The following is a 144,179-nucleotide window of genomic DNA, read 5'->3' as shown; positions in this document are numbered from 1 at the left end:
ATTGACTGGGGAATGATACCCATTCCAAACACTGCAGAAAGGATTATAGCTAGTATTTTAAGATATTTCACTATGCACATTTTTTTAAACCCAAAATTCTTCTATCTGGTCTCTTTGTTGGACACGTACCCTCCTAGTTTGCTATTCCTCTCCTACCTGCACACATCTCCATTCTGAAAATTACTAGCAGTGATTTCCTACTAACAGTAAGCAAAGAATGATAAAGCCTGGTTTTGGGAGGCAGAGGGGATTTGGGGGTGAGGTAGTGGAGCAAGAAGAATTAGCATCTTTATATAGGTTCTAAACTAGGGCACCCAAGGTCACAACTGTTTAGAAATGTCATTTTCAAATGTTGGCTTTGCAAAGCACTATCTCCTTAAGATTCAAGAAGGAGAAAAGTTTCCATGATCAAATAAGATTTGAAAAACATAGCATATTATAGGTTCCTTCTTAGAGACTCACAAATTAAAAACTCTGAGAAGTTCATCAGAAAGAAAGTGGTTTGACTGTCTTGATACAATGTCTGCTCTCTGTCCTCCAAACACTTTTCATAAGCAACAAATTTTGACATCTTCAGAACAAAATGATATATGTTGGGACATACTGGTCTGAGGAAGTTTTGCAAAAGCCGGAGATTTTTATCTTTCCATACCATCAATCAAGTTCAATGGTAGAAGAAAGTCCTCTTAGAGATCCAAGTTCTCAAAAGAAAGTATCTCCCTTGTACCTTTTCTCAGAAAACTATGGGAAGATATGTGCCAAGCAAGGAAATAAAAAGAAAAGCAGGAAGACATGAATGTGAGAAGCAGGGGATTAAATTCATGAAAGAGAAGGAGACCCCAGGATGACAACTGTGTCAACTGTGTGCACATCAGTATGAAAGGCTATCAGTGCACACTGGGGCAGATTCAGACACTTCCTGGGGAGATTTGCTCAGGAAGATGAAGTTGCTAGAATATCCTTGATATATCCTTTATTCCTAAAGTTAGAATATTGGACAAGGTTGAAATTGAAATAAGTAAAAAACCAAGAAAAAGTTATAAAGGAATACATTTATTAACTCCAGAGCAAGCAAAATGTGCTAGAGAGAAAGGACAGATTGATCTCACCAAAATTAGGATGTAGGTTTTATATAGGTATATACAGAGATGGAACATTCTAATAATGCCTGCAGGTCTGTATCCCTTGCTATACACATGCCCTTTCACCCAGTGACCTTGCAGTTGTTATGTAACCAAACTTGGGCAAAATGACCTAACCTGTTGATCTTGATATCAACCTATGGCTTGCTTTGGCCAATGGAATGTTACAGAGGCTTCAAATGGGCTTTCTCCCTTGTGTCCCTACCATTTCCATGAGAACATGTCAAGGGCAGCCTGCTACATGGGATGAGAGTCACATAGTGGAGAATCTGATTGCCCCATCTGCCCAAATTCCTCTGGCTGAATCTGGTCTAGATTAGCCAATGCCAGACAACATCCAGACATGTGAGAGCACTCAGTCTAGGTCAGCAGAACTGCCTAATGTATATCATCTAAACCTTGCAATTGAGAGAAACATAAATGATTTTTGTTTTATGCCACTGGGGTTTTGTGGTGGGTTTTGTGGCCACAGATAAATAATACAGGGGAAATGGCGCTGGGAAGTGTGCCTGATGATAAAGATGGAAGAAAAAAGAGAGCTAAAAATTTTATCTCCAATAGTAAATAGAAAGTCAATAGTAATGCCTAAAACTTCAAATAAGAAGAAAGAGGAGGGGGCAGCCCCGGTGGCGCAGCGGTTTAGCTCCGCCTGCAGCCCAGGGCGTGATCCTGGAGATCCAGGATCGAGTCCCACATCGGGCTCCCTGCATGGAGCCTGCTTCTCCTCTGCCTGTGTCTTTGCCTCTCTCTCTTGCTCTCTCATGAATAAATAAAAAATAAAATATTAAAAAAAAAAGAAGAAGAAGAAAGAGGAGGGATGCCTGGGTGGCTCAGCGGTTGAGCATCTGCCTTCATGAAAGGTTACCCAGAGCTGGACGTGATCCTGGAATTCCTGGATCAAGTCCCACATCAGGCTCCGTGCATGGAGCTTGCTTCTCCCCCGCCTATGTCTCTGCTTCTCTCTGTGTGTCTCTCATAAAAAAATAAATAAAATCTTTAAAAAGAAGAAGAACAAGAAGAAGAACAAGAAAAAGGGTAAGAAGGAAGAAGAGGAGTAGGAGAAAAAATAGAAGGAGAGGGAGAAAGAAAAGCAGGAAGAGAAAGAGATGCAATGAATGCATATCATTTAAAAATATGGAAAGCTAAAATAGCAGCCCTGGTAGAGGAGAAATAATGGAAATGAAGGGTGAGAGACAACTAGTTTTCCTACTTAACTCTTTCATCTATATGGATATAAGCTGTTAATAAAAATTAATATAAAATAATTTTTTTAAAAAAGGACACATATTTAAACTCTTAAAGAAGATTTGGGCTTCAAGTCAAATAATTTTTTTTAAAAACCAGGAAATTGAAAAGCTAAGAGGTGAAAATATAAGAAAATAGATTCAAGGTGAAGCCATTGATGAAGCCTGACATCTGGTTAATGAAGTTTTGGAAAAGACAGCAGAGGGACAGGGATTATCAAAGAAATAACATAAGTCTATCTTCCAGACCCAATGGCACAATAATCAAGTTGAAAAGACTCTTAAGCTCTTATTAAAGATACACCTTGTATTTCATTATTTTAGGAGACAAAGGGTGAAAAGAATATTCAAAACTTCGGAAGAAAGAATAAAACACTTTCCCCACTAAGAATGATCAGAGTACTATCCAAATGCTCATCAACACTAGTAGATCCTATAAAATAATTATTACATATCTTCAAATTTCTGAGGAAATGTGATTTTCAACTAAGTTGAATCAGTGATCAAACATAAAGAGTAGGTAAAATAGTGATCCAACATAAAAGGTCCCAAGAAAGGGAAAATATGGGAAAATAGAAAGTAGTGGAACCAATCCAAGAGAGCAGTGACAGGAAATCCAAGGCCTAGGAAATAAGTAGTTCACATAGTGAACAAGAACATAAGTGACCTCTTGCCCCCCGAGAGAGAGCTGAGTGGCAAATAAAATCAATATAATGTGTGATTGGGTGAAGAGGACAGAACAAAATTGAAGATATAAGGAAGGTAAATGATACAAGAAAAAAATGAGAGGCAACTTGAAATCCAGAAAAAACAAAAAGTACAAAAAAAGATAATATTGTTATAGTACCTGGTTCCAGAGCAAATAATACTTGCATAGTTACAATAGTATAAACATTGTTTTTTAACTTTTGTTTTTAAGAATCAACCTGTAGATAAAGCATAAATGGCACAGTTACATTTCTGGAATAGAATATAAGTGGAATGAATCTCAATTTGGTAAAAATTTAAGTATAGGTGGCAAAAATAAATAAATAAAATATAGATGGTAGAGCTGTGAAGAAGAGATAGAGAGGAGAGCTAGAGTTTATGATTAGCAACACGAATACCTTTAATTTACTTAGGGTAAAGTCTATAACTGATAGAACAACAAACAAATTTGTATAGATGGTGTAAGTGTATTCTTTAGAATAGAGAAGAAAAAAGATGATACTGAAACCTGAGAAAAGAAGACAAGAGTAGGGGTGAAAATATGAATGAGCTAACACTCAACTTATATAGTCCAAAGTCAAAATATAATGTCTAAAACTGAAATTTTTGTATTTTGCAATATAAGCATATTATTACAGCTACCAGAACAAATGGCTTAAGGAGTTGAAAGCTGCTCTGAGAAAAAATAATTTAAATGCAGAAAGGATGGAATAGGATGCATGTTTTTGTCATGTATAAACCCTTCAAATACTGTAATTCTTTAATCATATGGAAAAATCTATACACACATATACAATCATATATATATATATTACTCCAATAAATACATTTATTTAAATAAACTCAACCCCTCCCAAAAATAAAATTCAACTTGATTCGAAAAACCAGAGCTACCCTCTTCTCTATTCTCCTCTTTAATTATGTCTAATCTGAACTCAACCCACAGTTCAAGAAATGGTGGAGGAGGGTATCTTTAACCCAAACCCTCGACTCCCCCAACCTCCAATCCCAACTCAGGTCTGACTGGCCAGGTCCGAGACTCCAAGAAGGAACCAGGAGAAAATTCTGCAGATAAGGTACTCATCCTGAGTTTGAGATAGCCAAGAAGGCCTAAATGAGAAAGAACAGCACAGCAGGTGACCAAATGTTCTGCCAAATGTAACACCATGAAACATCCTCACACCATGCCATGCAAATTTGAAAAAAAAGAAGAAAAAAGCCAAGAGACTCTGAGCAGCTCCAAGACCCCTTTTATAACACCCCCTAACTACGGACAATAATTATCTTTACATACATGCCATAAGGTCTGTAGTTATATAAAAAGATGGCTGCCATGTAAGTTTTTTAAAATGTTTTAATTTTTAAAATTCCATTTCAGTTTGCAAATGTTCCATATGGGCTTACCATAAATACATAATCAGCAGTTGTTAGATGCAATTTTCTCTGCACGTCAATTAGATCTGTTTGATTAATCATAACTTTTTAAATCCTTTATGTCACGATTGGCCACTGAGAGTCTTTGAGATAAGGGCTGGGTCAATTCTCATTGGTGTCTACTTCCAGAGTACAACCACTCAAGGCTGCAGCCCTGTGCCTGGTGATCCATCAGAGCTCCCACCCTTAGTGTTGCGAAAGCCAGTCTCAAGTGTGCTATATCTCAGCCCCTGCACAGTCATATAGAAGAGGTGTTGGGCCTGGGACAATTTCCTTGTATAGAGATCAAAAGCACTTCAGAGTCTGGGCTGCGCAGAGAGCCTGGTCTGAGAATCTCCTTTCTTGTTCTAGATGTGATGTGGACTCCGTTGCTCTGATGAAGTGTGTCGTAGGGCACCTGGCCATCCCCACTGCTCTATGTGTTCTGGGTAGAGACGGAACACAGTCTTTCACCTGCAGACCATTACCCCTCATCAACTGCAGGACAAGGCCTTTTGGCCATGGGAGGCCCACACTCACTACCGAAGCTGATGGTGCTCTGTCTCTTGTCTAGGTAGAGAAAACACTTCAATTCAGTGCTTGTGTGAGTTGTATCTTTCTTGGTGACCCCAGGATCTGCAAACCACATAGTGGGTTGACATCTAGGGACTCCTGCCCCCAGTGCAGACAACAGGTATCACATCCTGTTATTTAACAAGTTCTGAATATTTAGCACCTCTGGACTCTGATTTGGTTTCTTCCACCCAACAGAGCTGTGAGAGGCTTTTCTTAGTTCTTATCTACCATTCCTGGGATCATCAGTGCCTCCAAAGGAAAACAGCCCCACAGAGCCATCTCCCCTCTGAACTTCGGTCTTCCTTCAGTCTTGTTAATTCTCTGATGGCTTCAGGATTTTCTTCATATTTGTCTGCCTTTTGTTGGTGCTGGCTGATAGAGAATTGATCCAAATGACCTCATCCACCATTACTGGAAGTAGAAGTCCTTGATTAGAGGTAATGCTCCTTTCTTTTTTTATTATACTTTCTATAGTCTGAATCTTTTACCATGAGAATGCATTGTTCTTTTATGCCTCTATAATCAGGGGGGGAAAGGCCCTGTTTCATTTACAAAAGATATTTTAGTAAAAGAGAATCCAAAGAAACCCCGAATTCTAGAACTCTATTCTATACCTATTAAACTGTATTTCTTAATGCATAACATCCAGTCAGCCCTCACTGGGATTAGCTACTGGGCATGTGAGGGAGGAGCTCTTGCTGAAAAAATACATCCTTCACTTATTCCTTTCAATTAAAAGATTATTTAATTGGGAAAGGAAGAAAAGAAGTAATTACTTCTTACTATCTAATTTTCCATTAGATATCCTGTGTAGTCTACTTGCTCTCAAAAACTCAGTCGTGTCCCTCTTCATGTTAAGGATGTTCATTTTGAGCAAATTAACCAGATAAGTTAGGTGAACCTTCCTGCTCACTCTATCACCTAGATACACAGCAAATTCCAAACCAGTCAAATTCAATTCCAGTCCTGGCTCATCCAGAAAGCCTTTCCAACGCCTTGGCCAACACTGATCATTTTCTGTCCTAAATAGGACTCATACTGTGGTCTCTACGTGACATGATTATTTAGGAATCAAAAGAATACCTCCAGGAAAGCAATTTATAAAGCAGAAAGCAACACATAGGCAGAAACTACAAGTGTAATCTTTAAATCTTTAAAGAAAATTTTGTTTCCCTAACTCTTTGACAGGAATTGTATTTTTTTTATTGCTTCTTTTATATTTCCCCCCAAAAAAATTATTTTAAGATTTTATTTATTCATGAGAGACACACAGAGAGAGACAGAGACACAGGCAGAGGGAGAAGCAGGCTCCCTGCCAGGAGCCCTGTGAGGGACTCGATCCTAGGCCCCCAGTGTCATGACCTGAGCTGAAGGCAGATGGTCAACCACTGAGCCACCCAGGTGTCCTTCCCCCCAAGCCAGAAAGAATCTAGAAATCATCTTTGAACAGACAAGGTTAAGGTCATCAAGTTATTTTAGAGCTGCAGTTAAAACTTAAGTTTCCTAACACCCAAAGATTCAAAACAATGTTGAGCACAAGATAGGAACTTAACATAATTGGTTGAATGGCTTTTAAAAAAAAGAGCAAAAAGATCAGTATTTATAGTGATCTTGGCATGGTTCACATTTCACCACATGTGCATTGAAAGTGTATTGTCGGGTACCAGCCTGGATCAATGTCCTTTCAATTATGATAGTAAAAGTGTGGCTGGATCACGCCTTCAAGATAACAAACTAAGTCCATGTCTTTGCTGTTCCTCCCTCCTGAAACCTATTCGTAAGGAGGTTTCTGTTGGCTTGTTGTTTGTTTTTGATCACAAGCACACAACAGGAAAGCACGAAGAGCCAGGGACATCAGTGAGGGAAAGATTTGCATCAATGGGGAAAAAGTGGAAGAATCCAAAACACAGCAGTCAATGGAATCTGAGGTACATCTGGCAAAATATTAACATGTGTTAAATCTAGGCCATAGATATAGTAGATTACCCGGGCATCCTGATGAGTTTTATGCATATTTCATAATCAGGGCAGCCCTGGTGGCTCAGCGGTTTAGCGCCACCTTCACCCCAGGGTGTGATCCTGGAGACCCGGGACCAAGTCCCATGTCGGGCTCCTTGCATGGAGCATGCTTCACCCTCTGCCTGTGTCTCTGCCTCTCTCCCCCTCTCTCTGTGTCTCTCATGAAAAAATAAATAAAGTCTTTTAAAAATAATAATAAATTAAATATTTCATAATCATTAAAAAAATTGAATTGAAAGCAGATGGAAGGTACCGAAGGACCAAGCAGAGTGGACAGCTGCACAGGCCACAGTGAGCAGAGTGGCTGCCGAGCAGAAGTTAGCCTGAGAGGGCAGCTTGGGTGGCTCAGCAGTTTAGCGCCACCTTCAGCCCAGGGCCTGATCCTGGAGACCCAGAATTGAGTCCCACGCCGGGCTCCCAGCATGGAGCCTGCTTCTCCCTCTACTTGTGTCTCTGCCACGTGCTCTCTTTCTCTCTGTGTCTCTCATGAATAAATAAATAAAATCTTAAAAAAAAAAAAAAAGTTAGCCTGAGAGTGGCAGAGCCTGGACGGCTCAGGAAGATACACGCAGGCACAAGTGAGAAATGGGCTGACATAAGGGGAGTACATAAGGATCTATTACAAACTTCTCCATTTCCCAGAGAGATAGCAGCCCCTCGAGCATTTATTCCCAGACTTAAAAGCTTATCTTTCTCAGAGTGCCTGGGTGGCTCAGTGAGTTAAGTGTCAGACTGCTTTGGGTTTTTTTTTTTAAGATTTTGTTTATTTATTCGTGCAAGATGCAGAGAGAGAGGCAGAGACACAGGCAGAGGGAGAAGCAGGCTCCATGCAGGGAGCCCGATGTAGAACTCGATCCCGGGATCACACCCTGAGCCAAAGGTGTCAACCACTGAGCCATGAAAGTGTGCACCAGCTTAGGTCTTGATCTCTGGGTCATGAGTTCAAGCCCCAGGTTGGGCTTCATGCTGGGCCTGGTGCCTACTTAGAAAAAAAAAAAAAAAAAAAAAAAAACCTCAAAAATTTTCTCTAAAAAGATTAAGCTAGTCCCTGGGGAGAATGAGGTTAAAGTGAGAATCAGCGGTCCAGAATGTACGTAACTTTCTCTGGCATCCTCGAAACCCCAGACTCTTCTCCACTTACACTGAATTGAAGCCTGCCCCACAGGAAGCCCACCCAGCTCACAAAGCTCCCGGCTGTCTTCCTGGCTCCTGATTCTTACATACATATCAGGCAATCAGAGAACACACCCAAAAAGACAGAGATATGACAGATACACAAGCAGAAAACGAGCTCCAAAAGAAATAAAGATAATTTTTAAAAAGAGAAGAAAACTTTGAAAATAGACAACAAACAAAGACATCTCTTCTGAGTCTGCTTAGAGAGACTGAACTGTGTTGTATCCTCTCAGCAAGAATGGGAATGAAGGCAAGGATAAGAAAGAGCTGTATTATAGGAAGGAAGGAAAGAAGGAAGGAAGGAAGGAAGGAAGGAAGGAAGGAAGGAAGGAAGGAAGGAAGGAAGGAAGGAAGGAAGAAGGGAAAGAAAGAGAAAAGCAGGGGCAGCCCAAGTGGCTCAGCGGTTTAGCGTCACCTTCAGCCCAGGGCGTGATCCTGGAGACCTGGGATCCAGTCCCACGTTGGGCTCCCTGCATGGAGCCTGCTTCTCCATCTGCCTGTGTCTCTGCCTCTCTCTGTGTGTCTCTCATGGATAAATAAATAAAATCTTAAAAAAAAAAAAAAAGAGAGAGAGACAGAAAGAGAGAGAAAGATAGAAGAAAGAAAGAAAAAAGAGAGAGAGAGAAAGAAGAAAGAAAGAAAGAAAGAACGAAAGAAAGAAAGAAAGAAAGAAAGAAAGAAAGAAAGAAAGAAAGAAAGAAAGAAAGATGGAAAAAATAAAAAGAAGATCCTGCAAAAAGCAACTGTGAATGAAGACAGAAATTTAAAATTTAGTAGGGGGTAGATGCACACATTTGAGGAAACCTCCAAAACTAAGGGGGGAAAGGAAAGAAGACAAAGAGAATTAATTCAGGAGCCTCTCCCCACCCCCCCCCCCCCCCCCCCCCCCCCCCCCCCATCCAGAAGGAAGAGGGCAGAAAAGTAAAATGAGGAAATTTTCCAGGAGACAGGAGCAGGAAGCCAGGCAAGGTTGAGAACAGAGCATCTGGGTAGGAGGGGTTCCCAGGGCTGAGCTGGGCCTGCTCCCTTGCCATGCCCCACACATGCCCCACACTCAGGAGCCCACCCCTGAGTCCATGTTTCATTCCAGAGGTTTCTAACCCCTGGACTCAGGCACCTGGCCACTTCATTCCCATCTCCTGACCTGGGAGCTTATATTTTTTGCATGAGCTAAGTAAGGTGCAGTCCTAGGACAAAACCCCAGAGCCAGGAGGTGTTTCACCTGCTTTGGAGGAATCCCTCCTGCTGAATCCCCTAAGACCAGGAGGGTTCCTCACTGGAGGAAGAAAAACCACCATAGGTCAGCCTCAGTATCAACCTCAAGGGCCACTTCACCTGAATCCAGACTTTACCCCCAACCTTGCAAAGGTTTATATTCTCACTCATAAAGTGTCACTCTCACCTCCATATGCATGAGGTCCCGTAATTAAAACCAGACCCTAAACTGTGTTTAAGCTATGATGACAATATTTCCACCACACAGGATTCTGAGACTATTTCAGGAAACCAGATATGTGTGTGCGGCAAAGAATGTACCAGGGTATTTGTTGCCTCATTACTCCTAACAAAGGAAAGACAGAGGAGTCCTGAACGTTCAGCTCTATGGATGGGCAAATAAAAGCCGAAGTATATTTATGCAATATATTAGAGTCATCTGAAATTATTGATCGCGAGGAATGTTTAACAGCACGGGAAAATGTTCATGGAATAATATTAAATGGAAAAAAGTAGTATAAAAAATATGCAGTATGGGGCGCCTGGGTGGCTCAGTCGGTTAAGCATCTGCCTTCGGCTCAGGTCATGATCTTGGGGTCCTGGGATCAAGCCCCACATTAGCCTCCTTGCTCAGCCTCCCTCTGCTCCTCCCCCACCACTCATGTGCTCTCTCTCTCTCTTTCAAATAAATAAAATCTTTTTAAAAATACACATGACATGTTATGACTGCATCATAATTAAATTCATTAAACAAAAAAAATAATAAAATAATAAAAATTTAAAAATTAATCAAATAAAAAATATACATGACAATTCCAACTGGAGGGAAAAGGCATAAATGTGTTTATATATATGCATTTGTGTGCATACACACACACACATATGCTCTTATATTATTAGGAAACAAATGCTCTTAAGATATTAACTGTATTTTTGTCTCTGTAGGGGGACTGTGAATACATTTTATTTACTTATGTGCTGGCTTGTTTGTTTATTACCTGGTCTTCTAAATCCTCTGCAAAGAGTGTATATATATATATATATATATATATATATATTTTTTTTTTTTTTTTTTTTTAAGGATTTTATTTATTCATTTATGAGAGACCCAGAGAGAGAGAGAGGCAGAGACACAAGCAGAGGGAGAAGCAGGCTCCATGCAGGGAGCCTGACATGGGACTGATCCCAGGTCTGCAGGATCACGGCCTCAGCCAAAGGCAGACACTTAACCGTTCAGCCACCCAGGCATCCCTATATGTCATTTTTATGACTGGAGAAAAAAAAATCATCATGAGAAATAGGAAAAGATGTGCCAGGATTCAGATTCTCTACACACGCAGGATTGAAAATAACAGGTCTCACTCTGAGGATAAAGTCCTTCTCACATATTCCCATCCTTCTTCCCTCCTGCCCCCCCATTCAGTGGAAAATCTAAGCAAAGGAAATCGGACAAGAACCAGATCGGACCGCTCACATCAGGTGCTGATTGCCGTTCAAATGGGCCCGCGCCTGGTGATGGCTCGGCTGCAGAAGGAAACAGAATCCTACTCCAATTTTTCTGGCACGTTGTTCCTCACACTGGGCACCTTTCCACTCGCTCACCTGGATGGCCGAGATGCTGTATTCATGTTCTTCTCCCATGGAATCCACCTGGCATGAGCCATCTGGCCAACGCTACCTGTGCGTAACAAGTGATCCTGAGAAAGAATTACAGTGTGGACGCAATTTGGCAGTGCGACAGATCCATTCAGCTCCTTGAAAAGAAAGGAACTTGCTCTGCATTTACCCAGGCCTGTGGTCTTTCAAGGAGTGCTCACTGGGATTCTGTTCACTTGAAAGCTTTCTGCAGTTCCCCATCTCCACCCTAAAATCACGTGCCAGCCTCTGGCAAACACCCGTACCCCAAACAATGGTCTAGTAGTGGGCACCCACACGGGCGTGGCTTGTCACTTTGATCTCAACTGGCTACTTGGAAAGAAAAAAAAAAAAAAGGCCGTTCCATATCTGAGCTGTGCCCATTGCCCGTGATTCATTTTAATCCTCACAAACAAGATCTGATACCGGTGACAGTTGCATTCAGGGTAGAGGAGAATCCAGGTCCAGACTCCATCGGCAGGGACACGTTGTCTGAGATGGACAAGTAGGCATGCACGGCCTGCCTGGAACAAAGACTCAGAGCATTTCCTGCGACACGAAGAACCTGTTTCACTTCCCCACCAATGCACTCGCTTTATTTACTTGTGAGAATGTGCCAGCTGCTTCCATCTAGGTTCACCCATTGGAGCCTTTCCATGGCTTCTCGCTTATTGCTCCATTCATTCATTTGCTCATCCATTCCTCAAGCATTCCAGGGGTGCCAAACTGATGTCAAAGGCATTCCAGTTACCTGTAAGGATTGCTTGTGAATAACCAAACCAAGATGTCACTCCCCTTCTGCTTATGTGATGCTCTTGCCTCTGCAGCTCTGCTTCCACTCCCTAATCTAAATCCTCCACTTCTACAGGACTTATCCCCTGCCTACATCTCCTTATAGCTCAGCCTTGAGCAAGATTTCTCTCCCCTGGCTGCCATTCAAGCAGCAGTGATGAAAGATGTACCTCATGAGATCTGGAGTCAGAGAGACTTGGATCTGCATCCCAGTTAGACACTGAGAGACTCTTTGTCTCTTTAAGCCTGAATTCTGCATCCCTCAGGTAGGAGTCCCTCCTCATAGGGCTAACTCAAAGATCAAAAAAAGTAATGCATTCAGAGAACCTAGCAGGATTCCTGGCACTGAATCAAAAGGCACTAAGTGTTAATAGGAATCACAACACCACCAACAACAACACTACCTGAAGCCAGAAAGAATCTAGAAATCATCTTTGAACAGACAAGGTTAAGGTCATCAAGTTATTTTTAGAGCTGCAGCTAAAACTTAAGTTTCCTAACACCCAGTCAGTTCAAAAGCTTTAGATTGCCCAGAGTACTCATCTGCCACTTAGCAGGTGTGGCATCATATGTGTTTCCTGAAACACAATATTCACTAAATAACTGGCCCTCAATAAATGTATATTAATAACAATAGTCTGTAAAGAAATGATCTCCTTCCCTGATCAAGGTCACATAACTCTGTGGAGGACACAATTCTTACCTTAGCACAAGGACGAGAAGACTTCTTTCCAAGCCTTTTTGTGTATTCTGCTGGGAAATGATCATGGGCTATGTTTGTTGGATTCTTCTCGTAGTTACTGGCTTTCGCTCTTATGGATACTCCCACAGATCTCCGTTCTCCAAGACCAATATTGTTGTCTTGGCATCCTTCCACCTCCAACATCACTGGAAAAAGAGAGTAAGTGACCTATCCAAAGTCACACAGCAGCACCCTGCATGTCGCACTGAGTGGAACACTTTGCCAGAGACACCCTAACAGCTCTGCTAAGATTTAGGAAAATCTTTGTAAGCAGCTTTAAAAATAGGAGACAGATGGTCAGAGTGCATTTGTATTTATGGATTTATTTCTTTTTTTTAAGATTTTATTTTATTTATTTGACAAAGAAGGAGAGAGAGCACAAGCAGAGGGACTGGCAAGCAGAGGAAGAGGGAGAAGCAGGCTCCGCAATGAGCAGAAAGCCTGATGCAGAACTTGATTCCATAGCCCTGGGATCAAGACCCAAGCTGAAGGCAGACGCTTCGCCAACTGAGCCATCCCAGAGCTCCATATTTATTTCTTAAATGATTTGCATTCTGTTTCCCTATAACATCACACAAGAGGAGAAAAAGCCCACAGTTTTTGAAAAAAGAAAATACATACACATATACATATATCCACAGCTTATCTCTATCTATACACTATTGTAGACAGAGCATAGTATCTTAAGCTACAGCATATCTTGAGATTCTAGACAATGAGAAAAAAGAAAAGCCAGAGATTTCAAGATAACATTAAGAGAAAAGGAATATAAAATTGTACAAATGGCATATATTAAACCCATTGATGTAGATAATCCCACCACCACCACCAGAAGGGAGAAAAATGTTCATTTGCTATCTCTGGTGGTAAGATGATGAGTGATTTTTATTTTTTTCTAATTAGAACATTTTTATCAAATATACATGGAGCCTGGGGCACCTGGGTGGCTCAGTGGTTGAGTGTCTGCCTTCAGCTCAGGTCGTGATCCCAGGATCCTGGGATTGAGTTCTGTATTGGGCTCCCCACAGGGAGCCTGCTTCTCCCTCTGCCTCTCTGTGTCTTTCATGAATAAATAAATAAAATCTTTGAAAAAAAAAATACAATGAAGGGAAAATTGACAGAGAAATAGAAAAAAGTTTAAATTTTAAAAATTTAAAAGACTCAGTGAATAGTTGTAAAACAATGCTCCCAAGAGCTCCAGCACAGCAGCAGAGGTGCCTCAGATACGGGCTGTGATCACCAGAAGATGGGGCTCAGTGTCCCCAGTTGCCCGCACCTCTCTCCATCAATCTCATGTCTGCTCTCATCTTTTAAATATTGGTTTTCCAGGTAACATTGTGATGGAAGGGAGAGATCCCCCGCTTTAAAAAGACCTAGTGTTCCCTAAGGACTCCTGCAACCTGAAAATCCTCCGACTTTGTGACATCCCATACTTCACAAATGACGGGAACACACGCTGGTTGGCCACTCTGATCCAAGCCCAGTGTAAGAAGCCTTTTTATTTGTGAAGTCAAGTTTAAAAGACTGAATTTTTTTTTTTTTTTTTTTGGTAATGTGACTTGAAGTGAATCAAAGCTTTACAAATGCTAGAATTCTCATTTTGAGATTGTAATGGTTACCTTCCCTTTCAAAGACGGTGGAGAGTGTTCTTCGAATCAAAAGCTCTTTCTTACTAAATAGTAACAATGCCAGCTTTGATAGACTTCCCAGCAGAACGCCTTATAGGAAATCATTTTATCTGATTCTACCGCCCAACAGCACCTTGCTTGATCTTTCCAAGTCTCCCCTCCACCCTCTTTTTTTAATCTATGTCTGATGCTTCCCTCTCTTCAAGAGTATAAACTTGCAGCACTCCATTGTGTCCATTCAGAGAGGCAGATTTCAAATGGGAACTGTTTTGGATTTCAGGTAGTGTGGGCTTTGTCGTTCTTTACTTAAAAAAAAAAAAGAAAAAGAAAAAGAAAAAGCTTAAATTTCCTTGTGACTCTGCAAGTCGTTTGTCTTTCTTAATTTGAATGTGATTTGAACAAGTTCTTATGGGTTGTTTTTTTTTTTTTTTAAATCTCATCCCACACCACTGTCCCTTAGCTTGAGATCACTGACTACGCAGCGCAGCCGTGCCCAAAAATGTTCGTGGTGGAGAGGGACAAGGTAGGGTCCCCTGCAGCTGAAAGAGGTGAGGGAAGATGTTCAAATGAGGAGACCGGAAGACTCGAGTAGGTTCTTGAGAATTGGTCCTGTTCTTATTTCTTTCTTTCTAAGATTTTATTTATTTATTTATTTATTTGAGAAAGCAAGAGAGAGCATGAGCAGCAGGGAGAGGCAGAGGGAGAAGCAGGCTGCCCACTGAGCAGGGAGCTGGATGTGGGGCTTGATCCAGGACCCCGAGATTACAACCTGAGCCAAAGGCAAATGCTTAACCACCTGAGCCACCCAGGCACCCCCCTGTTCATCTTCCCATTTTGTGTCCCCCATTGTACTTAGAATAGCGTCCTGGAGATCATAACTGCATAACAAAGTTACCTTAGAACTTTCTCTTTGGCCCCTTACCCATTTCATCCCAACAACTAACAGGAGATACAGACATCTCCTGAGATGGGAAATACGTACAATGTTTAGCTGCACAAATTGGAAGGAGGCTCTTGACTTTTTTGTGTGGTACAGTTACTTTCATATCTAGGACTTCCTCACTTTTCTCCCCTGGAAATACAATATCCCCCCTTCATTGTGAGCTGCTTCTGATTCAAGGACTCAAAAATTGCCTTTTCAGAGGGTTACACAGACCTGAGTTTGAATCCCACCTATCACTTTCTTAGCTATCCAGATATGATTACATTGTAGGCATACGAGGTATAAATTGGTTACTTAGGTTATAAAACAGGGGTGGGTGGGTTTTGCAAGACTTGTTTTGATTTATGTACATTAGCTACAGTGTGGACGCAGGTGGGAGGGAAGTAATAGTGATATAGAATGAGTCAGGAATTTATTGCTGAAGTCCAGGTAACATATTGTAATAGCTTAGATTCGGGGCACTGGGGTGGCTCAGTGGTTGAGCATCTGCCTTTAGCTCAGGTTGTAATCTCGAGGTCCTGGGATCAAGTCCCACATCGGGCTCCCTGCATGGAGCCTGCTTCTCCCTCTGCCTGTGTCTCTGCCTCTCTGTGTCTCTCATGAATAAATAAATAAAATCTTAAAAATAATAGTAATAATAGCTTAGATTAAGGAGATCAGAGGCAAAGAATAAGAAAATGGTTGGAATTAGGGTACATTGAGGAAGCAAAAATAATATGATGAAAAACTGGATATGAAAAATGAAGTAGAGAGAAGTAGCAAGATCAATTCTTAGATTTCAGGTTTGTGCAACTGTAGACATAATAGTACCGTTCTCAAAGATCTTCAGAGGAGTCTGTGTCTAGGGGGAAGAAAAGAAGATCAGGAGTTTTTATCAAGGCTGGGAGGTGCTAAGTGGATCCAATGCAGAGAGGCCAAGGGTAGCACTGAACATCCTACATTGCACAAGACAGCTGAATTATTTGGCTCCAAAAGTTCATAGTGCCACCACTGAGAAAGGCTGAGAAAACTTCTGGTTGAAAAAAGCACCAGAAATTATTACCATGTGACAAATACACAGATTTTCTTGTTATTATTTAAATATCATATAAAAAGCATGGATTTTTAAGGAAATAATAGGTAATGCAGTATAAAGTTGATAACATGAGGAAGTGAAATGAGTAACAATAGTAGCACAGAGGGGGCCTATGGCTGACTCAGTGGGTAGAGCGTGCTACTCTTAATCTCAGGGTTGTGAGTTCAAGCCCCATGTTGGGCATAGAGCTTATGTTAAAAAAAAAAAATAGTAGCAGCATGGAGGCTGAAAGGAGAAATGAAAGTACATTGTTTTAGGGTTTTTATACAAACACACAGTGGTCCTATGTTACCAGGTGATAAACTGAAATAAGATTAAAATTATACTACAAACCCTAAAGCAACCACTGAAAAACAAAACAAAAAATTGTTGCTAATAAGCCAACAAAGTAAAAAGCTTATTGCAGATTTAAAAAATAGCATAAAATGTCATAAAAATAACACAATTAATCCAAATAAAGGAAGAAAAAAGAAAAAATATATAATTTAATAGTACCATATTTCATTATAAAATACCAAAGGTTCCCCTGCTAAGGTCAGGAATGGGCCAAGAATATGCATACACCATTTTTATTCATATACTAGAAGTTCGAGCCTGTGGAATAAAGGGGAGAAAGTGTTTTATATTGTAATGAAGAAATCAGTCTGTCTTTGTTCACAGACAATATGATCATCTCTGTAGAAAATCCAAAATCTATAAAAAGCTACTAAAACTAATATATATGTTTATCAAGATGCAGGACACAAGGTCGATATACAAAAGTCAATTGTGTTTCTAAATATTAGCAATAAGTATTAGCAATAAGGAATCAAAAATGAAAATTAAAATGCATTCTTTAAAACCTCATCAAAAATATAAAATAAGGATAAATATGACAAAATATGAGCAAGAAATTTACACTGAAAACTGCTTGCTGAGAGAAATTAAAGACCTAAATAAATGGAGGGATACACTGATCCATGGTTGAATATTGTTAATTTGTCAATTCTCTCCAATGTGATCTATAGATTCAACACAACTCCAAGCAAAATACAACAGATGTTCTTGTAGGAATTGACAAACATATTCTAAATTTCTATGGAAAAGCTGAGACCCTGGAGTAGCTAGAAGGACTTTGAGAAATAAGACCCACTATCTGATTTCAAGATTTAGTATATGAGCACGCTTATTAAGACAGAGTGGTATTGGCAACCAGATTGACAAATAGATCAATGGAACAGACTAGAAAGTCCAGAAATAAACCCATCCATATACAGATAGTTGACTTCCAACAAAGGTGCAAAGTCAATTCAGTGGAAAAAGAATAGTCCTACAACCAATGATGCTGGAACAATTAGATATCCTTATGCAAAACAATTTCAATCTATACCTGGTGCTATATGTAAAATTTTACTCAAAATGGGTAATGGATCTAATTGTAAAATCCAGAACTACAAAATTCCCAGAAGAAACAACATAAGAGAACATTTGTGTGAATTCAGGTTAATAACTCTAAAGTGAATAAATAACCTTGTACACAAGTATTGTTGGGGGTGTGGCTTCACGGTAAATATGTAGAGGCAATAATGCCAGGTTGAAGGGTAAGTGCATATGTAGTTTTGTTAAACTTTGTTAAAAATCACTTCCATTGACATTGAACCATTTTGCATTCTGACGAGCAATGCATTTGAACACTTCCCTCACTTGGAACAATTTTTTTAAAATACAGATATCTGGGCTTCAGCCCCAGAGATTCATTTTCAAACAGTCTTGGGTGAGGCCAAGGCATCAATAATTATGAACTGCCCAACCCCCAGATGACTTCATTGTACAACCAAATTGAACACAAAGAACTCAACTGTGAAGTGGAGACGAAGCAAAGAAAGGAAAATCAGATCCTGGAAAAGGAGACAGTGATGATACATACACAGAGAGACGGAGGGAGAATGTAAAGAAGAGAGTAGAGTGTCAGAGAAGTCAACAAGAGAGCAGAGTAGTCAATAGCGCCAAGTATCATGGAGAAATTAAGTAGCATGCCTATATAACATTGCCAGTGGGATCTAATATCATGGAAGTTACTAGCAGTCTTAGAAGAGTTGTCACAGTGAAAGGATGGGAACAGAAGCCAGGATGAAGTGAATTGAAAAGCAAGTGGAAAGTCCATCAGTCAAGACACTATGTCCAGAAAACTCAAAGAATCTGGGGGTGTGATGATTTTTTAATAGAATGGAATTCCTTAATGCTTACAAGTTAAAGTAATTAATGAGATTGAGAAGAGACTGGATATTGAGGAGAAATAAGACAATCTACAGTATAAAGGTCCAGACAAGGGGGAAGGTGGTAAGAGTCCAAAGCACGCTTAAGGAATTGGTTTCCATCAGGAAGAGACACAGCTCCTCTATGTCACACGCAAGAAGGAAGAGCAGACAGGTACGAATGTGATGATACTGGCAGGGTTTGGTAGCAGGGTTTCTGAGGGATTTTTATCTAATAGCATCTCTTCTCTGGGAAACGTGAAATAAGGACATATGTTGAGAGAAGGCAGAGAAGTGGGAAAGTTGAATGGTTAAAGAGGCTGGAGAAGATCTGGAATAGCCAGTGTGGAAAGCTGGACCATGAGTGGACCAGAGATACATTAAGGATTGTCTGGCACTGCTGTGCACATTCAAGATTAACGGTCATGAATTTATGATGGCACAATCTTGCCTGTTGGGTGTTTCTCCAGCTGCTCAATATAAGATGAGAAAAAGCATATAGTGGATTGCTCTGGGATTGGATTTCAGCCAGATGGGGCATAACAAAAACCCCCAAGGGACGTGGGAATTTAGGATATTGGGAGTAGTCTCACTGGAATAATGACCCCTGAAATCTAAGTGAGATAGGTAGCAAAGTGAAGGAAGCAGAGATCCAAAGAGTAGGGGACATAGAAGATGAAGGAGCTGGGGGTCACAGTGAGATCAAAACCCATTTTTGTGTTATTAATTAAACAGCCAAACTGGAAAAGGAGGAAGTTGTGGTCAGAAATGGAGCACTTGCATTAATGATATTGGAGGTGATGCTAAGATCTCAAGGGAATAACGAATCACAGGAGTTCCTGGAGACAAGAAGATTAAAGACTCAATGTCAATGTGCTAGATGAGTATGTTTGATACGTGGAATTTGTTTTCTTTACCTTTCTCTTTAGTAACTTGGAAAATATACATCCTGTTTTTATCTCAATTTGTTCTTATTTTGGCGTCTGAAAACTACATCCTGGAACATATACTTCCCTGGCTATCTTTATTAAGAATGAAATAATATTCCCCCCGGGAACAATAAGGAAATTGTATTTTTTTCCATTAGGAAGAATTGTATTTTCTTCCATTAGGTCTCTCACTTTTTATTTTCATAAGACAATACCTTAGACCTAAATTATTATAATCAGGTCACTATCCCTTTTCAAGGCTTATTTTTCATACCTCCATTCTGTTACATCAAAATATATAAAACTATCGCCCAGAATGAGTTTTTTTGTGTTTCAAGGATCACCGTTCATGACTTTCAAATTCTCTCGTTCTGTATTTTGATTCATCGCACCATCATTTAAGGCAAGTCTAATAACTTTGTTTAGGTTATAAGGTGGGTTGTACATCTAGGAATATATTTTTTCATGGCTCTTTCAGTTGCACAACACTCTAGAAGACGGCTTTTTAGAATATAGAATATAGTCTCCCCGCATCCCCCACCCAAGCCCTGTTTGATGTCACTTCCTTTCTCTTGCCCTTAGTTGTAGAGCCTTCCTAAAGCAGCTTAAATTTTGTTCCCGTATGGTCAACAGGTTTTTCTGTCCAAATGTCTTTTGGATATTTTTTTTCCTGATTTTCTCAAATTCAACAGGGTATGTCTGTGTTTTGGTCACGTTCAATAATTTTGCGTGATACTTTGTCTTTTGGATGTCCGGACTTGGGTTCTTTTCTATGGAGAAAAGAAATTAGAAATTTTGTACTAATTTCCAGATGTCTAGATGTCTAGAATAAATAATATTAATAAATTAATAGTTATTTTGAAAGCAACGTTAACAATAATACTAACATGAATAATGGTTACGTTCGTTTGGCTTTCCCTTGCCCCACCCCATCCTAAAAGCAGAGCCTGAGGCAGGGCCTTGAATGTAAATAGTTTATTTGGGATATAATCCCAGAAAGCAGATGAGAAAGGAACAGAGAAAGAGACAGACAAAAAGGAACTACCCGAAACAGTGTGTGATATTGAGCTGGTTACCCCTGGGAGCCACTCATATCATTCCTGCCAGAGACCATCTAAGGAAGCATCTAAAACACAGCTCCAGCTAGAAGGCAAGAGGCTGGCCTGTTTACGTACAACCCTAGTACATCATCTCTTCAAAAAGATCTTCAATGATCTAGACTAGTCTCCTCCACATGCCAGTTGCTCACTATGACATCTGTCTTCTGAGTCCTTTGCAGTACTTTGTATTGTCACATTCAGTTATTGGTCACCTTTGGATTTTTCCATCTTCCCTTCCACCTCAGGGCAGAAGTCCCAGTAGAGCTGAAACCGCCTATCTTAAGATATCTCAAGTTCCTGGGATGCCTGGGTGGCTCAGCAGTAGAACGTCTGCCTTTGGCTCAGGTTGTGATCCCCAGGTCTTGGGATCGAGTCCCACATCGGGTTCCCCGCAGGAACCTGCTTCTCCCTCTGCCTGTGTCTCTGCTTCTCTCTCTCTCACTCTCTCTCTCTCTTTCATGAATAAATAAATAAAATCTTAAAATAAAAGATATTTCAAGTTCCTTAATCTCTTTGCTAAATAGTGACCCTCCAAATTATAAGAATAAGAAGAAAATGACAAAGTACTCACATCTAAAGTATCCAGGGACCAGACATAGTAACAGGATAATTAATTCAGTATTTTTCAAGTGAGAAAGGAAATAACTAAGAGTCTGCAAATGAAAACAAATGAAAGAAATGTTAACTAGATCCTATCATAAAAGACCAACAAGTTCTTCAGATATTTTGTTGGCTTGGTCATCATTTAAGATACCCAACTTTGCTCACTCCAGTGAACAAGGGATACATGGACACATACCAATGAATGTTTGTTAAATACAAGAAATATAAATGTCACTATCAAAATGCTAAGTTCCCTAAGACTCTCATTTGATTGGTCATGATTTCTATCCTTTCCTGTTCCTCTCCCACCAAAAAAAAATAATTTCCTTGAGCCTGGCTCCCTCCTCTTAAGAGTAAATGTTGTTGTGGTTACCATAACAACAAAGCCACCAGGTTTCCTTCAGTCCACCAACATTTCTTATTCCTCTTTAAACTGAATGAATCTTTGGCCTCAATGAAAGTTTATTGACTGACTTCATAATTTTATGAATTGTTTTAGCTGTCAGCTTAAATGGACTTTAATAGTTTTTCCCTTTTCTGAATATTTTAAAACATATTTTGAACAGAATGGACTAGTTGAAATCCCATGACTCTGGTTTCTTCGCAATAACTAAGACCTGGACGGCACAGTAGGGTCATGTGGTTGGCTCACCACATATGTGAGTCTCAGGCAGCATGTTCAAAATCCTTGGTGATAATCTAAGAATTATGAGAAATTCAAGTTGGCTGCTGACAAGAGCAAAATTGAAAGTAGAAAACATTTTCTCTGTCGTGAATATGCGTTATAGCCTGCTGGCTGAGAAGTATCTTCTGAATTTGAAGCATAGTACACTAATGACACTAATACTGACTTTTTATGACAAACATGTCACAATTTACTTTTTAAATGAATGTTTTCATAGCTTTATACTACTTGCTGGCCTTTCTCCATTGGTGAAGTATTAAGAATCACTTTTGTAAATTCCCACAAAACACACAAGAAAACCAGTCTCTTCACTAACAGCACATTTTTTAAGACACAAAATTATATCATCCACTTACTTCACCAGACAACTCTAAATGATTTTTCCAGCTTCCAAAGTCAATTCCAAAAAGTCAAATCCATTCTCAAAAGATTAAATCTGCTATTAATGAAGCTGTTTCAAAGGACAGACAAAAGACTCTGAAGTTCATAAAGAAGAGAATCCATAATTTTCAGGGCAGGAAAAATTGGTTTTTTTAAGTATGTGAACAATAATTAGAGAATGCTCTGTCCGATACTTTAATATATTGGCTTCTAAAGTCTCCACACAGAAACATCTTTAAAAATACGTTATGCTGGGGATCCCTGGGTGGCTAGCGGTTTAGCGCCTGCCTTTGGCTCAAGGCGCCATCCTGGAGTCCCGGGATTGAGTCCCACATCGGGCTCCCGGCATCGAGCCTGCTTCTCCCTCCTCCTGTGTCTCTGCCTCTCTCTCTATGTCTATCGTGAATGAATAAATAAATAAATAAATAAATAAATAAATAAATAAATAAATCTTAAAAAAAATATGTTATGCTGTGGAATGTCTGGCTGGCTCAGCGTTGAGTGTCCGCCTTTGGCTCAGGGTGTGATCCTGGAGCTCCAGGATCAAGTCCCACATAGGGGTCCCTGTAGGGAGCCTGCTTCTCCCTCTGCCTATGTCTCTGCCTCTCACTTTCTGTGTCTCTCATGAATAAATAAATAAAAAATCTTAAAAAAAAATATCACACTGTGGGACATCTGGGTAGCTCAGTGGTTGAGCATCTTCATTTGGCTCAGATTACGATCCCAGGGTCCTGGAATCGAGTGTTGCAGCAGACTCCCCACAGGAAGCCTGCTTCTCCCTCTGCCTCTCTCTGTGTGTCTCTTATGAATAAATAAAGTCTTTAAAAAAAAAGTCACACTTTGTGCCATCACATCTTACAGATTAGCACCAGAGCCTCGGAAGTGATCAATAAATGTGTGTGAAAGTCATAGTATTAATTGTGGAAAAATAAAATAGCAGAAATATTCCCTCCTAGTGATCCCAGAGAGCTCTACATGGAATTTGGGGGGGACATTGAATTGGAGGAACGGAGAATTTTTTAAAGCAGAACATTTGAGCATATTCAGAGAAAAATATCCATTCCTTTAGCTCCTATTTAGAAGATTAACTTCATATTCAACACTCTGAAGTTGAAGTTCAAGAAAAAAGGCTCAGTAGCCACACACGTCTCAGAGCAAGTTAAAATCTCTGGGTCTCAATTTCTTTATCTAAACATAAGGAATGATAACACCCAGATTGTAGGATTGGTGGAATTTCAAATGAGATTGTGGATAAATGTAAGAAATGGAGATCACCTGAGGGCCTCCACAGTACTGACACAGCCTCAGTGTGGACATCAGCCTTCAAGAATCACCCCCATCATCTGCACTGTAATCACCTAGAGTGTTCATGACTTAGACCACTGGCTCCTGATCTCCGCTAGTTCCTCTCACATCTCACAACAGACATGTCACTCCAGGCACAATGCTTTTCATCACAGAGACACCAGCATACTCATCCTTGCTGGGAACTCTGGTAGCCTCAGCCCCTGCTGACTTAGGAATGCTATGGACCAATCACCATCTATTTATGATGCCATGTCACTGACAGAGTGACCCAAAACTCTGAACACAGTCACCCATTCCAACTATCACCCATCTGAAAATGTCAAACATCCCCATTCTCCAATAAGCCATCCTTGAGCAAAAGGCCCAAAAAGACAAGGAAGTCCTCACTGTGTGCAGAATGGTTGGTCAGGCATGGGAAGAACAAACCTAAGTGATCTAGGGTTTACCAAGTCCAATAATAATCACACCGAGCCCAAACTCAGCCCTCATGGCTCAACAGAACTGCTTTGCTTCTTGACTGTTATCAAAATGGCAGTCATGAATTCATTGACTTCCCTGCAATGGCCCTTTAAGAGACTTGTCCAAAAATAACCAAAGTAAGCAGGGCATCCAGAAACCTGCAGGCTCTTTGCCCTCTGGCCTTCCCGGGAGACATTCTCGAATGCCTCTACTGTTGCCTTATGCCCCCCATGGGTCAGGTTATTTATTGTGCCCCATGCTCAACTACAGATTCAATTAAAAGTCAGGAGTTGGCAGCAACAACTTGTTTTCTTGTCAGACACGTTGTAAATTGTATAAAAAACTATTTTGGCGCAATTTACAACTTTGGAAATAAAAACACACTCATGCAGCAATTTGTCTGCTATAGCACTAGGAAGCCTGCATGCCTGGGCTCCTGGTCAGAGCTGGAAAGTGGCCAATAAAGGGAGCGTGTTTGAGGGTGAAATGCACGCAGGAGTGACCACCAACAGCCAGGTGTGGATAGAGCAGCACATTCAACCTCCTCCGGGTGCCATGTAAAGACAAAATGGATAATATATTAAAAATATTTCATACAGTGCCTGGTGCATTGTATTTTAATAGGGGCAGTGGGGGTTAGGGATGATGACATCAGTAAAAATAATACAAGTTCTCATCAGAGTAGTAATAATAGTAGTAAATCCTGAACCAGAGTCAGGAAAATCTAGGTTCCAGGGATAGCTCTGCCACAATAATCTGTCCAGTCGCTGTTCCCAGAGCCCAAGAAAGACTGATCAACACAGAAAAATCACAAACATTCATTAGTAGTAATCCAATAATTCCTTGAAGCAGCCAGAGGTAAACAGAAAGTGAGGGAAAGAAAGATCGTAAATCTTAAGAGCTGACAGTGGAGCAAAAGATAATCAAACCATCTACTTACCGGTCCCCTCCAGACTTACCCTCAGAGCAGGAGTAGGCAGGGAAGTTTTGAAAGACAAGAAGCTAGCTTTCCAGATATTAAGTCTGTGTATGTCATAGAGCTTGACACTGAAATTATGTAGTAACAGGACAGAGATAGGCAGACAAATGAAATCAAATGGAAAATCTAGAAATTAATCCAAGTACATTTGGGAATTTAGCATATGATAAAAGTGGCACTTCAGATCAATGAGGGAAAAAAGATAGATTATAAAATAAGTCATGCTGGGGAAAAATGGATAGCTATCTGGAAAAAAAATAAATTTAGGTCTCTAACTCATACCTTATAGTGAAAGTAAGCTACAGATGAGTAAATATTTGAAATATGTTAAATGAATTCATAAAAATGTTAAAATATAGTATTTTATTTCATACATATATTATTATATATTTTATATATATGTATATACATATGTATTTTTATATATGAGACTTTTTTCTTAGAAGGAATAAGGCCTTCCTTTCTAAAAATATTACTAAAACTCAGAAGCCATTAAAAATTATTAATAAACTTAACTACAAAAAAATTGAAAAGGTTTGTGTGACAAAACATAAAAAAAACATAGAAAGCAAAAAGAAGAATATCAAACTATAAAAAACATATTTGCAGATCATATGATGAGGAGCTAATTTTGCCACTATATAAAAAGTTCTGGCAACTCAATTAAAAATTTTTTGGTAAATACATAAATAGATTGTTCACAGAATTCAAAGTAGAGATGTTTTAGTAATTTCTTTGACATTGACTACAGCAACTTCTTTTTAGATATGTCCCTTAAAGTAAGGAGGAGAGAAGCAAAATTAAACTATTGGGACTACATCAAAATAAAAAGGTTCTGCAGATGAAGGAAACAATCAACAAAACTAAAAAGCAACCTATGGAATGGGAGAAGATAATTTGCAAATGACATATTGAATAAAGGGATAAAGGGCTAGATTCAAATATAAAGAACTTATACAACTCAACACAAAAAAGACAAATAATCTAAAAAATGGGCAGAACATGAATAGATATTTCTGCAAAGAAGTCATCCAGATGGCCAACAGACACATGAGAAGATGCTCATCATCACTAATCATTAGGCAAATGCAAATCAAAACAACAAGACTATTACCTTACATCTGTCAGAATGGCTAAAATAAAAAAGACAAAACATAACAAGTGTTGGTGAGGGGGCAGCCTGGGTGGCTCGGCAGTTTAGTGCCACCTTCAGCCCAGGGCGTGGTCCTGGGGACCTGGGGTCTAGTCCCACATTGGGCTCCCTGCATGGAGCCTGCTTCTCCCTCTGCCTGTGTCTCTGACTCTCTCTCTGTATCTCTCATGAATAAATAAAATCTTAAAAAAAAAAAAAGTGTTGGTGAGGTTGTGGAGAAAAAGGAACACTCATGCACTGTTGGTGGGAATGCGCACTGGTGCAGCCACTGTGGAAAACAGTATGGAGGTTCCTCAAAAAGTTAAAAATAGAACTGCCTTATGAGCCAGCAATCACACTACTGAGTATTAACCCAGAGAATAAAAGAACATTAATTCAAAAGGACACATGCACCCCTGTGTTTATTGCAGCACTGTTTACCAATATATGGAAGCAGCCTGAGTGTCCATCAACCGCTGAGTGGGGCAGCCCTGGGTGGCTCAGCGGTTTAGCGCCTGCCTTTGGCCCAGAGCATGATCCTGGAGACCCGGATCAAGTCCCACATTGGGCTCCCTGCATGGAGCCTGCTACTCCCTCTGCCTGTGTGTCTGCCTCTCTCTGTGTGTCTCTCATGAATAAATAAATAAAATCTTAAAAAAAAAAAAAAGAACAGCTGAGTGGATAAAAATGTGGTCTATATATGTGATGGAATATTATTCAGCCATAAAAAAGAATAATATCTTGCCATTTGCAGTGAAATGCATGGACCTAGAGAATACAATGCTTAGAGAAATAATCAGTCAAAGAAAGACAAATACCATATGATTTCATTCATATGTGGAATTTAAGAAAGAAAACAAATAAGCAACCGGAAAAAAATGAGACAGAGACAAATCAGGAAACAGACACTTAACTATAGAGAACAAACTGATGGTCACCAGAGGGGAGGGGTTGGAGGGGATGACTGAAATAGGTGATGGGGATTTAGGAGGGCATTTGCCATGAGGAGCACAGGATGATGTATGGAACCGATCAACCATTATATTGTACACCTGAAACTAATATTGCACTGTATGTTAACTAACTGGAATTGAAATAAAAAGTTAAAAACAAAAAACCAAAGTGGAGGTGCTCTGAAACATACCAAATGAAACTTAACCTTGCTTAAAATAAGAGAACTAAAATTATTTCACCTCTCAGATTGGCCATTTAAAAGAAAGGAAAGATTGCGAAGAAAGGTAGTCAAGTAATAAAATTAAAAATATATAGTTAAGTAATAAAAGTAATAATGGTATATAAAATATTGCCATTTCTAAGGAAACACATTTATACACTTGTAAATTCTTAAAGTATTTTTGAAAATATGGACAGGAAAATGATGCTCACGACTGTCTCTCAGAAGCAGAAATACATGACCATGGGGCAAAGAAGAAAGGCATACTTTCCATTTTAGGCCTTCTTATACCTTTGGAATATTTTATGGGTATATAAAATTCAATAAAATAATCTGTGAATCAGGCAGCAGGAGCTGAAAACAAGGCCTTCCACCAATCCTGTCCCATCTTTTAATTGCTCAAATGGGTTAAGTCTCTGTGCACTTGCACATTCTGTTCCTTTTCCCTGGAACAGTGTTTCCCCCTGTCTCGCCATCATGCTTGCCCCTAGCCACCTCCTTCTTATTCATCCTTCAGCTCTCAGATCCTGTGAGTTTTTGTTGTTGTTGTTGTTATGTATTTATTCATGAGGACACACAGAGAGAGGCAGAGACACAGACAGAGGGAGAAGCAGGCTCCATGCAGGGAACCCGATGCAGAACTCAATCCCAGAATTCCAGGATCACGTCCTGAGCCGAAGGCAGACGCTCAACTGCTGAGCTATCCAGGCGTCCCAATTTTTTTTTAGGACTCCTTAATATCTGGTCAGTGAGGTTACCAGTCTGTAGAGCACACTGTGTTTACCCACCACGCTATTTCCTATTATTCCAAACACTGCTGCCCCCACTAGACCCTAAGCTCCCTGAAAAAAGCAAGTCTTCCTGACTCTCTACCTGGCCCTGAGAACCTTGACTATAGACACTCTACTAACTTTATAGACAAGGAAGTAGGCAAAGAGGGGCCATCCACCCAACCTAAGCTTTTACAACTGTTTGGTGGCAGATCATGAACTGGAGACGTTCATCTCTTGGCACAACATTCTCCTCTTTCCACTGCACCGCCTGGGTTACCTGATTATTCTTGAAATGATCCAAGCCCAAGAGCTTTATCCCCCCGCCACCAACACGGGTACCAGGTGTACCTTTGGACTTGTGTCTGCCCTCCTTCTTCTATTTATCCATGCCTCTCTGTCCCTTCCAAAATTAGCTTGAAATTTCCCAGCTCCCCACCTGCCCTTCCTCTGTGGCCCAGCAATTACACACCATTTTTGTGCCTTGGGTGTTCAAAGTTCAAAGCAGAGCCATACAAATGGAAAGAGCCTGGAGCCTGAATTAGTAGGCTTACTAATTACATGTGTTGGCTTTCATTCTTGCTGGCTGGGCAACCGTATGAGCTCCCTGTTGCTTTACTTGTCTTACAAGACTATTAAGAGACCAAATATATTAAAATGTTCCATACATTTCAGGACATAATCCTTATTGTGAACACTTGCACCCTTAAGGAAAAGCCCATTATAACTGAGGCCAAAGACTGGTAAGCCCCTAATATGAGTGTTTACATGGATCTTTTTTTTTTCCTTTTCTAGAATAGTCGCTTTCTCAAAATAAGAAGGTGCTCTAAAAGCGGCCATGGAGATGGAACCTCTTCTCCACACCTTCCAGAGTAAGTAGTTTCAAATAAGAAAAACTGCAGAATGATTCTTTTTTTCTTTCCATCTTAAAATCACTTTCTGGGCTCACAATTAAAAGCTTCTTAATGCAATTAAGCCAGAAGACATAACAGGGCCATGAGGCAAGAAGGCGATTGGCTTAATTATCTTCAAAGCTGTTCCTCAAGTGGTCAAAGTTGACAATTGGGTTCATTAGATTCTCTATCTGGAGAAAGTATGAAACATTAGTTAAAGGGAAAAAAAAAAGGAAAAGGTGGGTTTGTCATGTGACGGGGCACCAGCAGAACTGGCTTTACATTTACTGCACCATCACTAACTGGCTGTGTGATCTGAGGAAGTCCCACACCCTCTCTGAATCTCAGGATTATCTAACTCACGGGGATGCTATGAGTTCAAAAGGATAAGGGATGTGAAAGGCTTTTGAGAGCTAGCAGCCTGTGAGTAGAAATTACTGTACTCTACACTGGCACCTCCCAAACTGCTGTTCCGCACAGCTCTGCTCTATGACGGCTGCGAAGAAAGCATCTGTGCCACATGAGTCAGAGAAATTAGAATTTCAAAAAGCCTCAACACTACAGATCTTCCCAGCATCTTGAATAGGCTAATATGCACAGTGAGTCTTCAAAACCAAAATGAAGGATAGATGTTGCAAGGTTTCCCAGTATGTTCCAAAGAAGGTCACTTGAGGGAACGTTGCTCTCAAATTCCAAATGGAAGCCAAGATCCTCATGTCTCCATTTCCTGGGATAGGAACTCAACAGAGAGCCAAACTTAGGGTCAAGGTGTTGGTTATTCTCAGGGTACTGTCACCACACTGCACCCCACCAGTGCTCCTTCCCCACCCTCCCCTCCTGCCGCCCCAACCAATCCATTCCCCACCTTCCCAGCCCTGTCTGTACCACGGGGGTCTGAATCCCATGTACTGCGTCATCCAGACTCTCTTGCCTTCTGGCGTCCAGTTGGGTCCACAGGAGATTTGAGAGTAAAAGGAGAGAAAGTGGCTGGTATTTCTTCCCCAGTCTTTCCCTCCGTGGGACTCATGGTTCTGGAAAGGGTTGAAACCTTCTATGACAGCTTCTCAACCTAGGATCCACGAGTTGGCCACCTCGGGAGACTTACATGGAATTCCAGGGGTCTGTGATCTCAGAAGGGGGGAAAACTATATTATTTCTGTCATTAACTTCTAACCAAAATTTAGCATTTCCTTCGGTGAATGAGTGTAGGAAATAAACGTTAGCAATACTGTTGCGTAACATAGCTCAGGAGTATTAGGGCTGTGATTCTGTCGCCCAATCAAAATTAAATCCTTCATTGTAGTTTATATTACAGTTGTTGCAATTGTCTTCAAATATTAAGACTCATCACTACCTTCAGTTTAAAGCATTATTGAATCTGCCTCTTAATTTATTTAACACATTCGTAAGGATAGTCATTTTCGACTATATGACACATCTCGTTTTTTAAAATGTTTTGATGACTTTATTTACTATGATTGGGTTTCTTGGTAATTCTATTAGCTTTATTCCACGAAGGGACTTCAAAGTATCAACAGGCTGTCTGGGGTGGCACAAAAAAGGTTCAGAACCCCTGCCTAAAGGGTATGAGTAGGCATTCCTCCAAATCTCCAATAAGGATACATACACACACACACACACACACACACACGCACAACTTAACATCATTAGTTATTAGGGAAATGCAAATTCAAGCCACACTGAGAGGGGCACCTGGGTGGCTTAGTAGTTGAATGTCTGCCTTTGGCTCAGGGCATGATCTTGGGGTCGTGGGATCAAGTCCCATATCGGGATCCCTACAGGGAGCCTGCTTCTCCCTCTGCCTATGTCTCTGCCTCTCTCTGTGTCTCTCATGAATAAATAAATAAAATCTTTAAAAACATGCACATGCTGAGAAACCACTTCATATTCAGTAGATTGACTGTAGTCAGAAAGTCAGGTAATAAGTGGTAGCAGGAATGTGAAGAAATTGCAACCCCTCACTCTGCTAGTGGGAATACAAAATGGTGCACGTGTTTGAGAAAAGAGTCCAGCAGCTACTCAAAATGTTAAATATAGAGTTGCCAGGTGATCCAGAAGTTCCACTCTTCCTTATACACCCAAGAAAAGTGAAAACATATATGCTCACACAGATGGTTGTACATAAATGTGTCTCACAGCATTATCCACAATGGCCAATGGAATATTATTTGGCAATAAAAAGGAATGGGGCTCGACACATTATAATGTGGATGACACTTGAAAACTTCAGGACAGGGCAGCTGGGTGGCTCAGCACCTTAAGTCCAGGGCGTGATCCTGGAGACCTGGGATCGAGTCCCATGTCGGGCTTTCTGCATGGAACCTGCTTCTCCCTCTGCCTGTGTCTCTGCCTCTCTCTCTGTCTCTCTCTCTCTGTCTCTGTCTGTCTGTCTGTCTCTCTCTCTCATGAGTAAATAAATAAAATCCTAAAAAAAAAAAAAAAAAAGATGTCAGGACAAGTGAAGGAAGCCCAGCGTCAGGTATTGCATGATAATGAGGTTAGCCCTCATTAGAGGTTGCATATTTGCGAATTCACCTACTTATAATCACAAAATCAATACTCAACAATGCATCTGCGGTCGTTCACAGACATGCGCAGAATGACAAAAACCTTGAGTTGTCCCATGTGCACATTCCCAGACATCCATTCCGCAGTCTAGTTAAGGCCACGTTTCCATATTTTTGCTTCTTTTTGGCGATTCTGCTGCTTAAAATATCTCCCAAAGACAATATTGAAGGGATGTCCGGTTTTCCTAAGTGCAACAAGGCTGTGAGGTGCTGTATAGTGAAACATGTGTCAGATCAGCTGGGTTGCAGTGCTGTTGACCTTGATTGAGCCCAACAGTAATAAATCAACAATCGATATCATATAAGGTGTCCTTAAACAGAAACACATGTAGAACAAGATTATATATTTGATCTGCTGATGAAAATGTCTCCTGTTTCCTACAAGAGAGCAATGATTGACTTAGATGATGTACTAATTCAAGATCTGCTGCATCCTTAGAGAACGTACCTACTGTGAAACATGAGAATTGACCTTATATATTTGAATGTGTAGAATGTGCAAACTGACAGAGACGAGAAGATTAGTCGTTTAGTCGTTGACAGGGGTTGGGGGAAGGGGGAGTTGCAAAGAAGTGGAGACCCACTGTTGAAGGGTACAGTGTTCCTTCTCAAGGTGATGCGAGTGTTTCGAAACTGATGGTTGTTCAACTCTGTGACTCCACTGTGAGCCACTGAATTGTGTACCTTAAACTGGGGAATTGTATGATATGACAATTATACGTCAGTCAACTTGTAGAAACCAAAAAGAAAGAAAAAGAAGAAGACTCCTGCGTTGGAACGAGCCCCTCCACAACTTCATGGCTCCAGCTCTGACTCAGATCCACGGACACCATTTTTCCTCTTCTATCCTGAAGGTGGTGGCAGCTTCTCAATCATGTTAGTCCCTATGCATGATTAATATTCTTTGCAGATTTGCTTAACTCTTGTCTATACCCGTGAAATTGTCCCTACGCTTAGATTTTCTTCATCTAAACTCTCATGCATAGGATTCTGCTTCCCACTGGACCTTGAGTGTCCTGTCATTGGCTGTCTCTTGAACATCGTCTGCTCTACCACCTGAGCTCGCTGTGGTATGAGCACCTGTGAAGCAATAAAATTTGGGGGGACCCTTGAAGTGACCATACTGGTTTGCAGTGCTCAGGATTTCAAAGAGGACTCTGGGTACAAGCAACCGAGATTGATTCTCATTATCTCTAGCAAAGGGGGAATTGATTGGCCAAAAGGGGAATGCAGGAGATTCAAGATCCAAGGGAAGGCTTGGAACGAGCTAACTCAGGCAACTCCATAAAGGCTCAGAGACAAGCACTACTCAACAGTATTCCCAGGGTGCTTCTTTGGGAATGAAAGTGCCAACAAAGTTTTTCCCAACCTGAGGACATACCACTCAACATTCAGAACCACAGGAGGCAAATCTGAATGGCTAGACTCAAGTCCTCAGTCTGCCCCTTTTCTGAAGCAGGAGGCAGAAAGAGGAAAGGGTAGTAGAGGATTCCAAGGGCCCCTTTGGCTTCCATAAAAAGAAGGCAGGCGCTACTCAGCATAAAACCCACAGAGCACCCAGTGGTGATGTAATTCTCTAAAAGGAAATCTGAGTGCTTTTAGGAAAAGAGAACCAATGTCAGTGTCCAGTTCTGACAACAGCCTCCAATACACAGAGCAAGAGAAAGGGGAGCTGTTGCAGAAATGGACTTTTAAGGGAGGTCAAGACCCAGGGGCACAGGCCACAACTTCTTACTAGTGATAGCAACAGGAGAGAGAAAACAACAAGCCAAATGGACATTTCTTGTTTTGTTTTTTCTAAATTATTATATATAGCACTTTCTATTATCAAAAAAAAATTATTAGTAGAAAAAAAAAGAAAAAGAATCACCAACCCAAACCAAACTACAAACATTTTAGTGAACCTCTCATCAGTCTTTTTCCCTCTGTGTATTTCTTCATAATTACGAACACACTCACTTCCATTTCTACAGCCCTGCCCTCTAGCTGGGGGCATGCATGACTTGCTCAGACCCAGCAAGCTGTCAGTGGGCGACAGGAGAGCACAGCTGTAACCACTGGGAGCTTTCTCCAGGCTCCGGAAATCTGCCAGCATCACCTCTGCCATAGCTCTGCCCCAAGATACAGCTGTCACTAGCTACCTGCCCCGCTACCTGCCAGTGGGACCCATGGAACTCTGGCATGTAAGTGTACTTTTCTAGTGTCTTCAGGCAGCTTCACTTCATGCTTTCTCTCTCTCTGCAGTTAAATCAGAATCCCATTGCTCTACAAAGATGTCCTGAGTCTATTCTGTGCCATCTAACCTTCTCTCTCTTTTGCCTGGACAACACTCCGGTTGTTTCAGATGATTTACCTTGCAAAGGGGACAGGTTTGCATTATCTGATGGGAAGTTCATTCTATAAGAATAACCATGAAATCCAGGGGATCTATCTTCATGCTTTTCACTCATGTAAAGACATGGGTGTTTACGGTAGCTCTACCTTAAACCAAAGCCTAATCCACTATTTTCTTTCGGTCCATTTCTCCACAATTGTGTTTAGTAACTCTCCTATATGTTCTTTGATAAAATCTAAACATCTTGCAAGATGTTGCGAGGGTAGAAAGTGTTGTCTTTACCTACAATGCCTCCTTCCAACAAAAGCAAGTACCAGTGAGAGAGAGAGAGATTGATGGAGAGAGAAATGACAGAAAAGGACAGAAAGAAAGGGGGAGAGAAAAGGAAAAAAAGACAAATTTTATCTATTAAAAAAAGCACCTGGGCAGCTACTGAAGGTCACACTACCTTAGGCTCCTAGTGCTCTGGTGCTCAGATGAAAAAGCAAGACCTGTTATGAAAATAGCTAAAATTGGGGCACCTGAGTGGCTCAGTCGGTTAAGTGTCTGCCTTTGGCTCAGGTCATGATCCCAGGGTCCTGGGATTGAGTCCAGCATTGGGCTCCCTGCTCAGTGGGGAGTCAGCTTCTCTCTCTCCCTTTGCCTGCCACTCCCCCTTGCTCGTGCTTGCTCATTCTCTCTCTCTCTCTCTCTCTCTCTTTCTCTCTCTCCCTCTCTCCCTCTCTCCCTCTTTCTCTCTCTGTGAAATAAATAAATAAAATCTTTAAAAAAAAAAAAGAAAAGAAAAGAGAAGAACTAAAATCAGAGTTCAGAGAGGTATGTGTACCCTCAGGTTCGTATTTTCACACTAGCCAAAAGGTGGAAGCCACCAGGCGACTATCTATCTGCAAATTGGTGGCCAAACAAAATGTGCCCTATCCATACAATGGAATATTCTTCAGCCTTCAAAAGAGGGGGAATGCTGACATCTGCTCCAAAATGGATGAACTTTGAGGACCTTATGCCAAGTGAAATAAGGCAGTCACAAGAAGAAAAATGGTGTATGATTCCACTGATGTGAGGTTGCTAGAATAGTCACCTTCACAGAGTTAGAGAGTAGAGTTCAATACTGTTGCCAGGGGCTAGGGGTAAGGGGCTGGGGAGAGAGCGTTCAGTGGAAATGAGTTTCAGTTTTGCAGGATGAAAAGTTCCGGAGGTGGATGGTGGTGATGTTTGTACAACCATGAGAATGTGCTTAATGACACTGAACTCTACCTTTAAAAATGCTAATATGGCATATTTCACCACAATTAAAAATCATTTTTAGGGAATCTGGGTGGCTCAGTGGTTGAGCATCTGCCTTGGGCTCAGGTCATGATCCCGGGGTCCTGGGATCCAGTTCCACATCAGGGTCCCCTGATGGAGGGGGAGAAGCCTACTTCTCCCTCTGCCTGTGTCTCTGCCTCTCTCTGTGTATCTCATGAATAAATAAATAAAAATCTTTTTTAAAAACTCATTTTTAAAAATAAGCAAAATCAAACTCAGCTTTTGAAAAAGTACCCTGCAGCCTTCACCTAAGCTCTCTGGATCCAGCCTCCCACTCAGTCCAACATTTTCTGCCAACCTTCATTTTTCCCTTGGGGAAATTAGAGGAAATAAAAATAAATAAAAACAACATGACTACTCCCCTTCCTGCCCTTCTTTATTAAACACAATGTCCCTGGAGTTTTGGTTTTAGGAGTCTTTAGAATTCTTCTCCCATGGGCTCTGAAGGCCATGCCTTTCCAACATTGTATGGAGGAAGGCTCAAAGTTTCAATCCTAGACCTAAAGCAAAATTTGTAAAACAGACTTCAAATTCTATTCACAGTATAATGAGAATGTAACTATGATGCATAAAAGATGAGTTGCTTGGAGCTCAGTTTTCCCCTGATCTTTTCAACAAAAGGACAAAAAGCTACAGGTAATCTTGGTGAGGCTGTGCTGAGCCAGTGGGAACAGAGTGACAAATATGCGGCAGAGCCTTTGTAGAGTCCCTTTCCTTGTTCCGTATCTTAGGGCGTGTTAATTTCTGGACATGAAATCATCTGCAGAATGAACCATTTTGCATTCCTGGTGATGCTATTAGTCTCTTATTTGTTTATCCAACAAATATTTATGGAGCCTTCTATATAACAAGCATAGTCTTCACGGAGCTCATAATCCGGCACCTGCACTCAACTGAACAAATCCATTAGAACATGAAATGATGTTTTTCTCCTTCCCCCAACTCTGGTCACCTCTTTTTTTTCTTTTTTTAGAGAAGGGAAGAGAGGGAGAGAGAGAAGCAGAGGGAGAGGGAGAGAGAGAATCGTAAGCAGGCTCCATGCCCAGCATAGAGCCTGACCAGGGGCTTGATCCCATGACCCTAAAATCATGACCCGAGCCGAAATCAAGAGTCAGATGCTCAACCAACTGAGCCACCCAGGTGCCCCCTGGGCTATCTCTTAATTGGGATCCTCCTGTCTATTTTCAGAAATAGTTGAGGGCAGAGATGGCAATTTGGGAAGTCAGCAAATAAAACTCTGGAGATCAAATCCTTACCAATTACAAAACTCAGCCCCAGCTTCTCCTTGCTTTAACTAACCAGCTTACTCATTCCACAGTCATCTCAGTTCAAAGGACAGACACACCTCTAGCTGCCCCTGCAAGACCATACTGGTTGTTCTGTTCATGTAATGGTTGTTGTTATGCTTTTACTGATGTTGACTGACACTTGTATAGTGGTTACTATGTGATATAGCTATATATGCACACACACGTGTACATATTCGTACATGTGTATACACACATATATATGTATATATTTAATAGTGGTAGATAAGGGCACCTGGTGGCTCAGTCAGTGAAGTGTCTGCCTTTGGTGTGGGTCGTGATCTCAAGGTTGTGAGATCGAGGCCTTCATCAGTCTCCCTGTTCAGCAGGGAGTCTGCTTCTCCCTCTCCCTCTGCCCTTCTCCCCTTCTTGTGTTCACTCTTACTTGCTCTCTGTCTCAAATAAATAAAATCTTTTTAATGTTATTCACAATTAATAGATGAGAAAGCTGAGTCACAAAGAAGTTAGGTAACCAACCTCAAACCATCTAGCTGATAAGTAGCAGAGCTCGAATGTGAAGTCATACACTTTGGTTCCAGAATTTCTGCTTTAAACCAGAGCTACCTGAAGTAGCTGGACCTCCAACTTTTTCACATGGATCTTCAAGAAAATAAGGAGTTTATACCAGGTTACAAATCTATGCAGCACTTCCTTCATTGAGAAAGTCTTGCTAGGATAACACAGCAGCTGAGCAAAACAGCATGCTTGGTTTCCTCACTGACTTACATTCTGGTGCAACCTCCAGATTTCCTTGGGAACTAATACCAGAAAGTTCTAGGCCAGCAATAATTGGCAGATCCCACTTTGACTGGGTAAGATAAACCATTATGCCACACTGCCTTCCCAGCTATCTCTCACATAAGGCAGTCTTCTTCTCACATAAGATCCAGCAACCACACTTCTTCTCTAAGACTAGGATTGTAGCCAGGAGTGTTAGAAGAAGTCAGTACAAGTCAAACACTATCAAAGGGTACCCCAATTACAAAGAAAACTTTACAGGGATGAAAGGCTTTCCAAGTCCCAGCCCACCTATCTCAAGCAGCATTTGATATCTGTAAGGTATAGAAGCTTCCACGGGAACAAATCCTTTCCAGACGGATATACAAAAAGGCATCTTCCAGAGTGACAGCTGGAGCCTTTCATAATTTAGCTTAGCTTTGAACCCACTCGAGTAGAATGCAAAATAAGCCAAATTATAGTTACTCTCTCAGAAAGAGATAAAACATCAAGATTTGTCTTTTCTTTTATATGGGTGACCCGAAGCTACAGCCCAAGAAATGTGCTCGATTACAAAGCACACTTGAAATAGAATCCCGTTTCAATCAGTCAATTAGTATGGAATTTGCACTGGAGAAGTGCAATTTCGTGTGCCAAATGTGGAACAGGAAGGAACTGCAAACACATGCAACTCTTTGATGCAACGAAAACTTGGGAACTGGAGTTCCCGGGGCTCATAAAGTCAGGAACTGCAACGAATTCTCTATGGAAACACCAGAAAATTCCAATAAGTCGTCATGAAATGTTGCAAAGAATCGAGCATATCCTGAAGATTCTACGCCCCACTGAACATGGGCAGAGAGAGAGGACAAGGTAGGGGTCAAAGGTGGATCCTGGGTCAATTCCTGGCTCTGCACTTATAGATTTATGAGCGATACAATACTTACCTCTTGTGCTCTGCTTCTTTGTCTTTACCAGGCAATGATAGCTGCCTCATAAAGATCTCCTGAGATTAACTAAAGGATTAATTTATGATTGATGCACGTATCACCTCCAGCTTAGCTTCTGCACTTCTCTCAGAAGACTCTGTTTCTTCAACTGTAAAATGGTGGTAATGGTTCCTTCCATCCTCTGCTTTACCTTGGGCTGTCATGAGGATCAAAGTGAGACTCTACGTTAGATGATACATGTAAGGTTTATTGTAATACAATACCTGGTAAGTGGTAGCTGTCATAATCATTACAACCACCACAGCATCATCTCCACTACCATAGCCCATACCACCACCTCTGCCATCAACATCACCTCCACCATCAACACCTCCACCTACTTCCACTAACATCTCTCCCCTACCTCTCCCCCAGTAGAGGTGATGATGATTATCCAATTATCATCAACCTCCACTATCAGCACCACCTCCACCATCACCACTGCCTCTCCCATCATCCCTACCTCCAACATCATCACCACTCCCACTACCACCACCACCTCCATCAATACCACCTCCACCATCACCACCACCACTCACATCCACCGTCACCACCCTACCCTCTTCCACCATCATCACCACCACTACCACCATCACTTCTACCTTTGTCAACACCACCACCCACTACCACCATTGTCACCACCACCTCCACCATCGCCATTGCCATCATCACCACCACCATCACATCATCACCACCTCTCCCATCAGCACTACCTCCACCATCACCTCTCCCATCAACACCACCTCCGCTATCACCACCACCACTCACTTCCACCATCACCACCACCACCTCCCCATCAACACTACCTCCACCGTCATCACTACTGCCACTTCCACCATCACCTCCGCCATCATCTGCATCATTGCCACCTCCATTATTGCCACTACCTCTACCATCACCACCACTTTCATCATCACCAGCACCACCAGCACCATCACCACCTCCACTATCACTAGCACATGATTATGCAATTATCATTTTGTTGTTATCACAAAGCCAGATATCTGCCATTCAGACATCCTCTATTCTCATAGAGGTTAGTTAGCATGCCCCTACTCCCTTTCAGGCCCAACTTTCTCCAGAATATTTGAGAGAAAGAGATTCTCAGCCCACATGCATTGTGATGGTGATTCATACTTCCCCACTTTGCTCCTCCACTGGACCTGACAGCTCCCTGCTGCAGTCCGCACGCACTTGTGGGGATCAGAGCCAGAGCCCTAGGCAAGACTGCATCCTATCCAAGTCTGTGCTTGTCTCCAGTTTTCAACATGAACACCACTCTTTGGAGAATCTATTTTCCTAATGCAGCACAACACCTTAGTAAAGGCATGGTCTTTAAAACCAGGCCTAGGTTCCGAACCTAACTTTGACCCTAGGCAAGTCAGTTTGTGACTTTCAGCTTCTTAGTTGGTGAAAATGGGCCTTACGATGTTTATGTCATGTAAAGGTTAAGAGTCATAAGTAATAAATGAGCTCATGAGTATAAAGTACTTGCGACTCTATTTAGCATAAAGTCAGTGTTCAGTAAATGTGAGTTTCCCCTCTTTCCTTTCCTATCACCATAACTCTTACCCAGTCCATAAGGCCATGATTCTCAAGCTTTCAGAAGCATCAGAATCACCAGGAGAACTCTTTTTTTTTTTTTTTTTTTTTTTATTTATTCATGAGAGACACAGGGAGAGAGAGAGAGGCAGAGACACAGGCAGAGGGAGAAGCAGGCTCCATGCAGGGAGCCTGATATGGGACTCGATCCTGCGTCTCCAGGATCAGGCTCTGGGCCAAAGGCGGCGCTAAACCACTGAGCCACCTGGGCTACCCCAGGAGAATTTTTAAAATCTGGATTTCCAAGTGCCCCTCCAGAGTTTCTAAGTGGATAGGTCTGGGGTGGAGCCTGAGAACCTGCATTCCTAACAGGTGCCCCCAAAATACTGGCTCCACTGGTCCCGGGACCACATGTTGAGAAGCCCTGCTGTCAAGGAACAGCAAAACGGGGGAAAAAAAAAAAACACCAAAAGTGGCAGATAAAACACCAAGGCACATCAATAAATTTGGTTTTTTAAACACATATGAAACATCCAACCTACTTGCTTTTTAGGAAAAAAAAAAAGTAATTAAACATCACAATAAAGAGCACAGATAGGGATCCCTGGGTGGCGCAGCGGTTTGGCGCCTGCCTTTGGCCCAGGGCGCGATCCTGGAGACCCGGGATCGAATCCCACATCAGGCTCCCGGTGCATGGAGCCTGCTTCTCCCTCTGCCTGTGTCTCTCTGCCTCTCTCTCTCTCTGTGACTATCATGAATAAATAAATAAAATCTTTAAAAAAAAAAAAAAAAAAAAAAAAAAAAAAAAAAAAAAGAGCACAGATACAGGAGTGTTCATGTGAATCACTCTCACAATGTAGTGAACGCTGCCTGTCTCCACCATGGCCTTTTCCCACGGCCAGGCACACTCATTGTCTGTGTGCCTTCACTCCCAGTGACCAGCACCCACATCTCTGTGCCCACTTTCCCAGGAGCTCCGAGAGCTAGAAGTGCCTGGGAACCAGCCCTTGACCGGCCACACAGAGATGCACTCAACAAATGGGCTGGCTCCTTGTACCCGCTTACGGATGACTGTGGGGTACGAGTTTTCCTGTGCCCTGCAAGCACAGGGCCTATGTTACCCTCCATGGGATGTTGCACAGTACCCCTCTGTTGCCTTGGCCTTCTTCTTGTGCTGGTCCCATCTCCTTAGTTTCCCCCTAGCATTTGCTGAGAGCCCTTTCTTTATTTTTTTAAAGATCTTATTTATTTATTCATGAGAGACAGAGACAGAGAAAGAGGCAGAGACACAGGCAGAGGGAGAAGCAGGCTCCCCACAGGGAGCCTGATGTGAGACTCGATCCCAGGACCCCGGGATCACGACCTGAGCCAAAGGCAGGCGCTCAACAACTGAGCCACCAAGGTGCCCCCGCTGACAGTTCTTTCAAATAGAATTCACTGTCTCACCAATCTGCAGCCTCCTCTCTGCTCTGGGGGGGCAGACCCAGGCTAAGATATAGATTATGATTAAATAAGAGAACGACATAAATCAGGAGAGGAAAGGAGGAGGCCCCAGAATGAAGATAAAGGGAACAGAAGGCCGGAGGCCTGCGGTATCTGATATGCTGGGCAAGTCCCCACGCTCCATTCAAACCTTTCCACCCCCGCTGGACTAGGGACCTGACAGCACATTATTAAGTCCTTTGATATATTAATGAGCCACTTCTTACAGCTCCTCAGACCATTCTGATTCCTAAGCTTCTGGAAACTCTGATTTGAGCAGCCCAATTATTCTCCTCGGGAATGTCACTGGGCAAGATAACCTGGTTCATTTGCCCTGATGATGTATCACTAAGAGTTACTTCTGGCACACTCGGAGAAGGCCAGATGGGTTGTCCTTTAGATGGCTAGAACACCTGGACACCCTGCTTTTCATTCAGATCCAGGCAAGCCCCTGGGGATACCCCCTGCTCTGCCAGGGATTATCAATATCCCAGAAGATACCCTAGAAGACGATTCCCGACTGCCTCCAACACTCAGATAGATCCCAGTTCCTCACTTACCCCTGAGGATCCTCGTTCACCTAAACCCGGCGGGCTTGTAGATTTGTGGGCTCCACAAGCTGAATGGCACTTCAGGGGTGGCCCCTGGGAACCACAGGCACAGAGGGTCTGTGCATCTGTTCTGAGTCCTCGGGGTAGCAACTATAGACCAAGATGCTTTGGGGTACGAAAGCAATCCATGAAATCTTCCCTCCGCTTCCATGGAGCCATCAGGATTTAGGGGAAAGTGAATGGGATTTGGCCACTCCTGGAGTAGAAACAATGTAAAGTGCCTCCACATTCTCTCATTCCTTTTTTTTTTTCTTTTGAAAGATCATATTTATTTATTCATGAAAGACACACAAAGAGAGGCAGAGACCCAGGCAGAGGGAGAAGCAGGCTCCCTGCATGGAGCCCAATGCGGGTCTCGATCCCAGGACCCCAGGATCACAACCTGAGCCAAAGGCAGAGGCTCAACCACTGAGCCACGCAGGCGTCCCATGTTGTCTCATTCTTTACCATGATTGCTTCTTCTGTTTTTCCCTCCCACTAGATAACAAACACCTACATTGGTCACAGTTGTTTAACCCCATGCCTAGTGCAAATCAATATCGAAAAATAGTAGTTGAATGTTTGAACGACTGAATGAATGAACAAATATGAATGAATGAGAGCTCCTCACCAAAAAGCTATGTGACCTTGGGCAGGTTTTCTTGTCCACAGCATAGCGTAAAAATATGTACCTTTGTTTTATTTTGATTGTCTACTGTGACAATCAAAATAAAACAAGGTACATAAAAGCATCTAGCATTTGGTCCCTGGGACCTGGCAGGGGATCCAGAAGTCTCCATCTCCCATTCGGCCAACTTCCTCCACTCTTCTGTTCAAGTACAACCCTGCTCAGAAGTACCTGGGAAATACTGTCTGAGAGCCCCGGAATCCATCTCAAATAAAGGGGAATGGAGGAAAATGGAATAATTCACCGTAGCCTTGGAGTAACCATCAACCAAGCCACAGATCAGTGTGGGAAGCCCACCCACACACCTTCTCCCAGAAGTGCCATTTTATCCCGCCCCCTGTGGTGGGGAAACCACACCTGCTTTTCCCAGACACCATGCGCTGTTTCCAAGGACTGCTAAATCAAAGGCAAGGTGAAAACCACTCTCATTAAATGCTAGGAGAAAAACTACTTGGACTGAGGTTCTTCGGGGGAACACAATATTAAAATATCCCCTGAAATGTTTCCTTGCCATTAATAAAAGGAAGAAACTCCATTACCATATTTATTACCAAAGCAAACTCCTTTTAATCTGCTGCTTTGTTCCTCTCTGATTTTCAGCAATTCACATCTCCCCGATGAAATGCGATTTCCATAAATGCTTTATGGAATTCAAAGAGGACGGATCTTTGAGTCTTCCTAATATTATTAATAAATGCTAAGAGGGCGCAACACAAAATTAATGGGGAAATTTAATAATTCTCCGATTGGAATTTCCTTTCCAGTTAGCTCCCGGCGGGGAAAGGGGGTGGGGGGGAGCATGCTAGTGTGTACTTTCTGTAGACAATATTGTTTAATGGAAACTTTGCAAAAATTAGAATTAGGCCTTTGGTGAACAGGGATCTTTAATTTAATTTGTTTTTACTGCCAGAACACGGAGTTACTCACAGCGTATTGTACCAGCAGGCAACCCGCACTAGAATTCAGTTTTGTTGTGATCACCAGGGTAATGACTTCTCCAAGGCCTGGTGTTGGGAGAACGGCACGGTTTAGTTATTATGGGAATCGTAAATGTCATTAATAAAGTCCTGGAGGAGCAATCGCATTGCAGAGCGGCCTTATAAACACAGGAGGCCAGTCACATACTTGAGTGGTGGTGGTGGGGGGGGCGGTCTGCAGTGCATTGGGGGCTGGGGAGAAGGAAGGAGAAGACAGGGGAAAAGGAGAGCCCTTGCTTTTATTTGAATTTTTTTTTTTTTTTTTTTTTTTTTTACTCTTAGAGTGTGTCTCCAGTTTAAAACACAAAATAGAAACCCTTTGTTGCTAATTCTTGGTTTGCTTTCCTGATACTGAATCTGCCACTCTCACTTCCACAGTGCGGAGCCAGTCTACCCGAGATGCGCAGGAAAGGAACTTTATTTTTTATTTTTATTTTTTAAAGATTTTATTTATTTATCCATGAGAGACACAGAGAGAAAGAGAGAGGCAGAGAGAGAAGCAGGCTCCATGCAGGGAGCCCGACGTGGGGACTCGATCCCGGGTCTCCAGGATCAGGCCCTGGACCGAAGGTGCACTAAACCGCTGAGCCACCCGGGCCGCCCCTGGAAAGGAACTTTTAAAAGGAAACTGCTGGGGGCACCTAGGTGGTTCAGCAGTTGAGTGTCTGCCTTCGGCTCAGGGTGTGGCCCCCAGGTCCTGGGATCCAGTCCTTCATCGGGCTCCCTGCAGGGAGCCTGCTTCTCCCTCTGCCTGTGTCTCTGCCTCTCTCTCTCTCTCTGTGTCTCTCATGAATAAATAAATAAAATCTTTAAAAAAAAAAAAAAAAAAGGAAACTGCTCCTTCTAGGTATTTTAACCAAAGGAGCTAAAAGCAGGGACTTGGGCAGATATCCAGGTGTGCCGATGGCCTTGGCAGCATTGACAGTTTAAGAAGGAAGAGCAAGTCAAGCATCCATCAACGGATGGATGGATGAACAGAATGTGGCATACCCACGCCCCGGAATATCATTCAGCCACGAAAAGGAACAGAGTTCTGACCCTCGCTCCATGAGGAAACTGTAAAGTCTCCATCCTAAGTGAACTGAACCAGACACCAAGAGACAGATGTTGTAGGATTCCATTTCTATGGGGAACCCAGAGGAGGCAAATTCGAGGAGATACAAAGCAGAATGGAGATTATCGAGCACAGGAGGACGAGGGGTGGGGAGTTATTCTTTGCATTACAGAGTTTCTGCTTGTGGAATGAAAAAGTTTTGGAAATAGGGGTGCCTGGGTGGCTCAGTCGGTGAAGCATCTGCCTTTGGTTCAGGTCATGATCCCAGGGTCCTGGGGTCGAGTCCTGCATCGGGTTCTCTAGCCAGTGGGAGTTTGCTTCCCCCTCTCCCCCTGCCACTCTCTCTCTCAAATAAATAAACACAATCTTTAAGAATAAATAAATAAAACACTTTAAAAAATAAAATTATATTTACTTTTCCCTTAAAATTATTTTTTGCTGAAAGACAGCTCAATTCTTTGAGAACATATTCTTTAGCAGACATGGAAGTTTATTGATACACTCAGTGTTGGAAGCCAGCTTTTTAAATAGCCACTGATTAAGGGAATGATTTTATTTCTAATTGTTCATAAAAACAGCAGCAGCAGGAAAAAAAAATGGAATCCACTCATTTCACCCCCAATTCCAAAGACAGGTCAGCTCCACCTGACAATTATCACCGCAGAGGCCTCCTGGCTGAAACTGGAGCCCACTGTCTCATAGACACCTGTCACACGGAGACAAGCTTCTGTATCTCTTAAACCTGAGGAGTGAATGTGAACATTTGTAAGGAAAATGAGGGTTTTCCCTTACGTCTGCAAAAGGCAGCATCAGATAAACTCTCACTCCTAAGACAGAGAATAAAGACCCAGATAATTGAAGGATTTTGATTTGAAGATTCAGAGCTGTGGGAAAGCTTTATACCCCCCCCCCCAAAAAAAAAAATCCAGGAAAATTTATGCATACAATTAGGACAGAAAAGACACCAACCACACTGTCCGTGCTTAGGTACTTTTTGGATAGTATATGCTCAGTTTTCCTACAGCACAAGGAGGACCTAATCCTAAAATACAGGTTTCATTTGACTTATTTTTACTCGCCTCTTCTCACCAAAACTTTTAAGTGGATAATAACAATTTGACCAGAAGAATGGACTCTGGAGACTATTCTTTTCTTTTTCTTTTGTCTCCACATTTGGCAGGGCTGTTTTCTTCCACAATGGAAAAGCATTACAATGATGTCCAATACATTATTTATTTAACATTGCTTGCTTATGTAAAAAGGCGCTACTTCCAATTGCAGACTGAGCGAAAAAGCACGATGCTCATTATGTCACTGCTGCCAAGTGGCGTGGCTCTCTGCGATGCCTGGTAGTAGCTTGCATGGAAATGTGAAGCAAATTCACCAAGACTTTCTTGGGCAAGGAGCTTACGAGAATGTACCCATATAATAATGACAACAGGGGCGCCTGGCCGGCTCAGTTGGAAGAGCATGGGACTCTTGATCTCCGGGTGATGAGTTCAAGCCCCAGCATGGATGTGGAGACTAAAAATAAGCAAGGAAATAAATATTTTTTTAAAAAATATATGTTAACTTAGGACGCCTGGGTGGCTCAGTGGTTGAGCATCTGCCTCTGGCTCAGGGAGTGATCCCAGAGTCCTGGGGTCCCGTCTCACATCGGGCTCCCCGCAGGGAGCCTGCTTCTCCCTCTGCCTGTGTCTCTGCCTCTCTCTCTGTGTCTCTCATGAATAAATACATAAAATCTTTTCTAAAAAATGCATGTTAACTAAAATAACGACAACAAACAGACATCACTCTTGTTTACAGGACTGGCTTAAATCCTTTAGACTTTTGGACATCTAAAGATTGTGCTGGCCCTAACCTTTGGTGATTCAAAATACAAAAAAAAAAAAAAAAAAAAAAACAGGAAAGTGCGCTTTTTGCTTATTACTGTGGCAGATCTTTTGCACTGCCTGGGCTTTCCCTGGGATTGAATGGCACACTTTGGAAGCCCCCCAGCCACCATCGGGCCACCCAACTGCTACCACGAGGGCTGTGGCAGCAAGACAGGGCAGGAGCTCCCAGCCGCTCAGCCTAAGCCCGGTGAAAACATACCCTAGAAGCAATTGATCCTGTATTTTCAATCATCTTACATGCCTAATTGGATCGACCATTTTAATGGAACTGTCTCATCAATTCAAGCCGCCAGTCAATTAAATCTAACAATCATTTTAATTGATCATCCCCTGCCCCTCCCCTCCCCCCTGCAAACACACCAAATATCTGAACGCGTGGAATTCACAGGCTGTTTTCACATCGTGTACACACGGCCTTAATGATGAAATTGGACCCATGCCACTGCTGAGCTCATCGATTGTACAGAAATCACTCCCTGATATAGGGTCACACACACACACACACCTTCCTTCAAAAAAGGAAAAAAAAAAAAAAAAAAACAGCTAAAAATCAACTGGCCCAGCAGCCAAAGAATGCCTTGGCCTGAGGCTCTGAGGGCAAGAGATCCAGCCTCTGAAATGTTAGCATGAATGCTGCCAAGAGGTACTTTAGGCACTGGGCACCCACCTACTAGTCAATTATAGCTCCCTGCGTGCACAAACGTGTATACCTGAGCTTGGCACTGTGAGCATGCATTCCAGAAAATTCACAATCCTCTGAACTAGAAACGGGTCGTTTTCCCCATAAGCAGACTTGCCTCGGTCCTCGTGTCTTATTCGGAAACAATGCTTACTTTCGTACAGAAAAGATCCAAGTCTTCAGTGCTTCTCACAGACCCCTCTGGGCACCTATAAGGTCCCCAAATGCCCATGAAAGAGTGGTGATGGGGCCCTCTCATAAATGGCAGGGGTGTGGAAATTGATACAGCATCCATGGTAAGCAACTGGGCAAAATCTGCCAAAAATCATAAACACATACACCCTTGGTCCAGAGAGTCCACTTGTCAGAATCTGTCCCTCAGACTCGCATGTCCTCAGATTTATGGAATATCTGAATACATGGTTAGTCATTGCAGCTTTGTCTGTAACAGCAGAACACCTACACGTCCATCAGCAGGTGACTGGGAAAATATGTTATCATCAATCTATACAAAGGAATCAGATGGAAATAAGGAATCTTTTGTAGGCATTGATATGGAATGACCTCCTAATATAATATGAAAATCAAGGTGAAAACAATGTGAATCAAGAGGAAAAATCAAGGTGAAAATAATGTATATAGCATGTTTCCATTCACGAATTTTTAAAGGAAAAATTTACTCATGCGTTTGGGTTTTTTTATGCTTTTTTATACATAATATAGCTCAATGTAGGCTGAAAAAAAGTTATCTTCTGGGGCACCTGCGTGGCTCAGCCTTTGGCTCAGGTCGTGATCCCGGTCCTGGGATCCAGTCCCACATCGGGCTCCCTGCAGGGAGCCTGCTTCTCCCTCTGCCTGTGTCCCTGCCTCTCTCTGTGTGTCTCTCATGAATAAATAAATAAAATCTTCAAAAATAAAAAAACTAAATAATGCCTGCTACACTTAGTGGAGCCTACCTTTAAGGACACATACATTTGCTCTATCACAGATGCATAACATCTGAAAGCATTTCGTTCACTCGATCAACAAATATTTATTAAGATACCATTGCTGCCAGATACTGGGGGCAAAAAGCAAACAAACAATGTTCCTGCTGCCATGGGGAGACCGTTGAACACATAGACAGTAGTCACATGGTGCTCGGTGACATGAAGAAAAGCAAAAGTCTCCCTCTGAGTAATGGGCACCCAACATTTTCTCCTTTGTGCCACAGAAAATGCAAAATGGAGAGAAGGGAACCGAGCCCCTTGCCTTTCAGTGACACTAAAACACATCATGCTGAGCACCTACAATTAATAAATTCATGGGGGAAAAGGCTATGTTTTCAACAGAACAGAATATTCCAGTGAAATGACGGATTAATTGTTTATAATCTGGTGAGAAGTGGACGGTGGCTATCAGTGGTGCAGGACAGACATTTAGAGATTAACGAAATACACTAAAAGTCCTTATCGGTCTGAACAGAAGTATTCTTTGAGATTTAAAAACGTGCTAAGCCAGCCGGCCAGGAATACGGCAAGAATGCCAACAGGGATGAGCAGAGGCCCTCTGCCCAGAACCAGAAACCTGCAAAGTCAGGGAGGTGTTAAATAAGCAGTCCCCGGCGTGGCTGCCGACAAAAAATAGAAAAGGAGAAGAGAGTAGAGGGGAAGACAAGAAGGCAAAAAGGCAGCTGCTTACCCCATTACACATATCAACAGTCTCAGAAGAGAAGTACCATATTCTTTTATTTTTTTCTTTTTATTCTTTTTTTTTTTTAAGAATTTTATTTATTTATTCATGAGAGACACAGAGAGAGAGACAGAGAAACATAGGCAGAGAGAGAAGCAGGCTCCTTTTGGGGATCCCGATGTGGGACTCAAACCCAGGACCCCAGGATCATGTCCTGAGCTGAAGGCAGATGCTCACGCACTGAGCCACCCAGGCGCCCCAAGCAGTACCATATATTTTTTTTTAAGATTTTATTTATTTGAGAAACAGAGTGAGCATTATGAGAGCAGCAGAGGGAGAGAGACAAGTCGACTCCTGGCTAAGCACAGAGCCTGACGTGGGGCTCGATCCTAGGACCCTGAGATCATGACCTGAGCCGAAGGCAGATGCTTAGCCAGGTGCCCCCCATATTTTAATTTCATTTCTGAGAGTTGTTTAAAAACATTTTCAAACATGCTCACCTCACTCCCCTTCTGTGCGTGTGCTTGTTCCGAACCTGCACTGTCAACACACAACCGTCCCAGGCCCGGCTCCATCTTCTTGCTAAGCCTCCCTTGATCTGAGTTCTGCAGCAACTCACACTGAAAGCTCCACCCCAACCCTAACGGCCCTGCCTCCATCCATTCCAGTTGTCTGAAACTTGTCTTCTAGAACATTGCTCAGTAAGGGACAGTCTTGAGGACATCACTCCGTTTCCACCTGGTATAACACAGAGCCGTGAGAAGTCTGATGATAACCTAATTCCCTTTCTGAGTCATTGGCTGGTTTTGCCTTTTGTCCAAAGGATTTCTTTTTATTCTTTCTTTTGTTTAAGTCCAAACCTTTCCTTAGAATATGTGTTGGCATTGGTCATTCTGGGTTGATTTTCTCAGGGACTAAGTCTTTTTCAATATGTAGTTTCTGATCTTTTTGTAGTTTGGGAAATCTCTCTTGTGTTACAGCTCTCAGCTCTATCCCACTGCTCTGCCTTTGGCTGTGGGGACCACGGCTACGCTTTGGTTCGACACATGCATGTACCACCTCGGTCTCCACTTTCCAGCACAATCCCTACCCTCTGTCTCTCTGCCAGGCACTCATCAGGCACTTACCGAGTACAACACCCATTCTTTCATTTCCTCTCTCGCTGCGTTCTCTTTACTTCATGCACTTTTGCCTCCTCTCCTAAAAAAGGCCATAAACTCCAGAAGAACTAGCACCTTGGGGCGCCTGGGTGGCTCAGTGGCTGGGTGGCTCAGTGGCTGAGCGCCTCCCTTCAGCTCAGGGCGTGATCCCAGGGTCCTGCTTCTCCCTCTGCCTGTGTCTCTGCCTCTCTCTCTGTGTCTCTCATGAATAAATAAATAAAATCTTTTAAAAAAAAAAAAACTAGCACCTTAGTTTTATCCAGCTTTTGTCTCCCCAAAACTGTCCCCAACCACCAGAGCTCCAAGCTCCTTGTAGATATTCATCAAATATTCTTGCAATTGAATCACATGACCTCCTTGCCCCGAGGTCCCTCTGATGGGCTCCTGGGGGATTGTAATAATCTGCCTCTTGCAGTGAAGTAGAGGACATGATAGGGATCGGAAAGCAGAAAACTTCTTTAAAATTTCAATAGGCGGTTGGGAGTCATATCGCCAGCTGTCCCCTCCCTCTGGGCCTTGTCTGATCCGCTGTCATAATCCTGGATGAAATGCATAGGCTTATTCTGCTAGTGTAAAAGTAGTGCATAGCTTCATATATCATTATTAACAAGAAAGAAAGGCTGTTAAAATTTTACTTACGCTTGCCGGGTTTATGGACGTTTGGGTGCCTTGCACACCTGCTTTGTTTAGTAACGTCTTTCTCAGAACAGAGTTAGTCCTGACACTGTTTTTCATAAAGAAATAATCTACATGTACTATATTGAAAAACAGCCTCTTAATTGTGTCGAATATTGCATTGACGTTAATTAAAGTTATTGATTTAATTAATTAATTACAGTAAAGTAAGGTCATCGAAGTGTTGATCAAAGCATTGAATTCTGTGGATTAGAGTTAAGTCATTTTTTTCTCATTCCTCATTACTAGTCAAATCAGATGATCGTTACTCTCTTATAAAATCAGTTGTAAACTGAACAGGGTTTTCAAATGTTTTTGTTTGCAGAACCCAACAAGCTATTTTCAAAAATGACTGCTAAAGAAAAGTATCTTGTGTTTCCATAATTACAAGGAATAACTTGAATATATACTTGAATATAATATAACTTGAATATAATATTTATTGATATTTGGAAGTGAAACTGTTACATCATTCTTAACAGGTTTTTTTTCCTTCCACAAATCAGTGTAATTAATATTCAGCATCTGTTGCTAGATCAGGAATCTTAGGTTGGTTTATGAAGCTCCGAGGGCTCAGAACTGGATTGTCTGAATTCAAATCCTGCTTCTCCACCTACTGTAATTTTAGGAATTTTTTTACCCCCTCTATCCTCTGCTTCTTCATTTGAAAAAAAAAAAAAAGTCATTAAGAAGAAGCAATTCATAGCATTTTGGTACAATGAAGTGAGCTAATACAGTCAATAACTGAGTTCCTGGCACAGAACAAGCCCTGGGGAGAAGTCAGATACCACCACTATTACCCACTGAAAAAGAGAGTCTTCGCTTCTCTAAACAGCACACTCTGCAATCCTGTGAGCGTCTGCATTCTTCAGACTCTGCCGACAGCTTAAATTAATTTTACTAGAGAACTGGAATGTCACAGACTCAGTGCTGTGGGGTGTGAATGCTGTACTACACTCGAGTTTCCATAGGCAAAGCCAACTCTGCGACGTTCCATCCAGACTAGAGCATCTGATCCAAACCAGCCTTTGGAATGAGGGGTCCTTCCACTTAAGAGGAGGGATAAGACAACGAAGTCCCAGGAATTCAAAAATCCTTCTGGTCCAGGATGGTGTGCTCCTCACCACAGAAATTGCAAGGAGATACACGCCCCAAAGTCCAGTTTGATTGTTCAAATCGATAGACATTCAGTGGAAGCTTCATTAACAGTGATGCTAATGTCATTTCTTCTGACAATGCATTTAGACAAATTATCCCTCCAAAGAGCAGGGTCTCTGTTCATATATCCCCTTCCCTGACCAGATTTGCTTAAGGTGGAAATCCTGATGTTATCCACAGTGGAATCAACGCCTCCTGATGTTGCCAGTTGGGAGCTTGGGAAAGCTGGCTGTCAACATCAGTAGGTACCTATGCTAAGCGAAATAAGCCAGTCACAGAAAGGACAAATGCTGTACGATCTCACTTCGATGAGGTGCCTAGAGTCATCAGGAAGGTAGAAGGGTGGGGATGTCTGGGTGGCTCAGCCATTGAGCATCTGCCTTTGGTTCAGGGCAAGATCCTGGGGTCCTGGGATCAAGTCCTGCATCGGGCTCCCTGCAGGGAGCCTGCTTCTCCCTCTGACTGTGTCTCTGCCTCTCTCTCTCTGTGTCTCTCATGAGTAAATATATAAAATCTTTTTTAAAAAATGATGGATGATGAGGTTACTGGTGACTCATATTGTCATGTATTTGCTTTAGTTCATTTTCTTTTTTTTTTTTTAAAGACCTTATTTATTTATTTATGAGAGATACAAAGAGAGAGTGGCAGAGACACAGGCAGAGGGAGAAGCATGGAGCCCGATGCGGGACTAAATCCTGGGTCTCCAGGATCGCCCTGGGCTGAAGGCAGCGCTAAACCACTGAGCCACCGGGGCTGCCCTTTAGTTCATTTTCTATTACAGATCTGTGATATTTTTGAAGACCGAAAATACGTATTTTAAACAAATAAAGAAGGTACAACCTACACATATGTTTAGGATGTATTTGACTTTTTAGTCTTATAGTATCATATTTAGCACAGTGGTTTCCAAAGGACAGCCTGCAGACCAGAGCTTCCCCAAGACAATTTTCAGGAAGTCCGTGAAATCTAAACTATTCTCAAGAAAATACGAAGTGTCGCGATTTACTGTAAATAAGATATGAAAGCAACCTAAGTGTCCATTGACAGATGAATGGATAAGGAAAACGTGGTGTATGTATACACGGAATATAACTCAACCATGAAAAAGAATGAGGTTTTTTGCCTTTTATGATAGTATGGATGGACCTCGAAGCTGTTACACTAAGTGAAATAAGTCGACAGAGAGAGACAAACAGCATATGATTTCACTTACATGTGGAATCTAAAAACAAAACAATCAAACAAAGCAGAAACAGACCCATAAATACGAGAACAAATTGGTGGTGGCCAGAGGGGACGAGGGGATGGGTGTAATGGGTGGGCAGGGAGTGGGGGTGTCCGGACTTCTAGTTATGGAATATATGAGTCACAGGCATGGAAAGTACAGCACAGGGAATATATAGTCAATGGACTGTGAGAGCACCGTATGGTGACAGATGGAAGCTACACACCCATGGGAAGGACAATGTAAGGTACAGAGCTGTAGAATCACAATGTTGGACACCCAAAATTAACATAATGATCTGTGTCAAACATAATCCATTAAAAACACACTAAGCTGCTATTTGCTGATATTTGCATACTTACACTGATGGCACAAAAGCAGGGGTGGGAGGTGCTGGTGGGGGACCTGCTGTAGCCTTCGCCCAAGTAGAGGCAGTATCCAAACTGGACTGGTACACAATTTCTGTTTTCCGGCCAACACAGGGACAGCAAAAGAAGGCAGTGTCACTAAAGCGTATCCCTGACCAATCAGTAACATTGATGAACTTTATTAAATCCTGACGGATCCTGGGGTGCCCAGGTGGCTCAATCGCTGCCTTCAGCTCAGGCTGTGATCCTTGGGTCCTGGGATCAAGCCCCACGTTGGGCTCTCTGTTCCTCGGAGAGTCTGCTTCTCCCTCTCCCTCCACCCCTCGTCCCCTGCCCACACTTTCTCTCTCTTGCTCTCTCTTTCTCTCTCTCAAATAAATAAAATCTAAAAAAAATAATAATAATAACAAAAATTAAAATCCTGCCTGATCCTTGAATACCTGTGTTGTTTAATATTCTATAGAACGACATGGGAAGTGTACATAAGACACGTCTGTCGTTGATGGATAGGCAGTTTAGTTAGCCATGGGCTGGAGGCAAAGGCGACGCATTACACATAAACAGGTGACACATTAGAAGGCTGAGGGCACAGCATCCTGACTTTGAGGCTTTCAACATCCTGGCCTTACGGCTTCCTACACCCCCAGGGGGCTGACAGACCGAGAGCCACAGGTGCAGAGCATGTGCTCCCCTCTTCAACATCTGCCCCTGGGTAACCTATGGCGTCATTATAATATGTTTACGTTGTGGTTTCAACTCCCCCCCATCCTCTACCAGGGGGGAAGATGGTCAAGACAGTTCCAGCAAGAACCTTGTATGGCCCCAAATTCCCCCTCCCAATGGGTAGGAGGGGCCCCTTAGATGATTGGAAACAACTTCAGTGTCTAGCTATGACCCATGATCTCTGCAAACATAAAAAGAAAAGACACCCCTAACCCCTTGCAGTTGCCACCTCTGAGCCCGCCTCGTCTCCCTTCTTGAGAGTGTGCTGTCCTTAATAAACTGCAGCGTGATCACTGCTTTCCTCCTAGCTGTCGTTATTTGAGCTCAGATCCTCACAAAACTCTTTCTTGAGGAATCCGAGAACCCAAATCTCCATTCACACAACCCAGACTCTCTCCTGCCCGAAACACTGTGTAACAAAGGAGGACAGTCGTCTCCCAGAAAAGTCCTTGGGCAGTTGTGTGAATTGCACACTGAAAAAGGCTTTTCCTCTCTGGAATATCATCATTACTTGAAAAAGGACAAGCTCCAGTGATTCACGCTTCAATATTTGGCCGACGTGTTCTCGAAAATGAACAAAGCCAGCCTGTCACTTCAAGGAAAACAACTGACAGCATTGGTTGCTGATGATAAAACGCAAAGCTTTCAAGGGAAAATTAGAATTTTAGAAAACTTATATCTGTCACCATGATCTTGACAGCTTTGAAATACATTAAAGACTTTAATATTGGCCAACGTGATTGTTCTATATTGCATTGAAAATGAACCATTAGTTGGGAGATCTGCAAAACTCACTGGGGCCAAAAGATTCCAAATGACCCATGTGCACTGTTTTAAGAATCGTGCCTTCACTATGCAAGGCAGACTAATAAATGTTCATGTAATAGATCACAGAAAGTTCACTGATGTGGTTTCAAATTCCACATTGCAACCAACTTTTAAGAAACTACTACTAAACAATAATGACTGTTTCTGAAAACATTACAAACATAATTACCATAGACAGTGCAGCAATTTTGCTTCTGGGTTGGGCCCCTGGGTGGCTCAATGGTTGAGCATCTGCCTTTGTCTCAGGTTGTGATCCCGGGGTCCTGAGATCAAGTTCCTGTATCAGGCTCCCCACAGGGAACCTGTTTCTCCCTCTGCCTGTGTCTCTGCCTCTCTCTGTGTGTCTATTAAATAAATAAAATCTTTTTTTAAAAAATTTTTGCTTCTGAATGTATATCCCCAAAGATTTGAAAGCAAGGACTCAAACAGGTATTTGCACACCCATGTGTGCAGCATTATTCACAGTAGCCATTAGGTAGAAGCGACCCGAGTGTCCATGGGTGATGAAGGAATGGATAAACAGGGGATCCCTGGGTGGTGCAGCAGTTTAGCACCTGCCTTTGGCCCAGGGCGTGACCCTGGAGACCCGGGATCGAATCCCACATCGGGCTCCCGGTGCATGGAGCCTGCTTCTCCCTCGGCCTGTGTCTCTGCCTCTCTCTCTCTCTCACTGTGTGCCTATCATTAATAAGTAAAATAAAATTTAAAAAATTTTAAAAAAAAAGGAATGGATAAACAAAATGTGGGAATCAATGGAATATTTTTCAGCCAAAAAACAAAGGGAATTCTGACCCACACCATGATGTGGGTGAACCTTGAGGATCTTATGCTACGTGAAACAAGCCAGTCATAAAAGGACAAATACTGTAAGAATCTATGCATATGAGGTAGCTAAAGGAGTCAAATTCATAGAGGCAGAAAGTAGACTGATGGTTGTTATGAGCTACGGGGAAGGAGAATGAGGAATTAGTGTTGAATGGGGATGGAGTTTCAGTTTTGCAAGATGAAAATAGTTCTAGAGGGACATCTGGGTGGCTCAGTGGTTGAGTGCCTGCTTTTGGCTCAGGGCATGATCCCAGAGTCCTGGGATCGAGTCCCGAATCGGGATCCCCACAGGGAGCCTGCTTCTCCCTCTGCCTGTGTCTCTGCGTCTCTCTACATGTCTCTCATGAATAAATACATAAAATTAAAAAAAAAAAGAAGAGAGTTCTAGAAATGGACCATGGTGATAGTTGCACAACAATGTGAAGGTACTCCATATAAAGAAGCACACATCAATAGGTGAGTCTTCGACTGATTTTTTTTTTTCTTTTGCTGGTTCCTCTTAGAACCAGTTTGATCCTCTGGTCAAACGCAGATGAGCAGCGTCTCACAAACTGAGACTCCTGTTCTCAGCACCTGCTCCTTCTCTTAGGGGGAATCAAACCGTTCCTAAAACAGACAAGAAGCAAAAAATGTTATTCTTTTGCACAGCAACATGTACGCTTAAAATGGTTACCGTGATATGGAAGGAAGGCAGGAAGGAAGGAGGGAAGGAAGGAAGGAAGGAAGGAAGGAAGGAAGGAAGGAAGGAAGGAAGGAAGGAAGGAAGGAAGGAAGGAAGGAAGGAAGAAAGGAAGGAAGTTTGGGTATTATCAAATTTGGGTATTGCATCAAGGAAAAAACATCCACAATTATTTAAAAAGCTATTAAAATACTCCTCCTTTCTCCAACCATGTATCTCTGCGAGGCCAGATTCTCTTGATATACTTCAACCAAAACAACATATTACAATAAATTGAATGCAGAAGCAGACGTGGAAGTCCAGCTGCCTTCTATCAAGCCAGACATAAAAGAGATTTGCGAAAATGTAAAGCAACGCCACTCTTCCCACTATATATTTCTTTTGTTTTGGAAAATACAGTAATTTTTTTTCTGTAAAAATATGTTACTTACATTAGCATGGAATGGTCTTATTATGGCGATTCTTTGGATGAATTAAAATAATAACGTTTTAATCTTTTCTCTTTAAATTTCTAAGATGAAAAATATTCATAGATATAATGCCCATAAATAAAAGCACTTGTGGTCTTCAGTAATTTTCATAAAGCGTTAAGACCAAAGGAATCACTGGTTTAGCACATGGCAAATGCTCAATAAACACTTCTCGAATGACATTCCCTCCTCCACTCCTTGGTGAAGCATACTCCATTGAGTAAGAGGTCAGGACTTCAGGTCTCTGTGCTCATCAGTACATCATACTCCGTGGGGAATCTTCGGGAGGCTTCTCTCACCCTGGGGTCCCCTCCCCGAGGCACCTGTTGAAAGCCTGCTGTGTCCTGCTGTCTGTCAAACACACAGACCCCACTCGCATAACAACCATTTGCCAGGAGTGTTGTCAAACAACTAACTGGCACATAATTGAGTTTCTGAAAGAACATGCCCTCAGGTGAGTTTAAAAGAAATGCTACAAATTAAGATAATAGATGATTACGTGAAACATAAATCAAAATTGTCAGGAGGCTGCTATCTCACAAATCATGAACTTGGCAAACGGAAACACACGGTTCCCTGGCTGTCCACTGAGTTCTTTCTCATGGTTGTTTTACCCCGGTTTTTGCTGCCTTGGAAATTGTAATTCATATCACATTGCACGAGAAGCCTGGTTGGGTACAAAGGGGCAATTAATACCCCAAACGTCAACAACAACAAACCAACCTCATTGCATAAAACACATTCCTGAGGTTTTCAACAAAAAGCCATCAAAATAGGGGGAGGGCTGGAGGCCAGGCGGATGGAGGAAGAGCTTTCTGGCCTCTTTTGATCAATTAAATTATGGAGCGATCATTGTGGCGGGGTGCGAGTAATGAGGATCTTCCTGGCTGCATCTTGCAGGCCTCTTGGAGTGGAATGTGGACTTGTGTTAGTCACTGAGAACACCCACTTCCACTTGGAAGCACCCACTCTCAGAGCTCTGCCCATGTCCCTTAGCACCTACCACTGCCTTGAGCACCTACCCGATTGGCTTCCAGTGTCACACCCCGACTCCTTGTCCCTGGCTTCTGTCTGGCCACTGGGAGCCCACTCAGCCAGAGTGTGGACAAGCCAGGGACATAATGCCTCCCGGAAAAAAAATCCCTAACCAATGACTCTGGGGAATTGATGAATCAATGGCTTGGCTCCCACTCCTCTTGGAGGGGCTAACTCTTGGAGTGTGCCCTCCACTGGTCTCGGAGCTTCCCCAGGGACACTGAGGCTGTAGCCCACCCTGGTGACCTGCTCCATAATGCAAACATCACTGGTTTCCCTGGACATCTCCATTGCCCACTCCCCTCCTGGTGTTTCCTTAGGGTCACCTTCCAAATAAACAACTCGCACAAAATCTTTGTCTCTGGCACTGCATCGAGGAAACCCACACTAGGACTCAATTTAAAGTTAAGTGCACATCCTTTTTTTTTTTTTTCTTTTGCTGGTCCCTCTTAGATTTGGTCCAACCCAGATGAGCAGCCACTTGCAACCTGAGACCCCCTGTTCCCAGCACCTGCTCCTTCTCTTAGGGGCAGTCAACCTGTTCCTGAAAGAGGCAGGAAGCAAGGAAGCTTATTCTTGTGCAAAGTAGCATCAGGGCTCAGCCTTTGCCCTGCACAGCTACCTGCCAGCTGCTTTCAGCTTTCAGCAACTACAGGGTCCCCAGGAAGAACTCAAGGAGGGTCGGTTCTCATCAGGGCGAGGAGAGGAGAGAAAGTGCAGCTGGGTTGGGCAAGCAGCTGCCCCCAGGCCAGCAGCCATCCCCCCTCCAGGACGGCCAGGCCCTGTGCTGCTGCTTCAGCCTGCCACCCCCTCAAAGAGCCAGTGTTTGCATGGGCTTTGCCCCCACTTATCTGTGCCCCTTGATCTCTGTTTACTTTTCTGACCTCTCACCCCTCTGTCAGCCAAAACTCCAAGCGTTATCGTGCTCTCTTGTCCTTGTCACCACTTGTGTCCTGGCCACCTCCACTGACCGTCAACACAGCATGAACATACAACCAGAGGGAAAGAATGGCTGAAAAAGAAAATGAAAAAAAAAAAAAGTGGCCTTTTTTTTTTTTTTAAGAGCAAGGAGCTAGTTTAACTTGCATTGGTCAACCATTACACCTCATCGACTCATTGGTTCCAAGGGTCAACCTGATAGAATTAATAAATAAATATAAGAGCAGAGGAGTTCAAGGCTTCCTGCCTTTCCTTCCTACTCTGACCTGAAGGTAGAGACACCTGCTACCAGAAAAACCATGTTTCCAAGCTTGTGGTGGCAACGGGCAGTCTGGAGCTCATGAAAGGGTTGTGAGTGAAGGAAAATCTCATGTCAGGCTCATCTCTGTGGAGCTTTTAAAACATTCTGAAAACTTAAAAAAAAAAAATTCTGAAAGCTTCTCTTAGAAAACACAACTTCCAGGGGCACCTGGGTGGTTCAGTTGTTGAGCATCTGCCTCCAATTCAGATCATGATCCCAGGGTCCTGGGATCGAGTTCTGTGACGGGCTCCTTGCTGGGCAGGAACCTGCTTCTCCCTCTCCCTTTGCTCCTCCATGTACTCATGCTCTCTCTCTTTCTCTCTCTCAAATAAAATCTTTAAAAACATTTTTTAATTAAAAAAATAATAATCAAAGAAAAATACACCAACACTGGAAGGAAAAAGGAAAAAAAGGGAAACGTCTAGCATTATATTGGCCACACACACATACACACACATATGTACACGCTGTCCCCGTGTACTCAGAAACAAGGCTCACATGTTGATGATGTAAAAAAAGGAGGGAGGAGACTTGTACAAAAGAAAGAGAGACAACAGAAACCAAAAATACTTTAAAATTGTAATATGTTTTAGTTAAATGTATATAAGAAGTGACTTTGGAATTGTATCTGGCAGGTTAGAGCTAAGGCAATGTTCTCTCTTCTCTCAATATCCTTGAATGAATTTCTATTACTCTTATAATGAAGATAAAGGCATCTAAAAACTCCGGAAACCTATCCAGATTGATTATTTTGACAAAACAGATTTATCAGTCTAATTCAAGAGTTTGAGTAATTTTCTGAAAATGTATATCCACACTTCAGCTTTTCTGGAAAGTAAATATGACAACAGTTATGAAAAGCCTTAATAATACTTTTTCTTTTTTTCCCTCTTTTTGAGATTTTATTTATTTATTCATGAGAGATAGAGAGAGGCAGAGACAGGCAGAGGGAGAAGCAAGTTCCTCGCAGGGAGCCCGATGTGGGACTCCATCCCTGGACCCCAGGATCACGACCTGAGCCAAAGGCACTCAACTGAGCCATCCAGGTGTCCCTCTTTTGCTTTTTTTTATCTGACTCAGAAATTGCCATTTTAAAAATCTACACCAGGAAATGTTCAAACATTGAGACACAGGTTAATGCTCAAGGTATCCACTGCAGGATCGATTATAGAAACACAAACCTGGAAGCAACTAATATTCCCATAATAGAAAGCAAATTGTGATATATTCGTGCTACAGAATATCATTTGGCCATCAAAATGATCATGATGAGAACAACTGCAATGCTCAAAACATAATGTTGACTAAAATAGGATGTAAAGCTCATATTTGGTATAATTTCAACCGCATATAAAAGAAATACGTGTGCACACATGATCTTGACATTCACAGATGATGCTACTAGGATATTTGCAAGGGATAGAGGCGTAGAGATTTGTGTGTGTGCTCAAATTTAAAACTACCACCAAAGACCAGAATCTTTCTCATAAAATGAGTGTGCTTGCTGATTTTGGCAAGACTCTTGCACTCGTTTAGAATATGATTCAAATCCACACCTCTGCTGTTCTGTCACTCACAGCATTCAATGCATTTTTTTAGGATCATCCAAGGAAAAGAGAAACTTAATATTAAATTGATTAATGTCAAGTATTTGTCAAATACATATAAATAAAAAAATTGGAAGGAAATCACCCTTAAACAATACATTTTTCTATTATTTATATATATACTATATATAATTATTATGTAAATACACATGATATTAGATATCTCTATTTCCTTGTTTTCTCTGGAAAACCTATATCATTCTTATATTTAGGGAATAATTTTTTTTTAAAGATGTTATTTATTTATTCATGAGAGACACAGAGAGAAGCAGAGACACAGGCAGAGGGAGAAGCAGGCTCCATGCAGGGAGCCCGACGTGGGACTTGATCCCAGAACCCCGGGATCACACCCTGAGCCAAAGGCAGATGCTCAAACACTGAGCCACCCAGGCATCCCAAGAATTAAATATTTTCAAATGTGTCCATCTGTTTACTTTTTTAAAGATTTATTTATTTGTGAGAGAACATGTGTACGCCCAGTCATGTGCGAGAGTCGAGGGAAGGGCGGAGGGAGAGAGAGAATCTCAAGCAGACTCCTTGCTGAGTGCAGAGCCCATGCAGGACTCCAGCCCAGGACTATGAGATTGTGACCTGCGCTGAAATCAAGAGTTGGATGCTAAACCCACTGAACCACCAGGCACCCCAATGTGTCCATCTGTTTAAAAGTGTATTTAGAAATATTTAAAAAGAAATATTCTTTAAAATGATGTAAATCATTCCATCATAATTGATCAGCCATAAGGGTGCCTGGGGTCGTTTCGGTCATGGTCCTGCGTTCCTGGGATAGAGCCGCACACGGGGCTCCTCAGTTGGGAGCCTGCTTCTCCCTCTCCCTCTGCCCTTCCTTACTGCTCACGTGCTCAGTCCCTCTCTCTCTCTCTCTTAAATAAATAAATAAAATCTTTATAAAAAAATAACTGATCAGTCTAATCAGAGCAACCTAACCACAATCACACTGTCAGACCCTCCAAAAAGTCTCAGAATTAGTTTGTCACCCTGGATTCTGGATATTTTGGTAGCTCCTTAGGATGACCCTCAAAACTCAAAATTCATAGGCCTTTGTTACAAAACCACATTTTAAACTTTTCTTGTAGTATGTAAATAAATACTCCATAAATCATACTAAGACTTGGTTTATTTGGAATTTGAAACATTCAGAATCCCTAGAGGAAGCTAGACTCCCCATTAGGCATTTACCGTGGGTTTCTCCTGCAGGCATCTATCACAATTACAACCACTATGTGTGTGTTTCTTTGTTTAAAATCTGTCCTGCCTCGGGGCACCTGGGGGGCTCAGTCAGGGCGGGTGTCTGCCTTAGGCTCAGGCCATAATCTTAGGATCCTGGGATGGAGCCCTGCATAGGGCTCCCTGCTCCCCCGGGTGTCTGCTTCTCCCTCTGCGTCTGCCCCTCCCTCCCCCTTGTGCTCGCTCTCACTCTCTTTCTCAAATAAATAAATATTTAAATAAAAATAAATAAACTAAAATCTGTCTTGCCTCATAAACGAGAACAGAGAGAGATCTGTGCATCACTATATCCGTAGCACTAGTTCAGGGGGTTAGAGCCGACACTGTCAATGCCTGGCCTCCTGTCACCTGGGTTTCTGCAAGTGACAGCTCCCCATCTCAAGTACCTGCTTTTTCCTATTCAGGAGTTTGCCAGAGGTATGCAGACAAATTAATGCCCCAGGGGTAACTCTCAATCACTGAGGGACAGAAATACATTCTCCCTCACCCCCCATCCTGTACATGGACAATCCTGAGACGCCCCCCAACCTGTTTTCTCAGGTGTCTGCAGCATGACTGAACCCCACTTGTCAGCACGTCCTTCACTGATTCTCCTTCCCCCTGCCACACCCCACTCCCCTCACTTCCACTCCTGCTTCCCAGAGTCAACCAACAAATAAACTGGCTGCACTCACATCCTTGCCTCAGGCTCTGCTTCGGAGTGAGCCCAGGTGAGATACTTGATTCACAGTCGTTTTTCAATAAATATTTGTTGAGTGGATAGGCAAGAGAATACATTCCCACTGTGGCTGGTTTATGGTTAGTAGTGCAGCAAGCCCTTTCTCATTGAATATGAGATTCTTAATACAAACAAGCCTGTAAGTACAAACAGGTTAAAACAAACGTGCATCTGCTTGTTTGCATAAAACAATTTGATGCCATTTACAAGGCATTCCCATTGCTAAATAAAACAGATCTTCCAAAATTCAGGCCTTGGCACTGTGGTCATAGTTTTCAGGGGATGGAGATACTTACTTTGTCCAGGAAGAAAGTCATCCTTTTCCAAGCGGTCCGACAGCCACAGTATATTTTCAAACTCCCTCCTTTCTGAGTGTTTTAAGGTCATGGATTAAATTAAATTTGGGGTAGAAACCAAATAGTTCATTTCTGACTGGTTACACATCATTAGGAAAATATCCTCAGCCCCACTCTTCACGGGCCTGCTACATTTTCCTGATGGCCCTTTTCAACATCTGTGAACAGCTGGAGGAGCTGGCTATGCTGGGATCGGTTCTTATATGGCCTAACGTAAACAATCATTGGGACACTGATTAATTTCGTGAGACTCAAAAATAATTAAGGTAACAATAATCCCTCACCCCCACACTCCCCCATTTTTACAACCATTTAGGGGGAAAGGTGGCAGAGGTCAGCCAAAACATTCAGCCTGAAGTTCCCATGCAGTGTGCACCCGGGAGAGTCATTAGAGCATCCTGCAAGCAGATAGCGGGACACCCCCGTGAGCTCCAGGGAGTTGTCGGCCCCACTGCGAGCCACATCCACCTCTTGCTTGTGAATTGGGAGGGGGCCCCAGAGGACTGTGAGCTTCTCCAGGGGAGGAGAGAGCCGAAAGCAAACCAGACTGGGAAGCAGGGTACTCGAACAGATGTTTGCAAACCCACGATCACAGCAGCTCGATTCACAACAGCCAGCAGGTGGAATCAACCCTAGTATCTGTGGGCAGGTGAATGGAGAAATGAAATACGCTGTACTGATGCCATGGAATATTACTGTGTCGTGAAATGGAAGGACTTTCTGACGCAGGCTGTGACACGAATGAATTCTGAAGACACTATGCTGACTGCAATAAAGACGTTTTGTGGGACACCTGGTGGCTCAGGGGTTGAGTGCCTGCCTTTGGCTCAGGGTGTGATCTCAGGATCCAGGATCGAGTTCCACATTGGGCTCCTTGTGGGGAGCCTGCTTCTCCCTCCGGCTGTGTCTCTGCCTCTCTCTCTGTGTCTCTCATGAATAAATAAATAAAATCTTAAAAAAAAAAAACCATAAAGACCTTTTGTCACGAAAGGACAAAGACAGCATGAGGTTCCTAGGGTCACCAAATTCACAGACAAAGCAGAATGGGAACTGTGGGGGCACAGGGCCTGGAGTTAGTGTCCAATGGGTTATAGGTTTCTGTTTAGGGTAATGCAAAGAGTCTGGAGATGGAGATGGATGGTAGCGATGGTCACACCAGAACGGGAACATACTTAATGCCGCTGAATTGTGTGCTTAAAATGGTTACAATGATAAATTTTATGGATATTTTACCATAATTAAATTTTTAAAAAGAAAGGCTCCTGGGTGGGCTCAATCAGTTGAGCATCTGCCTTTGGCTCAGGTCATGATCCCAGGGTCCTGGGATCCAGCCCTGCATTGGGCTTCCCTACTCAGAGAGGAGCCCACTTCTCCCTCTCTCTGCCACTACCCCCACCACCCTCACTTGCGCTCTCTTTCTCTTGCTCTCCATCAAATAAATAAAATATTTAAAAATTAAGTAATTAATAATAAATGTAAAAAGAATACTGAATCACATGCCTCCAGAGCAGGGCTCACAAAGTCAATGCCTCCAGGGCCCCAGGTGGGGATCTCAACTGAGGAAACCAGGTAGAGGCTGTCTTAGTCCCATCCCGCCACTCTAACAAAGTATCACAGACCAGGTAACTTATAAACAACAGAAATTTATTTCTCAAGGTTCTGGAGGCTACATATCCAAGATCAAGGTGTCAGTGTGGCTGGGAGGAGGGCTCTGTACCAGGTCACATGCTTCTCGCTGGGTCTCCAGGGGGTTGGGAGAGGCCAGGGAACTCTGGCGGGGGGTCTTTCATCAGGACACTGACCCTACCAGGAAGGCTCCACCCTCATGGCCTAATCACCCCCCCCCCCCCAAAGGCCCCACATCCTAATACCATCGTAGTAAGATTTCAACACATGAACTCTGGGAGGGATACAGATGCTCAGATCACAGCAGAGGCCACTGTTAGTGGAGGGCAGAGACCTGCCTTGCCTAACAGGGTGCTAGGGTTACTTCGTGCTCCTGCACAGGGAGCCCAGCCCAGATGAGCAGAGACAATCTCTGCTTCCAACCCAGTATGAGAGACACAGATAACCTAGAGCAAAGGCTCACCAAACAGTTGAAGGATTAAACACCCGGCGATGGCAGCAAGTGCCAAAGGCATCGGGTGATGAACAAGTGGAGGTGCAAAGATAGTCAAGGAAGACTCCAAAGGAAAGGAGAAAGCATGAAGTCATCTGCAGTAAAAGAGCTCCCCTATCCCCTATCCTGTACCTCTCTGGGCCTCAGTTTCTCCTCCTGCAAAATCAAGAATGGGCTCCAGTGTCTCAGAGCGCTCAAGTTCCAACATCCCATCAACCTACATTGTTCCTCCAAGAAATACACAAACACCTGATGGGTGAGCAAGTGCATGCACCTCTGTGATTCCCAAAAGGTTGGCACCAACTGATTGATTGATGGGCTCAAGTTTCCTTATGGAGCCGGTGAAAGCACATTCCAGCACTTTAACACGAAGGTTATTTCGGGCCTGCCCAGTGAATGGGCAGTACTTCCGTGTGGCTACACAGTGCCAGCAACCCATCAGCCCACCCATTACAACTCCCTGATTCAGTGAGAAAACTCCTGGTCTCATTAAATTCCAAATAAATCCCATTAATCAATCCCATGGTCCCATTTAGTGAATTCAAGGGGGAAAATAGTGAAGTCATTCAGTGCAAGGGATAGAATAGCTGGTGCATTCGATGCAATTCTCTTGCTTCGTTGTAAATATTCATGCGGTCATCATGCATATCCCAACTGCAGTTAATTCCAGAGTGCATAAAGTGATGGGTGGAAGCACAGAGGGATCTGCAGCCTGAGGAAGGAAGACCAATTTTCTTTGATGATAGAGAATTGAAGTAGATCTGGAAAATAAGCCACCATGAGACCCATGTGAACCAAAAGGTCGCCTGAGGGAAATAAACTAGGTGGTGCAGGGCCTCCTTTAGATGGGGTGGTCAGGGAGGGAGCCCTCAGGGACCTAGAGAGTGCCAATGCACCACCCTGGGATGAGGTAGAAAAAAATCACCCCAGAGAGGACAAAGAGGAGGTATGAAATCCTGAAGGCAGAGGATCTGATGACTCAGCAAGAGATTAGTAGGCCAGGGGGAGAGGCAACAGGAAGCCATTGGAAAGTTCCAGGTCAAAGAGTGGCACCATCCTATTTCTGTTTCAAACAACATCACTGTGGCTACAGTGTGGTGATTGCACACACATGAGCAGAACAGAAGCTCCCAACAACCTGTTTAACTCTGCTAAGTTCCGTGTTTTCCAAACTAGTTTGATCACAGAACCCCCTTTCTTCCCATGGTGCACCTTAGAGTTTCAAGATTCCATCCCAGTAGGAGACAGCACGGCCCAGGCCCATGAGCTCCCAAAGAATGTTTTGTCGCTCTGAATATTTGAGCTTCCAGACTGAAATCTCCAACCCTTTCCAGATGGTGGTAAGTAAGACAAGAAGAAACATGAATCCATCTGCAATGAAATAGGGACATGCTTTGCATCACCTGGTAAGGTGATTATGTTTGTGAGTTTCATTTTTCAGATGAAGAGACTGGGGCATTAAACAATGAATGATTTCCTAAATCCCCATGTTCCTGGGAGCTGGCAGCATAAGGACTCAACCACCATATATGATAAACACATCCCTGGTCAAGATAACAGGCAATCTCAGAAGCCTGCCTTCCCCTAGAGTGAGATTTATGGAGGATAATCATCTCCTGCTCCCACGCCACCTTAATTTTCTTCTCTGAGAACACTCAGGGCCCCTTGCTAGTGAGCTTACACTCACACAGTTCAGTACATCCTCTTTAGTCTGTTACTTAGACAATTGTGATTTATGCCCTGCCCTTAGCTGGAGAAGAGCACCAGCCAGGAGGGGGACGAGATCTCAGTAACATTGCCCCTTGAGACCTTCATCATAATCCCCTAGTTGGTCACCTATGAAACCCCTGGAGCCTGTCAAACAGCTGGATGCCTCATTCGAGCACATAGTTTACAGATTTGTATTGTGACAAAGCTGGCGGGGGGGGGGGGGGGGCGGGGGGCGATGAGAAAGCCAGTGTTTGGTTCTGTTTAAAAACCCAGGTATGAAAAATCACATATTTTCCAAAGGAACAAAACACCTGAATGGGTGAGTCACAAGAGACAAACTAGAAATGGCATCCCACCATTTATCAATGACAGGTACGCATAGTGACTATATATCATTTTGCCCGCACAGGAGACCAACCCAATTCTACTGGAAAATGTTCCACTCAACTGGGTATTGCTAAAGGATATATAACTCACCTTTCTTGGGGCCTGGGCACCCAAGCTGGATGAGTCAAATTCTTCTCAAGTATCTTTATTTCAGTACAAACTGGCAGGGAAAAGTCCTTGGATATCTGTTCACTTCATGAAGGTCTTGAGTCTGGAACTTTTCTGAGTCACATCTACAAATTGTCCCCTTCCTGCTGATACACACACACACACACACACACACACACACACACATATCCCTGTTCCCTGGTCAGCTGTGGGAAGGCATGAAGCCAGAGCAATTCCATGCCACACTGAGAAACCAAGAGCTAGATGGCATTAGTGTTCTGATTCCAGTTGCCTGCCAATCCAGCTCCATCTGCATCACTCCTTTGGTTTTCATTTGTGAGCCAGTAAACATTCCTGTTTTTCTCCAGGCTAAGCCAAGCCAGGGTTCTGTCACTTGTAACTGGATTCCTGATTAATATAGCAAATAAGCATCCCATTTTTTTTTGGGGGGGGGGGGGCTTGGCCCATTTATATTTGCTCAATGAAAAGAGGAGGGACGCCTGGGTGGCACTGTCGGTTAAGCATCCAGCTCTTGATTTGGGCTCAGGTCATGATCTCAGGGTCATGAGATCGAGCCCTCACCAAGCTCTCTGAATCTCTGAAGATCCTCTCTCTCCCTCTGCCACTCCCCACTCGTGCTCTCTCTCATGTCTCTCACTAAAGAAAAAAAGAAAAGAGATGAATAAAAATGAATCCTTACTAGGTCAGGTAATGGCCGTGTAAGGTCACCTGAAGAAGACTGGTGGCCAGTAAAACCCCACAACAACCCACTTCATGAACCAACATAGAAAAAAAAAATGTGTTCGTCAGAAGGGGATCTCAGGAATAGAAGAACAGAACAAGGTGGCCGAAGTCGATGGCAGCTCCGTCTGAATGCTGCCCAGGGTAACCACGTTGTACGAACATTCCCATCTCTGTGGCAGGCTGTCTTCAGGATGGAGCCAAAGTGGAGTGATGATGGCCAGAAGCTTTCAGACACTGTTCTTTCTGGCAAACCCATCCATAATGCTGTTGAATTCTCTCCTCATCTTTATTTTGATCCCATGTTCATCAAACAACTTTTTGATGACCATGCTGGAGACAAGGATTTCATGTTTTTCTGTTCCCTGTGACAGTGATTTTTCTTATATATGCAAAATCATAAAGAGTTTTCCAATGGACATTCAGTGCATGCATGGCATTCTGAGGCCAAATGTACTGGTTTTATTCACACCTGGATTTCTGAGCTTCGTGATGGCTGTGGTTTCGATTGACAATAATGGACATCTTAGTGTTGCTCTCACTGTTCTGCACGTTTTAGTTGGGGAGAGCCAGTCTCTTGGGATCGGATCATTGTGAGGGATAGAAAAGAGTAAGTTTCTGGATCTTCAAAGAGGAGGATCGGTTTCATCCAGCCAGCCTTTTCCCTTGGCTGGTGCCTCTGAAACTTTTCCATATGGACCAGGATGACAACACGGGAACACGTATAATTTTTAGTCTATGAGAGTGGAACATATTTGAAAGAGTGGTGAACCTGAATTTGGAAGATATGAGTTAGTGATACTCTCACATTCTTGGTAGAAAATTAGTGCATTCTCATTGCTGGAAAGAGTCACTATGTACAACAAACAGCTCAGCGCATTTACACCTTTCATCAGAAGTTCTCTGTCAGTAAAAAAAAAAAAAAAAAAAAAAAAAAGAAGAAGAAGAAGAAGAAGTTCTCTGTCAGTGAATTTACCCTAAGGACATAAATAGAAACTATGTGACATATATGTATAGGAATGCCCACTGCAGTAATTTTTATACTGGTAAAATATTGGAAACCACTAAAAGAATAGTTAAGTAAAATCACAGACCATGGAATCCCAAGCAATCATTAAAAATGGTTTATTGGTATAGTGTGATATTTTCTTGAGTAAAAAGTAAATATTTAATAAAGCAATTTTTTAAAGATTTTATTTATTTATTTATTTGAGAGAGAGAGAATGTAAGAACAAACAGGGGTCGGGAGGAGAGGCAGAGGGAGAAGCAGGAAGCCCAATGTGGGGTTCGTTCCTAGGACCCTGAGATCATGACCTGAGCCAAAGGCAGACCCTTAACCAACTGAGCCACCCAGGTGCCCCAAAAGAGCAATTCTTAAGGAATGATGACCATTTTATGGAATTGTATACAAACCTCACAAACATATGCATGCACAGAAAAATACGGTTGAGATGGAGGGAAAGTTAGTGATCTTTACTGTTTGAATTGGTGCAATAAGTATGCAGCATTTTTTTCATCTCTTTCTACATTCTATTGAAACACATTTGTAAAGAGATGTTCTGGAAAAAGCCAACAGCTCTAAAGAGAATGTCTATCCATATATTTTTAAACATATGTTCTGGGAAAGGCCTCTAACTCTTCTCAAACAAAGCTAACGTGTGGAAAACATTCACTTTGGCACTCGTGACTCCTCCATACGAGCTGGGTTTACTTCCTAGATTATAGGCATTTCAAGGGCAGAGGTCAGATGGGAAGTAGGAAGCTAAGAGAAGATAAGACAGTGGTGGAACTCCCAGTGATGGCAAAGAACCATTTCGGGACTAGAGCAGGCTTCCAATGTAGTGTCCAAACAGGGCTTCCCCTCACTGCTTCATCCCTCAGGCAGAAAGGGAGCACCCACAGTCAATGGTACAAGTATATTGTGAGTTTTATAAATGACGTCACATTAATAGCACCAAGTCATGTCATTTGTAGGTTTCATAAATACATATTATCTTAAAAATACAATGGAGTAGAAAAGAAGGCCAATAATATCCATTCTCAGCTAACCCATTTGTTACCTTGTGGAACACATGTGCATCAAGGTGGGCCATGGCCCAGGCAGTGTAGGAATGAGTGTAGGAATGGGACACCTGGGTGGTCAGTGGTTGAGTGAGATGATGTGTTCTAGAATCAATTGACTGGATTCAAGACTTGGGTGCGCTATCCATGAGCCAGGGGTCTTTGGATACATTTCTTCATCTCTCCAACCCCCCATTTCTTGTCTCTAAAGTAGGCATAGTAATAAAAATATATAGTTCATAAAGCCAACTTTGGATAAGAAACATAAGGCAGTATGCCTGGCACATGGCAGGCATTAAAAACAAGACAACAAGCCCCAAATGGAATTGCTTTTGCTAAGCCCCACAGCACCGAACTGAGACTTAATTAAAGTTTCAGCCGTCCCAGAAATAGAATCTTAAAGCAATCCGGAATCACATGATCGGCACTAGCGAGGCCATCTGCCTGCTAGACCCCCTCATCCGCTATAAGAAGTGACCTTGCAATAACTAACCTGCTTTTCTTTTCCCTTGTCCCCACTCTCCCTTCTACCGAGAAGTCTTCCATCCTGTACAGTTCCTCCAAGCTCCTTTCTATCTGTTAGATGGGAAGCTCCCTGATTCGTGCATGAACTGTTGAATAAACCCAACAAGATCTTTCAAACTTATTCAGTTGAATTTTGCTTTTTTTTTTTAAGACATTCAACAGTGGTATAGATATTATTGTGAAAAGTGCTCCCAAATCATTTATCGATGGGACCATCAACCAAAATGACCATCTGCACAAAATGACAGTTTTCAAGCAATGGTAGCTTTATATCATGAGTCGTGCAATATTATTTGGCTATGAAGGGTTTTGCATAGTTTACTCATCTGCAATATTCTTTTTTCCCTTCTCTGGTCACCATCTGTTTATTTGTTCAGATATTAGCTCACAACCCTCTCTTGCTTTCCTCAGATGAAATCATGCTCCTCTTCTCATAAAGCCATGTATTCTTTTTGAATACTTACCACAATTTGCAGTTGCCTATTGATTTGTAATTACTTGTGGTTAGCTCTTGAATGTTCATCTCCTTCTGCAATATTGTGATTTATAATAAGAAATGTAGTTGGTCTTCATCCTCATTTCCGGCACCTGACTCCCAAAAACCCTTGGAATTTCCTAGGATGAGAGCAAGGTATTTTGTTATGTTAATGAGGCAAATCTAGGAAAGCACCTGAGGAGGGAGGCTGATTGCTGGGGGAACCCACCAGGTGATCAGAGGGTTGGAATTTTCAGTCCTGCTGGGACCTCATTGAAGAAGAGAGAGGCTGAAGGTTGAATCACCAATGGCCAATGATTCAATCAAGTGGGCCTATGTAATGAAACTTCCATAAGTTGGGAGAGCTTCTGGGTTGGTGGACACGTGGAGAAAGGGGAGGGTGGTGGACCCAGAAAATATGGAAGCTTGTCCCCAGCGCTCCCCCACGCCTTGTCCCCAGAGCTCCCCCTGTACATCTCTTCCATCTGGCTATTTCTTTTTATCACTAACTGATCATCTAGTAAGTGAAATACTTCTCTGAGTTCTGTGGGCTACCTTAGGAAATTAATCTGACCCATGGAGATGATGGTTGGAAGCTCCAATCTATAAGCTGTCAGAAGCACAAGTGACGACCTGGACTCCAGATTGGCACCTGAAGTCAGGGGGTGAGGGGCAGCATATTAGGCTGAACCCTTAACCCTGGGATCTGATGCTGTCTTGGGTAGAGAGTGTCAGAACTGAGTTAACTGGGGCACCTAGGTGGCTCAGTGGTTGAGTGTCGGCCTTCAGCTCAGGTTGTGATCTGACTGGAGTCCTGGGATTGAGTCCCGCATCAGGCTCCCCATGGGGAGCCTGCTTCTCCCTCTGCCTATGTCTCTGCCTCTCCCTGTGTGTCTCTCATGAATAAATAAATAAAAATTTTTAAAAATAGTGAGTTAACTGCCTGGTGGTCCTGGAAAACCCACACGTTGAAATTGATACTGGAATCCTTTTACTTCCCAGTAGAGCGTCACCTGCAGGAGGTCAGAGGCTACACCCCTTTCTCAGCACTCTTACCCATGTCAGGATATGGCTGGTCTCAACAAATATATTCTGAATAAGTGTACTAATTAAAACCTTTGAAAGGCAGTATGCTTTAATACAATTTACTACTTATGTACAATCCTAAGTAAAGTAATTGTAATTGTACCTGCATACAACTGAGTACTTTTCTCTATAGAATTAAATGGTCTTTAATCACAGATTGAGCTAATCATCTACCCAGGCTGAGAAAATTCTATTTTAATTTACCTTGAATCTTTATTTTTTGACATGATTAATGTCAAGAAACTTTTGAGACTTTAGCAGTAATTGTGCATCCACTAATAAGATGAGATATTAGAGTAATCTGGGATCAGAGAACTTTGAGGGGTGGGGGCACCTGGGTGGCTCAGTAGGTTGAGTGTCTGCTTTTGGCTCAGGTCATGATCTCAGGATCCTGGGATGGAGTCCTGCACTGGGCTCCCAGCTCAGCAGGGAGTCTGCTCCTCCCTCTCCCTCTGCTGCTCCCCCCCAACTCACGTTCTCTCCCTCTCTCAAATAAATAGATAAAAATTATTTTTATTTTTTTTAAAGTTTTAAAGTCTAAAGAAGTAGAAAAATAAAGACAAAGAACAACAAAAAACAATTCACTGCTCAGAGGCAATCACTTACATATATCTTTCTATAAGACTTTTTAAATTCATTATTTATTTATTTTTTAAGATTTTATTTATTTATTCATGAGAGACACAGAGAGAGGGAGAGGCAGAGACACAGGCAGAGTTGGAGAAGCAGGCTCCATGCAGGGAGCCTGACGTGGGACTAGCCCGGTCTCCAGGATCACATCCTGGGCTGAAGGTGGCGCTAAACCTCTGAGCCACCCGGGCTGCCCCTATAAGACATATTTTAATGTGTTTCAAATAACTGAGGTAATGAAGATTTAATTCCATTTCCTATTTTTTTCACTCGATATTACAAAAGAATGGTCTTCCCCATGTAACTTGCTAAGAAAGAGATCAATTCCTTGAAGTCTTTATAAAGATCATAACCTTTGATTCTGTATTCATCCTACTAATTCTGTTTATATCTAGGCCAGGAAAATAATCAAAAGGGAAAAGTATGTACAAGATTTTCATGAAAGCATTATTTATAACAGCAAGAAATTAGAAACAGAATTTCCAATAATGGGGAAAAGGCTACACAGATTATGGTAAATCCATAAGAAAGACAACCTGAAGTCCTTAAAAATCATGTTTTCTAACAATGTTTAGAGTTGCGAGTCTGTTTAATGAGTACAAATGTAATGTGAAATAAAGTGAGATACATAACAATGCATATTTTTATCTAGTTTTTATACTGTACATATATAAATTTACATACAAGTGTGCACAGAAAAAAATTCAAAATATTCTCCTATATGTGTCCACCATGATTATCTCCAGGTGGTTGGATTCCAGTAATTTTCATGTTCTCATTATATTTTTCTACAGTTTCTAAATTTTATATGATAAGTAGGGATTAATTTCTTTATCCAGAAGGGGAAAGATAATATTTTTAGAAAGCCCCTTGATTGAGTTAATGCATTAAAGTCATTAGAAATTTTTTTTTAAAAAGCCTTGGATAGTTCTACTCTATACATGAATGATAGCTGTAAATAAATCATATTTGTATGACAGTCCTTAATTAGGTGGAAATAGTAGTACTTAAAAAAACTTTCTTGGGTTAAGTTTTAAAGCTTTTGATTCATAAATTCCAAGCTAAGTACTAGAGCTGTCAGGCCCTTCAGATCCATCACTGCAGTATCCAGGCCACTTTTTTTTTTTATGACATTTCGAAATGTTATTTCACAACTCAGAGACTGGAGATGATCCAGATGATAATGACTTGAATTTTACCAACTCTTTAGGTCAAAATTTATTTTTTCAGGGATATTTACATTCCCTTCCTCTAAAATAGCCCAGGCCATTCACAGAATGCCATGGAGAAGGTGAAGATGTGGACAGATTTCCTAAATTGCAGGGTAGCTCCAAGTAGCAGCCCAGACATAGGTCATGGGAGAGAGGAGGGCAAGGGGACAGGGACAGGATCTGGGGACCTGGGGAGGAGGCTGCAGCATGGCCCTGGGGATGTATTGTTCTTTGGATCCACGTTTGCTTTAAAAGTTGGGGTAGAGGGACGCCTGGGTGGCTCAGTGGTTGAGCATCTGTCTTCAGTTCAGGTCGTGATCCCAGGGTCCTGGGATCCAGTCCCACATTGGGTTCCCCTCAGGGAGCCAGCTTCTCCCTCTACCTGTGTCTGCCTCTCTGTGTGTGTCTCTCGTGAACAAATAAATAAAATCTTTAAAACAGAAAAAAGAAAAAATCTTCTCACACACAGTAAGCTCAACAATGGGAGCTACTGTTGCTATCATCGTCTTCATTGTTGAAAATCAGCCTGGAGAAGTTGTTGAAGGCCTGGAGGAGGAGAGAATGTTTGAGCAGCACTTTAAGTAACCAAGAGGAGGTTAAGTGAACTTTCCCGCAGTCAACACATACTTTGGGCACCAATTGTGTTCCACACACTCTGCAGGTTCTGAGAATCCAGAAAAAAATAGTCTTTGCTCTCATGCAGGTTGTATTCAGTTAGTGGGAGAGGAAGAAGTTTAAATCATATGCTGAGTGGGAGGTAGATACAGAAGAAGAAATCAAGGGAAAAAATCCAAATGTCCATGAACAGCAATTGCAATATATTCTTAGAAATGGAATGCTCTACAGGACGGATCAAGAAAGAACCACAACGAGCGGCACCTGGGTGGCTCAGTTGGTTAAGTGTCTACCTTCAGCTCAGGTCATGATCCTAGGGTCCTGGGATCGAGTCCTGCATCGGGCTCTCTGCTCAGTAGGGAGTCTGCTTCTCTCTCTCTCTCTCTCCCTCTGCCACTCCCCTCAATTGTGCTCTCTCTGTCTCTCTCTCAAATGAATAAATAAAATATTTTAAAAAGAGAAAAAGATGGAATTTGGGTTGGGCTGCAAAGAAGCAAGGGGCAGGGAGAAAGTGGGGAATGGTCGGACCTCCCCACAGTCTGGTGAGGAAGGGAAATTTGCACGTTAGAGAGAAGCTGAACCACAAATGACTCCTTGCAGGGGGTTGGGGGGCAGTAGCTTTTTGTCTGTGACCTCTGTTTTTAACATCTATGTTTCTCCTTTGACAAGTGCAGATTTTTCTTTTTTAAGCTTTTATTTATTTATTCATGAGAGACATAGAGAGGCAGAGAGAGTCACAGGCAGAGGGAGAAGCAGGCTCCCTGTGGGGAGCCCGAAGTGGTACTTGATCCCAGGACCCCAGGATCATGCCCTGAGCTGAAGACAGATAGATACTCAACCACTGAGCCACCCTGGTGCCCCCCTACAGGTGCAGATTGATCAACCCTTGCATTGTCTCTTCACACTTGGGGTCTGTGCAACTTTCCTGCCTACCATGTCCCCTTGGGTTGTCAGGAATGGGAAGCAAGAACAGGCATGGGAGATGCCCATGGGAGGTGGCTGAGGCCATGCATCTGGCTGCAGGCTGGTCCCCCACGCCCGGGTCAGGAAATCACCAACTCACATAGGGGTGTAATTCCCCAAAAGGGGTGCTGCATAGGGAACAGATGCCCAAGGGCACACATCTTGCCAGGAGTAGAATGAGGATTTCAGAGTACCAACTGGCCCATTCAGTGCTGGCCTCAAGCCCCTGGCTGGAGAGGTACAGGGATCACAGCTGAGGGCTGGAGTCACCCGGGGCATTAAGGACCCAAACAGACAGGAATCCAGGGCAATCTCTAATTCTGGAGGAAATATGAAATCCTAAAGCATTCACACCTACTAGGCCAGTGAGCTGAGAGGAAGGCAGGAGGGTCTCCCAACAGGTCTGAAGCCACTGGGGTTTGAAGGGGTTATTTTTAGGTACCCGCAAACCTGAACCTGAGGCTTTAGATATTTGTCCCATCCTGACCACAGATAAGTCAGGAGAGGTGAATAAAGGAAAGTTACATTTATCGAATATACACATGCCAGATGATAGGATAAGGGCTTCACAGATGAATTCTCCTTTAATCCTTATAAACCTGTTAGGCCAGGAGCTTCGACTACAATCTGCTGTTAAGGAACCTGGTTCAGAGAGGGTTAATAGTTTTCTTAAGGCAACAGTCAGGAAGTGGTAGTTCAAAGCTCCAAATCTGGAGTGGAATGGGCTGAGCACGTAGGTAGAAAGTCTAAGAACCTCAGGTTGGGGAATTGGGGCAATAGAGACTTGATGCTCTGATGCTATGCATCTCCCCTTCCTCATGAGTCTTCAGCCTCTTCTCCCGTCTCCCCAAGAAACCAGTGATCAGACCCCCAATAAGACATAGATAAGTAAATGGTCATTTGAGCAGAAGACAAAGACCCAAATGGACATTCACCCAATGGATGATTCGGAATCATCAAAATGGCAGTATGTGGGTCTCCAGTGGAGCTCATTACTATGCCTTCTACACATAATCTAGAGAAAAGGTCACCCATTCCATTGAAAGAGCTTACCAGATTTTAATGGTTACCAATCAGATCCTTTAGAATCATCACATTCTAGCAACGGTTAACTTCATGATGTACTTCTGCACAGAATCAAGTCCTCAATCGCCAGTTCAAAACACTCACCACTGAACACCCCTGTGTAACACATTGCTTTGATGCTGTGTGAGCACCTGGACCCCTGAGAGCCCAAGAAGCCTTGGAGAACATTCAAGATGACAATGTTAAGCTACTGAGCAAGCTATCAATGGACATGTGTTTCTGTGCATGGATCGTTAAGGAAAAATAAATTAAATTGACATGCTCTCTGAATAAAATCCTATAAATAATAAACAATTACTACCAAAAACTCAGTAAAATGATGCAGTTTTTCCCAGAGCCTCCCAGCTTGGCCTGCCCTTCCAAGCTCTCAGATGCTTAGGGAGCTCATCCAATCCAACAGGGCCCCTGTTGTGACATTTGCGATAGCAGGGCAACTGGGAAAGCAGAGGTTAGAGTTGGAACCCCACCCCAGCCACCTCCCCATCTGGGACCCTCATTGTAATGTCTGTATTACTGCAGTGAGGAGCTCCTGATCCTCAGTTTCCCAGCTAAGCTTCAGCATGGATAGCTACCCAGGTGTTTCATTCAGAAGCCTGTTTTCATCCTCGATGCTTCTTTACCCCTTAAATTCCTCCAATTGGCTCTCAATGGTTTTTGTTGGCTTGCCCCCACCTCCAATCCATTAGACCAGTCTCTCAGCCTTCCGAGTGTACACCTTAAGGTTCATGCTCATAGACAAATAATTAAATTTTGGGGGCGCCTGGGTGTTTCAGTGGTTGAGCATCTGCCTTTGGCTCAGGGCATGATCTTGGGGTCCCAGGATCAAGTCCCACATTGGGCTTCCTGCATGGAGCCTGCTTCTCCCTCTGCCTGTGTCTCTGCTTCTCTATCTCTGTGTCTTTCATAAATAAATAAAATCTTTAAAGAAAAATAACTAAAATTTTAACTACAGGGAGTCCATGATGATGTCTTTCACTTCTGAGGTTCACATGTCCCTTGTGGTTATCAGTTCTCTCTCCTGAAACCTTCCCTTCATTCTCAGAGGCAGAGCTGATATTCCAAAGGTCTCTCATATCCCATTGGAAAGGACCACAAAGCCCACAAAGGTTAAGAAAGGCTTGGGGATTGCATGTTGGGAGGAGAATTAGAGCACCTCTTGCTAACAATATAAATGGGGTATTGGGCTGTTTGGAGTTAAGGGTATCCCCTAAAATGTAAGCCTAAGTCCTAACTCCCAGTATCTGTGAATGTGACCTTATCTGGAAATAGTCCTTTTGCGGATGTCATTGGGTTAAGGTGAGGTCATCCAATATGGCGGACCTCCTCCCAAGAAGGGGGAGATTTGGAAAGAAAGGAATTCATCCAGATACACCCATGAAGGAGAATGCCTTGTGAAGACACAGACACAGGAAGCAGAGGCAGCTTGGAGTTTCTCCCTAGATGTCTCTCTAGAGCCCATCTCAAAATATTAAAATCCCATTTATTTTTTTGCAGCCCCCCAAAAGCCACCTTTCACATTACTTTTCATTAACTCTTAGCCTCTCCTGTCTCATCACCTCTTACCCAGACTGAAGCCCAAAGCCTTCCCTTTTCAAATCCCAAAGTCTTTATTGTTTCTTAAAGCATAAGATGAGCTCTCTAAGAAGTATTCCATCCTCATTAAAAACTAGCTTTTAAAATATCACTTTTCTTCCACATGAATCTATGTTGTCACTCACCTGTTTAAATTTCTTATCCTCTTGCCCTCAGGATATAATCCCAACTCTTTCTTCCTTCATTCAACAGACAATTAAGCAGATTTTAGGTGCCTCAAAAACTCTTTCCTAGTGAATAAGAAGCCACAGTCTCTGCTGTCATGAAAATGGTGAACTAATGCTGAGGAGGTACCAGCAGAGCTATATATTGCAGCAAACGCTATCAAGGAATGGGACTGGATTCTCTGAGCTAAAATAAGAATATATGTTCTTTAGATGGAGGATTGTCCCAATTCTGTAATAATTCAAAGCACCCTAAACTTAGTGGCTTACAACCAAAAGCAGTTATGATCTCTCTTGATTGTATTGGTTGACTGGGTTCAGCTGGGTGGTTCTTCTGATCCATGTGATGTTGACTGTAGCTGCAGTGGGCGGAGGTGGGGGTGGTTGGGGGTGGGGCAGCGCTTGAGTAACTAGAACCCCTAAGGTGTTGGGTTAAGACGATTGGCAGTTGAGTCTGGCTGTCTTCTGGAAGCTCAGCTGAGATTGTTGACTAAAATAAGCACACATGGTCTCTCCATGTGTTTTGGGCTACTTGCAACATGGCAGCTGGATTCCAAGGGGGAGCATCCCAAGAGTGAGTGTTCTAAGGAAGGGGAAGCAGAAGTGGCCAGGCCAGTGAAGGGCAGTGGGCACAGCTCTGTCTCTGTCATCTACTGAAGGTTAAGGCATGTAGAGGCACAGTGCCAAGTCATTGTGGGAAAAGACTACGCAAGGGTGTGAACACCAGCACATGTGGTTCATTGGCATAATCACAGCTAGAGAAGAGCTCACTCATTAAGGAATGCATTCATGCAGAAAAGGGTGTTGAGATCTGAAAGATGAGTCTGAATTAACCTTGCTCCCAAGGCATCCACACAAGAGAACTTGGCTTCTCCCCAGAGAGCAAACAGAAGACTTTTGTGGTTGGAGCATGGGGAACAGGAGGAGACCGCTTACAGTGAAGCTGGGTGGGACTTGCAGAGCAAATTAATTAGATTTATCTGAAATATAATAAGAGGTTATTTAAGGGTCTTTAGCAGAAGGAGTACACAGTCCAATTTGAGTTTTGAAAAGATTCCCCAAAGCACTGTGAGCAGAATAGGTGGGAGGGAGCAGGGGGTGGTGCGTGGGAAGCCAGGTGCAAGGTAGTTGAGCAAGACGGTAGGGTGGTTGGTGCCAGGGGGTGGTGTCACAGGAGATAGGAAGAAGTGAAGGGACTCGGGAAGCTTTCTGATGGTCGCTGTAGTGGGACTTAGTGAAGGACCAGATGAGAGGAATGTGAAAGAAAGAGATGCCAAGGATGGCTCCAAGTTTTCTGGCTACAGCACTCCTGAGCCAGTGGGATCAGCGGAGGGGATACACGAAAAAGAATCAAGAATTCATTTGTGGCATGCTTTTATTTGAGATGCTTACGGAGATGTTTAAATAGAGGTATCAAGTAGGCAACCTGAGCTCAAAAGCAGCTGAACTGCTCTTCATTGGCCTACAATACAATCTCCCTCTTATCCTTCCAGAACCATCCTCTCCCATCCCCCCACACACTCTATGCTGATTCCTACCAAATGGCCTGCAGTTGCCAACTGGCTGTATTTCATATACGGCTCTTCTTGCCCTCTGCCTCTCTATCACTCTCCATCCATCGCCTGGCTACATCCTGCAAGCTCTTCAGGTAAGGCCCTCCCTCTCCTCTGCCCCGAATCAGGTTAGGAACTCCTGACCTGATTTCCCAGAGCACCTCATCATGGCCCATGTCGGATCTCATTCCTCCCGTTGTATCTGTGCACATCCTCCAGCTCCCGCCTGGAATGTGAATTCCTTAAAGCAGGAAGTGCGTTGTATTTAGGGTTGTGCCTCTAGCAGCAGTAAGCACTCAATAAATATTTATTGAATGAATGAGCCCAACGATGACTCCAGACTCTTCTTGCTTCGATTTGTATCAAATACTAGATCCAAAATAAACGTCTCTGAGATTCCTCTCATCAGACACCTCCCCTTCTCAAGGAACTGCAGAGACTTTCTGCTGTTTGCTGCTTCCAACAGAATCTTGGTGTCCTCTATTATATCTTCTCTTGCTCAATATATCCAAAGAGGAAGCATGTGCAGTCTAGATTCTGCAGGGGAATTAGAACAGCTTCTATGCACCAAGGGTTGCAAGATAGGGGAGGAACTGAGGGGTAAAAAGGAAAACGAAGGAGCCTCTAGTCCCTTCACACAGCTGTTGGCGCAGTGGGGGAGGATCTTCTGTGGCTTTTAAGAAACTGCAGTGGGGTCATTTAGTCACTTTTAGTTTACACACAAAAACTAGACTGTTGCATAGAGCCAAAGATGCCAAGCTCTCAAATGGGGGGTGGGGGTGGGTGGGTACAGGCTTTGAGTATGCAGATCCATTACTACAGCCGATTTTGTGCAACAAGACTACTCTATCATCTTTCATACTTGGAATCATAAAAAGGAATGAGAACAGAAAAATGAAACTGGATGCTACTATTAGGAACTCTAGGTTGAGATCAACTCATAACTGGGAACATGAGGGCTAGATGGAATCTCTAGCCTTACATCACTGGGCTTTGTCTGGGGAGTCCATTGTGAAGGATAAAAAGGAATCATCACAATCAGAGGAATGCTGGGAATATATTGTTGAAGATTGAATCTAGAAGGTCAGGTGAAGTTGGGGATTTAAAGGATTTTAGCTCTCCTGCATCAGCCTATTGTTCCCCTCTCAGGACTATCTTAGAGATGACAGCATGAGGGCTGCCTGAAAAAAAAACAGGACCCAGCAGAGTGAGGGAAGCCAGGCAGCAGTGGCCACTATTTGAAGTGCAGAGAGCGCTACCTATCCAGACTTTCCAAAAGGAGACCCAGAATTATAAGGAGTGACAGCTTAGTAATTGCCTTGATTGGTGGAAGTCTGGTACAGAAGACAATGTGCTTGATTAGAGATCCAAGGGTCTCTAGTTTCAAAATGATATGAAATGATTTGAGGTCTCTGCTCTAACACAGTGACGCTCAAATTTTTGCATGAATCAAAATCAGCTGGCGGGCTTATTAAATCAGGCATTTCCGATTCAGTCGGTCCGAGGCTGGGTGCGAGAATTGGCATGCCTATCAGGTTCCCAGGAGATGCTGAAGTGGTCCAGAAACCATTGCTCTCAAGCTTGGCTATATGTTTAGACTAGCTTAGGGAGCTTTTTGGGTTACAGTATTTTAATTTGAAATGTTTCCCGGATTTATGGAGATTTTATTGACAAATAACTTTGTGTATGTTTAAGGTACACAACTCGTTGACCTGATGCATCTATAAATCTCAAGTGGATTTCCAGCATAGTCTTCCTCCACCCATCACATAACTGTCATTTCTTCTTTATGGCGAAAACATTTAAGACCAACCCTCTTCGTGCTATATTGGAGTATACGATACAGTATTATCAGCTACAATCACATTAGATAGTCATTATATCCCTAAACTTGTTCATCTTATAACTGGAAGTTTGTTCTCTTTGACCAATATCTCCCCATTTCTCCTACCCCTCAACCTCTGGTAACCAACCACCCCTTGCTCTGTGTCTCTGACTTTGTCTTTTTTGGATTCCACAGATAAGTGAGATTATGCAGTATTTGTCTTTCTTGGTCTGACTTAGTTCAGGAAGCGTAATGCCCTCAAAGTCTGTGCTTGGAGGGGGAGGGCTTTTTGAATTTACCAATGTTGGGGCCTCACCCCCTATAGATTCTGATGTAATTGGTCTAAGGGGTGTTAGAGCTTCTGTATTTTATTAAGACCTCTCTGGGTCACTCCAGTATTTGTCTGCAGTTATAAACCACTTCTTTAAACTGCCCTCAGGTTAATGAGTAAGTAGATTTTTAGTCCATCCGTTGTATTACCTTTCTTTTTTTTTTTAATTTTTATTTATTTATGATAGTCACAGAGAGAGAGAGAGAGAGAGAGAGAGAGAGAGGCAGAGACACAGGCAGAGGGAGAAGCAGGCTCCATGCACGGGGAGCCCGATGTGGGATTCGATCCCGGGTCTCCAGGATCACGCCTTGGGCCAAAGGCAGGCGCTAAACCGCTGCGCCACCCAGGGATCCCTGTATTACCTTTCTGCAGAAAAAGCAGAAAATTGATGGGACAGGTGCAAAGTCAGGTCGGCATTCAAGGCCCACACGTACATCACCTAGTAGCATATTCCCAGGTTTGATCCTGGGTGTTGAAAACCAAATGTCAATGAAGATTTGTTTCCTGCCTGACTCCCTAGCATTCTCCACTTGGCTGGGGTGGGTTTTTTCACTGCCTTCCCAGAATGCTAGACTACAAGATGTTTTCTTGGTGTGAATCACAGTGTTTTCCAAAATGCGAGAAAACCCAGTGCTACCCGCCACCCCCCCCCCCCCCCGGGCTACCAGATATCGGCGGGGTGGGGTGGGGTGGGGTGGTAGGGCTCCCATTTTGGGTATTGATGGATTCAGCACCAAATAGCATCAGGCAGCTCCTGCCTTCTTCTTCTCCACTCTTCCAGGAATGATGTTAACTTGCAAAGTGCTAGTCTTCACCAGGAGTGACCATTGCCAGGAGCAGTGGGTGAGCCCATGACAAACCTGGCTTGAGTCAGATCTAGCTAGAAAGTATTAGCATTGATTGGTTTCATTGTTTGTTTGTTTTTTTCTTTTTCTTTTTTTGGTTACCTCCTCTTTATGGCAGGAGATAATAGCTTTTCACCTAAGATTGAACATATTCATTCCCTTTTCAAATTAAAATTTGCTGGGAGGGTGGATCTCATGTGAAATGTTATCACAAAAAAATAAAGATGGTGGGAGGAAACTTTTGGAGGATGTGGCTATACTTATGGCATTGATAATGGTGAGGATTTTGAGTGAACATTCACCATGTAACTCACTGGATTATATACATCAAATATGTACTCAGTTTTAGGCCAATTACACCTCAATGGAGTGGTTTAAAAAATATAAAGAAAGCAGAACTCTCCGGATATGAGCCTTTATTTATCCATTTGGTGTCTGCTACTCTAAAACTCAACCAGAGGTGTACCAAACTAGAATTAATCTCCATGGAAAATTGAAAAACAAAATAAAGCAAAACATAAGGACGAATCAAATGTTTAAGACCATAAATAATCATCATGATGCAGAGGGTACGTCATGACAAAAGAAACAGGTCTTGGGGCGCCTTGGGTGGCTCAGTGGTTGAGCGTCTGCCTCAGGCTCACGTCATGATCCCGGGGTCCTAGGATCAAGTCCTGCATCGGGCTCCCCGCAGGGAGCCTGCTTCTCCCTCTGCCTGTGTCTCTTATGAAAAAATAAATAAAATCTTAACAAAACAAAACAGGTCTCTTACTATGGGCTCAGGATATGGAAACATTGTCTTGTCTAAATATTTTTTCTACTGTTTCAAGGATAAGGATCTCCATGCAACTGTGTATGTGAGGAGGGGCTGCTACCATCACCCAAATCACCCAGCTTGTATCCATGTTCTGCTTTGTCATACTCGGTGGCAGCTCCCACCACCACCCTGGCCGGAGCCTGAGGCTCTGAAGACCTGTAGCACATGGTGGTCCTGGTGTTCTAGAGGTGGCATGAATGCTCCTCCGGCGGGGGCAGGGCCCTTCCCATGATCTCATAACCTTCAGAGTCATTTACAAAAAATCTGCCCCCAGTATTTGCAGGTTGGTTCCATTTGGAAATCGACAAGATCAACCTGCCCTCAGAATGACTGTGCATGTGCATGTGCAGGCATGTGATGAGTTTCAGAATCATCCAGCACTCCCTTGTCCATCCGCAACACACAAGAAAACTGGAAAGCACCCACAAGTTGGTAAAATAAATTTTATTTGTTCATACAAAGAAATAGTATGAATTACCAGAATTTCTTTTTCCTAGAAACATCTTTCTCTGTGTAAAAGTAATTTGTGTTATACATAGGACAAAATACTTGATTTAATCTTTTTGTACATATTGGCTATTCTAACATCCAGGTTATAGAAGACACACTTGCTAGAATTTGCACAGTATTTCTCAGATTACTGGGCTGAACGAACGCAGTCATAAATTAATGTTACGAAAGTGAAAAAAAGAATTCTAACCACACCTTTTCGGTTTCATTGACCTTCCTTCTTGAGAAACTGGAAAAGAAAAATGACACGGATGTCTGTGTCAGCGTAAATGACACAGATGTCTGTGTCAGCATTTGAGATACACGCTAAAAGTATTTCTAGTCTACTGGAACCTTCCATTTTCCTTTCTTATAAATATCCTGGCCTGAAATATTTCTCCAAAGGTCTGAAATGATTTCTCCAAAGATCCAATAGTATATATCCGTCACTCAAAATGACTTCCAAAGAAAAATCCCACGAAAGAGACCATGTCCCTTCCTCCATCATCCAAATTAAGTATTTATTATTCCATCACTATACCTAAAATAGCTTTCCAGGGACCACCCGTCAGGTTACCAGACTACAGCACAAACACCAGGACCATGAAAACCTCCAATTTTTGTTTGCTAATCTTTTTGTTTTTTAACGAGCAAATGAAAATGGAGAGGAATCAAGAACCACCCCCCTCCCCAGAGTATTATCAGAGCTTTTCCTGTAAATTGGGAAAAAAAGAAACCCACGCGTGCCCTGGGACAAAGTGCCAAAACGTGAACTGGGTGTTTGTCTTCTAGCAGCTAAGGACTCAAGCTGGTGGCCTTGGAGATTGCTAGAACAGGAACTCAAGGCTGAATTGTACCCGTCGCTTACCTTCGGCAGGAGGAACATGTGTGTGCTCGGGCTCCTATAATAACTATCATATGATGGGGTGTATCCGCCGGGCAGATGTCGCGTCTGGAAGGGTCAGGAACTGTAAGCTATCAGGCCCCTACGAAGAGATGCACGGCAGCTTTCATTTATTTGTCTTCTACAGAAAAACGTGCACTGGTCCGTCCTTGCTAATGACCAACATCTGCTTGGATTCAAGGATTTGACCCAGAATAGAATCTTGACTCACTTCAGTGTTCATGACTCAGTGACCCTTCTTCTATCGGAAGACTTCCTGTTTCCCTTGCAAGGCAGGGGATAAACAACTTAATCAAAACTGTCCCGCTTGGAAAGAAGACGGGGACCCAGAGGGGAAGGAAAAACGTGTGCAAGCCTTCCTACTGCTTTGTCGCACACCCTCCTCTGAATTTCTGCAATCCTACAGCATGAGCCGTGCCGGGGCACCGAAGTGGCCAGAAGGCGGGCGGAGCAGGGTTCGGTGGGCGCTTGAGCACCACTTGGGAGAGGCTGGGACTTCAGCTCTGAAATGAACGGAGTATCTCAGGAATGAATGCACAGAGCGCCCCGTGCCCATCCTCGATGATCGTTTTGCTGCTTGGTGTGCGCTAGTCATCGTCTGGGCTGACACACGTGTGGGCAGATGCAAACCAGATTACCAACAGGACATCACTCACAGACCAGTGACCTCAGTTTGGAGAGATGAAGGATTTTCTCTCTCTTTTCATGCGTGTTCTCTTGCTCTGTCGGGCAAGTTATCCCCATCCAATGTGCAAAAGGGTCTTTGCAAATAGCACACCCCAACCATCTGGATGATGTGTGTATCTCCTCACACATGCCTTGCTCAAACTAGCAACTCGAATGAAAACTCTTTTAGGGGAGAAGCATTCTGGTTTAAGAAAACGGGATAGAGTGAGGATGTTCATTGTGTCATCTTGCTATATGGTTCCCCGACGGCCACAGGCCAGTCATCAAAAATAATCTCCAAGGGCTCTCTCAACTGGGAGGGGTGGGGAGAGCAATCTGCATCCACAGTGGCTACGCTGGCAGCCTTCCTGCTGGGGATCTAGCTCAAACATCTTCACAAGGGTCAGCTCGGCCGCCTTCAGGTAACATGGGCCAGCTTTCTTTTCCCAGCCTGTCTGTGCCAGAGCCACACTTGGTTCTTGCTGTCTGGCTATTGGCTACAGACTGTGCTGCCCATCGGCGAGGAGCCAGGAATTTCGAGGAGAGCTCCAGACATCAAGCAACGAGCCAGGGACTCTCTTCTTCTGACGGACTGCCTGTCTTTCTGGTACTCTTTGTCTTTTCTGCCCAATGAGGTGCTCACTCTACTGGGATGTGCCCCACGTGGGCTGGCTCGGCACCCAGCAGCACCTTAAGTGGGGGACTCTGATGGTGTGGGATGCACCTGACACCTGTGGGTCCTGACCCCTGGCCCCCGTGGGTTTGTGCCGGTGCTTCTGCTAGCCTAGGGGATTCTTTGGTGTGTCGAAGCAGAACTGTCTGCCTGGAGAACCGAGCGTGGTGCACTCGTGCAAATGAGAGGTCGTCTTTAGGTCTAAAGCAGCACCCAAGTGTCTCACACATGTGACCTGGGCAAGACGGGGCAAGAACACCTGCATACACTTCAAGCTGCTTAATGAACTAGGGACTGGGGCAGAAGATGCAGAGGCCATCTTTTGAAATTAAAAACTGCAGTCCATGGTCCCTGGGATGCCGACTCCAGATAGGAAGCGCGTATCCTTGCAAAGGTAGTGACTTCCCTGCCCCTGTGAGCTGGGCACAATCAGGGGGGCGCGGGGAGGGCGGGGGGATTGCCTAGCCCTGGGGCCTGGCGTCTACATCTTTGGACATGTCGACACCCAGGCAGGAGGCTGCGATGTGCCACAGGACCCTTCAGAGAGCCACATTGCTGGGGGCAGTTGGGTGTTCCAATGAGGGAAAGAAGCTGGGCACAAGACCCAAGACCCAAGACCCAAGACCCGAGGAGATGGCAAGTGAATTCAGACAGCGATCGAAGGCTGCATACCCGTAACAACCAAAATCTCAAGTTGTGCTTTTCTTCTTTTTTTAAATAGAACGGGGGAGGGGCAAAAAAACCCCAAAAACAAAAAACAAAAAACAAACTCCAAAACAAAACACAAAAAGAAATGGAAGCACCATCCATCGTGAGGGAAAGAAAAGATGCAAACACTTTGGAATGTTCACAGAGCATGAGGCTAACTCTCTACAGAGTGTGGCTAGGCAGCTTAGTGAATTAATTGCTTATGAATTAAAAATAAATTATTATAAAATAGATTTCTGTACATTTTACATACATATAATCTCTCTGGATATGTAAGCCAGGTTGGGAGGTCCCAGGGCCGCGGGGGCCATCAGTCCCAGCCGAAGTCCTGGCCGGTCATCTGGTAGAACTTCAAGTTGAAGGGCCTGTAGAAGTCGCGCAGCCTGCGCACCACGTCGCGGTCGATGTCGGGGTGGGTCCTGCCCTTGGTCTTGCCCAGGCAGTGGGGCTTGCTGCTGCCCTCGGCCTTCTTGAGGCACGGGAAGCCCTTGGTCTTGTTGAAGTAGAAGTGCTTGTCGGTGATGATCCTCTTGAGGCCCAGGAAGTCCTGCACGCGGCCCAGCTCGCCGGCCGGGTCGCTGATGAGCCGCTCCCCGCTCACGAAGAGCATCTGGCCGAGCGGAAAGTGGCGCAGCCAGTGCTCCAGGTGCTTGGCGTAGATGCCGATCTGGATGGCGCTCCACGACGTGTCGATGAGGCCCGTCGAGCGGTTCTTGAACGTCAGGCTCTCGAAGGTGGGGATGTCGGGCCGCTTGGACAGCGTCTGCGTGTAGTCCGAGATGGCCCTGGTCACCGGGTCCCGCACCACCACGATGAGCTTGGTGTCCTTGGACATGGCCGAGATGCGCGCGGGCGCCTCGCGGGTGACAAAGTAACTGGGCGTCTTCTCCATGGTGATCTGCCCGTCCAGGGTCCTCGGCATCAGGTCCCTGGGGGGAAGCAAGCAGAGCAAACTCAACTCAGAAGGTGTCACACCTCTTTTGGGCACATGTGTCAATGGCAACACTTTGCATCCTGGCTCACTCTTATTAGAGGGGGACGGTGGTAGAAAGAGGGAAGAAATGCAAATGAAATTTATTTTTTCAGGTGTCCAGCTTTTTGACTGCCCCCAGCATCTTTTTTTTTTTTTTTTTTAAGATTTTATTTATTTACTCATGAGAGACATACAGAGGGGTAGAAACACAAGCAGAGGGAGAAACAGGCTCCCTGCAGGGACCCCGATGAGGGACTTGACCCCAGGATCAAGACCTGAGTCACCAGGTACCCCTGCCCCAAGCATCTGATGTCAGAACATGGGCTCTTGGCTTCTGGATATGACCCCTTCTGACACCTGGGGCTCCCAGAGATTTTACTGCTCATGCGTCCTCACAACCCTGCCCTCACATGTTCACCAAGCCTGGGCCTGGGAAGGGAGATGTCCTCCCGGCCCTGCCGTGTGGTACCCGCTTCAGCACAGTGACCACTGGCAAAAATGCCTTTACTGCAGAAAAGCACACCCCAAGGCCACCACACACACACGCACGCACATGGCAGCCTAAAAACCAGGTGAAATCAGATGGAACCATAAACCGATACAAACTTGCCAGGAGGAAATCCCCAAGACCCAACCCTAGAAGCTTTCAGAAATACTTTAGATTCCATAACAAACAACAAAAAAAGACTCGTATGATTGCTATCACGGCATTCATTCAAACCAAAGTATGCAGACAAAACTGTTAGGAGCTGGGGTGGAGGTGGGGTGCAGGCCACGACCTTGGCGCCAGAAAGCAATTTCGTGGTGGCAGTTCCCACGGACAACATAAACGGACGTGGAAGGTTGTGCCCTATTTGCTCTCTGAACTTGAGCGTTCAATCATGGGAAATGGGAAGAGTGTCCACCTGCCGCATTCAGTTGTTGTGAGTGAGGTCTGCAAAGCCAGGGCCTTTCAGCCTAACTGCTAAGGGAAGTGGGCTCAGACATCTGACTGCCCGGGGTTCAAATCCTGGCTTTGCCACATTTAAGCTGGGTCACCTCGAATACCTGTCTTAACTTCTCTGGGCCTCCCTTTCCTCACCTGTGAAAACATAAGAGACAGTACACCTCCTTGTCACGGAAGATTAACGAGGAGTAAAATAATGATCATCGTATGCTTGGAACATGCTGGACACCTGGTCTGTTAACGGATGCTCTCTAGAAACGATCACCTAGGAGGACGGTGGTGATCAGCATTAACCGTATTCGATCCAGAACTTAGAGCACATGGTAGGACACAGTTGGGCACGTGTGTGTGTGTACTGGTGATTAAGTTTCGGGCACAGATGCACAATCTTCCATTAACTTCGAAAGTGATTTCTGACTGCTTTCTCTACAGGCCCGGAAATTAATAGTAAAAAAAGACAATTTCCACATCATTTCTCCCCGCCCCCCCACATCATTTCTGACCAAATATTTACCTCTCAATAGGACATTCTCAAGTTCCAGCTTCGAGCCACCCCTCATCTCCCGAGACCACATCTCCGGTCCTGAGCACGTTTGTGAAATGATGATACCAAGTGCTCTATCGCACGAGGCTGAAAGGGCCCCACGCTGCAAGAGCTCCCTCCACAGCAAACCAGAGCAAGAAGGTTCTCCCTAAAGGACGGCCTCGCAGCACCACAGCCGTCCCCTGCTTAAGCTAAAGCTGGATTGACCCACTTTGCCCATTACCCACTTAGGTGAATGTAGCCGTGTCATCGGGCTAATGTGAGCGAGGATTAGAGAGAGTTCCTGGCGCTCAACAGATTTTGCATTTCACCCAAAAGCAGGTCGAGTCTGATAAAAGTCCAAGCGTTTTTGTTTTTTTTTTTTTTCCCCTGCGTTAAGCCATCTGCCACCGGCTGAACATTCAGGACCCACGTGCTACCACCACTATGAAAGGAAATCTAACCCCCAAAGTTCTTCAGGGCCAAGACAGAGAGGTAGGGGTGGGGGTGGGGGGGTCTGTCCTCAGGTAGGGCTTTGAAGTCAGGCTGCCAGGTTCGACTTTCCACAGCCCCGCTGATGGATGGTGTGTCACCCTGGATAGGTCATCTTACCTGTGTGTACCTCAGTTTACTCATCTGAACCATGGGCCAAATGATGATGCCCACCACCTAGGGTTTCGAGAGGACTGTTCCGCCAGCCTTGGTACTGAGCCGGTCGCTAGCTGGAGTCAAGAACATGTTATCAAGGGGCGCCTGCGGGGGGCTCAGCCGGTTAAGGGTCTGCCTTCGGCTCAGGTCCTGATCCGAGGGTCCTGGATCTCATGATCTCAGGGTCCTGGGATCGAGCCCCATGTCGGGTTCTCTGCTTCTCCCTCTCCCTCTCCTCCCTGTCCTTCAAGAAAGGCCTGGCAGTAAACCCTCAGTGGCTCGCTGGGCCCCGGGCAATGAGTGAGCACACGAGAGACCTGGTAAAAAGGAAACGGGGGAGACTCACTGTCCTCCAGTCTGAAGGCAAAGCCTCCTTGGCCACAAAGAAAGATTCCCTGAACTGCGGACAGATTTCCTGAGCTTGACGGCTTATGGGCACCCAAGCCATTCTGGGTGCCAGCTCCAAAGGGAGCCCTCCCCCCAGGATGGTCTGGAACTTGCACACATGTCAGAAAGCAGTGCATGGCCCCAGGACTTTCTGTGACTGTGCAAATGACAGCCAGGGGGCTCCTGCTGTGATGAGACCATGCAGCCCGTGCCCGCTGGAGGCTCTGGGAGGCTCTCCCCTCGGAGTGCGTGCTTGCAACCAGTGGCTGATGGGGAAGACGCACACCTGGGTTTCCCCATCGTTCCTGAGGTGCCTCCCAAACCCCCCTTTGCTGGCTTCCAGGGGTTTTTCCATGGTGGGCACTGCGCTCAGACAGAGCCAATAGCCACTCGGTGGGAACACAGCTTGGGAACTGGGTGGGGACCCCTGGCACCGAACCTTCTGGGAGCCTGCAGATGGGTCCTCCCCTTCCCCCTTCGGCTGCTTCCTTCTTGTTTCATTCTCTAATTCTTAAACATGCATTTGAAGGCAAACACTATTCAATATCTACAATGTCACGGTTCCTTATTTTTAGTATAATTTAATAATTTATAAGGAATATAATTTATATATTTTAAGGAATATACTTTAGTAATTATATATAACATATAATAAATTATATATATTATATAATTTAGTAATTATATTCCTTAAAGAGCTGCCTATAGCGATGGGTGTCGCAAAACACGGACTCTTAAAAATGAGTGATAAATTAATTTTCAGTTCTCTCTCTTTTTTAAAGATTTTATTTATTTTTTCACGAGAGAGGCAGAGACACAGGCAGAGGGAGAAGTAGGCTCCCTGCAGGGAGAGGCGGGGAGGAGGGGGATGGATCCCCATGCGGGACTCGATCCCGGGACCGGGATCACGACCTGAGCTGAACGCAGACGCTCAACCGCTGAGCCACCCAGGTGCCCCTAATTTTCAGGTCTCTAATTATATCCACCAGATACACGTTCTCATCATAAAACATATATTCTCTAATAAGTGATCTTTATCCACAGCAGATATAAATGTGCAAACAGAGGAGCAAAAGCCTTTCCCATTCTCTTCCTCCTCCCAGCGTGGCGCCCCGGCCCAACACTCAAACCCCTCTGGGCACGAGTGGTTCCAAGAAGAAAGGACGAGGACCCGGCGGAGGCCAAGACCCCTCGAGTGGGGCCCGCGAGCCCCTCGCAGCAGCCCCGCGGCCCCTCCAGCCCCAGGCGGGCCTCCCGGGGGCCAAGCAGAGAGGCTGCAGCTTAATTGAGCGGCTCATTATGAAAGCCAGTTTCTCAAACTGCTCGTCACAGCTCATAATTATACGGCGCTTGGAGAAACTTCCACGTGCATTATCTGATTTAATCCTCGCAGCGAGCCTTTGAGGTGGGGCCTGCAATCCCCAATTTACTAAGGAAGAATCCGGCCCAAGGGGAGAGGGGGGCCGGTCGGGGCGGCAGGTGGACGGCTAGGCCGGCCCGTGGGCCCTCCGCGGCCTCCCCTCCACCCCTCGCCCTCCCGATTCTGCTGCACACGACGAAGAGCACCCGGAGCCACACACACCTGTCCTCCCTTTAAATAGACACCTGTATTTTTTTTTTCTCGCCCATAGATTAGGATCTTAATAATAGGTATTTCAGTGCTAGAACCAGATGACTGCGATCGTTAATTGTTCAAATATGAGTCAGATTTCAAAACAATAGACCTCCAAGGTTCCCATTCTCCGGCAGGGAGCTGCCCGGGATATGGGATATTAGCGACTGTGGGCACAGCTCTTCCCCTCCAGCAGCCCCGGGCCCTCCTTCCCTTTTTATTAGGTGGGCAGGCAAGGAAACCTTATCCCCATCGGGTGCTCCTGATGCCAATGCGGGTTGAGAGAACTTTTCTTTAATTTTTTCAAATTTAATTTATTTAAAAAAAATTTTTTATTTCAAAGATTTTACTTATTTATTCGTGAGAGACACACAGAGAGGAGAGAGGCAGAGATACAAGCAGGCTCCTTGTGGGGAGCCCAATGTGGGACTCGATCCCAAGACCCCGGGATCATGCCCTGAGTTGAAGGCAGATGCTCAACCACTGAGCCACCCGTGGAGAGCGTCTCAGGTGCCAGTCTGAGGAAGACATAGGCTCGCAGCTGTGAGAACTGCCCTCCGGACGAGCCTAAGACGCCCTGGATCTCTTAGGATCACCCACCCCAGAAAGCAGACAGGACCCCACTTCTTTAATGAAACTGAAGAGGCAAGGCAGGCATGTCAGCCGTCCAAATCCAGCAACGCCAAGCACAGTGATCTTCTGGGACCATCAGGGACCCCAAAGAGCTGGGCCTAAGCCCTGGGTGGGTCTGGAGGGGGTATGGCAGGCTTTCGACTTATTTGTGGATATTCATGAGAAAGCCAGGTGCCACCTCTGGGGTGGCTGGTTACATCCTGGTGGCGTACTAGGCTCACGGAGGGCTCTGAACTAAAAGCCCGGGCTTCATCACAGACCACCCCCCGAATGAGGCCCCCGGCGCAGGGGGCCCCAACGTGGCAATTGCTTAGATGGTTTTCATGTGCAGCCAGGGTCGGAAATCAGTGTTCAGTGAAACCTGCGGAACCTGTCATATACATGTCACACACTTGGCCACCTCCGTGGAGACACCATGTGAGGGGACAGACAGCCACATGGTCCAAAAACTCCATTCCCCTCGAACAATACTGCGAACCAAATGGAAGTCCTTCAGCGACTCTGAGACTTCGTGTCTGTGTCACAGGCTTAGGGTGAGTCTAGGGGGTCCCATACCTTCCGAGGAAAGCGGACTCGGTCCCAGAGCCAGCAAGGGTTCCACCTGACAGCTTCCATCCTGCAGAGAGTTACCATTATCACAGCAAATAAAATATGGTCCAGGTTTACTGCAAAGAGAAGGAAAGGAGGTTCGAGCCCCTAAATGCACGTGTGCACGGAGATGCACGCTCAGAGTGAGTCACTGAACACAAACCAGGCTACCAGTGGGGCAAGAGGCAAACTGGAAGAACCAGAGGGAGATAAGGCCTGACCCGCAGCAGCACAAGTCAGATAGCATTAGCTGACGTCAACAGAAGAGAGGGAACCCGGTGAAGGACAGCACAGCTAACCGGAAGGCCTGACGGATGCTTGTGCCAAAGCTTGTGGCTTCGAATGAACTCAACATCTCTCCTCTTAAAAACAAAAACATAGGGCACCTGGGTGGCTCAGTGGTTGAGCATCTGCCTTTGGCTCGGGTCGTGATCTTGGGGTCCTGGGATCGAGTCCCACATTTAGGCTCCCCACAGGGAGCCTGCTCCTCCCTCCGCCTGTGTCTCTCATGAATAAATAAAAATTTTAAGACAAAAATAAAAGAACACCCCAAAAAACCCATGAAACCAAGATGAAGTATGTCAAAAAATCACCGCTGGGCCCTTTCTGGCTTTTCTCATCGTGATAAGGTAAGGAGGGCGGCCCCAATCAGGTATGAGGATTTAGAATCTCCAGCCCCAGGACTCAGGGATACCTGTCTGCCTGGGTCTGCGCCAGACAGTGAAGGAGGCGACCACGCCACCTGCAGAGTCACCTTCCCTCCAAGCCCCAGGGGGTTGGAGGTCAGGGCAGGAGAAGCAGAGTTCACAAATGCACATCCCCAGTCTCGGCCTGGCTGTCCTGTGTCCCTGCTAAAAGCCGACAGACAATTAAAAACACACCCTCAGGCCTCAAGAAGCAGGAAATTCGGCTGCACCAGAGAAGCCCTCAAAAGCCCGAGAATTGTGACAAGGCCCTCATTCTCCTTCCCCGGTTTCTTTGTCTCCTCGGGCGTGACATCCCTGGCTCCCCTGGTCCGGCAACTGAACTTCTTGTCTGAACTGGCAAATGACACAACAATAAAAAGGCAGATTATCGAAATGGATGTAACCTCAGCAAAGTCAAGCAGATGCCGGAGACGTTTGTGCACAGCAGATGCGAGTGAAGGCATGGAGAGGAGACAAAGCTGCAAGCCATAGTGCGTGGGGAGGGCCCGACTCCCACCCAGACGGAAGAAAACCCAGGGAGAGCCTCGAACATGTGGCCTGCCCCTTTCTCTTCCCCCATTGGGAGAATGATGTCCTCACTTGGTTGTAGAAATACCCCACATTTTCTGAACTCCCAAGATGCCCCCCCTCATCTAGGAAACACAGGATGTCACCTTCATAAGGTAAAAGCAAGCAGAAGGCCCCCTGATGAACCCACAGGCCATCAGCAGCTGAACTGGACAGCACTGGGATCGGCAGAGATGGGGGAGACAGGACATGGAGCCGATGGGGAGCACCCAGGATTTTCGGGCAGCGAAAATTGTCTGCGTTGGTACCAAGAAGGTGGATACATGACCATCGTGTGTTTGTCCAGGCCCACGCACGCCAAGAGTGACCCGGGATGCTGTGACATGTCCAGGCAGGTTTCATCACTTGTAAGAAATGTCCCTCGTTGATGGGCGATGTGTGTAGTGGGGGCACACCTGCACCTGTGGGGGGTGGGGGGTGGGGGAGGCGTACAACCACGAGCAAGCCCAGGCCCCTTCCCCTCAATTTTGCACCAAAATTCCAAACTGGTCTCAAAAATAAAATGTACTTCAAGCCACAACAATAATCACAACACTGAGATGTCTTTGGCTTCTTTTTTTGTGGACTGTGGATTTCTCCTGGGGCGGGGCGGGGGGGTCCAGCCTCTCACCCGCCCCAGCCTGGGCCACGACCCTGGGTGTCCCCTTCTCGCCACCGCCCTTCTATGCTTCATCTCCCCTCTGAGCTGAGGGCTCTTCCTGGGGTGCAAGGAGCACAGCAGCTTGGCCCTTCACTCCCCACCACCACTCCCAACCCCCCAGAATAAAAGGAAAATCGAAGTCCTAAGGAAAACTGAGACTTCTAGAAGGTCACAAGCTTCACCGAAGACATGCAAGACAAGGGATGAAAATATGGAGCTTTCTGCCTTTAAAATACATGTAAAAAAACCCTCTTATTTTATGAAAGGACATCCTGGGTCACTGGAGTGTCTCAACTGCTCTGCACCCCTCTGGCGGAGCTGGGGCTGCCCTGGCCCCTCTACTCCCAACGGAAGGAAGTGAGGGAGCCAGGGCCTGGGAGAGGGAAGCTGAGGGCTTTATCTCAGGCTCAGTGCTGAGTGCCTCAGTCTTCCCATCACTGGGAAGCCAGCTTGAAGGGACAAGAAGGGCACCTGGGGGTGGGGAGGGGAGGGGAGCAAGCCAGACAAGTCCTGGAGGGAAAAGTTGCTGGCAGGTTGCAGGGAGGGGGTGGTCTCTCCGAGGTTTCCGTGGGCACTTGGTACCTGAGGCCTAAGGCTTAATTAAAGCATTTTCAAGGGCACCAGGGTGGCTCAGTGGTTGAACGTCTGCCTTTGGCTCAGGGCCTGATCCCTGGGTCCTGGGATAGAGTCCTCCCTGCATGGAGCCTGCTTCTCCCTCTGTCTGTGTCTCTGCCTCTCTCTCTCTCTCTGGGTCTCTCATGAATGAATAGATAGATAGACAGACAGACAAACAGATAGATAGAATCTTAAAAAAATAATAAAAGCATTTTCAATAGAAAAACCCAGGGGCAAGAAAGAGTAGGCCCCAGGGTCATCACAGCCCTGATCACTGCTGTTTGTGTGGTTGACAAGTGTGGGGCAAGGCCCTTCTTACCTTCTCTGAAGGCCTGGCTACCAACCCTAAATATCCAGCACCCCAGAAACCTCCCTGGTGTCTTGCTACCTTGCGACCATATAAATCACAGTGCACCTCTGGGGGTCTGTCTGTCTGTCTGTCTCTCTCTCACTCATACACACACACACACACACACACACACACACTCACTCACTCACACGAGCTGCAGCCTATCCCTCCCCTTTACTCTCCTACAGAGAGACCAGGAAAGAACTTCTGGAAACCCTGACTGTGGCCAATGCTGGAGACGCCAGTGAGCCTCGAACTAAGAGGTTGTCACTCTGGGGAAGTTTCTTCTTTAAAGGCGCTTTCTTCCCCTGGAGGGAGGAGGGGTGGGAGCAAGATCCCTATCAGCCTGGCCCCTCCTTATCTGGAACCTTCTTCCTGTCCTCTGGAAGCTCAAAGCCCACCCGATAGACCTCCCCTTCAAAGAGCCGCATCTCCATAAATAATTATCTCCATTGTGGGGGGGGGGTGTGTGTGTGGAGAGAGACTGTTTGCATATCAAAGAACTCCTCAGGGAGGGTTTAAAAATAATTTAAAATGAAATTGTAAACAGTCTGTTGTTCTCAGGGTCTCTCCCCCCAAAGCTGGATGGGGATGTCCTGCCGGAAGTGATGTCATTATTCATGATAAAGTTTACTGGGCCTTCCCCTCCACCCCCCTCACCCAGGGCCTTTTATTTTATTTTATTTTATTTTATTTTATTTTATTTTATGTAATGGGTAGAAAACGGAAAAAAAAAAGCTAACAAAGGCTAGCCTCCCCCAGACCTCCTCTCCCAACCCTCCCCTCTTCTTCCTCCACCCCCGGCCCCCAACCCCCACTACAAGGATTTGGCCTCCATTGTCCTAGAATTTCAATACTGCTCAGAAAATGAAAAGCCCCCTGAATGCCATAAGGGGGTGGGACGCAAAAGAGCATCTCACTCCTCTGGGTCGACTCAAGATGCCTTTTATTTTGGCAGAAGCCTCGCTTCACAAAGGCCTGAGTTCCTGTTCCTGGAAGGGGCTGGGGGTGGGGTGGGGTGGGGGGGAGGGAGGGTTTCAATTAAAAGCTAATAGCCCTTTGTGATGAGCTCTCCGGGGCATTGCTCGAGTTTACTGGACCTCACTGTGTGCTGGGGACCGATCCTGTGAAATCGGAGTCATCTGCGTCCCATTTCCCGGAAACACACACACAATTTTTGATCCTTAGAAACAAAAAGACTTTTCTGGGAAAGCAGACTTTTTAGAAAGTAAGTTTCAGCCCTGCCCCGGGGCGGCTGGGCGGTGGGAGGCAGAGCAGAGGATGCGGAAAGGAGAGCAGGACGCGCTGGAAGCCCCGGAGCTCCAGCATCCCGGCTCCTGCTTCGGGGATCCCCCGTGTGGAGCCGGGCTGGCCGCCCGTCCCTGGGGCTGGGACACTGTCGCAGGCTCCTTTCCCGGGGCAGGGACGACCTGGGGCAACCGCTGCCCAAGTCTGGAAACAGGCCTCCACCACGAGCTTCTGGAGCTTCTGAAGCACTCGGCTCGGCCAGGCCCAGAGATCAGAGATCAGAGATCAGAGGAAAATCACTACCCCCCACAGGGAGGCTGGGAGAGGACACGCGGGGCCAGGGAGGGGGCCTTCTGGTGCTGGGTCAGAGCCCTGGGTTCCGGTCCCTGCCTTGCCCCCGACAGGAGCCTCAGGCCCTGGACAGGCCCTCAAAGCTTCAGGCTCAGTTTCCCTCTTATAAACGTGAACGGGCTGGGGGACACCTGGGTGGCTCAGTGGTTGAGGGTCTGCCTTCGGCTCAGGTGGTGATCCCAGATCCTGGGATCGAGTCTCGCATGGGGCTCCTCCCCGCAGGGAGCCTGTTTCTCCCTCTGCCTGTGTCTCTGCCTCCCTCTCTCTCTGTGTCTCTCATGAATAAATAAATAACATTAAAAAAAAAAAAAGTGAATGGGTTGGTCTAAAAGGATGTTCTTTCCGTGCTGAGATTCTAGAAGATGACCCCTCTACTACCCACCTTCCCCATACCACCCCTCTAACAGCTCCTCTCCCGGCCAGCAGTGTTTGGCCCAAGGTGGCAGGGGTGAAGTAGAACCTCTAGTTATCTTGATGATTCTTAATATGCATAAACTGCACCCGGGTGGTGGTGGTGGGGCGCCAGCATAGACCAACCCCTAGGATATAAATCAGAGGCCAATGATAAACACTCCCTAAATCTATGCACCCACTTGCTAAGTAAGTAGCCTGGTACCTGGTGGAGGAGAACGAAAAGCAGAGTTCAAGGCCAGGCTGTGTGGTCTCCGGCAAGATGCCTATCATCTCTGAGCTGTCTTGCTTCATCTCTAAAATGGAAATACTGTCCTGCTTAGTTTACAAAAAAATTAAAAATAAAGTCAAATGTAGCTTGCAGGTGAGTAGCCCCTTAAAGCAGGAAAACCCTGCCCAAGGATAATGTGGAATGAATCCCACCCTATCTCCTCTGGCAGATGCCCAAGGAGATACTAGGGGGATCTAGTATCTGGATACATACAGCCCTAGATACCCTTAGATACTAGGGGTGTTTCTAGGGAAATACTGCTAAAGACAAACACCAAACTGGTTCTCAAATTCAAAAGTTCATGTGAAAAAACAAGTATTTGAGGGGTGCCCAGCTGACTCAGTCGATGGAGCTCGCGGCTCTTGGCCTGAGGTTGTGAGCTCAAGCCCCATGCTGGGTGTACACATTACTTAAAATCTTTAGAACAAACAAACAACTAAACAAGTATTTGAAGGAGTGTTGGCTTCCTTTCATTCTTCACTTGCACTATGATCTCAAGTTGGGACCTTTGCGGGGGCGGGGGGGGGGGGGGGGCTGGGGGGGCTGGCTAGGAACATTGGGCACAAAGGAACATCAAGCACTTTTTGGGTTGACTTGACTGAATGAATGTGATGCTCCAAGCCAAAGAAGAATGGGAAAAGAAGCAGGAATATTTCTTTAATAGGAATAAACCTACCTGGAAGGATTCCCTCTCTTTTTTTAAAAAAGATTCTATTTATTCATGAGAGACACAGAGAGAGAGAAGCAGAGACACAGGCAGAGGGAGAGGCAGGCTCCCTGTGGGGACTCAATCCCAGGACCCCAGGATCACGACCTGAGCAGAAGGCTGATGCTCAACCACTGAGCCACCCAGGCGTCCTGCTCTCTCTCTCTCTCTCTTTCTTTTTAACACAGCAGAGGATGACGCTTACAAGGAGCAGAACAGCCACAGTTCAGGGGCAGGGGTCCCCCTGAGGCTGATGTAAAGAAACAACCCAGCTGGCCGAAACCAGATCTACGGAGTGAAGACTTGATGTCATCCGTTACCTTCCTGCCTCCTTGGTGTGCGGCCGGTAGGGTTTTGGGACCAGAGAAATCGCACTCAACCCTTGACTTAAGTTCAGGACAACGGCTCCATCCTGCTCTCCGCTTCCCTTCTACTCAACAAACAGAACCCCATTTTATGGTGATCAAGTGAAACCGTATAAAGTGAATGAGGTCAATAAAGATTCTGAGACAGAAGTTTAAGTGAGGCCTAAACTAAAGGGAAATGAGTACAAATAAACTTCCCTTATCACAGGCTTTAAATAGCTCAGGGACATTGTAGAGAGGAAAAGGAGGACATTCCACCCAGAGAGAACATCCAGGGGAGCCTAGGCACTTAGAGAAATGCTGACAAAGGAAAAAAATGCTGATTCTTATCGTACACCCCTTAGCGTCACCAGGCCGTGCTTCTTCCTTGTTGGTGTGACCCAGGGCTGGAGGCGGCCTGGAAGGGGTCTCTCCAGGACATCAGGGGAAAGGCACTGCCAATGGAAACTGCAAGGACACCCACCCAAGTCCCCCCCCACACTCGTGTTGGGATTCTCAGCTTGGGAAATATCGAAGTTCACCAGAGTCCATTTTCAGCAGGTGAAACATCCAACCTCCCAAATTCTCAGCCATCCATTGTCATGGTCAACCTTTTTCTTCTTCTTCCTCTTCTTTCTTCTTCTTCCTCTTCCTCTTCTTCTTCTTTTTAATAAAGAATCAATTAATTTGTTAGAGATTACAGAGCCCCCCTTGCTTGAGCCTTTCATGTCCAGAGACAGGAAAGATGGAACGTGCCAGAGGCTGAAGCAACGCTTCCGTGTGAGTGCGTCTCATCGTGACTTTTTACATTCGATGAAACTCTCTGGGAGTTTCCTGCTTGACTGGGTGAGTCTTAAAATCGCTGGCAATTCTTTGCTTCTAGACAAAGCGTTCTCTTGCCCGACCCAGCAAGGCCCACAAGGGAACAAAACCATAAGCACCAAGCAGATCAAGTGACGAGATGGTTGGTGACAGAGCAGCTAGGAATTGCCAGGGAGATTAGCCTTTTACCCTGCGTTAGCCTGAGCGGAAAACTAACCCCGTAACTATTTCTAAGCCTGAGGACTATTTCTAAGCACCAAACGTTCGGTGGAATCGGACTGCCCTCTGTGTTTTGTTGGTATCCGTCTGGGCTGTGAGTGTTCAAGATTTTTATCTTCAAAAGAAAACACAAGACAACAGCTAAACACGGGCCCAGGAAGTACTTGAGAGCAACATGCTCCGCGAACGTGAACGTGAACAAATGCAAGGAGATGAGCCGGCAGTGCCTGATGCTAAAGGGCTGGAGGCCGCGGTGCAAACGTGCAAGAAGGACTAGAATGATGAACGATCACCGCCTGCGCCAGGCTGGAAGATGGGGATGGTCACAGTATCCTGACGCCCGGAGTGAATTCTGGAGCAGTATTTATGTATCAGCACACCTGTGACGTTAGGTGACACAATGACACCAGGAGGCCATGGGCACAAGGAAGGCCTTCAACTTGCATGCCATGCTCAAGCAGAGGACAAAAGTGACGTACAATCAGGATTCCTTCTTTCCCCTGCAGGACAGAGCCGAGCTGTGGGCGCCCCTCCCTAGCGGACTTTGGACGCGCCACCCGTGATGGCCACCTGGCCTAATTAATAAGTGGTCACCGGTTCATGACAATGAGAAAAATGATCCTCATTCGCTGATTTATGTTATTATTTATTATTTTCTTTAAAGATTTATTTATTCATGAGAGACACAGAGAGAGGCAGAGACACAGGCAGAGGGAGAAGCAGGCTCCCTGTGAGGAGCCCGATGCGGAACTCGATCCCAGATCCCAGGATCACGTCCTGAGCTGAAGACAGATGCTCAACCACTGAACCACCTGGGCACCTCTACCTTGTTATTTATACTATATATCATGTCGTGATGTATATCTGTTATTATGATTACCTGTCTTTATTGTTGCATGTGGTTGAATTCTTTTGCTTATTGTTTGGCTTTAATCAGTACTAAAATTCCCTTGCATTCCCAGGCATCCAAGACATGGTGGCAGGTTGCGACACCCCAAATGTCTCTCTCTCTCTCCTAGGTAGTAGCAAGAAAAAACAGACTAGGAATGTGAGTGAGCTATTTATCATGGATGATTAAGAAATTGGTGAGGGGGGGGGGGTAATTTGTTATTTGTGGGAAGGATTCCTGCCCTCCAGGGGCTTACTGTGAATTTGGAGAGAAATTCTATGCAACAGAAGTTGACCTACAGATCCTGCATGCTCGGCTCAAAGTGGGAAGTGTGGAAAAGAAGCACCCAGAAGGTGTGTCCTTGGGGATGACTGAAGCTTCCTTGAGCTACTTCCACCGACAGCTGGAAGTCAAGAAGAAACGAGAGCCAAGTTTACGAATGTAACACAGTGACTGGGTCATTTAGCCTGGACTAAAGACTTTTTTTTGGAAGAATGGTAAAAAATCAGGTCAGAAAGATTGGCGGGGGCGGGGGGGCGACACACACACCTGGGTGGATCGGTGGTTGAGTGTCTGCCTTTGACTCAGGTCATGATCTGTGGTCCTGGGATCCAGGCCCGCCTTGGGCTCCCTGTAGGGAGCCTGCTTCTCCCTCTGCCTGTGCTTCTGCCTCTCTCTCTGTGTCTCTCATGAATAAAAATCTTAAAAAAAAAAAAAAAAGTTTGGAAAACTGGCTGGCTGAGCCTATACATCTCCCCAGCTCTCCACCCACACAGCCTTCCACGTGGGATGGCAAAGCAATGGCCTCTCTCCAAGGGCCCCCCATGTCCCCACCTCCCTTTCTCACCACTCCCCCAACCCTACTTCATCCCAGCTGTGGGCAGGCACCTGCACTTCCTCAAATGTGTCCTGAAGTTTCTCTCCAACCTCCCCCATGAACTTCCCTCCTTCTAGAATATTCTTCTCAGTCCCCCTCCCCCTAAAAAAACTTATAGGACACTCATCCCTTCCCCATTCTGGGTCAGCAATCCTTGCTCCCTTCTCATGACCACCACCCTCCCAGCACCCTCTGGCAAATACATGCGTGTGTGCACACATGCACATGCATGCAGAGTTCTTAGCATGACCTCTATCTATCTGCTGCTCACGGTGCTCAAGGGGCTTGAGACCTGGGCTGTGCCTTATTATCATGGTGGCAACACTAAGCTGCTGTTAGACGAACGAAGGGTACGTGGGTAAATGAAGAAACGCTAAACAGAAGTTGGATTTGATCTGAGGCAATGAAAAGCCACGTCAAATGTAGGAGAGAAGTGGCACGAAGATGTGTTAAGAGCCATGGGGGGACTGTGCTTCCCAGCAGAACATGTTAAAAACAGATTTGGTCTCTGTGAGCCTGTCAAAGACTGATGTAAGAACACGTAAAGAAATTTAGAATGAAGGTATCAAATTGTCCAAAAATACTTTGAAGCTGTTGTTACATGGACAAATAGTGTGTCCTTTTAAAGGATTGATTGTCTTCATTTTGACTTATATTATCTTTTTTTTTTTTTCTTTTTAAAATATATGTAGGTATCCCGGAAGAGAGAGTCTAGAGTCTTTTTTTTTTTTTTTCTTTTTTTTTTTTTTTAATGATAGTCACAGAGAGAGAGAAAGAGAGAGAGAGGGGCAGAGACACAGACAGAGGGAGAAGCAGGCTCCATGCACGGGGAGCCCGACGTGGGATTCGATCCCGGGTCTCCAGGATCGCGCCCTGGGCCAAAGGCAGGCGCCAAACCGCTGCACCACCCAGGGATCCCTTGACTTACATTATCTGATCAAATATTAATTTTTAAAAATTATCAAAAGTTAGGTATTGCATTCAGAAAAGAATCCATCCCAAAATGTGAATCATGAGGTTTGATACACAGTGATTCAAAGTAATCAATGCATTTATTTTAATATCCAGGTTTGAATGTAAAAATGTTTGCTAAATGTTTTCTTAATGTTCTCCCTGTTATTGAAGATTATGGTATGTGTATTAATATATTACATTTTTTTCAAAATTTAAGTTAAACCAGTAATTCAAGAAAGGCATTAAACCGCTATTAAAAACTAAATCAAAACTTGAAAAAAAAATTTAGAATGAGCAAAAAGGGGAAAGCTGCATTGTATAGAGTGCTTCCTTCCAGTTAGTGGACTGCAGGCTTTTCACATCTTTGAAATATTTTGCAGCTCTGTGAATCATAAATAACAACACAGCAATGCCATACAGTCCTTGACCACAGGTATGCAGAGAAACACTTTCCAGTGGAAGCTCAAGGTCTGCGGGTTCCCCTTCCACTTCCTACCATTCCTACCACTTGCGGTGTGTGTGTGTCAGCTTCCTGCCCTCTTCAAAAATTCATATCAACATTGCCTCATTCCAAGGGAACTTAAGTTCTTTTGACTTCTCCGCTGAACCAATGGTAACACCTGCCTGGTTCTCTCATTAATAATGAGCGAAATAGGGGGGCCTGGGCGGCTCAGTCGGTTGAGCATCCAACTCTTGGTTTCGGCTCAGGTTGTGATCTCAGGGTTGTGAGATCGAGCCCCGTGCCGGGCTCTATGCTCAGCATGGAGTCTGCTTGAGATTCTCTCTCTCTCCCTCTGCCTCCTGCTACCCCTGCTGTGTGCTCTCCCTCTCTTTATCTCTATGTCAAATGAGTAAGTAAAATCCTAAAAAAAAAGAAGATAGATACAAAATAAATGAGCTTCTGTGCACCCGAATGGGAAGGGGACAGCAGGAATGAAAACAGCAGATATTCAAAGCCATTTTGAAGAAAGGAAAAATGAAGAGCGGGGGAACGGGATAGAAATGAGGAAAGATGTATCAGCAAGGATTGCCTTCACTTTTGGGGCGAGGTGGGTCAAGGGCCTGGCACTAATGGATTGTGAATTCACCCATGTAAGCTGTAGCTTCCCACAGAGCAGCCGGGGTGGGAATGAGCCGCAAGATGTGGGTGCTCCTCCAAGAAGCATCATCAACAGACGAGAATTTAGGTTTTTGTGTCCACATGTATAAAAATTAAAAATAAATTTTGAGAGTAGGCCACTATCACTGCAGGTTCTGGTTAGAATTCTGGTCCAATGAGGCCAGTTCTGGGCGGATGGGTGAGCCTGTGGGTGGGCGGTGGGCAGCCTCTGTGGGAGGCAGGAGGCCGGGAGGCAGGCTGCCTCTCTCTGAGAGGCTCAGTGGTGTTTTCTATTCGAGGACAAAAACCCAATAAAGGCCTTTCTTTAAGCTGCTACTTTTCCAAATGAATCCACTTCCAAATCTCCAGGGGCTGGGAACACACAGCAGTAGAGCCCAGGAGCAAACACCACCTAAGAGAGAATGAGATGAGTTCTCTGCTGCCCCATCCGGATGTCTGGGAAATTCCTTCCAGCTCCGGCCCCTCCAAAGACAGTTCTCGGGGGCTTGCTCCACGTGCACTGATGAACTTGTCACTTGGCGGCCGGTGCCACCACCAAGTAAGAAGCTGAGAAATGGAATCATCTCGACCGTAGAAAGAGGCTCTCTGGGTGATGCTCCACCTGTGATCTTAAGATGTCTCCATGAATCTGGAATTCCGAGATACCTCTTTATGAAACAAATACAGTGTGTGAGGGAGGAAGGAACCCCCCCACCCCATTTCAGAACAGAACAGACGATTGGCAACAGATGGCGACAACCCTCGCTGAGGACCAAACATGGCGCCACAGGGCGAGGCCCGGGGAGCAGGGCTCTTCCACTGTGAGAGGTCACAGAGAACCAGTGGAGAGTGTTGGGCCCTCCGGAGCCCCGCGACAGGTACACAGACCTCGGGGCTCCGCTTCAGGGCTTCACAGACCCCCAAGGCCTGTCCCCGGGCCCAGGAGTAGAAGCCTGACACAGGCCAACAGCACTTGTGCCACCCAGTCAGGAGCTTTGCCGTCACAAGTCTAACTGGGATGGAGCGTTAGGAGGTCAGAGCGCAAAGCTGAGCGGACACGCGTTCTCCATCCACAGAATAAATATGCTGGCTCACATTTAGGCCCCACGAGCGAAGCCACCCCCTAAGGTTCTGCCTACAAATGGGACACATCTCCGCATCTTAGAAAGCATCAACGGGCTGAGCTGGCTTCATGGTGGGCCTACACATGGCCTTGGAAGCTACGGAGACTCTGGTCACCAGATGACCTGACGTGTACCCAACAGAAAAAGAACTCAGTCCCTGGTAAAGAATACGTGGCCTTCCTTTTTATCAGAAGGTGGTTCTCTCTTGTCGTTGGCCATTATGAGGTCCATGCTGAGACCTGCCCAGCACCTGACTCACAAGAAAGGACTGGACACCCAGGATCCTTTATTATTATTACTATTATTTAGGATTTTATTTATTTATTTGAGAGGGAGAGCACACAAGCAGTGGGAGTGGCAGAGAGAGAAGGAGAAGCAGACTCCCCACTAAGTAGGGAACCTGATGTGGGACTCGATCCCAGGACTCTGAGATCATGACCTGAGCTGAAGGCGGACGCTTTACCGACTGAGCCCCCCAGACGCCCTCTGGACATCCAGGATCTTGTTGGCACTCCATACCAACCTTCTCAGAGGGCATGCGCTCCATCTTTGAAATGGGCAGGGTGAGGCTGGGGGCACCTGAATGGACTTCAGAATGTTCGGCTGTGAATCTCACGTCCATCCCAGTTCTCGGCATTTCTAAGAACCTCTAACATTAAAAAGCTCAAACATAGCAACCATCCCACCAGACCCACCTGACCCATCTCACATTACCTACCCTCCTTAGCTTCTCTTCCTTTCTGATAATTAAAAAGAAATTTCTTTTCCTTTAAGATTTATTTATGTATTTATTTATTGAGAGAGACCTCAAGCAAGAGAGACAGAGAAAGAGAAAGAAACCCAAGTAGATTCCTTGCTCAGCATGGACCTGACATGGGACTCAATCTAAAGACCCTGAGGTCATGACCTGAGCTGAAACCAAGAGTCAGACACTAAATCAACTGCACCACCCAGGAGCCCCGAAATGGTCGGCTTCAAAGTTAATTCTTGGAATTATAAGGGGTGTAGATTATGATGAAATAAACATACACTAAATAAATAAATGTGTGTGGAGAGAGCAAGAGAAGAGATTAACTTCGAAACAAGGAGCTAAACCTCTTACTGGTTCCCTGCACTCCTGCCCTTATGCTTTTATTTGAGTTCATTTCTCACTCAATCCTACTGAAACAAACGATCACACACACGAAAATAATCAGATTAGCCTCCCCCAAGCATGGCCCTAATGTCTCTGCCACTGTTCCCATTGCGCACTTGAGCTCTTAGTTTTCCAGGGGGGCGGTCAGGGCTCCCCAGGAGAAAAGCGCTCGGCCCAAATGCTAGGACCGATCCTCCAGAGCATCCCTGCTCCAGGCGGCGCACCCAAGAGGCTCTGCTGGTGATATACCCCGGGCTGGACCGAAGGAAAATAATCAGAATTTTCTTCAGTGTGCTTGCTTTACAGGTGTCCTATAGACAGATGAGCTGACCGGAGGCCATCCTCTCTGCTCTCCTTCTTCCCTTTAGATACAACCAGGCATGAAAAGGAAAAGCAAGCTGGTTCTCAAATGTCCAGAGAGGCCAGGAGTCACAGCTCAACCCACCTTTGGAAGGGGGGAGAGACACATGAAGCTATGCCAGGCTCAAAGGGCCTCTCCAGTCCCAGAAACAAACAGGCTGATAAATTAGTACAGGGAAGCCTCGGAGCTGAGCCCCCAAGAATCAATTCAGTCGGCTGCCTCTTCTTCTAGCTCATTAACTATTTGAGATTACCATCATACGGGGAGTAGCCTCTCAGCTGGAAATTAAATTAGCCTGGCTATAAACCAGGACTGCGGAGTGGAAAGTATGTGATGAGCAACCCAGGGGTAAAAAACCCCACGACCAAATGCTCTCCCCCAAGCACCATCCTCCTCCTCCGATCCTCCAAGCTGGCCCCCTTCTTGGCGATTTCCTTCCTGAACAAGAAGCAAAGACTCTCTCACTTTGGTTTACAGACAAAGGCACAGTAGACCTGGGGCGTGGGGAGGCTCCTGGTGAAATCACAGAAGAGGTGGCTGGAGACAAAATGATCAGAAATGTGCCATTCAGGAGAAAAAAAAGAAAGAAGAAAAGAAAAAAGAAAAGAAAAGAAAAGAAAAGAAAAGAAAAGAAAAGAAAAGAAAAGAAAAGAAAAGAAAAGAAAAGAAAATAAAAGAAAAGAAAAGAAAAGAAAAGAAAAGAAAAGAAAAAGAAAAGAAAAGAAGAAAAAAAGAAAAGAAAAGAAAAGAAAAAAGAAAGAAAAGAAAAGAAAAGAAAAGAAAAGAAAAGAAAAGAAAAGAAAGAAACAGAGAAAAGATGGGTTCAGATTAGAAAGGAGGAAAGGAAAGTGAACTGGGGGTGCGGAGAGTTAAGGGGGCGCAGGGGACATAAACCCATACGTACGCCCCCCACAACCCCTGCAAGTGGTCGGTGCAGGTACAAGCTCCGGTAAGAAGGGCGGCTGGCACTAATTGCATATTCAGAACAGGTGTGTGCCTGCAAAGCCACCTCTTAATTACCGGGTTTGGCATTTTGGCACAGACGGCCCGGCCCTGCTCAGCTTCTAAGAATCCTGGAGCCGGGCGTCCACGGGACCGTTCTGTTGTAGGTCCGAAGAGCTGAGCAGTGGAATTTCTAATTACATGGCTTTAGGCTTTCCCCTAATGAAAGGCTCCATCCAGACAAGCAAAAAGCACCCAGCTTAGAGGACGCAGGTCCCGAACACATCCTGAGAGGATCTCTAGCACTTGTCTTTTTTTTTTTTCCTTTTTTTTTCTGGGTGGCATCTTTTCTGATCACTAGCAAAAAAGCAATTCCCATTTAACGCTACTCAGTGGCATCTTGTAAATCCCACTTCCAAGTTGAAATACTTGGGGGAGTGGGGAGGTGCAGGATACGTTACACTTTGAAGTCACGATCTTAGGGCTTGCTCCCTAAATACATCAATCCCCCTGATTCTGTCCTACCTTGCTTATTGCATTTCTCCTCTGCTCATCCTTCCCTGTATCTACCACCCCTTTTCAGGGAGACGCTCCTTGCCTTTCCACATTTATTCCTTTTGCCCAAGACCCCCTTCCCCACAGGGTCCACACACAAACTCCTATTCATCCATCAGAACCTTACTAGGGTGTCCCCTACTCTTGGAAGCCTTCCCAGTGGAGATCCTCCCCCACCCAGAACAAGTCTTCCTCTGCAGTATTTTTCTGCCTTAGCCATTCCCCTCTTTTTGCCTGTTTCAAGGCCCACTGAGCCATCTCAACCCCTTCATTCACCCTCAACTCTCTACGGCCAGTATCCACTAAGTGGTCAGGGTTTTTCTAAAAAGTAGGTCAGATCCAGTCGCTCGCGTTCACAGACCCTCCAACTGGCATCCGTTCACACGGAGAATACATTAAGAACATAAAGAGCTTCTTCTCTGCCCTCTCCCCACAAGCTCCTTTGATCACAAGGCTGTGGTCACAAAGCCTTCTCTGGGGACACACACTCCCACCCCCAGGACCCTCAGATATCCCTTCTCTTCATTCAGGCCTCTTCTCAACAGCGCCTCTTGAAAAAGACCTCCTAGGACGGCTCTTTCCTCCTCGCTAACCGTCCTCCAATGCCCTGTTCTGTTTAATTTCTCCTCGTGGCTCTTATCGGCCAGGACATTATATTTTTATTAGTTTACTTACTCTCCTTTTACTGCTCACCTCGCTAGTACAATATAAACCACTTGAGGACAAGGATCGGGTGGTGCTGATAAAATAAATGTGCAATAAACATCCGTGAAATGAATCGATCTTTGCAGCCCCAGAGACTGGCACAGGATAGATGTTCCATAAATTCATAAAACATACGCAACCACAAAGAACAAAACCAACACCAGTGGGCATCCTCATACAGGGAGACCCAGAGCTAAGTGAGGTTGTGCGTCCCTCAGGGGCGCCCCTCACACTGGCTTCCTCTGGATGGTCCCTCAATACACCCCACTGACTACAGAGAAGCCACAGGATTTTACAGTCGGACACAAACCAACACTGAAGCCACATCAGAATGTCACTGAAAAGCAGCAAGCAGATGGAAACTTCTTTACAGAGCTCACATGTTAAACATTGGGCAGCGGGGTGGGGGGGGTGGGGTGGGGGGAGCGGCAATGGCTCAGCGGTTTAGAGCCTGCCTTCGGCTCAGGGCATGATCCTGGGGTCCCGGGATCGAGTCCCACATCGGGCTCCCGGCATGGAGCCTGCTTCCCCCTCTGCCTGTGTCTCTGTGTCTCTCATGAATAAATAAAGAAAATCTAACAAACAAACAAACAAACAAACAAACAAACATGGGGGGGTGATGTTTCGGGCCTAAGCCCATGGTTGAACCCAACAGTGCAATCACTCTGTGGGGAGGGGGCAAGAGACAGGGTAGGGAGCGCCGTTCCCTGCAGCCAGGGCTCTCCTGTCTGAGGGTGGAGCACACGGGTGTCCGGGACCCGAGTACGATCCACGCACCACATCTGGAGGTCGAGCAACCAGAGATGACAAACACCTGCAGGTGATGTGCCCAGCTCCCCACACACGTTCTATGTACATCCCCAAAGACACCATCTGCGAAAGAGGTGGCTCCTTTGATCGAAGACCTCAAAATGAACAAAAGTCTGAGTCCTGAGAAGCTGGCACATGTGCTCCCCCCACAAACGCCCTTCTTACAGAACACGTGCAAGCCACCAGCCTGTCCTGTCCTGGCATCTCCAGCTGGGTCTGGAGGAAGACAGGACGCTCAGAAGAACCATGAGAGACGGAACCAGGGGAGACAGGGCAGGAGGAGGAGGGCCTGAAGCAAGAGCCCAGGCCGTGCTCTCCTGAGCCCCCCTCCGTGTATCCCCAGGGGTCATGCAATCCTAGGCCACACCTGACGGCTACTACAGTCACTTTTACATACAGACATGGAGGCTCCCAAGCTTAGCTGAGGTCCTCCGGGGGCGGGGGGGTAGGGACTCCATCACTTTGGGAACACGCGCGACCGGGACTCAAACTCGGTTTCTGTCTACCTGTTCAGGATCGGGAGACAGGAGGGCACAGGTTGGGCCCAGGCGGTTTCCCCCTTCCTCCTTGCTTCCTCGGCTGGCTCTAAGGCCCCCCCTAAGGAATGAGGGATCCTCCCCCCATAGAAGTGGTTAGGGCACCAGCCCTAAGCCTGCAAGCTTGCAGCCATCGGCTGCTCCATGGCATCTGGCTGGAGAAGCTGGCACTCGGAGCCCGGTGGGGAGTTAGGTAAGAATGGCTCTTCCCCCCCAAAACTTCAGACCACAGAGCAAAGGCCCTTTGGGCCAGTCCTCCAGATTACGGTCAGCAGAAGGGTGGTTCGTGTCGTGAGGAAGAAAGGGTGTCTGGCCCCCCTCATGAGCACCACGGGGAACAGACGCGTGTTCTAAGAACTGCAAACTGCATGTTCCAAGAACATACAAGTCAACCCGCAAAGCTAAGCGTTGTTCATATTAGGAAACCACCCATATGTGTTCTTGTTTTCTCCTCCTGGAAATACCAGATTTTTTCATTTTCCTCAGAAATTGTGACAAGAGTTCAAATGCAACACTCATGTAAAATCTTTACATTTCTGGGGTACCTGGGTGGCCCAGTGGTTGAGCGTCTGCCTTCGGCTCAGGTTGTGATCCCAGGATCCTGGGATCGAGTCCTGCATCAGAGTCCCCACAGGGAGCCTGCTTCTCCCTCTGCCTGGGTCTCTGCCTCTCTGTGTGTGTCTCTCATGAATCAATACATAAAATATTTTTAAAAAATAAAGTCTGTACATTTCTCTAATAAGGGAGACTCAGCTGGCCCCCCCAGAACCCCTCTTGCTGGTAAAATAAAGATTACCAACATACCATTCAACTTCTGAGCCAGCCGCCTCTCCCAATCCAGTAAGTCCTCTGCTCCACCCAATCCCCAGTGCTCGGCCAGTTCTCTTTCTGAACCTTTCCCACAGTGCTGCTCCGCCCTGAATGCTTTTAATCTGCTTTCTGGGACAATCGATCTGCAAACTCCTATCCATGCTTCAAAGCCCAGCTCAATGATGGCCTCTCCCTGGGTTCCCCCTCTCTGTTCCCACAGAATTTTCTCCCTTTGTTCTATCCTTCCCCGTGGCCCTTGGACCAAGACCGTGAGTACCTTAAGGCTTCTGACAACGGCTTCGCACCTTGTTTCCCCCCAGTGCTTTCAGACTGCTTGATCCATTGCCAGCCTTCAAAATCTGTCCAGTGCGTAAAATCAAATCAGGAGTGAATGAATGGCAGGCACCATATTCCATCAGTAGTGCCATCAAGATGCCCTGGCTGTGACTTGGCAAAAAAAAAACCTGCCTTACTGCGGGGCACTCAGAAGGCCCCCACCCAATGAGAAGATGGGTATTAAATATCTCGTTAAAAGATACGTAACTTTATAGGAAGGAAGCGAGATAAGAATGAAAAGCTGGTCAGGTATATGGAACAGGGGACCCCACTCTGGTGTGAAACTGCCCGCCTCCAGACCATGTGAAAAGTCCCTGGCAAGCATTCCCCACCCCCTGCCCCCAAGCAAGAGCTCAGGGCAGAGGTGAGGGGGGCCATCCAAACAGGTGTTAGAATTTCACCCAGGACAAGAACTCGATGGTGAGTGCATCAGAAGCTAGTAAGATCATTCCAGCAAGTTTAGAGCACTAGGAGGGGAAATCCAGATACCCTTGTAACTTAAGTTTCGTACAAACAGGTAAATTAATCCCCCCTCTCACTGCAAAAGGTTTCACTCGCCTCCTTTCCCAGTGACACCTAATCTAAAAGTTTCCTTCATTTCCGGTGCTGTGGGTCCCAACAACCCTTCTGACTGTTCCCCCCACCTCTTGGCCCCAGACAACAAAAGGGAAAATGCATGTTAAAAAAAAAAAAGTGGGGTGGGAGGGAGGAGCGATTGGCTTGTGTGCAGCTCAAGGCTGCCAGCACTGATCCAAAGCAGAAAACGTTATTTCCTGGGGACCCGTGCAGGGTGAGCCATGGGTCCGGCGTGATGGTAAACACACAGACCCCCGGGACCCCAGGGTGCCAGGTGGGGTGGAGGGATGCTTCGCCCCTCTCCAGACCAGCAAATGCCACTGAGCTGCAGAGACAGAGCACTTACCTTTGAAAGCAGACAGGGGCTTGTTGGAGGAAGGCTGGCCAGCAGTTAGCGGCCGGGACACCAGCCAGGGGAGGCCTTCCAAGGAAGGCGGCCCGCAGCAAGACCCGACCTGAAACCCGCAGGAGCAACTCTGCTCCCCCAGGCCTCAGCCTCAGCGCCTTTCTGCTCTGGGTCCCCCGACTTCCTGCAAGCTCCCTTCTTCTTCTTTTCTTTTTTTTTTTTTTTTTTAAAGATTTTACTTATTTACTCATGAGACACAGAGAGAGAGGCAGAGACACAGGCAGAGGGAGAAGCAGGCTCCCTGCGGGGACCCCTATACAGGACTCGATCCCAGGACCCCGGGATCACACCCTGAGCTGAAGGCAGATGCTCAACCACTGAGCCACCCAGGCGTCCACCTTCTTCTCTTTCTTTACTTTTTCAGCATGATCACCCTGGGGGGGTGATTGGGGGGTGCCTACACATTAGGTTTGAGATAACCTCACAAGGGAGCAAGGTAAGGAGTCTAACCTGCCATCGTAAGGAGCAGCTTGTTTGTTCCAAGGGCTAAAGATGGAGACAGAGCACAGGGTCAGGGGAAGGAGGCCTCCTCAAAATTCGAGAAACCCTAGAGGCCTGCTCTGCTAATGCACCGGCACCACGCGTGATCAGTAGGTACTGAGTGAAAACAGGAATCTGTACTCAGGGGGAAATGCCAGGTGTGAGAAAATGAAACAGATTTCTCTTTCGTCCTGGGTCTTTTGCCTGCAGTACTTCTCAGAGCCTTTAATATGCTAACATCTAACCATTTTTTACCCCTCAACACATCATCAATCAATCTTCCTAGAACTTTCTGTTCACTGAAGACACCGGAGACAGTAGTTCTCCAAGTGCGGTCTGCAGGGTACCTGCAAACTGTCCTCAAGAGGATACATGTAAAACCTGACAGCAGGCATTTAAAGCTGTCGTAAGTCATTTAGTGGTGCCACAACACCCCAGGAACTGATGAGTGAACTCACGGCCAGGGTAGAGACCAGCGTGGCTGTTGCGTAGGGCACGAGCCATGTGCTGGTCACACAAAGTAGGGCATCGGTTCACAACAGATCGGGAAAACGCGGCCCCGTTTGGAAACATTTCCAAACGTTCCAGAGTTTGGAAACACGGATGGGCTCATCTCCACTAGACACGTGCGGATGTTGACACCAAAGAGGTAAAGTGACTTAGCCAAGGTCATGGAGTCTGTAGCAAAAGGCTGACCCCCAACTGGGGGATGCAGGGGGTGGGGGTGGGGGGGACACAGATGCAAGAAGAGCCAGTTAAAGATCCAGAGATATTTTTTTAAGTAGGAGAAGCAGGTCATTCAAACTGATTTTATGATCATGATTCCGATTTCAAAGAGTCCTGGTGGGGAGAGCACCGGGCAAGCTCTCCTGGAATTTTTACAGCTATGTTTAGTGAAAACCAAGTCAAACAGGAAAATGCTAATGCCAAAATCTAACAAGAATGTCCATGATGAACTAGATGGAGGAAAGTCAATCCTGGAATAGTGTATACCTGAAAAAGGCAGGGGAGCAGGGAAGGGGACAATTTGTAGCTCCCCTCTGTCTGGCACTGGCCTGACCCAGAACCGGGCACGTAACAAGTGAGTAAAGAGGGCCAAGTGGGAGACAATAAGGTGCAGTGGGGAGTGTGTTAAGTGGAAGAGAACACACCCCCATTCACAGCCAGCTGTTGCCAGGAGGACCCTTGCGTCCTTTGTAAAGAGAAGCAGGAAATCTTGATTTGATTGCAAAGCTTCTGAATCTGTCGATATTGGCAATGAATTCACATGTTTTTAAAACCCTGCAAGTGTTCACCCCGGGATTTTGTTTATATTAAATTCAACAACAGGCAAAACTGATCTATGGTGGTGAAAGGTAGGACAGTCGTTATCTTGGGTGCAGGAACAGTGACCAGAAGGGGGCACGAAGGTGGCCCCAGGAGTTCTTCAGCTTGCCTTTTGAGCACTCATCAGGCTGCAGGCTTCCGCTTTGTACACTTTCTTACAGATATGTAAAATAAAAATCTGACTACGAAAAAAAAAAGAGGCAGATTTACAGATAAAATGATACAGTGTCTAAGATTTTCTTCAAAGAATACAGAAAAGAAAGAACACGTCACTTCTTCGAAGCGCTGGAGGGAGGTCTCAGAAAAGTAGAAAATAAGCTCATGTTGAGAAGAACCATTTAAGCGAGTGCTATTTCTCCAGATGCCACGATCTTTCTGGAGTTTCTGCCCAGTGGGTTGACGAAAGAAGACCCCATCCAGAAGTTTCCATGCACACAGTGGGGCTTGGCATGGGTAAGTGTAAGCGATCCAAGCAGCGAGCCAGCTGCAGAGTTCAGAGCCAAGTTCTTGGACAAGGGCATCGACCGGGCGTGGGCCGGGTCTGCTCTAGGGTGACCGCTTCTCCTGCCCAGGTGCTGAGGACGGACCAAGCAGATGTCTCCACCAGCCGGGGGCAGAGAGGGCAAAAGGGAAGCAACAGTCCACAGGGACAGAGAGGATTTCAGGGGGATCCTGAGAACCGAATGGGGGTGGCTTCAAAGAACAGGTGAGAGAGAAGAGGTAGGTGGATGAAGAAACGGAAGGAGGCTGTGGTTGGAAAAGCTGCATCGAATACGCACACCTCAGGTCTGAGTCTGGGCCACCGGGGTGGTGGTGGCAAAGTGATGGTGGGTGCATGCATGACATGGTGGGCGCACGGACAGCCATCAACACAGATGTCCTTCGAACAGAAGAGGAGGCTGAGCAGTGGGCGTGGGCAGCAGAAGGAAGAGAGAGAGAGGATATAACCCTGGGGCTACTTTAACATGGAGAAGTCTGTCTTGGGGCAGAGGAACCATGAAAGAGAGGGCCTGCACTGGTCCAGAAGGAACACCAGGTCGAATTTCAGGCCTGCATAGGAGCTCCAAGATGTGGCGTTTGCAGGGCCCTCGGGAGGCTTTGGGTTCAAGAGGCTGAGCCACCTACAGATCCAGCTGTATGACCTTAGGCAATCTCTGAGAGCTTTCCCTTCCTCCTCCACAACGTGCGGGAAATCACACAGGAAGCATCACTCCCTGCACACAGCAGGCTCTCACTCACTAAGGCTGAGCTCTTTTTTTTTTCTTTCCCCTCTTGCATCACATGGTAACTGACATTCCCCCCTCTCCTTCCTGTATCTCCTTAGCTCCCTTCCGAAAGCTCCTGGAAGGTAAACTACAAACAAAATCACGTTTCTGGATTTGCACTATTTTGTCACAGGCTTCCTGTCCTCCTTAAAACCATTTTTAGAGTTATCAGTGATTCGGCAGGACCTGAATTTTTTTTTTTTTAAATCAGTGCTTTAATTGCTTTGTGACATTTCTGAGCCTGTGCAATTTTTTTTTTTTTTTTTTTTTTAGATCATGGACTAAAACAGGCCTCTCAAGGACAAGTTCCTGTCCCTTGCACCTCCTGAGTACTTCCACGCTGCCTGGCGTTGCACCTGACAAAAGCCAGTGCTCAAACAGGGCATTTTTAGGGCACCGGTATTCCTCTGCAGGATACGATAATGATGGATGCAGGTCATGCATTTGTCAAACACACCACGTGTGACATCAAGAGCACCATTGTAAAAACTCTGTAATGCAGGCTACAGACTCCGGATGATAATGCTGTGTCATGCAGGTTCATCACTAGCAAAACAGGCCACCCTGGTGCTGCATGGTGACCCTGGGGGATGCTGGGCATGTGTGAAGACAGGGCGCACACGCAGGTGGAACGGCCTTTTTGCTCCATTTTGCTGTGATCCCAGAACTGCTTTGAAAGACAGAGTCTAGATATTTTTTTTAAAAAATAAGTGCTCCAGTGGGACGCCGGGGTGGTTCAGCTGTTAAGCAACTGCCTTTCGCTCAGGGCGTGATCTTGGAGTTCCAGGATCGAGTCTCACATCAGGCTCCTTGCAGGGAGCCTGCTTCTCCCTCTGCCTGTGTCTCTGCCTCTCTCTCTTCTCTTCTCTCTCTCTGGGTCTCTCATGAATAAATAAATAAAATCTTATATAAAAAAAAGTGCTGGAGGAATCCTTGTTAGGGGAGTGAAAAAAAATAGGTCGGCGCGATTTGCAAGAGGGTCTCTATTCACCACCGCAGAGAAAGACTTAAAACCGTCATGTTTCAAATCAGTAACAAAGTCACCACCAGCTCCTCGTGCCCGCCCCTCCCCCACACCCACCCACGCACCCACTTGGGGCCTCGGTAACAGCTCAGGGTTGGGAACAGGATGTTTACTTCTTTGTCTATCTGTGTCCACTGGCAGCACTAGCATATGCTCAGTGTCTGCAGGCTTCTAGAACAATCAGCCTAGAGGGCACCAGGGACCCCCAGGAACAGCCCATCAAGAGGAATGGGCTGGACCTGTACCAGGACTCCTTTCCAGCCCTTTAAGCTCGCAGGGAGAGGCCTTTCAGCTGCAGATGGGGGGTGGGGGAAGGCACTGGGAGTGATCAGGGGGTGAAATACTGCTCTCGAATTCTTTTAGGGTATCTCTCCCCTCCCCCACCCCGGGGGGGAGTCTACTTTAATGAACCTAAGGCCCAAATCCTGCATTTCTTCATCTCTCCTGCAGCAAAGAGCACTGGCCTCTGTGAGCCTCCTGCCCTTTTTTTTCTTTTAAGATTTTATTCATTTATTCATGAGAGACACAGAGAGAGAGAGGAGCAGACACAGGCAGAGGGAGCAGCAGGCTCCATGCAGGGAGCCCGACGTGGGTCTCGATCCCCGGACTCCAGTATCACGCCCCGGGCCAAAGGTGGCCGCTAAACCGCTGAGCCACCCAGGGATCCCCCTTCCTGCCCTTTTAATATAGGTCATCTCCAGCACCTCTGCAAAAAATCCAGCCCCCCAAAAAGGTGTGTTATCCCAACCCAACAACGGACACCCCGTGCACTGCTGCACCAGAGAAGGGTCAGCTGCTGAGTGCCCACCTGCAGGCTGGGGGAGCAGGGCGGCGCTCCGGGTTCCCAGGCTGTCCGGGGGGGGGGGGGGGTAGGGGGTAGCTGCTGGCCGAGGGCACGAGGTGGGAAGGAGGGCGCCCTGGGGCCTCCAGTCCTCCCCACCCCGGGTCTCTGCCACTTTGTCTTCATCCTGTCACTTCACGGGCCCCATTCGCGGAACTAAAGCTACTTCGGGGCGCTCCCCCCAATCTGCTGGCTCGCGCTCCAGACACCCCGGAGTGGGCATCTCGTGCTCACCTCCCCTCTCCCCGCCAGAGCCCTTAAAACACGGTTTCTCGCCCGACTCAGAACTCCTTCATTCGTTCCGGCCCCGCGCGCCAGCACCCAGGGATTCAGGGAGGGCGAGGCCGGCTCTCTCCACCCCACCCCTCCTCCCCCGAGCTCTACCCGACGGAGCAAACATTTCCAGGAGACACACCTCCCCTCGTCCAAAAAAAGGAACTGCGCAGGGAAAGAGAGTAAGGGTGCAAGACGCCCCCGCCGGTGCGCTGCGCCCCGCTCCCGGGGAGGACGGCGCGGCCGCGGGGAGAGCCGGCCCCGCCCCTGACCCCGCCCCCCCGCCCGCCTCTGGGCGGGGCCGCGCGGAGGCTGGACGCCATTGGCCTCCTGGAAGCCGCCCGGGCCAATCAGCGCGGGGCCGGGACCCGCCGGCGCCGCCCCCCGTCCGCGAGCGCGGGCAGACCCAACAGGTGAGGCCGGAGCGCGGCGGCGGCGGCGGCGGCCGGGTCACGTGGCTGCAGCGGGCGGCCCGGGGGCGGAGGGGAGCCCCCGCCCGGCCGCCGGCCCCGCCCCCGCCCCGCCATCTGTCTCCGGGGCTCCGCGGTCCTGGCCCAGATGCCGGGATCCCACGCGACACAGGGACCAGCGTGCCGCCTGCTCCAGCCGCGGAGCCATTTTCTGTGCCGCTGGCTGCGCGCTCGGCCACCTCCCCGGGCGCCGGGTCGGGCGGGCGCTCCCGGGCTCCCCGAGAGCGACGGACACGTGGCCGCGCGGGGGCGGGGGGCGGGGCGGGGCGGGGGCGGCTGTGCGGGGCCCTGCTGGACGCTTGTCACCACACCCTTCCTCCGGCCCCTCGGCCCTGCAGTCGGGACTGCGTGACGAGCCTGCTGCTGCTCACTTGCCTTCCCCATATTTTTTTTTTTTTTCCAATCTCCCATTTTCTGCCCCAAACTTCACACGGGCCAGAACAATCTTTCAGCATTGTGTGGGCTTCTGAGCCAGTGTGACCACGTCCAGACGCCTGGGACAGAGCCTGGGGGCGAGGGGGGCGCTGAGATTCTGAAACCCCCACCCCCACCCCCACCCCAGTTGCTTGCTTGAACGCACATAGAATCATTCACACTCTAGTCAAAAGTGCTTTAAAAGTACTGATCCCCTTTGGCGAGAAATGGTCTAGCCTGGGCTGAAATAACCACCAACTTGATTTTGTTCAAAGCAGGCTCTTAATTTTAACACATCTGCTATATTTAGAAGCGAAGTGTTTTATCCCAAGAACTTCTGTTCCAGAACAAATGTATCAAGTCACAACATGTGTGTGTGTGTATATATATACACACACACACACAATTTTTTTCCATACATACTTTTATAATGCAAATAGAAAACAAATTCCCCTCTGGTAGTCCCTCTAGCTAGGCCCACAACCAAGATTTTTAAAAGCAGCTCTCTTTGGGAGCCAAACCAACCCTGTGCAGTACACAGCTTTGCTCTTTACACGTTTCGCCCATGACGCAATGTAAATTTTTTTGAATGACCCAGTTAAACTGATGCTATTTTTAATAAGTTTCAAGTCACAGAAATATGCATTTATAAAGAATTTAAGATACAGGTATAAAGGAATTCAGTAACTCTTATCTATGTGCAAAGAAAATTAATGAGGGAGAGGTATTATTAGCATTAGCAGTATTTTAACACAGCTTCCTGGCTGCAATGAAAATTATTTTATTATCCTGTTACCAAACTGGTGATGGCTCCTCACATGCTAAACTTTTCCCCAAGTCTAAATTCAGGAAAAAATAAAATAAAATCCACTAACATCAGTTTTATTTGGTGTTAAGTTTTACCTCGGGAGAGTCAGAGCACTAGAAGATTTCTAACAAGGTAATGTTTTAAATATTAGAAAAAGCTTCATGCTCTACTTCCAAGTAGCTTTCAAAGATACCAGTATCTCATTTCTTTTCGGTCATGGTAAATGTTTTCATTTGAGGTAGGCAGCATATTGTATTCATTACCCTTGAAAATATGCCACATACTTGGGGAATTCATTTTGCTGGGATTCCTGACTATCCCAACAGCCTAGAACTGAAATTTCCCTTACTGTCTGAAATCAGCCACTGTTAAATGAGAGAGGTAGCGCCCTATTTGGAAACTAACTCTATTCACAGCAAAAGAAATGCTCATTATGCTCTGCCTTTGGAGTAGACATTTTGTGTTTCTGTCCATCAACTTCATTTCCATGTTCATAGAGTGAGGACATAAAGTATTGGGAAACTATTGACACAGAAAGCAGTGGGCAAGCAATCTTAGTCACGTATTTCAGTTCTGAAGCTCGAAATAAATGCCACTTGCCTGATTCATAACACTGGCTGCCTGATGGGTTGTGTTTGTTGGCCTTTTTTTTTTTTTTTTTTAACTCCTGGTGCGCTCTTAATTCTAAATAATTTTAGTGATTCAAAGGGTCAACTTCTGTAATCGGAAAACCTTGCAACCTACATGTTTTAAACAAAAAGGTAAACCAGCATAGGTGTTTGGAGTGAGGTACTGTGGCGTACTGATTTTTCTAAATCTCAAAAAGTTTTTCTTCGAACAAAACCAAAACACCAAACTAGAAAAACAGCTGCGACAGATCACTTAAAACAAATCTCAAATGGTACAGCTTTAGCAGGGAAAATATATAAGTATTAGTCTGTATTAAGTTGCAAGTTTTTAATACTCAGGGCTCCGTTAAAAAGGTAAAATCTAGTTTAGTCATAAACATTTAATTCCTAATTATAATATATTATGTTATTGCATATTTTTAAGACCTAGGCTAATTTTTTAAAGACCGGTCCATTAATGCCATATCACTTTGGAAAGCAAAATGTAATTTAATTCATACATTTAAGCATTTTTATTTATCTAAAACAAATAGGTTGCTATTAGATATTGACTATTTTATTAACTCAAGAGCATCTGGGAAAACACTTATGATTAGGTTAATTTATGTTATATTTTCCCCTCAACTTGTAAAAGATTAATCAACCATTTTATGGTCTAATTTAGGTGCCTAATTAAAACCAGAGTTCAACACATGCTACACTGTCTTGCTAATAAATCTTGACAGCTTTGTAACATGATGGTTTGTATTTCAAATTGTTGCATATAAATGTAGATTTTTTGATCTTCACCCAGCAGCTTGAAGTGAGTTGAAGATTTGGTTTTAAACTCCAGGACTGAGAAAGTGCAAATTACTTCAAAAAGGATTATCTCCAATCAGATCAGATCTTAAATTTCCCTCAGTGAAGACAGAAGCAGTCCTTGCCACCAGGTTTTCAGAACTAATCGAAGAAAATAGGGGAAAAATTAGTTTTCTCGACATTTGTTAAATTGAAAATGCAGGAGAAGTTGCTACTTTCAGCTATTGGGTTTCAAGAGAGAGTTCTGAGGCTGCTGGGTTTTAGACTCAAATTCTAAAGAAATCTGCTCAAAAAGTGGTAGTTGTAATTGTCTTCTGGTTAATGAGTACAAGTTTTCAATGTTGATTTGTGGCACTGTATTTTTTTTTTTTTTTAATGAATAAATCCATTCCAAGAAGTTCTGGAACATCTTACTTAACCCTATCTCCTCCCATACCTCCCAGCCTTAAAAAAGGCCCATGGAAAAGACTAAATCTACTCTCAGTAGGGACACTCCCTATGTTTTCTCTGCCTTTATATTTTTGTAATTTTAATGACTCCTTTGACTCTGTCCCATGCAGCAGAGAAATGAAACTTGTATAGTGTATTATCCTTACTCTACTTATAAACCAGCTCTGGATGGAGGAGCTAGTCTATCCTGGAGCTGATACTCTTTTAAATTGATTGACAAAGTGAGCAATCTACATTGAGGTCATGGCAGGGGTGTACAGGAGAAAATGCAAACTCTTTGGAAGCAAAGCCAGTTTGGAACTCATCATATATAGGACCAACAACATGCCTGGGTCACTTAACGGAGGTAAGCACAGCACAGGGTGACCTCTGGGGCAGGACTGCCTGGGTTGGTGGATTGGCTTTGCCACTTTTCCAGCTGTGAGGCCTCGGGCCAGTTGCTTAACCTCTCTGGGCCTGTATTTCTTCGCCTGTAAAAGTACCTACTTCAGAGGATTGTAATGAGGATTAAATTTGCTAATCCTGTAAAACTTGAAACAGTGCCTGGCACATAGGGAAAACATTCAGTAAGTGTTAGCTATCAACATTATTAAACCACCCACACACTGTACTTTTGGGTTTTTTTAAATGTGGCCACAGCATTGAGGTGTCAGCTTATTTTGTACAACCAAAAATGGAAAGAAGAGTCAAGGTGGGGAAGGATCCGACACCGTCATGACTAAGGCATATTTCTCTATAAAAAACAAGAATCACGCAAATTAGCTAACTTAATTCCCAAACCGGGGGCCATTAAAATTCATGAAAATCTACCAAACTTAAGTCAAAGCAAAAAGAGAGGACTGATGAAAGAAGGCACCTATTTCATTTTAAAGTCAAGGTTTCAGTCAACATTCAGGCCTCTCTTGGCCTACGGGAGGGTCTCCTGAACCACTGCCCCATATTTCTCAAACGCCTTCACAACCTTGGAGCAGAAGGTAAGGGCCAGTTTCACCGAAAAGTCCTGATGAGCCACTCTGTGGGGTCCTTGCAACACCTGCTAAATTTGGGAGGCTTTATCAGAGGGAGAAAAAGAGCGAGTTGGATAATGAACTGGAAAAAAAAAAGAAAAAGAAAAAGAAAAAGAAAAAAACCCAACCACCAACCTGGAGAGTCTTAATCCCAGACCAAGACAAACTCGGTCTGGGCAGGTGAACCACACCTACCAGCACTTTTGAATTTTGTAGCAGGCAAGGCAGGTAGCTGAAAAGCGCCTGGTTTCTGGCGGATGGCAAGGTCAGCGCCCTGTGGCCACCCTGCTAGATGCCCCATCCCACCCCGACCCCTCCCGGCCCGGCCCGGCCCAGCGTGGCTCGCGAAGCCCAGGGCAAAGAACCGCGCACGATCCAATTCGAAGACTTCATGCAAAAGTGCCCAGGCCCTGGGTTTACTGGTTAGGCCACTAGCAGGACTGCCTATCGGCGGATTAAACCCATCAGCGACTTGCTCAGACACAGCCAAACCCTCGCTCTCCTGCAGACTGCCCGGCTGACTATCGGATTCAACCAACCGTACCCGTAGTTGCTTAAATGCCTGCAAAACGTCTAAATGCCTGCAAAACGTCTCCCCCTCTCTCCTCGTTTTGGCTTCCGAGGACCTGTTTTAAAACCACGTCTCGGAACTGCAATGCAACTCTTTCGGGTTAATGATTATTTAGGCGCTACCGCAGTCTGCGGCCTGACCGTGCGGGCGGCGGGGAGCTGCAATGGAGGAGGAGCACACACCTCGGGGGCGAGCAGCGAGGCTCGGCTGAGCCCCGGGAAACTCCGGCCGGGCCCCGGCTTTTTAAAGAAAACTGTTCTGGGACAGGCGTTTCCTCTCGGGTGCGGTCTGTTTAAAGTTAAAACGGCTGCCTTCAAAAAATAATCGAGTGCACACATTGGCCCAGACATCCAGAATAGTTCAAATCAATTAAAAAATTAAGCAAGCAGATGGTATTTAAGAAGACTTATGGTGGTGGCGTTTTATAGATTTATTTTTTTAATTTTTTTCCTGGAAAACAGGCATTAAGCCTGCGGTCCCGCCGGGCGCTGCTGGAGCAGCCCGGGATCGCGGCGCGCGGGGCGAGCTGCGCGGTCTGCAGTTTGCGCCTCCTGCCAGCGGGGTCCGCCGGGGGTGATCGCCGCGGGCCCGGGGCACCCCCCCGCCCCCGGTGCGGCAGCTCCGGCTCAGGAGAAGACGGCGAACCCCCCGCCGCCCCGCAGCGCAGCCCGCTCCCGCCCGGAGCTCCCCGGCTGCGCTCCCGGCGGCAGGCGCGCGGCGAGGCTTCCCAGGGCGGCCCCGGGCTTTATTCGCACTTTGGAATCCATCAAAAGGAACGTGGCAGGTGGAGCGCGGCCGCCTCGGAGCCTGCGTGCATCTTCCTGTGGGGATTTCCACTGCCCGCCCCGGGTGCTTCTAGAAGCGCCTGACTTGACGGCTTCGGCTCCTTTCCTGCCAGGTCCTCCCAACCCAGCCCCTAGTTTTCTGATCTCAGAAAATCCCGGGCTGCCTCCGGCCCCGAGGTGGATGCCTACCCCCCCCCCCACCCCGGAAGGGAGCGCTCGTCAACAGCCTGCCATCCCGGTCCCCCAGGACCCTCACCCCGGGGGGAGGAGAGGCGCAGTGGGAGCCGCAGGAACAACAATGCGCTCAGTGGCACCGCCTAACAGCCCGAGAGGCCCCCGCGTGCCAGCCGGGCACCCGAGCGCACCGGCGCGCCCCGCCCCGCCCCGCCCGGGGGTAACCACGGGATCCCCCCACTGCACCGATGGGAGCACCGAGGCTCGGCGCCAGCAGCGAGCGGGCCGCCCGAGCCAGGACGCGCGTCCGGACCGGGGACTCCAGAGCGCGCGGTCTCACGAGCGGCGTCCACGGCCCGGGAGCGGTGGGCAGCGTGACTGTCACGGCTGGCTACACCTCGGGACCTGGGCAACTCCTGACAATAATAAAAACATTAAGGACAAAAGAGAGGGGGAGGGCGAGGCTGGGAAGAGAGCGATTTTAATCCGCTGGGTCAGCCCCCTTTTTCGCTCTCCCGAGGCCGAGACGGGGGGGATGGGAGCAGGGAACCGGGTTCGGCTCGACTCTCCCCTTTTGTTTTCCGAAGTCTGGACACCTCGGGGGCGCGGAGGGCGTCTGCCGGGGACTCGATGGGAGTCACACTTCGGAGGGTTGGGGGTTGAAGACCAGAGGGAACGGGTGGGGGCCGTCGGCCCGGCCCCTGGTTGGCGACCAAGTTCCCGAAGGCCAGAGTGTGGACCCCCTGCCCACCCGCGCCTCCCGGGAAGCTCGAGCAACCCAGAAGCTCCCTCCAAAGACCGGTAGCTTTGGAGAGCGTTGCGCAGAGGTCGCGATGATGACCCTTTGGAGACCCGACCCACACCCTGACCCGAAAACCGCGCTTCCGGAAGCCCCGATCTCCGGGCAACGCGCATCTCTCCATCAGTGAAACCCCCTACGCGCGCGGCGCCCCGACGTGTACCGGGCCCGCGGAGACGCGCGTCCGTGCCCGCGCTCTCCCGGCACCCGGGCCCCGGAGGCGGAGGGCAGCGAGCGGAGCCCGAGGCGCCCCGGAGCCTTCCAAGCTGCGCGCCGCTCCCCGCCGGCTGCAGTGCGCGCCTTTGCCCGACAGGGACCAGCACCGCTCCACGCTCCGCGCCGCCCGCGGGTCTCCCCGTCCGCCAGGCGGAGGCGCCGGGCCAGCCGCCCAGCTCACCCTCCCGAGCCCAAGCAGCCCGCCAGCCAGGCGGCTCCGACCCTCCGCGGATTCCAGCAAGGAGCACGATCCTAACAAAAAAAAGTTTGCAGACACCGTCTCCCCCCCCCCCGCCCCCATCCCCATCTGGGGAGCAGAAGTTGCTCTAGGGTGGAGACCGCGTCGGGCTGGGCGCACCACGTCCCGGGCTCCGCGAGGAAAAAAAATTAAAACACAAGCAACACTGGATCGCTTGGTTTGCGCAACGGCCACGACTAGAGGGCTGCGCGCTCCCCTGGGCGCCATCCCAGTCGCGGGGCCCCCTTCTTTGACCAATTCGAGGAGCACCGTGGGCCACGGAGCCGCCGGAGCTCCTCGAGAAGTTTCTCTGCGCCGTGGAGAGCGCGGGGCCCCGCGCACCAGCCCCGCGCACCAGCCTGGGGCGGGTTCTGGGCGCCGCGGGTTCTCCCTCCGTCTGTCCCTCCCCGCCCCACCGGTGGTCGCGGGCTGTGCCCCTGTCACCTCCCCAGCACACGCCACCTCTCTCTCCCTCCCTCCCTCTTCTGCCGGTCCCGACCGCGGCCGCCGCCCCGCCGCCCCGCCGCCCCGGCCCCCGGCCCCGGGCGCAGACTCACCGGTACCAGGCGAGGCCCTTGTCGTAGCTGCGGTCGAAGAAGTGGGGCTCGGCGCCCACGGCGCGCACGTCGGGGTGCACGCGCAGGAACTCGAGCAGCGCCCGCGTGCCGCCCTTCTTCACGCCGATGATAATGGCCTGCGGCAGCTGCTTGCTCCCGGACCCACTGAAGAAGCTGGAGATGGAGCTGGGGGGGTCCGGCGCCTCGGGACTCGGCTCCTCCTGGCTCGCGGCGCCCTCGGCCGGCTCCTGGCCCGCGGCCGGCGGGGTGGCCGGCGCCGCCGGGAACGGCAGCCTGGGGGCAGTCCCGTCGGGCCCCGCAGCCAGGGCCGGCGGGGCGTGGGCGGCGCGGGACCCCGAGCCCAGCAGCAGCAGCCCCGGCGCCGCGGCGCACGAGCCGGCGCACGAGTACAGGAACATGTAGAGCCAGACGCAGAGCATGGCGAAGAGCAGCGCGAGCTTCCTCCTCACCGGCGGCGGGGACGGCGGCGGCTGCGGCAGGAGCCGGCCGGGGACATCGAGGCAGGATCGGCCGCCGCTCAGGCGCTGCCCCATGCGCAGCCCGGGGGCGCGGCGAGGGACATGGCTCAGCACATGGCGCGGGCCCGCCGGGGCTGCGAGCGCGCAGAGGGTTCCCTGGCCCGCAGGACGCCGGGGCGGCTCGGCTTATTGCCCCCGCGCGCCCGCCGCCGCCGCCGCCGCCGCCGCCGCCGCCGCTGCTCTTCCCCAGGTGGCGGCGGCAGCTGTAGCGGTGGCGGCTTTTGACATGTTGCCCGGGAGGAGCCTCAACTGGAACGAAAGTCGGGGTGGCGGCAACTGCTGCTGGGCGAGGGGCTGCTCCGGCTCGGGCGGGACAACGCCGCTCTCCCGCTCCCTGCTCACCGCAGACGGGGCGCACGGCCGCTCGCCTCCTCGCGGTGCTGCCGGCCGAGCCCGGGGAGCGGCCCCGGCACTTCCCCGCGGAGGCTGCGAAGAACTGCGCAGGAAGAGAGCGAGAGACCGAGGTGGGGGGGCGGGCCCAGCCTGCCGGAGTGACGGGCCGCTCCGCCTACCAGGAGCCCCGAGCGCCCCGCGACTACGGGCGCTCCGCGGAGCGCGCCGCAGCCAACCGGCTCCCGGAACGTGGGGGTGTGGAAAGGGCTCGGGGCGGTGGAGAGAGGTCGGGGGCGCCTATTGGCTGCGGGGCGCGGGGCGGAGCCGGGGGGCGGAGCCAGGGGCTGGTGACAGGAGCGGATGGCGGGAGGACGCCCGAGTGACAGGGCGTGGGGACAGGTCCGACCCGCGCAGCCGAGATGCGGTGCGCTCCCGCTCCCGCGCACCTTCACGCGCTCGCTCCCCGCGAGAGCCCGCCCTGGCGTGTCGCTGCGCTCGCGTCGGGACTCGAGTCCAGATCCAGGTGTCTGGCTGGCGGGCTCGTGACGTGTGTGCGTGTGTGTGTGTGTGTGTGTGTGATGTGCAGAAGGAAGGGGGTGGGAGGAGCGAGAGTCAGGCCACGGATGCTTGCGGCCCCCAGGCCCCACCGCCCCACGCCGCGGGGACTCGGAAGGGGCACCGGTTTAGGCAGTTTAAGTGGCTGTCAAACTTTATATGAAAAAAAAGTTTTTCCTTCTTATTCTTTGCCAGGACTTGGTCTCTTTGGGGCTGCGGGTGGCAGCCGAGAGATTGGTGTCAACTGTCCTCAAGAAAAATCTTCCCTACGTTCCCAAACCGCCGGGAAAGGTCGGGCGGGGTCGGGCAGCGAGGGAAGAGGCTTGACCGTGATATAGAGGCCGGTGGAGAGTTTTCGTGGTCGGAGAGGGGGTGTGAAAGTCACGTGCAGAAAGTTGCTGTCCCGATACGAGGTTTTTTTTGGGGGGGGGTGGGCGTCACGGTTTACGAGGCTGTTTTCCTCCGAATCAACATGAAAGCCAGCATTCCAGTCGCCTTCATTCGGGGGGCAGTGCGGTTTGCTGAGCTGTCACACCGATTATGAGGTGGTGTTCCTTTCCCACCGATTTTTTTCCCTTTCTTTTTAAGGCAAAGTCAATTTGGAGCTCATCGATCGCTGAGCTGCACGCATTTAAGCCACCAATGCAGCAGGGGTGAGCTGCTCTCCCCGGTTCTCTGCAGAGGGGACCCCCGGGGACCCAAGCTTCCGCGGAGCTGCAAACCCTCACTCTGCGGCATCCTGGCCCCGGGAGTGTGGTTCAGAAAGTTGTCAGCGCCGGCCACCCCCGCTCCGGCGCGGCCAGCGGGCCTCCAGCGCCCGGCCCCGCGCCTTTCCGGGACAGGATGCTCCTTCCGATTCCGACCCCGGCGCGGCCCCCAGGGGGCTGAGGGCCCCCTCCCCGGGGTGACTCACCGGCAGCAGCCGCCCACGCTGCTGCATATCCCGGTGGGCGCAGGCGTGCGCGGCGGCCGCGCCCTGAACCCTGGTCCCTCTGCCCCGCTGTCCCCCGGTGTCCCCGCGGCCCCACAACCCTTCCTCTGGGGCGACTTCCCCTCTGGCCCCAGCCCTTAGCACACACCTCCGGTTGGGAAATGGGCCAGAGAGGGGCGACGAGGACCCGACAGGGTTCAGATGACCCGGAGGGCACGGTGGGACCCACGCGCCCCGGGCTGTACCCTGCGCCACCTCTTTGCAACCACCTTGCTTGCTCCATAGACATTTTCCTACAAAACTGCTGAGGGGGAAATAATTTAGGTAGAGGATTCTCCAGCCCCTTTTATATTCGCGGGGGGGGGGGGGGTGGCGTAGGAGGAAGGTGCGGAGGAGATGCCTTTCTACCTTTTCTTTTACCTTTGTCGCTGGGATGTTGTTTGTTCTTCAGAAATGACTTACTCGGCCTAAGTTTTAAATTCCGTTAGTTAATTATTAATTTATTTAAACTTCGAAGACCCCCTCCCCCCAGAGTGCTTTTCTGAGTCTTAGCCCAAACCTTTACTTTGCAAATGGAAGAAGGGAAGTGTGTCTCCAAAGGGTGTGTCTCGTAATAAATTCATATTATTGGGGGGGAGGGGCTGTGAGCTTGACTTTTGAGAGATTTGGGGGAGAGGGTAGTAGTGTTTTGTGATGTGTGTGTTCGGGCGAATTGTGGGTACCGCTGTGGCAAACGTCAGGCCTGGTTGGGTGTGAATCTTCTAGTTTTATGTATGTGTGTTTTTAAGGATTTTGAGACTCCCAATAAAAATGATCTCTGTCCCGAGGGCTAGAGAAGCCCTGGGTGTAAAAGAAAAAAAAGTAGAGGATTACAAATGCAAGCCGCCGGATCTATTTAGGGCTCTTTTTCCCTGGGGGGTGAAGGGAGGGAGGGAGTGGGCATCGGAAATTGCCCGGAGTGTTCCGCGGAGCTGAGCCCCGCAGAGCCGCGCACCCCAGAGCCGAGCAAGCGGCCTCCCGCGTCCACCAGCGCGCAATCAGTCCGCACCCGAACAATGGAGAGTTCTGGACGCCTCCCCCCCCCGCCCCCCGCCCGGGTCGGCGGGTCATCTGCGGCCAGAGCAGCCGTCGGGACCGGCTGCGCGGCTGTGGAGCAGTCAGGGCTGGGCCCCTCCGTCCACTTGGTTGGTCGGTCCCCTGGGCTCAGAAGGCGCCCCGACACCCCGACACCCCGACACCTGGCTGCGGCTACCTGCGGGCTCTGCTGTCTCTCCGGTGCTCCCATTCTGCAGGTGCCAAACCCGAGTCTCACCCCTGCTCAGAGAGCGGCTGGCGAAGCTGTCCGTGAACCCAGTTTGAGTTCCCGGCCTTACACCGGGCCCAGCAGTGCCGGGGTCCCCCGTACCCCACCCACCCCCGCCGCGCCCCAGCCAGGCAGGCCAGCGGCAAAGCCACGCCACCCGAAACTGGAGAGAGTTACCCCTTGGTAAAAATTATCTTTTAATGTTAAACGTCTGCATTTGGAAAATCTGGAAAGGAGCGAGTTCCCTTGGAGCGCCCCTGTAAAGCGTGTTTTACTTTGGCGGGTTTGGGATTACTAATGGGGTGCTCACCTGGGGCCTCTGAAGGTTCTAACCCGGCCGCAAAGGGACAGGGACTCCCGGGGCGGGGGTGGGGGGGGGCAGCCCGTGTTCTCTTTCCCCGGGTCCTGCTTCCAACGACCCGCCGAGTGACCCCTCCAGGTCACTCCCTGGCCCTAAAATTCCCCATCTGTAAAAGAGGGGACTGGAGCCAACAGATCGCCGCGGGGCTTCCCGCTTCTGGCCTCGGGGAGCGAGGCGCCCGCAGCGGCTCGGGACCCACGGCTCCCAGGTCGGAGCCCCACCGCCGCGCCCTGCGGGGCCGTCCCGGGAACCCGGACCCTCCTCCCCTCCCAGGGGCCCCCGTCCCACCCCCGCACCGCAGCCAGGCGGCCTCCCGGGGCTTCGCAGCTGCAAGCTGGCCGCTCCTCCTCCGCCTCCTCCCCCCGGGGTGGGGCGCGGGGTGCGCGGTCCGGTCGCGGCCGCGCCTCCAATGCCCGCCCGCCAGGGGGCGCTCTGACAGCCTCCCGGGGCCGGGAGGAGGGACCGCTGGAGGCCGCGGCCCGCGGGTCAGCCCCGCCCTGGGGAAGGCGGCTTTCCCCTCCGCTGGAGCTGCCGCGGCGCCTCCTGGCCCCCCGAGTCCCCGGTGTCGCCCTCCGCCCCGTCACCTCCCATCCCCTCCGGGGGCGGAGGGTGCGCGGGGCCCCGCGTGCGGGGGGCGGGGGGCGGGCACCTGCTCAGCCCCGAGGCTGCCGCGGGCCAGGCGGGGGCGGGCTTCCGAATTCCCGGTCAGAGTGGCCGCGCGGGTCACCGGAGCGAGGAACGGGGCGGGGGGGGGGGGGGGGGGGGGGCGCGTACTGGCCCTGCCTCGGTGGGACCCCGGGCGACCTGGGGGCGTGGATCAGCGGCGGGTCAGCGCAGGGGAGCGCAGGGGTGCGGGAAGAGCCCCCTGCGAACCCCGGGGGGCGGCTGGCTGCGCCGACCCTCCAGCTGGAAGTTGGATGCCCAGACTGGTTCGGCGGCTCTGTGTCGCCAGGAGTCGAGTCGTGCGCACCCGCGCTGAGCCTGGAGGTTTAGAGGCCGGGCCTTTGAAGGCTGGCTGCCTCCCTCCGGACGTCCCCGGGCAGCCCCTCCTTCACCGGGTCCTGGCGCGGCTGTCCCCCTCACCTCTCCAGGCCGGGCCCTTCCTCCGTGCCCTGGCACCTGCTGGTCCTGTGCGTCCTCTCCCCCTCCAGCACCTTCCGTGGAGTCCTTTTATTACACTCCCCTTAAATTATCCAGTCGGAGCGTGTCCCGTCTTTCCTGCCAGGCCCCTGAATGCCAGACAGCAGGGCCACACTAGTTCCCGACCGTTCCCTGGCTGTGTGACTTTGCACAAGTGACACAACCCTTCTGAGCCCCAGTTCCACGTCACTGTCCTCTCCTGCAGGCGCCTTCGGCCCCTCTTCCTCCACTGGGCTCTCCTGGCCCCGGAAATCCTCCCAGGCCAATCCTGTCCTCAGCCTTTCTGGCCTGAGCCGCTGAGTTGGGGGTGGGGGGACCCGGCCACAGGGGTCACTGCACCTGCCTGAGATTCCCTCTCCACACTTACTGTGGTGGCACCAAAGGCGTCTGCAACTCTCCCGCGTCTCCAGGAGGCCCGCTTTGCCAAGAGACAGCACGTCTCTGAGAACAGAGAGGCAAACAGGGGAGTGTCTACACCTCCTCCCCACTAGACGTCCACACTGACCGTCACCCACCACACCCCACCCCACCCCCGCCTGCGGGCGGGCCCAGCACAGAGGGAGCCGTCAGCCTCTACCGTGGTGGTGGTGGAGGCTGCGGGCTCGGAGGCCGGGTGGGCGGAGGCCGCGTGCCCCAGCTGCCCTGTGCCTGGGCCCCCCGGGGCTGGGGGCTGCGCGAGACGCCGCCCACTCAGGGCGCCTCTTCCCGGGGCGGCCCCACCCAGGGACTGGCGCGGGGGTGGAGGCTGCTGGTCCCAGGCCCTCCCGAGGGCAGTCCCGGCCCCAGGGCCACCCACCCCCCCCCACCGGGGTCCAGGCCGGCTGGAGCTCTCCCTCTGCCCCGGCCCGCCCCGTCCTGCTCCCCACCCCTCCCTCCACAGGGCCGGGTAGGGGCCTCGGCACCATACGGGTAACAGCCCCCGGGAGCCCAGCGCGCCCCTCCACCGTGGGTTCGCCAGCACCCCCCTCGCTCAGCTTGCTGCTCTTCTTCAGAGCCCAACACACGCACAGCTGCCCCTTTCTCACGTGGTATTTCTTCCTTACGACGCCAGTTTCTTCTCCTCCTCCTCCTCCTCCTTCTGCTTCTGCTTTTTCTTCTTTTTCTGCTGCTTCTTCGCTTCTTCTGCTTCTTCCTCTTCCTCTTCTCCTCCTCCCCCTTCTTCTTTTTCTTCTTCTTTTTCTACTGCTTTTTCTTCTCCTCTTCCTCCTCTTTATCTTTCTTTCTCCTCCTCCTCCTCTTCTTCTCCTTCTGCTTTTCCTCCTCCTCCTTCTTCTTCTTTTTCTTCTTTTTATGCTTTTTCTTCTGCTGCTGTTTTCACTCCTCCTCCTCTTCCTTCTTTTTCTCCTCTTCCTCCTCCTCCTCCTCCTCTTCTTCCTCCTCCTCCTCCTCCTCCGCTGCTTCTTCTTCTTCTTCTTCTTCTTCTTCTTCTTCTTCTTCTTCTTCTTCTTCTTCTCCCTCTCCTTCTCCTTCTTCTTCAAATAATGGAAACATTTATACAAACACTGAAAAAATCAAATGTGTAAGGAAGGCAGAGTCGGGTATGACTCCCTGAGCCCAAACCCCAAGCCAGCTCTCCGGAGGCAACCATCCTTGCTAAATATTTAATGCAAATGCAAGTGTATGTTTCCCTGCTTTTTTTCTTTTTTGTCTAATGAGGACATTCAACAGTAACGTTCTGCCAAAATATGGGGGATCAATCAATATCAGTTTGTGTGTGTGTGGTTTTTTTAAATGCTAACTCTAGATAACTTCAATTTAAAATTAAGGAATTATTGGGGCCCCTGGGTGGTTGAGTGTCTGCCTTTGGCTCAAGGCGTGAACCTGGAGTTCTGGATGAGTCCCGCACGGGGTTCCCCACAGGGAGCCTGCTTCTCCCTCTGCCCGTGTCTGCCTCTTTCTGTGTGTCTCATGAATGAATAAATAAAATCTAAAAAAAAAAAAAAAACATTGTAGCTAGGGAAGGACGAGTGTACAGGATGCTTATGAGGCAGTGCCCTTGGGACCAACACCTAGAATGGGGTGAAGGGGCAGGCTTGGGCAGAAGGAGGTCCAGCTGTGACGTAGGTGCAGTGTCCTTCGATGACCAGGCTTCTACCGCTTCAGAAGGAAAGCTGGCTTCTTTGAAACATCAAACCTATTCTTTGACCTTGTTGGTTTTTCAGAAGCATTGTATACATAATTTTTTTCATTGTAATTTTTTGAGAGTTTAGGAATTATTATTCTTACTCCTCACTTTTATTTAATTAATAGGCTTTAGAGCAGTTTTGGGTTGATGGAAAAATTGAGTGTAAAGTATAGAGCTCCCATTCATCTCAGCACACTCCCACCCACACTTTGCCCTGACATTAAAATCTTGTGTTAGTTTGGTACATTGGTTGCCTCTGATGAGCCAATATTGACACATTATTATTATGTAAAGTCCACAGTTTAATTGGGGTATAGCATGCTTTGTGTTAGACATTCAATGAGTTTTTGACAAATGTGGTGGCAAAATGTACCCACCATTATGGTGCCAGACAATTTCATTGCCTGAAACACATCCATCTACTTGTCCCTCCCTCCTCTCATGCCCCTGGTAACCGCTGGTCTTGTTGTCTCCACAGTTTCGGTTTTTTCCAGAATATCCTATAGTTGGAATCACACAGCATTGCTGTTTTAAATTGGATTCTTTCACTTAGCAATATGCATTTAGGACTTCTCCATGTCTTTTTTTTTTTTTAAGATTTTATTTATTTATTCATGAGACATAGGGAGAAAGAGGCAGAGACATAGGCAGAGGGAGAAACAGGCTCCCTGTGGGGAGCCTGATGTGGGACTCGATCCCAGATCCTGGGATCACGCCCTGAGCCAAAGGCAGACTCAACCGCTGAGCCACCCAGGCGTCCCCAAAATATTTTTTTAAAAGATTTTTAAAATTTATTTATTCATGAGACACACAGAGAGAGAGAGAGAGAGAGGCAGAGACACAGGCAGAAGGAGAAGCAGGCTCCATGCACGGAGCCCGATGTGGGACTCGATCCTGGCTGGGTCTTCAGGATCAGGCCCTGGGCCAAAGGCGGCCCTGGGTGGAAGGCAGCGCCAAACTGCCGAGCCACCTGGGCTGTCCCCCAAAATATTTTTTTAATTAGGAAATATCTCAAACCTCTCTTTGAAAAGCAAAGAGAACCATAACATAAACATCTATAACTCCACTATCCAGATGTTTTAGCATAATTTATCTTTTTAATACAATATTACAAAGACAGTTGAGCTTACCCCTTTTTATTTTAATTCATGACACAGGCTTAGTTTTATATTTTATTTTATTTTATTTATTTAAATAAAATAAAAATATTAAAAGATTTTAATAAATCTAATTTATTTATTAGAGATACACACAGAGAAAGAGAGAGAGAGAGAGAGAAACAGGCTGCATGCTGGGAGCCCAATGTGGGACTCGATCCCGGGTCTCCAGGATCACACCCTGGGCTGAAGGTGGTGCTAAACCACTAAGCCACCGGGGCTGCCCTGTATTGTATTTTAGATGTTATTTTCCATCTTTTATCTTTGCTTCTTTTTCCCTCATTTCTGATCTTCTCTTAGATTGTGTTTTCTACATTTTTTCCCCTTAGTCTCTTATTGATTTGTAAACTATAGATTGAATATATATATAAAACCATCCTTTTGGTGGTTGTGGTAGATCGTTACACTCATGGCCTGCAGTGTAACATGCCGGCCACCTGGTTTCTTTCACAGCCTCTCATTGTTGTGCAGCCAACCTCTAGAACTCTTTTTGTCTTGCAAAATAGAAACTCTCTGCTTATTGGACAATAATCCTTAATTTTTCCTCCCCAGCCACCGACAACTGTCATTCTACTTTCTGTCCCTATGGATTCATAGTATGTATCTTTTTGTGTCTGATTTCTTTCATTCAGCATTATTTCCTCAAGGTTCATCCATACTATAGCATACGTCTGGATTTCCTTCTTTTTTATGGGTGAATAATATTCTGTTGCACATGCCACATTCTGTTTATCCATTCATGAGTTGCTTCTGCCTTTGACTATGATGACTTAGTGCTGTTATGAGTGAAGGCATAGAAATATCTCTTTGAAAACTTCCTGTCAATTCTTTTGGAGATATAGCCAGAAATGGGACTGTTAGATCATATGGAAATTCTGTTTAATTATTTGAGGAGCTGTTTCCCATAGCAGTTTGATGTGCACAAGGATTCCACTTTCTCTACATCACTGTAAACCTTTTTTTTTTTTTTTTTTTTTTTTTTTTTTTTTAGCAGTGGCCATCCTAATGGATATGAGCTGGTATCTCCATGTATTTTTTTTTTTTTTTTACTGTTTGTTTGTTTTTTTAAGATTTTTTAAGAATGTTTTTATCCATGAGAGACACAGAGAGAGAGGCAGATAAAGGCAGAGGGAGAAGCAGGCTCCCTGTGGGGAGCCTCTTGTGGGACTTGATCCCAGGACCCTGGGATCACTCCCTGAGCCAAAGGCAGATGCTCAACCACTGAGTCACCCAGGTGCCCCACAATGTGTTTCTTTTTATTTGCTTTTCACTAATAATCAGTATGCCTTAGCACATTCTTACTTATACTTGGGCCCAGTTTATATATAGGACAGTTTATATATAGCTCCTGTACAGGAACATAGACAAGGAACTATCAGTCATCTCAACATTTACTTACTTTTTTTAAGACTTATTTATTTATTTTAGAGAGAAAGAGAGCACAGGTGGGAGGGGCAAAAGAAGAAAGAGAGAGAAAAAACAAAATTAAAAAAACTTTTTAATTAAAAAAAAAAACGGGGGGGGGGATCCTTGGGTGGCGCAGCTGTTTGGCGCCTGCCTTTGGCCCAGGACGCGATCCTGGAGACCTGGGATCAAATCCCACGTCGGGCTCCCGGTGCATGGAGCCTGCTTCTCCCTCTGCCTGTGTCTCTGCCTCTCTCTCTCTCTCTCTCTCTCTCTATGTGACTATCATAAATAAATAAAAAAGACTTAAAAAAAATACTCACCTTTATAAAGAAAGAAAGAAAGAAAGAAAGAAAGAAAGAAAGAAAGAAAGAAAGAAAGAAAGAAAGAAAGAAAGAAGGAGAGAGAATCCCACACAGAGAAACTCCACACAGAGTTCGGAGCCTGATGTGAGCTTCGATCCCATGACACCGCCAAGGTCCAACCTGAGCTGAAATCAGTAGTTGGATGCTCAACCGACTGTGCCATCCAAGCATCCACCTCAACATTTAAGTTAAAGAATTGAACCAAAATCGATGTCCCATGAATGCCCTGAAGATCCTCATCTATCTGTATCAGGTAGGACCTTTCTCTGTCTCCACCATCATAGCCATAAGGGCAGACAAATACCTCCGGGGACAGGTCCGTACCGAAAATCCGCCATCAGATGTTACCTTCACACACAGAGAGAGCATGGCTAGAAATGTGGGAACTACACCCAGAAGCGCCAGTGACCTATAGTAAATTGCTCAGGGAATTGAGAGAGCTTTTGAAGTAGCAGGTGGCAGTTTGAGAGCCTTTGAACCAGACTTTACTTACTTACTGGCTAAAAAAGGAATCTTGTTGTTTTAATCAAAGAGAAAATCTGCAGAAGTATCTGGGGGCACCGGGGATTCTCATAACCCATATCCCGAAGGTCTGCATACACTTATCAGCTATTTCCAAGTGATTCCTCTTAAAGTGGCAGGAAGTAATTGGCTGTAGTATTTGGTTGACTTTCTGGAGTCCTATGGACATTTCTCTCAACCCAAACCCATTGAAGTATGACTAGTGATCTCTGAAATCTTGAAATATTTTCACTTGGAATGTTTCTGCAGTCAGGTGTTTGGTACCTTGTTTTTGTGACTCATCACCAGCTTAAAAAAAAAAAAAAGCAAATGCACACTCTCCCTTGCTCCATTTCTTATCCAAAAGGCTGCTGATTCCAGAGATTTCCATACCATGCCTCCCTGCCCCCGGCTTCTCCCCAGTAATGTCACACCACATTCGCTTTGCTATTGATGTGTCCTCCTCTTCCATTTCTGACTGTTCTATTCCTTCTTCCGTTCTTTCTCCCTCTGGAAATCACCTTTGTAACCTATTCTTCATTTCCAATTCCCGGCAGTCACCAAACAGGCTGAAGTAATAGACCAGAGAGTTTCCTGTCGTCATACGTGCTACAGCCGGCTCCCTTGCTTTGCTGAGTGCATTAGAGAAAAATCAGCCATACAAGGAATGGCCTTTTTCCTTTAGATTTACATTAGCACTTTATGAATTTCTTAACTTTGAGCTTTTGGGAAACGCGCCCGAAATCAGGACGCCTGGTGCTTTTTGTGAAGCCTGTGAGTGCAAAGGAGTGATGCTGACTCTATAAGCCATCCCTGAAAATTAGTCATGGCTCTGAATGGTGGGCTTTGTCTCCAGAGTGTTCCGCCCACCTTTTAAACTTCCACAGGCCATAGGCTTTCGACCCCATTTCCATCTGCTGGGCACAAATGCACAAATGTGATTCTACCAAAAAATGAGGTTGGTTTCTAAGACCCAGAGCTGCCTCTCACTTGGTTTGTTCAAGAATTTGTCTGGAGGAGGTTAACAGTGTGTTAAAAGCAACACACTGTACTGGAGTAAAAATGTTGTGCTGGGATTGCTTTTCTAGCCATTACCCTCAAGTCAGCTAACATTCAACCCCCAGGCTCTGCTCTGCCTGCCCTGTTGCCTCCCTACTCAGACTCTGGATTTTAGTTGTGCACACCTGTAGCTGTTAGCCTTGATTTCATCTGTAGTAAAAGCATCTGGCCCAGTCAACCTATCAACCCAGGACTCAGAGAAATTAATTAATCTCTCTATGCCTCAGTTTCCATCTGTAAAATGGGACTGGTAACGCCAGAGGCCTTAGGGCAGTGCCAGACCTATGGCAGCATTCAACGGATGCTAGTTCTCTGGCCATTATGTAAATGATCTCTGTACACTCTTCCCCACATGATGTCTGGCAATCATCAGGTAAGGAAGTGGGAAGAGAATCTTGAGAATCTCTAGGATTGAAAACACTCTCAGGCATTCCACTCTACCTCATTAGGAAGCTCCCTCATGTCCCTCCCTGACATACCTCCATCAAAATCACTTGCCTGTACCATAAATGTGAATCCCTGTTCCAGATCCCTGCTCCGAAACTCAGTCAATAGTGAGACCAACAGGACAGGTAAGAAACCACTGAAAGATCCACGGTAAATGGGAAAGTCAGCCCCTACCACCTCTGGGCTAGCGTGTTCTGATGCCATCAGATCTTCCAATTTCTCCAGCAAAGCTGGAAAATTGGATTTTTATGTGAAATTGCTTGCATAAATGTGATGTGATTTTATCTTTTTTTTTTTTTTTTTTTAAGATTTTGTCAGAGAGAGAGAGCACAAGCAGGGGTAGAAGCAGGCTCCCCACCCAGCAAGGAGTCCGATGCAGGACTCTATCTCAGGCCCCTGGTATCATGACCTGAGCCAAAGGCAGATACTTCACCGACTGAGCCACAGAGGGGCCCCTGAATGGGATGTGATTTTTAAATGTTCCACTATTGAAACAATTTGAAAAGAGTCTCGGGGGCCATTAATAGTTGAGCCCAAAACAAGTGTATTAGGCATCTGTAACTCCAGCTTCCAACCTCTGGCCTCTACAAACCCCCGTTCCTTCCAGATAGGTCCTGAAGACAAAGACAAAACAGCAATTTTGGAGTCGAAAGGACTTCTGTGTGCAGTGAGTCAAAGCACTCCCTTTTATGGAAGAGATTGCTGCTTTGCAACGATGTGAACTGACTTGCCCAAGGTCATCTAGAGTTCAACAGAGAAGCCAAACAGACCATTACCCACACTCTCTGCTCTGCCGCACAGAGCCTCCAGATCTAGGTCTGCCCGTTACGGGGGGTGGGGGGGTACAGAGAACCAAAGAACCCTCTTGGGCTGTTTGTTTTCTTCCATTTGTACATATCGTAGTGGACCACCCAGGGACCATCTCCTCCACCTCTTTGTAAATCTTCCCTAACCCTGACCCCAGTGTCTGCCGAGATCTTAGACCTAGAGTAAGTGGCCAACAAATTGTTGTTGCTCAAAGTAATTGAAGTAATTAAGCATGGTGGGGTTATTGCATTAAACTAGCAGCTTGCTTAATAGGCATGGATAATGTCAGTTTGTGGTCTGCTTTAGGTCCCCTGGATTCTAAAGTAGATGAGTTTCTGGATCTTTCACTAGCTCAACACCTTCATTCATTCATTCATTCATCTGCACCACCCCTTGGGCTAAGATGCTGCATTTGCAACAGAAACACAGTCCATGCCTTCATGTAGCTCACAGTCTATAGGAGAATCTTGATGGCATTAAGTCTATATACTATAAAGGTATATATTCATCGTAAAAGAGAAAAAAACATACTAAGGGGCACCTGGGTAGCTCAGTTGGTTAGGTACCTACTGCCTTCAGCTTAGGTCATGATCACATGGTCCTGGGACCGAGCCCCACATCTGCTTCTCCCTCTACCTCTGCCCTTTCCCTGGCACTCTCTCTCTCTCTCTCTCAGATGAATAAATAAAATCCTAAAGAAAGAAAGAAGATAATAATTTTAAACGTGAATACAAAAAGTGAATTCAAATGGAAACTGAGGCAGCTGTGCACAAGGACTTTCTCTGCCTCTCCCCCAGCCTTCCGATCCCTTTCTGCTGGCTCAGACACAAGTAGTTATTTCCTAAAGCAACTGAGGAAGCCCAAATAATAGGAGTTTAGGTCCAGAAGAGGCTTTGAGGATTTCTCTGGTCCATCCAAGAAGGATTTACTGACTTTTTAAAACAGCATTTTATGACCTTCCATCTGCCTTTGGCTTTAATGATTCCACAGTATAAACACGGATACTGAGTAATGATTCAAACACTTAGATGTCATTGCATAATTCTAGAGAACGTTTGTCTTAGTGAATCCAGGCTCAGGGGGTCTGATCTGGACACCTTGCAGAGCCCAGCTAGCCCAGCTAGCATTCAGCAGTTCTTTTGCTGGTTCCTCTCATCCACTTGGCCTTTAAATGATGGGTTTGAGAGTTTGGGGTCCTCACCTCTTTTTTCTCTACATGGTCTCCCTAAGTGACCTCATCAAAACCCATGGATTGGAACATCACCTATGTTTTGGTAACTTCCAAATTTATATCTGTTGGTCAGTCTTCTTTTTTTTTTTTTAAGTTTTACTTTAATTTCAGTATAGTTAACATACGATGTTATATTCAGGGGTACAATATAGTGATTCAACACTTCCATATATTACTCAGTGCTCATCAAGATAGGTACTCTTGATCTCCATTACCCATTCCATCTGTACCCCCCACCCATCTCCCCTCTGGTGACCATCAGTATGTTCTCCATAGTTAAGAATCTGTTTGTGTCTTTTTCTCCCCCTTGCTCACTGTTTCATTTCTTCGATTCCACACTTGAGTGAAATCATATGGTATTTGTCTTTCTCTGAATGGCTTATTTCATTTAGTGTTATACTCTCTAGATCCATCCGCGTTGTTGCAAATGGCAAGATTTTGCTCTTTTATGGCAAGATGTATATATATATTATATATATATATATACATCTTTACCCATTCATCTATCAGTGGACACTTGGCTGTTGTAAATAATGTGGCAATAAACATAGGAGTGCATGTATCCCTTCAATTTAAGGTTTTCATATTCTTTGAGTACATACCCAGTAGTCTAATTCTGATTGTGAGGTAGTTCTATTTTTAATTTCTTGAGGCTCCTCCAAACTATTTCCCACAGTGGCTGCACCAGTTTGCCTTCCCACCAACAGTGCACGAGGGTTCCTTTTTCTCCACATCCTTGCCAACGCTTGTTTCCTGAGTTTATTATCTTACCATTCCTGACAGGTGTGAGGTAATATCTCATTGTGGTTTTCATTCACACTTCTCTGATGATGAGGGATATTCAGCATCTTTTCATGTGTCTGTTGACCACTTGTATGTCTTCTTTGGAGAAATGTTTGTTCATATTTTCTGCCCATTTTTAAACTGGATTATTTGGGTGTTTTATAGTCGAGTTGTGTAAGTTCTTTATATGTTTTGGCCACTAGTTCTTTATTTGATATGTCATTTTCAAATATCTTCTCCCATTCAGGAGGTTCTCTTTTAGTTTTGTTGATTTTCTCCTTTGCTGTACAGAAGCTATTTATTTTGATGTAGTCCCAATAGTTTATTTTTGCTTTTGTTTCCCTGGTTTCAGGAGATATATCTAAAAAGACGTTGCTGTGGCCAATGTCAGAGAAATTACTGCCTGTGCTCTCGTTTTGGATTTTTTGTGGTTTCAGGTCTCACATTTAGGTCCTTAATCCATTTTGAGTTTCTTTTTGTGTATGGTATAAGCAAGTGGTCCAGTTTCATTCTTTTGCATGTAGCTCTCCAGTTTTCCCAATACCATTTGTTGAAGAGACGGTCTTTTCCCCATTGCATATTCTTGTCTCCTTTATCAAAGATTAATTGACCATATAATTGTGGGTTTATTTCTGGCCTTTCTACTCTATTCCATTAATATGTGTGTCCCTTCCAGCTCAGTCATCTCACTTCTGAGACCCAGTTTCATGTTCCACTTCCTACTCAACATTTCTACTTGGAGGTCTTATAGTTAAAGTGAGCAGAGCCTAAGGGACCTGTGGAACATCATCCAATGGATAAACCAACATCACATTATGGGAGCCCAAGAATGAGGAGAGAGAGAGAAATGAAGGGGCAAGAAGATTATTTGAAGAATTAATAGCCAAAACCAGCTCAAATTTGATGAAACATCTAAGCATACAAAGCCAAGAAGCCCTATAAACTCCAAGTAGAGTAAACTCAAAGAGACTTGCAGAAAGACACATTATAATCAAATTGTCAAAAGCCAAATACAAAGAGGAAATCTTGAAAGCCACAACAAGCCACTCAACACAGACGAGCAATCCTCAATAAGACTGCATGTTGATTTCTCCACAGAAACTTGGTATTACAGAAGGCGAGGGGGTAACATATTTAAAGTGCTGATGCAAAAACGATTGTCAAACGAGAATTCTATATCTGGCAAGACTGACCTTCACAAATGAGGGAGAAATTAAAGCATTCCTAGACAGACAAAAGCTGAGAGAGTTTGTTAACACTAGACCTGCTCTGTAAGAAAAGCAAAGGGACTCTTTCAAGTAGAAATGGAAGAATGCTGGAGGGCAACTTGGAGCTGTAGAAAGAAATAAGGAACCCCAATAAAGGTAAATACATGCGCATATATAAAAGCTAGTGTTATTGTAACTTTGATTGATAACTCCACTTTTTATTTTCCATGTGATTCAAGAGACAAATGCATAAAATCAAATATTTATGTTGTTGGATGCACAATGTTATAAAGATGTAATTTGCAACATCAATAACAGAAAGAAGTAGAAAAGGAGCTGTGTATTATATACTATTGAAGTTAAGCTGATATCAACTATAATTAGATTGTTATAATTAGAAAATTCAAGCATGGTGCATCAGGGTGGCTCAGTGGTTGAGCATCTGCCTTTGGCTCAGGTCATGATCCTGGGGTCCTGGGATCGAGTCCTACATTGGGCGAGTCCTACATTGGGCTTCCCACAGGGAGCCTGCTTCTCCCTCTGCCTGTGTCTCTGCCTCTCTCTGTGTCTCTCATGAATAAATTTTTAAAAAGCTTTTTAAAAAGAGAAAACAAAGAAAATTCAAGCATAATGCCATAATAACCCCAACAGAAATATCTACAGAATACACACAAAGGGAAATGGGAAGGAAAGCAAAATGTACACTACAAAAAAAAAAAAAAAATCAACTAAGCACAAAAGAAGGTAGTGGAGGAAATGAGTGGAAAAAAGCTATAAGAGATATAGAAAACAAATACAAAGTGGCAAGTGTCCTTCCTTATCAGTAATTACTTTTTTAAAAATTTTTATTTATTTATGATAGTCACACAGAGAGAGAGAGAGAGAGGCAGAGACATAGGCAGAGGGAGAAGCAGGCTCCATGCACTGAGAGCCCGATGTAGGATTCAATCCCGGGTCTCCAGGATCGCGCCCTGGGCCAAAGGCAGGCGCCAAACCGCTGCGCCACCCAGGGATCCCCAGTAATTACTTTTAATGTGAATGGATTAAACTATGTGGTCAAAAGGCAGAGTGTATAAAGAAAATATTATCCAAATACATGCTATCTATAGGTGATGCACACTAGATCTAAAGATACAAATAGGTTGAAAGTTAAAGGATAGATATTTTATGCAAATAGTAACCAAAAGAAAACTACCATCAGACAAAACAGATTTTAAATCAAAAACTTTTATTAAAAAAAAAACAAAAAAAAAGGCATTACATATTGATAAAAGGTTAGTTCATCAAGATAATGTAACAATTATAAACATGCATGCACCAAACAACAGACTCCTCCCCACATTTGTAAAGCAAATATTGATGGAATTGACAGGAGAAACAGATAATTCTAGTGATAGTTGGAGACTTCAATGCCTCACTTTCAGTATGGATAGATCAATAAAGGACATGAACAGCAGTATAAACCAATTAGACCCAATAGACATACAGAACACGGTACCCAATAACAGCAGATTACACATTTTTTTCTAAAGAGCATGTGGAACATTCTCTAGGATAGACCATATGTTAAGCCAAAAACCAAGTTTTAACACATGTAAAAAGATTAACATCATGCAAAGTATTTTTTCCATCACAGTGGAATGAAACTAGAAGTCAATAGCAAAGGAAAAATGGGAAAATACACAAATATGTGGAAATTAAACAACACCTTTTTTTTTTTAAAATATTTTATTTATTTATTCATGAGAGAGAGAGAGAG

At 46.1% G+C, this 144,179-nt stretch overlaps 1 protein-coding gene across 1 annotated transcript; it reads right to left on the bottom strand.

The window, feature by feature from the left end:
• Window positions 1–84,356: 84,356 nt before the first annotated feature.
• Window positions 84,357–126,725, bottom strand: LOC489516 (heparan sulfate glucosamine 3-O-sulfotransferase 3B1). Its single transcript, XM_038536946.1, has 2 exons — window positions 126,172–126,725; window positions 84,357–88,300 (listed from the first exon to the last, which is right to left on the bottom strand). Exons 1-2 carry the CDS (start codon window positions 126,723–126,725, stop codon window positions 87,682–87,684), a joined length of 1,173 nt encoding a protein of 390 aa, XP_038392874.1. The 3' UTR covers window positions 84,357–87,681.
• Between the last annotated feature and the right edge of the window lie 17,454 nt (window positions 126,726–144,179).

This window comes from Canis lupus, chromosome 5 (genome assembly GCF_011100685.1).
Source record: "Canis lupus familiaris isolate Mischka breed German Shepherd chromosome 5, alternate assembly UU_Cfam_GSD_1.0, whole genome shotgun sequence".
Classification (NCBI taxonomy): domain Eukaryota; kingdom Metazoa; phylum Chordata; class Mammalia; order Carnivora; family Canidae; genus Canis; species Canis lupus.
This window is presented reverse-complemented; position numbering and strand designations above follow the sequence as displayed.

Excerpts from the sequence above, each read along its gene's own strand:
- LOC489516 (XM_038536946.1), bottom strand. The coding sequence starts at position 126,725 with ATGGGGCAGCGCCTGAGCGGCGGCCGATCCTGCCTCGATGTCCCCGGC. Across the intron at positions 88,301-126,171 it reads AAGGGCCTCGCCTGGTACCG|GGACCTGATGCCGAGGACCC; the intron begins GTGAGTCTGCGC and ends GCTTCCCCCCAG.